The 120,486-nt window shown below is 41.7% G+C and overlaps 1 protein-coding gene and 2 long non-coding RNA genes across 5 annotated transcripts; 2 read left to right on the plus strand and 1 right to left on the minus strand.

Moving 5' to 3' along the window:
• Window positions 1–27,877: 27,877 nt before the first annotated feature.
• On the plus strand, window positions 27,878–100,645 carry LOC137333066 (long-chain-fatty-acid--CoA ligase 4-like). Of its 2 annotated transcripts, none has more exons than XM_067997169.1 (17): window positions 27,878–27,946; window positions 58,423–58,500; window positions 66,631–66,689; window positions 68,551–69,107; window positions 70,615–70,792; window positions 75,135–75,244; window positions 82,544–82,682; window positions 84,616–84,766; window positions 85,815–85,938; window positions 86,373–86,444; window positions 86,905–87,044; window positions 88,542–88,714; window positions 91,328–91,402; window positions 92,380–92,568; window positions 93,762–93,876; window positions 95,292–95,449; window positions 96,036–100,645. In XM_067997169.1, exons 4-17 carry the CDS (start codon window positions 68,757–68,759, stop codon window positions 96,191–96,193), a joined length of 2,133 nt encoding a protein of 710 aa, XP_067853270.1. In that variant the 5' UTR covers window positions 27,878–27,946; window positions 58,423–58,500; window positions 66,631–66,689; window positions 68,551–68,756; the 3' UTR covers window positions 96,194–100,645. The 2 variants fall into 2 exon arrangements, with proteins under 2 accessions (XP_067853270.1, XP_067853271.1); XM_067997170.1 differs by having other exon boundaries at window positions 68,868–69,107.
• On the minus strand, window positions 85,019–109,577 carry LOC137333067 (uncharacterized). Of its 2 annotated transcripts, XR_010965789.1 has the most exons (5): window positions 108,873–109,577; window positions 96,158–96,247; window positions 90,992–91,102; window positions 90,039–90,146; window positions 85,019–87,603 (listed from the first exon to the last, which is right to left on the minus strand). It is a non-coding gene; the product is annotated as an uncharacterized lncRNA (long non-coding RNA). The 2 variants fall into 2 exon arrangements; XR_010965790.1 differs by lacking the exon at window positions 90,992–91,102.
• Window positions 109,020–115,781, plus strand: LOC137333068 (uncharacterized). The gene is made up of 2 exons (XR_010965791.1): window positions 109,020–109,812; window positions 115,501–115,781. It is a non-coding gene; the product is annotated as an uncharacterized lncRNA (long non-coding RNA).
• The last annotated feature ends 4,705 nt before the right edge of the window (window positions 115,782–120,486 follow it).

Here is a 120,486-nt window from a genome sequence, read left to right on the forward strand (position 1 = left end):
GCAGTGCATCCTGTGGATGGTGCACACTGCAGCCACAGTGCGCCGGTGGTGAAGGGAGTGAATGTTTAGGGTGGTGGATGGGGTGCCAATCATGGGGTGCTTTATCTTGGATGGTGTCGAGCTTCTTGAGTGTTGTTGGAGCTGCACTCATCCAGGCAAGTGGAGAGTATTCCATCACACTCCTGACTTGTGCCTTGTAGATGGTGGAAAGGCTTTGGGGAGTCAGGAGGTGAGTCACTCGCCGCAGAATACCCAGCCTCTGACCTGCTCTCGTAGCCACAGTATTTATATGGCTGGTCCAGTTAAGTTTCTGGTCAATGGTGACCCCCAGGATGTTGATGGTGGGGGATTCGGCGATGGTAATGCCGTTGAATGTCAAGGGGAGGTGGTTAGACTCTCTCTTGTTGGAGATGGTCATTGCCTGGCACTTATCTGGCGCGAATGTTACTTGCCACTTATCAGCCCAAGCCTGGATGTTGTCCAGGTCTTGCTGCATGGTCATTGATGAAGCAGCTGAAGATGGTTGGGCCTACGACACTGCCTTGAGGAACTCCTGCAGCAATGCCCTGGGGCTGAGATGATTGGCCTCCAACAACCACTACCATCTTCCTTTGTGCTAGGTATGACTCCAGCCACTGGAGAGTTTTCCCACTGATTCCCATTGACTTCAATTTTACTAGGGCTCCTTGGTGCCACACTCGGTCAAATGCTGCCTTGATGTCAAGGGCAGTCACTCTCACCTCACCTCTGGAATTCAGCTCTTTTGTCCATGTTTGGACCAAGGCTGTAATGAGGTCTGGAGCCGAGTGGTCCTGGCGGAACCCAAACTGAGCATCGGTGAGCAGGTTATTGGTGAGTCAGTGCCGCTTGATAGCACTGTCGACGACACCTTCCATCACTTTGCTGATGATTGAGAGTAGACTGATGGGGCGGTAATTGGCCGGATTGGATTTGTCCTGCTTTTTGTGGACAGGACATACCTGGGCAATTTTCCACATTGTCGGGTGGATGCCAGTGTTGTAGCTGTACTGGAACAGCTTGGCTAGAGGCGCAGCTAGTTCTGGAGCACAAGTCTTCAGCACTACAGCTGGGATGTTGTCGGGGCCCATAGCCTTTGCTGTATCCAGTGCACTCAGCCGTTTCTTGATATCACGTGGAGTGAATCGAATTGGCCGAAGACTGGCTTCCGTGATGGTAGGGATATCGGGAGGAGGCTGAGATGGATCATCCACTCGGCACTTCTGGCTGAAGATGGTTGCAAACGCTTCAGCCTTGTCTTTTGCACTCACGTGCTGGACTCCGCCATCATTGAGAATGGGGATGTTTGCAGAGCCTCCTCCTCCCGTTAGTTGTTTAATTGTCCACCACCATTCACGACTGGATGTGGCAGGACTGCAGAGCTTTGATCTGATCCGTTGGTTGTGGAATCGCTTAGCTCTGTCTATAGCATGTTGCTTCTGCTGTTTAGCATGCATGTAGTCCTGAGTTGTAGCTTCACCAGGTTGGCACCTCATTTTTAGGTACGCCTGGTGCTGCTCCTGGCATGCTCTTCTACACTCCTCATTGAACCAGGGTTGATCCCCTGGCTTGTTGGTAATGGTCGAGTGAGGAATATGCCGGGCCATGAGGTTACAGATTGTGCTGGAATACAATTCTGCTGCTGCTGATGGCCCACAGCGCCTCATGGATGCCCAGTTTTGAGCTGCTAGATCTGTTCTGAATCTATCCCATTTAGCACGGTGGTAGTGCCACACAACACGTTGGATGGTGTCCTCAGTGCGAAGACGGGATTTCATCTCCACGAGGACTGTGCGGTGGTCACTCCTACCAATACTGTCATGGACAGATGCATTTGCGACAGGTAGATTGGTGAGGACGAGGTCAAGTAAGTTTTTCCCTCGTGTTGGTTCGCTCACCACCTGCCGCAGGCCCAGTCTAGCAGCTATGTCCTTCAGGACTCGGCCAGCTCGGTCAGTAGTGGTGCTACCGAGCCACTCTTGGTGATGGACATTGAAGTCCCCCACCCAGAGTACATTTTGTGCCCTTGCTACCCTCAGTGCTTCCTCCAAGTGGTGTTCAACATGGAGGAGGACTGATTCATCAGCTGAGGGAGGACGGTAGGTGGTAATCAGCAGGAGGTTTCCTTGCCCATGTTTGACCTGATGCCATGAGATTTCATGGGGTCCAGAGTCAATGTTGAGGACTCCCAGGGCCACTCCTTCCTGACTGTATATCACTGTACCGCCACCTCTGGTGGGTCTGTCCTGCCGGTGGGACAGGACATACCCAGGGATGGTGATGGAAGAGTCTGGGACGTTGGCTGAAAGATATGATTCTGTGAGTATGGCTATGTCAGGCTGTTGCTTGACTAGTCTGTGGGACAGCTCTCCCAATTTTGGCACAAGTCCCCAGATGTTAGTAAGGAGGACCTTGCAGGGTCGACTGGGCTTGGTGTTTTGCTGTTGTCGTGTCCGGTGCCTAGTGGTCCGATGCCGGGTGGTCCGTCCGGTTTTATTCTTATTATGACTTTTCGTAGCGAGATTTTACAACTGAGTGGCTTGCGAGGCCATTTCAGAGGGCAATTAAGAATCAACCACATTGGTGGCAATACAGAAGTAGTTGTGAGGTGGTGGAGGTGATGTGGAAGACGGAGTGTGGAAGAATGCGTAAGTATACTCACTTTGGCTGACCTGGTTAGGTCATTAAATCGCTTCCTGCACTGGAGCCAAGTTCTGGACTGCTGCTGCTGGTAACCTCCTCAGCCACCTCTAACCAGGCCTTCTTGGTGGTGGAGGGAGGACACCTCCTTCCATCCGATGGGAAAAAAATTTCCCTCCTCCTTCTCACCCCTTCGAGCAGCACCTGGAGTGAGGAGTCAGAGAACCTTGGAGCAGCCTTGCATCTGGCCTGCTCCATGATCCAAAATTGGTTCTTTGCTGCAGGAGGAGCATTGGAGGACTGTCCCTTTAAATAGGGCTCCTCCTGCTGACAGCCCGTGATGCGGGTGCGCAGTGCGCCCGCTGCGCAGGTCTAGAACGGGAAACCCGGAAGCCAAGGTAAGTGCCTTCAATTAGGCTGCGATCGCGTGCGGAGCACCCCGAATTCACTGGGCGCGTTACCCGTGCGCCCAGTCGACCCCCCGCTGCCAACCTGCCTCCCTCCCAACATCGAGCCCTAAGAGAGAGATACATTTTTTTTTCCTTTGGCCATGATCAACCCAATGGGAACAACCAGTTTCAATTGCTAAATGTACGACTTAGTGTGGAATTCAGCAATGCAGACCAGGAAGGTCCCAGGGTTAATTCCCAGTCTATGCTTAGTTAGCAATCTCTGCCTGGGTGGCAGGGGCCTCAGTGTAGAGAGGGCAAAAAAAATCATCCAGGATTCCTGCTCCTATTTATTATTCAGTAACTTCAACTGGAATCTCTGTGAGTAGACATCAAGTAAGAACAGCATCAGATATGGTTGTGATAACATGTTGACATTCAATGCCTTGGCCTTCATGTGAAAAACAGCCACTAGGACAAGATATTAGAGGACACCCAGTGCCTGTAGAACTGAACTCCAGTCTGGGTCACCACCTTAAAAAGGGGAAGCGAGAGAAAGAGAGCAAATTGAGCTGAAATGTCCCTGTAAAAGAACTTGGTAGCTCGCCTCCTTCCCTACATAAATTTGTGCTCGACATGACTAACAAAGTGTGTGAGTAGCTCTTTTGTTTATATTTAAATACATCAGTCTTTCCACCACTGGGATCAGCCAGAAGGACTGTAATGAATTTATCGCGTCCTGTACATTCCTATGTTTCTATATTTGCATTTAAATAGAATGTTAGCCAAAAAGCATTATAGGGGAGATTTTCCTGGGTCTGCATCTAGGAGGAGTGGATCATCTGGGCACAGCGAATATCAAAAATTCAGGTAGATTGGAGCGCACACCTGTAAAAGGTACCCACCCAACTTCTCTCTATTTAAATTAACTAACCATGTCACTTTCTCTTCCTCCTCCTTCATATACACTGATCTCTCTTTGAACACCATAATACTGGAAAGACTGAAGGATCTGGTCAGTAACTAATCTGATTACTGTATCCTTGAAATAATTGTGTAATTGGAACTTGTCTTTACATCATTTCCATACACTATTACATTAATCAAGGAGCCTTCTCTGAATAAAGCAGCACCTGCAAGGTATTTTGTTAGACAGATAGCAATAGCTCCAGTTAATATTAATATTTCTCCTCCTGGACAGTCTTCACTGCTCTGTAGATCCAATCCATAGATATTACTGGAATAAGAAATATCAATCTCTACATGCAAGGGAATTTTTTCATTGTAGTGATTAATATTTACTGTTTATCCCAATGTCACCCATCACACCCAAAGACAGAGCAACCTATTTCCAGATATCTGTATATTTGTGGTCAAAACATAACTAATAATCATGAGGTGGGTTCCTTAGGGACATGAGGCATGAGTGAGTTCAAATTATTTTGATTGGTTACCGTGCTGGTATAAAGCCTTATATGTTTGTTTGTACATTTAGAAGACAATCTGTTGGGGAACAATAATTATTTTATTTTGGAATCGATGTGAACAGCCAATGCCCATTCCAGGACACCAACGATACTAAATAGAATAAAAGTAAAGATGAGATAAATCAGGAAATAGTAACTGAGTGACACCAAGTTTGGGTTTTAAAAGCCTGATGATTGTATGAGGATAGAAAAACTAAGGAAGGTAATTGCTATGTGAATGACTTGTTATTCAGTAACTTCTAACTGCTTTTGAAAGGTTGATAGCAGAAGTTTTTTCACTATTTTATACCTACCTCAACTGATAAAAATTTGGTACATTTTAAATCTGTTTTTTTGCAGGATCATCCAGGAATGCAAAGATAACCCTGGCTTCTTTTTTCAACTTCAAACCATCTTCTGAAATATCTCTCTCTTGTGCCCTCCACCCCCACCTCCAACAACAAGTATGAGGAGCTCATGGACTTCTTTGTCACTGATTGAAACCATCCGTTTTGCTGCCTCTGCTGTATCCCCACCTTCCATTGCCCACCAAGCCACACTTCGACCAAAGTTTCCCCCTTCTCTAACCCTAAATTCATATCTTTCTCTAGCTTATATCCTGTCTATCCTCATGCGCTTTCTGAGTCATCTCATCCATGAGACTCACCTCCTGCTCTCTTGACCCCATTCCCACTAAACTGCTGCCCACCCAACTTCCTTTCCTGGCCTCCATGCTTGCTGACATTGTAAATGGTTCCATCTCCTCAGATAGTGTCCCCTTCCCTTTTAAAACCGCCATTATCACTCCCCTCCTCAAAATACCTGCCCTCAACCCCTATGTCCTTGCAATCTATCATCCACCTTTTCCTCTCCAAAGTCGTTGAATGTATTACTGCCTCCCAAATCCGTGCCCATCTTTACTGCAACTCCATGTTTGAAACGCTCCAATCTCACCAAATGCAGGTGGACTATCAAGAAATAGAAACACTTAGAGAGGTGTTATTGGTACATTAGGTTGTTTATATGCAGGCTACATTCTTGAAACAATCAGGAATTTTTGATTGTGAAAACTCCACCATTTTGCCAACCAGGATAAGTCCATCAACACAGAACAATTTTTTGTGTGCTTGTTTTTTAATCAAGGTTTTAAAAGTGTTAAAAGGTTTTAACATGTTAAAAGATGTTTTAACATGTTAAAGATGTTAAAAGGTTTTAACATCTTTGCTGTTAAACCTGTTAATGTGTATTCAGAAAGCACTTTTAAACTGTACCAAAAACAAGGATGAATTTCCAAATAAAATAAAACATTTTTTTTAGGTGAACTTTCTAATTTTCTAACCTCATTTGACTAAATAGTGGAGACTGATTTTTTTTAAATAACTAATTGAGGTACAGCACATAAAAAGGTAGGAACAGCCTATCCAGCTCTCCCTGTTAATTTAATTCAGGATTTATCAAATTCTTTTTTGAACACATTCAAACCTAGATTTTCCACTTGACATTATTTTAACACTGACATAGACCCATAATGGGCTAATGCAAATGTTAAAGTAACGATAATCAGAAAATCTAGGCCAAACTCTGTAAGTGACTGCCTATTCCATAAATTAACAATTCTGAGCATGTATAAGTTACTCCTCAAGTTACGTTTAGTCTTCCAATTACCTTGTTTAGTTTATAATCATGTTACCTTCTCATGATTCAACAGAAGTAACTTTTCCAAATCCACTTTTATGATTTATTTCAGAATTGAAAAACTTGGATAATTTCCCAACTTCAGTGGTCTTCTATAATGGAATGACTTTCTCAATATTTGGTCATGAAAACACAGATAATATTATGCTGTTACATTTTAATGATACACCCTTTATTATGTAATTATTTTTAATAAGTAGAATCAATAGGTATCTGCACATTTCTCAACTGAAATTAAAGGTATGTTTTTGCCATCACCATCCCATCCCATAATTATCACAATTTCTTTCGAAGTTTTGCATACTAAACCCGTATGACCTTTTGATGTAATTGGCCGTGCCATTTCCACCTCCTTCACTTCTGCCTCTCTCTCTCGCTCCTCCTTCACTTCTTTGTCTCTCCTTCTTAATGCTAAAGGATCAAGAGATACGGGGGAAAAGCGGGAACAGGGTACTGAGTTAGACGATCAGCCATGATTATTTTGAATGGCAGAGCAGGCCCGAAGGGCCGAATGGCCCACTCCTGCTCCTATTTTCTATGTTTCAATGTTTCCGTCACTTAAAATCAGAGAATGTTATAGCACAGAAACAGGCCATTCTGCCTATCAAATTTGCACCAGTGATTTTTTTTCCCTTACGAGCCAAATAATCTAATCCCACTCTCCTGCTTGTTCCCCATATCTTTTAAAATCCCTCTTTTTCAAGCAACTATCTAATTCCCTCTTGACAGTATTTACAGACTCTGCTTCAAAATATACATATATGTGCCTTAGGACTGGGAAATAGCCAAGATAACACCTTTATCCATGAAAGGAAAGCAAGATAAAGCAGGTAACTATAGATCAGTTAATCTAATATAAATTGTGGGCAAATTCTTAGGATCCGTAATTTGAGATAAAATAAGTGAGTATTTAGAAATGTTTGGGTTATTCAAGGGTAGTCACCACAAATTTGTTAAAGGCAGGCTGTGTTTGACTAATTTAATAGAATTTTTTGGAGAAGCGATCAGTTGGATATATAAAGGGAATGCAGTAGAGTTGGTGTATGTGGATTTTCAGAAAGTGTTCGATAAAGTGAATTACAAGAGGCTTATTAGAAAAATGAATGTGTATCGCATAAAAAGAAATGCAGCAGCATAGATAAAAAGTTGGTTGACAGACAGGAAACAAAGAGCTATGATAAATGAGTAGTGCTCGCAATAGAGATGGGTTGAAAGTGGCATATCCCAGTGGTTAATGCTCGGTTCACTTTTGCTCTCAGTGTATATATGAATAATTTAGACTAGGGTATAGGGAACACAATCTTGAAATTTGATGACGATATAAAAGTAGGGGGTTAAGCAGCAAGGAAGACTTCAAGAAGACATAGGTTAGCAGAACGGACAGACAGGCGGCAGATGCAATTTAGTGTGGACGAGTGAGTGTAAGGTAATACATTTTCGGAGGAAAAACAAGAAATTGGAGTACACACTCAAAGGAAAGATGCTGAAGGGTGTGGATGAACAGAGAAGTCTAGAGATTCAAACACACAATTCCCCAAAGGTATGATTCCAGGTTGGTAAATGCATAAAAAAGGCCAACAGCATTTTGGCATTCTAACCACACTCAGTGTGTAAAAAAATTCTAAATAAGGCCCCGATATTACTAGGGAGGCTGGTTGGCAGCGGGGGCAGGGGACTAGGCGCGTGGGTAACCTGCCCAGTAAAATCCGTCCATTCCCCACGCGATCGCGGGTAAATTGAAACCACTTACCGTGGCTTCCGGGATTCCCGTTGGAAACCTGCGCAGCGGGCGGACTGTGCACACGCATCACAGGCTGTCAGCTGGAGGAGCCCTATTTAAAGGGGCAGTCCTCCAATGACTGATCCTGCAGCAAACAATGACACAGGACCATGGAGTAGCCCAGGGGAGAGGCTGCCCCCTGGTTTAATGATGCCTCACTCCAGGTCTTATTGGATGGGGTGAGGAGGAGGTGGGAGATCTTCTACCCAGCAGACGGGAGGAAGTGGCCAGTCTCTGCCACCAAGACGGCGTGGCTCGAGGTGGCAGAGGAGGTCACCAGCAGCAGCAACATCTCCCGCACCTGGATACAGTGCAGGAAGCGCTTCAATGACCTAACTAGGTCAGCCAAAGTAAGTACACTTATTCATTCTCCTACACTCTGTCTTCCACATCACCACCCCCATCCCACAACTCCTTCTGCACTGCCAACGCTAATCTATCACATCACTCCTCACACCCACTCAAACCTCAGCCTCAACTTACTCACCTCCCCAGTACTCATCCCACCACTACCACTCAACCCAATCCTCATACAATGTCATGGCTCTGTCTCATACTCACCCTCTGATGCATCTTTTTCACGGTCAGCTTCACCCAAACCAATGCATTCAGCGGTTGGCCATGTCACCATCCCTCATTCACGCCTCTCTACTTTCTCCCCTTATAGAAGAAAGCCCAGAATGCACGGGAGAGGGCGAAAACAGGAGTGGGGGGCGCAACATCAGGTAGTCCTCATGGATGCGGAGCAGGAGGCTCTTGAATTGACCCTCGAGTGCCTGTCCATCGTGGACGCCGAGACTGCCACCCGACAAACAGCTGGTGACAGAACTTTAACATTCAGCACTCACAATAGCAAATGATGTTAACATGCCTTGCCATCTTCAGCACCTCAACAACTGTCATCATGCTTAATATTGCCTTCTGTTCTCTTACAGGGCCTTCAGCGACCGCTGTGACGGCAGAGAGCGATTCCTCAGAGGACCTGCCGGCCTCCGAGGGGACACCGTCACATCTGAGTGAGCCATTCACCAGCGCAGATACACACACCTCGGAGGGCCCCGTCCTCAGTTAGTTGGGGTTGTACATGGTGAGTCACCACACACGTGAGCATGAGCAGACACTGGTGGCAGGGGCAGCTGTGGAAAGTCTGCCTCAGTGGGAGTATTCTTCTCCAGGCTCTGCTCAGCTGGACACAGATGCTGAATCCTGGGGGCCATCCTTTAAAAGGAGAATGATCGAGGAGCAGCAGCACATTTGCGAGGGACTGGAACAGGTGCCATGTGCACTCTCCACAATCGCGCAGAGGATGGAGGAGTCCAACTCCTACATGAGTGGAATGGTGGCACAGAGACACGAGGACATCTCTGAGATAGTGTCGCAGGTAGGTGCGGCAATGTCTGCGATGGAGGGAAGGTTAACCTCCATTGAGCTTCAAGCACAGCTCAACAATGAGTCCATTGAGGCCCTGACAACGGCCCTTCGGACTCAAGGTGAGCAACATTCTGCCGCCTTAAACAGGCACTGGTCTTACAAGGCTTCACACATGTCCTCCAAACTGTCGTCCAGCAGGGTGGTAGGAGTGATGTGGGCCTGGCCCAGGAGAGGGATGATGGCGAAAGGGGACATGGAATTGGGGACGCCACTCAAAGCGCTTCCACGTCTCACCCGTTGCCCCCCTCTCAACCATTATCCGCAATGCTGCCTTCTCTCCAGGTGGTCGAGTCTGCCCCTGCATAGGTGCAGGTGTAGCAGTCGTTGGAGGGGCCCTCACAGGCACCGAAACCCAGAGGTCGTCGGCCCAAAGCATCTAATCGGTCAGGGCGTGAACAAGAGCAACCTGTCACTACCGCTGCTGCAGCCACAGAGGAAGCACCACGTAGGAGTAGTAGGAAGCGTAAGGCAAAGGTTTTGTGAGCATAAAGGGGATGCACAAGGGTGTTTGACGCTTTGTCATGTTTTTTATTTATATTTCATTTTTGTTCAACTCACATTAAATATTATTATTATCACCACTACTGCCACATCTTGGCCATTCTTGACTGGCTTGTGTAATAAGTCCCTTCATGAGGTTCACCATGAACACCCACACTTGATGCCACCCACTGGGTCACCCTACAGTGGGTGTATGTGTAGTTGCACGACTATTTTGTGCAGGTGCCTGTGGCGCAGCACTGTGTTGTGGAGCTCCATGTGGCAGAGGTGGATGGCATGCCTGGCGAGGCTGGTGATGCTGCTCATCCTCGGATGAAGTGATGAATGCAGCCATGGCCTCCCCCCTCCCCCCCCCCCCCCCCATCCTGACGGTGTGAGTTTGAGGGGATCCGAAAAGTAGGTAAATGTGTTTGCACAGCAGAGTTTAGGGTATAAAGTAATAATTTTGAGTGGAAAGACAAAGGTGTTGCAGCCAAAACTTTGTCTGAAGTGACATAGTGCCCTGCTGCAATAAATGAGGTATTCCCCCCAACTGTCAAAAAATCCTTTGCATCTCCCACTGGCTGCTGGTTGAAACACGTCTGCTCCAACAGGGAGTGTTTCCCACAGCACAGGAAACACGCTGAGGATCCTTCAAAATTGCACCCCTGCCAAAATCTCCACTCAATGAGGTCTGTCAAGTACCTCAACTAGCTACATAAGTATCTAAATTATCATCCCGCCAGCTTTATAAGCCGGGCTCCGAACCCGCTCCGGGATTCTGCCATTTTCGGAGCCCCCCCGCCCCCAACGCACCCACTCGGCCATCCGAAAATCGGCCCCTATATCACTATTTACCCAAACTTTACCCTTTATAATAAGCCATTAGCAGGTCACTTCCCAGCCTTCTCAGATCCAATCAAAAAAACTCTAACTTCTCAAGTCTCTTTTCATTACTCGACCCTGAATCTAGGCTGCACCTTTTCCATTGCTTCTATATTCTTCCCACAGTAGAGTAAACTGTACATGATATTCCAACTGTGGTGTAAATAAGGTTTTGTATAAGATCAACATTATCTCTTTGTTCTTGTATTGTATACAAAATCAAGAATTCTGTTTGCTTTTTTATGGCCTTAACAATTTATTGATTTGTATCTGCACACTGAGCTTGCTCTGCTCGTCCAATCCATTTAAAATCTTATCATTTAAGATTTATTTTCTTTCCCTATTCTTCCTTCCAAAATATATTACAACAATATTTACTGCACTGAATTAACCCGCCATCTACCTACCCATCTTGCTAGCCTCCCAATGTCCTCCTGCAATTTTTCACAATTGTCATTATTAATTATCACCTCTCCTAATTTGGTGTTATCGCTATTGTTCATTCTACTCCTAAATTCACATCAATTATGTCTATAGTAGATGACAACCTCACGCAGGCCCTTGTGGAACACCACTCACCACATCCCTCCAGTCTGAGAAACCACCCTTTACCCTTACCCTTTGCTCTCTGCCCTGCAACCATATCTCTCTTTATGTGGCCACATAACCCTTAATTCATGTGCTATTACCTGTCAAAGTCTCCTTATCGAATGCTTTTTGAAAATTCATATAGAATCATAGAAGTTTACAACATGGAAACAGGCCTTTTGGCCCAACATGTCCATGTTGCCCAGTTTATACCACTAAGCTAGTCCCAATTGCCTGCACTTGGCCCATATCCCTCTATACCCATCTTACCCATGTAACTGTCCAAATGCTTTTTAAAAGACAAAATTGTACCCGCCTCTACTACTGCCTCTGGCAGCTCGTTCCAGACACTCACCACCCTTTGAGTGAAAAAATTCCCCCTCTGGACCCTTTTGTATCTCTCCCCTCTCACCTTAAATCTATGCCCCCTCGTTATAGACTCCCCTACCTTTGGGAAAAGATTTTGACTATCTACCTTATCTATGCCCCTCATTATTTTATAGACTTCTATAAGATCACCCCTCAACCTCCTACTCTCCAGGGAAAAAAGTCCCAGTCTATCTAACCTCTCCCTATAAGTCAAACCATCAAGTCCCGGTAGCATCCTAGTAAATCTTTTCTGCACTCTTTCTAGTTTAATAATATCCTTTCTATAGTAGGGTGACCAGAACTGTACACAGTATTCCAAGTGTGGCCTTACTAATGTCTTGTACAACTTCAACAAGACATCCCAACTCCTGTATTCAATGTTCTGACCAATGAAACCAAGCATGCCGAATGCCTTCTTCACCACCCTATCCACCTGTGACTCCACTTTCAAGGAGCTATGAACCTGTACTCCTAGATCTCTTTGTTCTATAACTCTCCCCAACGCCCTACCATTAACGGAGTAGGTCCTGGTCTGATTCAATCTACCAAAATGCATCACCTTACATTTATCTAAATTAAACTCCATCTGCCATTCATAGGCCCACTGGCCCAATTTATCAAGATCCCGTTGCAATCCTAGATAACCTTCTTCACTGTCCACAATGCCACCAATCTTGGTGTCATCTGCAAACTTACTAACCATTCCTCCTAAATTCTCATCCAAATCATGAATATAAATAACAAATAACAGCAGACCCAGCACCGATCCCTGAGGCACACCGCTAGTCACAGGCCTCCAGTCTGAAAAACAACCCTCTACAACCACCCTCTTTCTTCTGTCGTCAAGCCAATTTTGTATCCAATTGGCTACCTCACCTTGGATCCCGTGAGATTTAACCTTACGTAACAACCTACCAAGCGGTACCTTGTCAAAGGCTTTGCTAAAGTCCATGTAGACCACGTCTACTGCACAGCCCTCATCTATCTTCTTGGTTACCCCTTCAAAAAACTCAATCAAATTCGTGAGACATGATTTTCCTCTCACAAAACCATGCTGACTGTTCCTAATCAGTCCCTGCCTCTCCAAATGCCTGTAGATCCTGTCTCTCAGAATACCCTCTAACAACTTACCCACTACAGATGTCAGGCTCACCAGTCTGTAGTTCCCAGGCTTTTCCCTGCCGCCCTTCTTAAACAAAGGCACAACATTTGCTACCCTCCAATCTTCAGGCACCTCACCTGTAGCTGTCGATGATCACCTGTAGCTGTCGATGATCTAAACCACATCCACTATAATTTTTTTTTTAAAATCCTCTGTGTTATTTAAGCTTGGTTAAGCATGAACTGCTCTTTAAAAAACATGCTAACTGGCCCTGATTAACTCATGTTTCTCCAATTCTCAGTACTTTCATCCCATATTGTTGTTTCTAGAAGTTTACCAGCACCAAAGTAAGAATGACTGGCCTATAATTTCTTGGCTTAAATTGGCCTCCTCTTTTGAAAAGGAGTGCCACGTTTTCCACCCTCCAGTCCTCCGGCACAATTTTCCTTTTGACAGAATTTTGGAGAGGAAAATTATGCCAAAGCCTCTCTACTGCCCACCCAAGAACCATGCCATGTTTCTCATCGAGATATCTTCACTGCTTTCCTCCCTCAGCCTTTGCATTGAGCAACTTCTCATCCTTGGTCATTTCAAACTCCATCTAAATTCATTATGCTCTCTCTCCTCGGAGTTCACTGCCCTCCTATCCTCCCTTAATCTCTCCCTCCATATAAATTCCCTGACCCATATTCATGGCCGCCCCCTCAACCTTGACATCTCACGTGGCCTCTCTATTCCATCGTGTCAATCACGGATAAGGCCATCTCTGATTACTTCCATGTATCCCTCTCCACACACATCCCCCTTCCACCTCCCAACCCCACTTCCTTCTATGTTCACCCCTGGAAAGAGCTTTTCCCCAAGACACTTACAATGGCAATTTCAAATTCCCAACTGTCTAGCCTTTGATCCTCCATTCACCATGACATTTCTGCAGCTACCGATCTGCTCAATCACACCCTCACCTCCACCTTTGATGCTCTTGTCCCCATTAAAGCCATTACTCTCACTCACCCTGGTCATTCCCCCTGGTATGGCCATCATCTCTGCTCCTTTAAGTCCAAGGGACGCAGACTTGAACGTTTATGGCAGACAACTGGTTTAGCCATTCATCGCCAGATCTGGCTGGATCACATAAAGCACTATCGGTCCTGCTCTCCTCTGCCAAAACTGCTCACTATTCCAGGATCATCCTGAAATGCAAAGATAATCCTCGGCTTCTCTTCTCCACTACAAACCATTTTCTTAAACCCCTTTCCCTGCCTCCTCCACCCACACCTCCAACGAAAAGTACGAGGAGCTCATGGACTTTTTTGTCACTAAGATTGAGACCGTCCGTTCAGCTGCCTCTGCCGTTTCTCTCCCTTTCCCTAGCCCACCAAACCAAACCTCCCATAAGGTTCCCCACTGCCCTAGCTATGAACTCGCATCTTTCTCTAGTTTCTCTCCTATCTCCCCTCATGCCCTCTCCGAGCTCATCTTGACCATGAAACATACATCCTGCTCCCTCGATCCTATTCCCACCAAACTGCTGACCACCCAACTTCCCTTCCTGGCCCCCATGTTAGCTGATATTGTTAATGGTTCCCTCTCCTCAGGTACTGTCCACCTCCCCTTCAAATCTGCCGTCATCACCCCCTCCTCAAAAAACCCACCCTTGACCCCTCTGTCCTTGCAAACCACCGCCCCACCTCCAACTTCCCTTTCCTCTCCAAAGTCCTTGAACATGTTGTCGCCTCCCAGATCCGTGCCCATCTTTCCCGTATCTCCATATTTGAATCCCTCCAATCAGGTTTCTGCCCCTGCCACAGTACTGAAACGGCCCTTATCAAAGTCACAAATGACATCCTGTGTGACTGTGACCAGGTAACTATCCCACCTCATCCTTCTTGACCTGTCTGCAGCCTTTGACACACCATCCTCTTCCAACACATCTCCTCCGCCGTCCAGCTGGGTGGGCCTGCCCTCGCCCGGTTCCATTTTTGTCTCTCCAGTCGTAGCCAGAGAATTACCTGCAATGGCTTCTCTTCCTGCTCCAGCACTGTCACCTCTGATCTATCCCCCAATGATCTATCCTTCGCCCCCTCCTACTTCTCATCTACATGCTGCCCCTCAGTGACATCATCCAAAAACATGGCATCAGATTCCATATGTACGCCGATGACAGCCAGCTCTACCTCACCACCACCTCTCTCGACCTCTCCACTGTCTCTCATTTGTCACGGTGCTTGTCCGACATCCAGTACTGGATAGGCAAAAATTTCCTCCCACTAAATATTGGGAAGGCCGAAGCTATTGCCTTTGGTCCCTGCTGCAAACTCCGTTCCCTAGCATCCAACTCCATCTCTCTCCCTGGCCACTGTCTAAGGCTGAACCAAACCGTTCGCAAACTTGCCGTCCTATTTGACCCTGAGATGAGCTTCCAACCACACATCCACGCCATCACCAAGACCGCCTACTTCCACCTCTGTAACGTCGCCCATTTCCGCCCCACCTCAGCTGATCTGCTGCTGAAACCCTTATCGATGCCTTTGTTACCTCTAGACTTGACTTCTGGCTGACTTCCCATCTTCCACCCTCCATAACCTTGAGCTCATCCAAATCTCTGCTGCCTATATCCTAACTCGCATCAAGTTCCGTTCACCCATAACCCCTGTGCTCGCTGACCTACATTGGCTCCCGGTCCAGGAACGCCTCGATTTTAAAATTCTCATTCTCGTTTTCAAATCCCTCCATGGCCTTGCCCCTCCCTATCTCTGTAATCTCCTTCAGCCCTACGATCCTCCGAAATCTCTGCTCTCCTCCAATTCTTACCTCTTGCACATCCCCGATTTTCATCGTTCCACCATTGATGGCCATGCTTTCAGCTGCCTAGGCCCTAAGCTCTGGAATTCCCTCTCTAAACCTCTCCACCGCTCTACTTCTTTCTCCTCCTTTAAGATGCTCCTTAAAACCTACCTCTTTGACCAAGCTTTGTCCTAATACCTCCTTATGTGGCTCGGTATCAAATTTTATTTGAAAATCACTCCTGTGAAGTGCCTTGGGAAGCTTTACTATATTAAAGGTACTATATAAATGCAAGTTGTTGTTGTTATTTCATTCCTTGCTTCCCTCAACATCCCTGAATGTAAGTCATCAGGTGATTTATCTACCTTAAGTTTGAATAACTTCTTTAGTGCTATTCATATTTGAATAAAAACCAACCACACCTACAAATGCGGATTCTACAATATGACCATATGAAAATAAAAAGGGGAAAGTCCATCATGCCTGTCAAGCCCTTTCTATCCAGATAAGGTCACATAATCTGTTTACCCAAGCATTAACCAAGCAATCTCCTGGGATAGGCAAAAATAACTGTGACCAATGTGAAAAAATGGAAATTCCTCTTCATTAAGCAATCAAAAAAAGCTCCAGGAGACAGTGACAGTGACAGTCCAGAGTTTATGATCATTCCCGCTAACTAATAACAACTTCGATAATTGGAAGTGTCTTTTTCACTCAGGAACTTGTGAAGTTCACTTTTAAAGGACTGCATAGCCATCATATGTTCCAGAGGGCAACAACTCTGTCTGAAAATAAATACTTCCTGAGATCTAACTTAACTCTGCTGTAGAATTTTATGTGTATATCTCCTGGTTTAACCATCTTCATCTACCTCAAATAATCTGAATCTAATCCCTTCATAATTTTAAAAAGCTCTATCATCAAAGCCTGTGTTTCTTTAAAGTACATAGCCCTAACTCTGGGAGCCTATCCTGATAACAGAGAGTCCTTAGGCTAGGTATCATTTATGTTTAGCCTCGACAACACCTTCTTCAGAGCCTCAATATCCTACATTTAGGACTAAAACTGGACACAATACTCCAAGTGTCAATTACCAAAGTCATGTATAGCTTTAGTGCTCTTTGTTTTATACTTGATCAATCTAGCAATTCACCTTAAAACCCTCTTTGTTTTCCCCATAGCTACCTCATGCTGTTTGTACATTTTTAATGATTTGTCAGCTATTAAAGCAAAATCTCTCACTTCATCCATAACCTTCAACATGCACCCCTATATGGTATAAACATTCCTGGAGTTTCCCACCTGAAAATACTTGACACCGCAGTTGTCCATGTTGAAGGATATCTGCCACACAAGAGCCTAGTCCCCCAATTTATCTAAATTAGCCTACAACCTATTACTTTGGTACAAATCACATTTTCATATCATCTTCAAATTTACAAATGTCTTCTTGCAAATCATTAATGAAAATAGTCCCAACACGGAGCTTTGTGGAACTCTACTTGCAACCAGGCCCCATTCAGATCCACTCCCAATAATGATAATCCTGTGCTGACATGATTTCAACCAGTTACTTATCCAGCATGATATCTGTCCTTAACCCAATATGATCTAATCTTTTTCAATAATCTTCTATGCAGCACTTTGTTGAAGGCATGCCATTGTCCTTTTCTGATCACTTCCTCTAAGTACTCAATCAGGTTAAAGAAGCAGAACCTCCATTTCCTGAAGCTGTGCTGGGAATCACTAATGACAACTAAACTATTTAAGTGATCTCAATTCACATCCCATTTAACGCCTTCCAGTAATTTCCCTACAACTGATGTCAAACTGGCAGACTTATAATTCTCAAGGTCCGAATCTTTCCCTTCTGAAATAATGGAATCACATAGCCTTTTTCCAATCCACTGGAACCAGCCCAGACTTCAACGGGCTATTGAACATACGAGCCAGTAGCTCACATACAACAATCCCCATTTCCTTAAGCACTCTGGGTAAATGGAATCAGATTCAACAAAAACATTCAGCCTTAATCCTTGCTGACACCATTTCTGCAGGTACTTCTACTGAGGCAACTCCAGCTACACACGTATTTAGGATCTCCGGCACTGTAGCATCATCAAGTGAAAACTGATGCAAAGTATTGATTTAGCTCATTATGTCTTTATCTTCTTACGTAACCTACTGTCATGTTTCAGGATTTTTGGACCATTTTTCCACGGAATGAATTTGGAAAAAAAGAGCTATTTTATGTGTTGGGTTTTAAAACAAAGTGGACTGGCACAGGTTTAAAAAGAAATGCCACAGGCTGCAGTCTTTGCAGAATATGCATTTAGACCAGACATTAATACTGTTAACCAGGATGATCGGGAACAATAGGAGAGTCATTATCGCATCCCAGGGCCTCCAAACAAATATTTACATCATGGAGAATGGAATGTACCTTCTTGTTGAACTTTGCATGAAGACGGTTTCATTGCCGGGGGGGGGGGGGGGGGGCGGGGGGAGCATTTTCAGGTTTGATTACTAACTGTTCTTGCCAACCCCAAGATAGGGGAAGAGGTCAGATACCAAGTCCCAACTTCCTATGGGAACAGAAAGGAGGTGAACAAAGACCCACATGTTAGTAGTCAGACTTTTAAAAAGAAAAGTGATGAGGGCCTTTGGGACTTTGCTGGGGCAAAAAGCTTGGAAATGCTAGAGGTTGTTAGAAGACAGCTTGTTTAAGTCAAGGAAGATAACCCACTAATGTGGGGAAGCATGGCATCCTCTTCATTTTGTATCATTACACAAAAGTAAATTGTACTGACTCGACTAAGTGAATCTGATCTTAATTATTGCTCTGCATGTTCACTCATTGTAAAATAAAGCAGCGTAACAATTTAAATCAAGTATTTGCTCAGTCCGCCTTTGGCAAGATTGAACAAATACACTTGCAAAAGACAAATATCCAGTTAAGGTCACAACAGGTATATTGTTACACCCCTGGGTTTCATAAAATATGGGTAAATATAGGGCAGTGTGAATCAATTCCCATAAAAGTTCATTCTCAGGCCACTTACAGGAGCAATTGATGCCACTGGACCCAAAGGTACCTACAGCAGTCCTGAGTTTATATCACCTGCCCTGATAAATCCCTCAAAGAACCAATGCAGTTCTTAATTGTTTCCTGACTTCTAACATAACTGAAAAAAACCACTGCTGCAGTTGTCAACTATCCTTTTCTCTAATGCCTCTTTAGCATTTCCAATACTAACTTAAGTTATCCCCAGCTGTTCTGTTCTTCATATTTCTCTTAACAATTGTCCTTTTAGACCAAGTCAAATATCTTCTTTTGGCTCCAAAGGGATTCTGCATGGATCACTTTTCTATTTAAATCTTACTCTCCGGTTCAATGATATTTGTCTTGATCTTCTGTCTATATCTCCTCAATTCCTGTCTCTCTGTTCCTTTACTTCTTTTTGCTTTCTCTTTTTCTCTTCCCCTTTCTTGCACTTCTGAATCATCCACTCTCTTCTGTTTCTGCAACCACAGGATGTAGAGTGACAGCAGCACCAGCACTCAGGCAAGCTGGAGAGTTCAAGGCAGCAGCAACAGGAATCAAGCAGGCAGACAGGTTACAGGCAGTATCAGTGGCAACTAAGTCCAGGGCTTAATTGGAATGAATGATGGAAACATTGCTGTAAGTGTGGAGGCAGGGACAGTCTTGGAGCCCCGTTTGCTGGCCTTCGGTGGGGGTGCACTTTATACAGTGAGCCAGGGTGCACTTTATATGGCAAACGGGGTGTACTTTATACAACGAGCAGGGGTGTTAGCATGCTCGGTCTCCACAGTCATGTGTGAGCTGTTTTAAGAACTGTTTTGGTTTGCTGCAAGGTCTGGCCAAGCCCTTACACAAAACCTCCCTCTCACTCTCTTCACAGAACCGTACATGGGTGAGCTGGATGCAGTTAATATTGTAGATTACTGCAGCAGGTCCCAATTAGAGGACAACAGCAGCACTACTGAAAATGGGAGGTACAGGCTGGAGTGGTCGACCCTGTAGTACAGCGTACATAACTGGAAAATATGTTGATTGATGAATAGTTGAGCTTTTTGCATTTTGTGCTTTTTGCAGCAACATAGGGGAGTAGGCCATTTAGCCCCTCAAGCCTGTTTTGCCATTCAATGAGATCATGGCTGATCTGTGACCTAACTCCATATACCCACCTTAGCCCCATAACCCTTAATACCTTTGGTTAACAAAAATCTATCAATCTCAGATTTAAAATTAACAATTGAGCTCGCATCAACTGCCGTTTGCGGAAGAGAGTTCCAAATTTCTACCATCCTCTGCGTGTAGAAGCCTTTCCTAACTTCACTCCTGAAAGTCCTGGCTCTAATTTTTAGGCTATGTCCTCTAGTCCTAAACTTCCCAATCAGCAGAATTTTTTTTTCTCCATCTACCTTATCAGTTCCCCTTAATATCTTGAAAACTTCGACCAAATCACCCTTTAATCTTCTAAATTCCAGGGAATACAACCCTAGTTTGTGTAATCTCTCTTTGTAATTTAACCCTTGGAGTCCTAACAAAGGATATACTTGCCATAGAGGGAGTGCAACGAAGGTTCACCAGACTAATTCCTGGGTTGGCGGGATTGTCATATGAGGAGAGATTGAGTAGACTAGGCCTGAATTCTCTAGAGTTTAGAAGATTGAGAAGTGATCTCATTGAAACATATAAAATTCTTACAGGGCTCAACAGGGTGGATGCAAGGAGGATGTTTCCCTGGCTGGGGAGTCTACAACCAGGGATCACAGTCTCAGATCACCTGACGAAGGGGGAAGCCTCCGAAAGCTTGTGAATTTAAAATAAAATTGCTGGACTATAACTTGGTGTTGTAAAATTGTTTACAATTTGTGTCATCGGCAAACTTGGATATGTGGCTCTCTATCCCATCATCAAAATCGTTAATAAATACAGTGAATAGTTGAGGCCCCATCAGAGATCACTGTCGGACACCACTAGTCACATCCTGCCAAGTTGAGTACCTGTCCATTATCCCTACACCTTGTCTCCTGCCGCTCAGCCAATTTCCTAACCAGGTCCATAATTTGCCCTCAATTCCATGAGCTTCAACTTTAGCTAACTGTCTCTTATGAGGGACTTTATCGAATGCCTTCTGGAAGTCCATATAAATAACATACACTGACATTCCCCTGTCCACTACTTTAGTCACTTCTTCAAAAAATTCAATCAGGTTTGTCAGCCATGACCTACCCTTTACAAATCCATGCTGGCTCTCTCTAACCAGCTAAAAATTTTCAAGGTGTTCAGTCAATCTATCCTTAATTATAGACTCTAGTAATTTCCCAACATCAGATGTTAGGCTAACTGGTCTGTAATTCCCTCTCTCACCTTTCTTAAATAGCGGAGTGACATGTGCAATTTTCCAATCTAAAGGAACGGTTCCTGAATCAAGACAACTTTGGAAGTTTATAGTTAGTGCATCTGCAATGTTCTCACCTACTTCCTTTAAAACCCTGGATTTTTATTTAATCTTAACAGATCAGGAAACCTAGAAATAATATATTATGCAAATAACCAGGTGGAAACCATCTTCGAGCAAAAAACGAATGCAAAGTAAGTTGGCAATGCAAGTATCTGAGTTAGGCAAACTGAGTTTAGAAGTAATGAAATGCAGCTTTTGTGGTGGCAATGCATGTTGAGCCTTGGATATGCAATATCAGCGTCACAGAGTAATGAGGCGAAAATTCAATCGCTTGCTCCAATTTACTGATCTCAGCTGTGTTGATAATGGGAGGTTCTGAACAGAGATCTACACTCATGCAAATATGGTTGGAGAATCAATCGGCAGGAATGTCATCCATTGGCTATACTGGCACATCTCCCAGTAGCTGGTTCAGAGCAACATTTGACTGCAGGTATTGTAAGGATTTTGGACATAGGGTCAAACCCCATTTTACTCTTTTGAACTACTGGATGATTCAACATAAAGAGTTAACCAGTCCCTTTAAGGATTTGGACATTCACTTGGATAGTACATTTACAGTACATTTGAAAGCAAGGGTTACCTTGCCCTGGATATTACAGTATAAATGCACAATTGTAAAACAGTAAAGTGCAGACCGTTTAAACTGGACAGTTGGACATCAGTTTAACACTGCAGGAGCAATACAGTACAGAAACTGTAGACAGGCTGCGACTTTCTATAACAAATGATAAGGAGAAGCTTCCAGAAGGTTTTCGATGTCAACAACAATTGCGAAGAACAAAGAACTGATAGAACACCTGGCTTCACGTAGAGGGGAGGATATAAGGGGTTCATACAGTCCATGAGAGGTCCAACCAGCCATCCATATTAATGCTATGGACAAATTGAGCCTTCTCGTAACTTGGTTCACACCTATTTGCAAAAGCATATAAAGATAAGACATCATAGCAGTCAAGTCAACAGTCAACAGTCAATATTGGAGAAGCTGGAAGAAGCTTCAAGAGTTAACGTCTGCAGCATGAACTCCTCCAGCGAGACTTTGTTTCTGAACTTTGACAAAAAGGCCTTGATTCTGAGCTTTGATGAGAAGAACCTTGACACATTACTCAACACATCTCTCAACGACGAACCTGTTACTGCAGCAATTGACACCCTACTTCTAGACCTAGACGATTGCTTTGATGCATAGGGTTGTATGTATTACTTGCTTGCCTTGCTTTATGCCTGCTTATGTGCTCTTTTAAATCATTAAATAAAGAATGTTGCGAACCCTCACTTGTATTATCGGGTAGAGTAATCCACGTATTCATTGAGTTGCTTCATGCTATGTGCTCTTTTTAAAATCACTAAATAAATAATCACTTTGATTAAGGCAATACTGTGTCAGGGTGGCTTTCTTTTCTGAACTATCGTCCAGGTCCATGAACCTCTGGGAAAGACCCTAAATTCCCTACACTATCTGCCCTGTTAATCTCAAATAGTGTGTGGCTAGAGAGGAAGATCTAAGAGAACAAAAATGGTGACAAAATTAGAGTTTTAAGTCACCTAAAGAAGAAAAATAAATAAGAAAAGGAAGACTTGCATTTATATAGTGCCTTTCACAACCTCAAAGTACTTTACAGCCAATGAAGTACTTTTGTGCACTCACTGTTGTAATGTAGGAAATGCATCAGCCAATTTGCACACAGAAAAGTCCCTCAAACAGCAATGTGACAATAACCAGATAATCTGTTTTTAGTGTTGTTAGTTGAGGGATAAATATTGGCCAGGACACCAGGGAGAGCTCCCCTGCTCTTCTTCGAAATAGTGGCATGGGATCTTTTACATCCACTGGAGAGGGCAGACGGAGCCTCAAGATAAATAAGTGCTTGTGGAACTAAGTAGGTTACATCAATGCAATTGGCAATATATAATTAATCTATATATAATTAAGTGGATTATCCAATAATGTGTTGTGCAGTTAAGCAATATACAAACTGGGCATTTTTCATTATACAGAGAAGGTTAAGAGATGATCTGATGGAGGTGTTCAAAATTATGAGAGGTTTTGATAAACCACTGGTCAGTGAATTGGTAACAAAAGAGGGCTAAGTTTAAAATCATTACCAACAGGAGAGAGAGATTAGGAGAATTTGCTTCACACAGAGCATTGTTAGGACATGGAATTCCTTACCAGAAACAGTGGTGGAAGCAGAATCCATAATAGCATTTTAAAGGGAATTTGATCAGTGTTTAAAAAAGGAACATTTAAAAAGGGTCTGGCAAAAAGGCTAGGTAATCTGACTAAGTAGATAGCTCAGGCACAGTGAGCTGAGTGGCCTCCTTCTGCGCTGTACAATTCTATGGGCCCGAAATTCCGAGTCCCTACTCTGCCAGCAGGAGTACAGCAGAATAGGATTCCTGGCTTCCTGGTAAGGAAGACAAGACCTTGTTCTAAAGCATAGGGACAAGATCATTTCCATAAACGGGATTGAAATGTTGCCTGACCTGCTGAGTGTTTCCAGCAATTCTGTTTTTGTTTCATATTCCTAGCATTTGATATATTTTGCTTTTTGTCCCAATGTTTTTTTTACAATTTTTCCCAAAGACAAACTTGGCCATGAATCTTAAGGTAATAGACCTCCTCTGGGATTGATTTTCTATGCCAACAAATGTTTTGGGCCCTTTGAAAGGCTGATTACAGAACACACATCTTCTCTCAGCAGGCATGGCTTCCACCGGGATTACAGATGGCTTAATAGGGGGAATTCTCAAGGTAGCCCAGAACGCTCCAGGCATATCTTCTGACGTAGGGCAGATGCAGATAACTCACCTACTAACCTCTCCTCTCCCATCCCTCACGCCTGAATTTCCCAGTTGTTAAATGGGGCAGAAACCCTAGTGCGGTTCCATGCCCCTGTCCCACAGGTGATGGGCCCGCTTTGATCCCACTGGAATTTTGGGCCCTATTATTCTAAGTGTTCCATACATAGAAGCAACCATGGCAGGAAGGGGGAGTGGAGGGAATAAGATCAATTTATCATAGTGGCTTTAACATAACAAAAGACGCCCCACGATAATAATGTGTTACTACCTCTAGAATGTATTTGGAATGGTTTATGTCCCATGCTCCCTCTTTTCCAAATCCCAGAATCCACATGAAATCTCATGACATCAGGTCAAACATGAGCAAGGAAGCCTCCTGCTGATTACCACCCTCCCTCAGCTGATGAATCAGTCCTCCTCCATGTTGAACACCACTTGGAGGAGGCACTGAGGGTAGCAAGGGCACAGAATGTACTCTGGGTGGCTCGGTAGCACCACTACTGACCGAGCTGGCCGAGTCCTGAAGGACATCGTTGCCAGACTGGGCCTGCGGCAGGTGGTGAGCGAACCAACATGAGGGAAAAACTTACTTGACCTTGTCCTCACCAATCTACCTGTCGCAAATGCATTTGTCCATGACAGTATTGGTAGGAGTGACCACCGCACAGTCCTCGTGGAGACGAAGTCCCGTCTTCACAATGAGGACACCATCCAAAGTGTTGTGTGGCATTACCAGCGTGCTAAATGGGATAGATTCAGAACAGATCTAGCAGATCAAAACTGGGCATCCATGAGGCGCTGTGGGCCATCGGCAGCCGCAGAACTGTATTCCAGCACAACCTGTAACCTCATGGCCCGGCATATTCCTCACTCTACCACCAAGAACAAGCCAGGGGGTCAACCCTGGTTCAATGAGGCGTGTAGAAGAGCATGCCAGGAGCAGCACCAGGCATAACTAAAAATGAGGTGCCAACCTGGTGAAGCTACAACTCAGGACTACATGCATGCTAAACAGCAGAAGCAACATGCTATAGACAGAGCTAAGTGATTCCACTCTGCAGTCCTGCCACATCCAGTCGTGAATGGTGGTGGTCAATTAAACAACTAACGGGAGGAGGAGGCTCTGCAAACATCCCCATCCTCAATGATGGGGGAGTCCAGCACGTGAGTGCAAAAGACATCTTCAGCCATCTTCAGCCAGAAGTGTCGAGTGGATGATCCATTTCGGCTTCCTCCCGATATCCCCACCATCACAGAAGCCAGTCTTCAGCCAATTCAATTCACTCCACGCGACATCAAGAAACGGCTGAGTGCACTGGATACAGCAAAGGCTATGGGCCCCGACAACATCCCGGCTGTAGTGCTGAAGACTTATGCTCCAAAACTAGCTGCGCCTCCAGCCAAGCTGTTCCAGTACAGCTACAACACTGGCATTTACCCGACAATGTGGAAAATTGTTCAGGTATTTGTCCACAAAAAGCAGGACAAATCCAATCCGGCCAATTACCGCCCCATCAGTCTACTCTCAATCATCAGCAAAGTGACGGAAGGTGTCGTCGACAGTGCTATCAAGCGGAACTTACTTACCAATAACCTGCTCACCGGCTCCATACCTCATTACAGCCTTGGTCCAAACATGGCACAAAAGAGCTGAATTCCAGAGGTGAGGTGAGAGTGACTGCCCTTGACATCAAGGCAGCATTTGACTGAGTGTGGCACCAAGGAGCCCTAGTAAAATTGAAGTCAATGGGAATCAGGGGGAAAACTCTCCAGTGGCTGGAGTCATACCTAGCACAAAGGAAGATGGTAGTGGTTGTTGGAGGCCAATCATCTCAGCCCCAGGGCTTTGCTGCAGGAGTTCCTCAGGTCAGTGTCCTAGGCCCAACCATCTTCAGCTGCTTCATCAATGACCTTCCCTCCATCATAAGGTCAGAAATGGGGATGTTCACTGATAATTGCACAGTGTTCAGTTCCATTCGTAACCCCTCAAATAATGAAGCAGTCTGAGCCCGCATGCAGCAAGACCTGGACCACGTCCAGGCTTGGGCTCATAAGTGGCAAGTAACATTCGCGCCAGACAAGTGCCAGGTAATGACCATCTCCAACAAGAGAGAGTCTAACCACCTCCCCTTGACATTCAACGGCATTACCATCGCCAAATCCCCCACCATCAACATCCTAGGGGTTACCATTGACCAGAAACTTAACTGGACCAGCCACATAAATACTGTGGCTACAAGAGCAGGTCAGAGGCTGGGTATTCTGTGGCGAGTGACTCACCTCCTGACTCCCCAAAGCCTTTCCATCATCTACAAGGCACAAGTCAGGAGTGTGATGGAATACTCTCCACTTGCCTGGATGAGTGCAGCTCCAACAATATTCATGCAGCTCCAACAATATTCAAGAAGCTCAACAACATCCAGGACAAAGCAGCCCGCTTGATTGTTACCCCATCCACCACCCTAAGCATTCACTCCCTTCACCACCGCCGCACTGTGTACCATCCTCAGGATGCACTGCAGCAACTCGCCAAGGCTTCTTCGACAGCACCTCCCAAACCCGCAACCTCTACCACCTAGAAGGACAAGAGTAGCAGGTACATGGGAACAACACCACCTGCACGTTCCCCTCCAAGTCACACACCATCCCGACTTGGAAATATATCGCCGTTCCTTCATTGTCGCTGGGTCAAAATCCTGGAACTCCCTTCCTAACAGCACTGTGTGAGAACCTTCACCACACGGACTGCAGCAGTTCAAGAAGGCGGCTCACCACCACCTTCTCAAAGGCAACTAGGGATGGGCAATAAATGCCGGCCTCGCCAGCGACGCCCACATCCAATGAACGAATATTAAAAAAATTTGCCCATGACGTCCTATAAGAGATTCAGAAGGAGACCGAACCAATACGGTGTATAGCGAGTATTTTTTATTAAGAGCCGATTTAAAAGTCAAAGAGTTAACAAGCTGACTCACGAGCAAAGCACAGTGTTTACGCTCAAGAACGGCCTCGTACTTCAACAAGTTACAGCAATTAAGACAACAGACACGATATTAACCGGTTTTGCTGGGAGCAGCATTGACATCAGGAGTCTTCCTTCTCTGCCTCAGCATTTGGAACTTCTTGTACTGTTTTATACTTGACCTTATCTTGTTGTTTGTATTCTTTTCAGTCTAACTATTGTGGGAGATTGATAGCTTGCTAGATCTAACCAAGGGCTTCTATAACTGCCAGGTCTAACCAAGGACTCCACCCTTGTCTTGTTATTCGCAGCAGTCAGTCTGTCTATTGTGGGACCTTGATAGCTGTTAAATCTAATTAAGAACTTCTTGGCCTGTTGGAAAAGCATGCTGGGATATGTAGCCTTTCCAGTAGTAAAATATCTAAATAAACATGTATAGGCATTCTAGACTATATCTTACAGTTCCTCCACCCCCCCAACTCTATACAAAGGGTTGTGCCTCTGATTACAGTACACAATAATTTATATGCAGTTAAATGACAGCTGCTATGAGTTATGAGATACGTTGACAGAACCAAAGCTCTATACAAATAAATGGCTCCTATAATGTAAGTGAGGAAAATATTTATTTAGCTGTAGATTAGAAGCAACCAATAAAAATAACAAAGTGTTTGAAATGAAGATTGCACATTGGGGAATTGATAGCATTGACAATATTACAAACCGCAACGCCCATTTAAATACAGGGGGCTATGCTTATTTTTAAACAGTAAGCTTCATCAAAATAACTTGCGTTTGGAAATCTATGAGTGTAACTTAGCGGATCTGCATTACTCACTTGAGTCAAGACTGCGGTGCAACGTTACCTTTCCCAGCATGGAAAGGAGCAGGAGGTGCTAACATGAGATGGTCCATCATTGGCTGCTGAGAATCGAATCAGATGACGTGTGCACCGTGTTTCCGGGGTTTCCCCCACTGCAGGTCAGAGGTTATTAGCGGTCATTGACATTCAGTTGCTGGTGGTTCAACAGTGTGCGGATCGGAGAAACTCGAGGTAAGGCGGTCATCAGTATTTTACATCTTAGACAGCGAAGTTTATAAGCTCTTCCTGTATTTTATCTTTTTTCAATGGTGTAAGTGTTGATCGGAATTTGTTTCTTTAAAAAAAAACCTTACTAACGTAGTACAGGTTGTGAGGAGATATCTGGGGCAACGAGTGTCTCATAAGGTTATCTCTTTTTAGAGCTAAAAATAAGCATCTAGTCGCCTGTTTTATAGTTTTTAAAAAACATAAATAAAAACTATATTAAAAAAAATAAAGCCGGTCAAGTTAAAAAGAAATATGATGGGAATCATTTGCGCATAAGTGCACGTCATCTCTTGCCAGATCTGCATTAGCTGAGCTTGATCCTGCATGACTTGTTCCCTGTGCTTCTGCAGAAAGCCGGTTATTACAACTCAATAATCTCTGGTTAAATGGTTCCGGGCGCGAAACAAACATCCGAATGCGGATGGAATGCCGCTGAAGTAGGAAATCAGCGCCACGTTCTAAAGTGGAACACTAATACATTCCGTCCATATTGTGCCCGAGCTGGATATGAGCAATCAGTACAGTTATAAACTATACATGTTACTGGAAGAAGCTAGTTAAGGCTCGTTTTACGATGACGAGCCTTGGCCATATTCTGTTCCCGTTAACGATTTCAACCTTGCATCGGCTGATTATTTGACATTTCTGAGAAATGTTCATTCCCCCCCCCCCCCCCCTGTAGTTTTCCTAGTTGGTTTTAAAAAACCTTCTTAAATTGCAAGGGTTAAATTACACTTCTTTCCCTTTTCCGCCTCTTGCTTTCGCCCCCCCCCCAAAAAAAAACCCCTCCACTTTAAGTTTACACGTTATTTCGGCCTATTCGTGTACTGTATTTTCTTCTATCTAGGATGGTTATTCAGAGCAGCAATGGGAATATTGGAGCTGTGTATGATTGTTGCTTCTAATCGGGTTTATAAGGCTGTAAAAAAGACCTGATAAACTCTAGAATTCATTGTGATCTAAAAGGCAGGAGGTAGTGATGAGTCTATACAAAATTTTAATAAGACTGATATTTGGCCTTTTAGAAAGGGTACAATGCAAATTCGCTACAATAACAAATTGCATTTATAGTGCCTTTAACATAGTAAAACGCCCCAAGGTGCTTCACAGGATGTAATCAGACACAAATTGACACTGAGCCAAAGAAGGTGACATTAGCACAGGTGAGCGTCTTACAGGAGTAGAGAGGGAGATGGATTGGTTTAGGGAGTGAATTCCAGAGTTTAGGATGTTGCCTGGTATGAAGAAACACTTGGAAAAACTGGGTCTCTTTCATCAGAAGAATGCAGATTATGGGGTGATATGATAGAAGTGTTTAAAATTATGAAAGGTTGGGACAGAGTAGATAGAAGATGACTGCTTCCAGTAGTTGAAGGGGAAAGAACAAGGGGCCAATGATACAAGAATAAATATGATATTTAGAACAGAAGGCAGGAGAATCTTCTTTGCATTGAGTTGTGAGGCTCTGGAATTCACTTCCAGGGTTAGTGGTTGAGGCAGAAACTGTCAACATTCAAGGTTAGATTGGATAGGTGGATGAAGGAAAATGGATTGAAAGGATGTGGGAATAGGTTGGGCCATTGTTAGAATTATAGAAATTTACGGCACAGAAGGAGGCCATTCGGCCCATCGTGTCTTTTGGCTAAAAAAGAGCTATCCAGCCTAATCCCAGCTCTTAGTCCGTAGCCTTGTAGGTTACGGCACTTCAAGTGCACATCAAAGTACTTTTTAAATGTGATGAGGGTTTCTGCCTCTACCACCCTTTCAGGCAGTGAGTTCCCAGATGCCCACCACCCTCTGGGTGAAAAAAATTCTCCTCAACTCTCCTCTAATCCTTCTACCAATTACTTTACTTCTATGGCCCCTGATTATTGACCTCTGCTAAGGGAAATAGGTCCTTCCTGTCCACTCTATCTAGGCTCCTCATAATTTTATACACCTCAGTTAAATCTCCCCTCAGCCTCCTTTGTTCCAAAGAAAACAACCCCAGCCTATCCAATCTTTTGTCATAGCTAAAATTCTCCAGCCCTGGCAACATCCTCGTAAATCTCCTCTGTACCCTCTAGTGCATTCACATCTTTCCTGTAATGTGATGACCAGAACTGTACGCAGTACTCTAGCTGTGGCCTAACTAGTGTTATACAGTTCTAGCATAACCTCCCTGCTCTTGTGTTCTATGCCTCGGCTAATAAAGGAAAGTATCCTGTATGACTTCTTAACCACCTTATCTACCTGTCCTGCTACCTTCAGGGATCTGTGGTTATGCACTTCAAGGTCCCTCTGTTCCTCTACACGTCTCAGTATCCTACCATTTATTGTGTATTCCCTTGCCTTGTTTGCCCTCCCCAAATGCATTACCTTACACTTCTCTGGATTGAATTCCAACTTTTCTGCCCACCTGACCAGTCCATTGATATCTTCCTGCAGCCTACAGCTTTCTTCCTCGTTATCAACCACATGGCTAATTTTTGTATCATCTTCAAACTTCTTAATCATGCCTCCTACATTTGAGTCTAAATCATTGATATATACCACAAACAGCAAGGAACCTACTACTGAGCCCTGCAGAACCCCACAGGAAACAGCCTTCCAGTCCACAAACACCCGTCGACCATTACCCTTTGCTTTCTGCTGCTGATCCAATTTTGGATTCAACTTGCCACTTTCCTTTAGATTCCTTGGGCTTTTACTTTTCTGACCAGTCTGCCAGTCTATGGGACCTTGTCAAAGAACTATTTGCTCATGTGGAGGGTTAATACTAATGTGGACCAGTTGGGCTGAATGGCCTGTTTCCATGTAGTAATTTCTGTATATTGTTTCTGTATTATGTGCCTCCAATGATGATGACAAACTGAGAAAGAAAGTTGAACGGCTGAGACGATGGCCTTAAAATCAACCTATAGAGTTGGTAGTTGATTTTTTTGGTATGGGTTTATTTTTTTATTGGACATCAATGGCCAAGATACTGAGTGCTGTCGATGCATTCTCCCTGAAAATTAAGTTGTAATCTGAACAATGAGGCAATTTAACAAAGGTTAAAGCTTGAGTTTGTGAGGCTTCATCTGGGCTTCAAGATTCAACTGCAAATTTCTACTCTCTGCAATTTTACTGATGGTGCTGCTTCAGTCTTGGGTCCTGGTTCTACAGAAGCTGGCCATTCTCTGCTACTTCATCCAAATCCTATTTTTGGGTTTAAGCCAACACTGCGGATTGCCAGGCAATTGAAGTCTGAGGAATATCGCAGCTGAGTGCAATGCTGTCCTCGCCCAACCCTCAGACGTATACTTTCCAACATGTATTAGAAGCGTTTTCCAAGTCCCAATGGTCTAGCATTTGGCTACAATACTTATGCAGCTGCCAATCTCCACAAACACTTCCCCACCTCCTCCTTTGACGTCGTGGTCCTCAGTAAAACCTGTACTCTTTCCTGCCTTCATCTTTCCTTCTAGTATGGCTGCCATCTTTGCTTCCTCAAGTCCCAAGAAGCACAAACTTGAGGATATCTAGTGCACAACTGGTTTAGCCATCCATCGCCAGGTCTGACTGAACCACATCCAGCACAATTGGGTCTCGTTGTTCCCTGCTAAAGCCACCCACTACTCCAGGGATCATCCTGGAGAGCAAAGAAAACCTCCAGCTTCTGTTCCCCATTACCAACCATCTGCTTAAAATGCTCTCTCCTGCCTCCCCCAACCTGTGTGAGGAGCTCATGGATTTCTTGTTGAGACCATCTGTTTTGCTGTCTCTGCTGCTTCTGCCCACCAAGTCAAATCTACTTGCCGCTCCAACCCCCACCCTGCCCCTGCTCTGGGCTTCTTCCTGCCCTAGCCCTGAACCCGTGTCTTTCTCTAGTTTTCTCTTCTCTCTCCCGTGATGCCCTCTCTGAGCTTATCTTGTCCACAAAATCTGCTTCCTAGACCTCATTCCCAGTAAAGTGCTGATCACCCAACTTCTGTTCCTGGCCTCCGTGCTCGCTGACATTGTAAATGGTCACGTCTCCTTGCAAATCCGCTGTTGTCCCCTGTCTTTCTCTCTTCTCCTCTCTTTCCTCCCCCTCCACCCCCCCCCCAAAAAAAAACATCCTTGACACCTGTCCTTACAGGTGATCCGTATGGCTAAGGTCAGGTGGTGTGTCTCCCTACTGAGCAGTCGGGAGGATTATGACGAGCACCTCTACCCTCAAATCACAAGATCCTTTTATCACAGAAATCATAATCTTGATATTGTCATATTCATCTTGCTTCCACACAGCACTGCTTCGAGTTGCCACTCATGGTTTCTCGTGCCATTTTGGTTTTCTGCAGTGCAGCTCTTGCTGCTCGAGTTTTTCGCCTCCAAAAAAAATGAAGTAATGTTCGCTGTGGGAAAGTTAAGGTTGTAATTAGTTTGTAATCTATTGGCACCTTATGATTGGTTTTCTACAGTTAGTGTTCATTATTTGTACATTACCACAAATTCAGTAGCTGCATAAACAGAACGAACAACTATTTCCTATTTCAGGACCAACTCCAACCTGATGTGCGGACTGTTTGGAATGTTGCATTTATGAGTGTTGTCTTATTAACACTTGGACTTGTTTCCTCTATTTTGTGATAATGGTTCTGTGGAAAACTCAATAATCATTTTACGGTATCTTTGTTCGTTTGCTGTTTGATCAGTCGTTTACTTCACGTAAATGGTCTTTTTGACCCTTGGTTAGCGTTCTGACTATCAGGCACCAGTTTAATGCTAGCGTGATGACAAGTAATTGCAGTTCTTGCAACTTATTTTCTAACCAGCACTCATAAATGCAACATTCCAACCTGATTTGTTAAAACCATCTAACATTACCAGAGAATAGCAATGGTTGAGTAAACCTGCTGAGCAACATGACTTGAGGTGACTCACTCACCATTACTAATAATTGTGGTGTGTTGGGCAAATGTATTAAAGATTAATGCCTCTTAAGTAAATGAGGCTCCCATATTGTGAGTATACAAATGACTCACAAATATTGGTATTTTGATACTTTGACATTACATGATACAGCATGAGTTTGTTTATAAATGATCAATATATTTAAGGCCCACATGTGGTTCTATGTAAGTGGGAGTGTTTATTCTTTCAGATTCTCTTCCCATGCATATTGTGCACCATTTTGGGCATTTTTATACTGGTACAAAATTGACTAGTTCTGTTACTATTAACGTTGTTCTTGAGGCAGTCCGTAGGAGATTTTCAAAGGCATTTTATCTTTTATTGCCCCAGCCCCCATCCTCCTCCATCTGACCTGGGACTCCTCCCCTAGCAGACCACAGACAATCTAATCTGAAGGGCAGGGGTTGTGAAACTACCACTTCCTAATGATGATGCAGCAGACTTCTCGTGAACCTGCCATGCTGCCTTTTAATAGAGCATTTTTTTTAATGTAACATTTACATTGTGGTCTGTGCAAATTCTTGGGAACCAAGCAGAAATCTAGGCTCACCAAATTAGCATTATCTGCTTTTAAAGCTTTATACATATCCTGCAAAGCTTTGATACACTGATGCATAGCCGGAGAGAGCAGGAGTTGGGTCTGTGGTACCTCAATGAACAGCTGAACCCTTACAGTAAATCTAAATGTTAATGTGAATCACAAAATTCAGTGAAATATAATATAGACCAATGCAAACCAATAAATTTAGGATGGTAAAATGATTCAGTCATTGTTGGTGCTTTCTAAATTTTTGACACATACTACAGCATCAAGGACACTGATACTGAAACTTAAGTCCGGCTGTTCAAGGCTAGTTGAAACTCTAATCTGCCGGTCCATCACCATGAAGATTAGAGTTAGCATTCAAGGCAAAATCTATTTTGTAAATTTTTTCTTCAGTGCTGCAGAATGCAAGACACATTCATTGGAGTGTGTGTGTGTGTGTGTGTTCAGAAGAAATGTAATCAATTTGTACCTAGTGACTACTTTGAGAATTTACATGCAGTAATCATTTACATATTAAACAAACTTGTTGAATGGATGATAACTCCATGCTTTGAACTGCAATGTTAATGACTTATTGAATGAGCCCAAGTTTGTCTGGGTTTAGTTTGTAAGCCAGCAATTTAATTTGAATGCAAAAATGAGAAAACAGTATTTAGTCTACTTCAGCTTTTATTTGGGTAACTGTTTATTTTAGGTCTTCAAGCAATGAGTTCAGCCTTTTTTTTTAGTTCTTTGGCAAAGCAAGATCTTGGATCAAATTGCTTCCAACATTTTGCTGGATATTGCTTTGTTGGTTGTAGGCAAAAGTTAATGCTGAAGATTCTGCATTGGCTGCAGTGCAAGCTATTTTATGAGATTTTTAAAAACTAGCACAGGTCATAATTGGTACTATGATTACATATTACATTACTGATCATGTCATTGAATCTTCTTTTGAATGTTAACTTGATGAAGTGTCTCCCAAGTCACTTTACTGTTACAATTCCCCTTTTTTAATATTTGCTATTTGAAAATCCACCCCTCCCTAAAACCACAATCTCTAAGAAAGCTGCAAAAGATTGTGTCCAGTTCGAGCACCACACTTAGTTGTGGAAATGCAGAAACAACAATTTCTGCAGGCAGACAGTCTCTTCTGAACTGAAACCTGCAACTTTATTCTCTGGCACATGTGAGTTAATGTACCCAGGTCTATCTATTAACCCTGAACATGGTAAATTGTTTACTGGAAAATGTTGGCTGTCCACCATATCTGTTGTCTTGTGGATGAAGAAAAACAGTTGGGCCACTTTAACAAACTAGTCAGTAAAATATATCATAGAAGCAAAAGACAGACAAAATACTTGTGTGCAAGAACTGGATTCAGCCCACGAGGGGTTCGATATTCCTTTTCCCAGAAAGCTATGTGTTTACACTTCCTTGGAACATATAGTTCCTTTTGGAAGAATTAACTTTCTCTTTGGTATGCAGGTAAGCAGTCTGCAACCTTTTGGGATGTGGTGTTACAAGTGCAATATATTCCTGTAGTCTGGTGTATTTCTACCAGAACTAAAGACTAGTGGCCGGTACAGAGATAGTTATCCCATGGAGCTACTTTGAGTGGTCAAACAAAATGTCAAAGGATCACACTTTGATTAACAATGGGATAATAACTCCTGACTGCCAGTTTCTTCATGTTTGTTTTGACTCTTGGAAATTACAATTTGTCAGATGAAAATATATCAGTCAGCATTTTAAGTATGTTCGCCCTGCCTTCAAAGGGAATTTCTATCACGTTTATGGGCAGCAGTTCTGCTTGGTTCCCATAGATGTAGTTTCCCATAGTCTGCCCCCACTATTTTGTACTTGGTGAGAAGAGCAGCCTCTACTTCTTCAGATCGTAGCTACTTGAAAATCCTGGTTTTTTTTTTCTCTCCATGGTAAATTATTGCAAAATACTTTCACCAGTTCTGAGCTAAACAGTTCTCTGTATCCTTATGTGACGATCTGTTATAGCATGGTAAAGTGAAAACTACATTGATGGCTAGTATGGGCATGCTGGGATGTTGGCTTATCTCCTACTTGCCACCTATCTGCATTTTTGGGAGCCGGGCTGTCTTGGATCAAACAGTTACATTTGATTTTTTTTCTCTCTGGTTAATAATGAAAACAACACAACATTTAGAGAAGGTATTGAGATAATTATCTAGGACTCAGTTAAGACCATATTTTTGAACTGTGAGCAACTGACAATGGGATAAATTGATTTGGTGGAACAGTGAAGACGTTCTGGTTGCTCGTGTACTCCCTGCATGATACTTCTAATTTGTTTTGCTTTTGAGTGTTTTCTGCTCTGTTCGGTGACTCGCTTTATTAATTAGCTGAGGTTGCTAGTGTATTTAAATGAATGCTCCCACGAAAAATGTGACGCTGGAACTTCAAAGTACTGTGCCAAGGAGTGGTAGTACGTGGATTTGTGACATTACGATTGTGTGCTGTCATGGACTGAATGCTCCCCCTCCTACCTAGTGAGGGGAAATTTCAGTGAGGTTGCTAGTGTGGGCTGTTCCTCTACATCTTGGACATTCCAGTTTCCGAGCAGCATTGGTAAATCCACTGCCCCCATGCTTAGGGGTGGAGATCCATGGACATGAAGGCAAGAGTGAAAAAAGAATGGTAAGAGTGGGGGGCAGAATTTGCTTCTTTTCCTTCCCAAAAAAAACCCTTCAGGGTGAGTCTGTCTAATGGGTTCATGCAGCAGTTATTGCTCTCAAAAAAAAAAAAAAATTTAAACAATCCTTCTTGTTTAAAACTTGGCTGCTGGATGTTTAGAGCTGACGTTCTGTCTAGACATGCTCCATACTACCCAGGCAACTAATCTGGAGTTCCAAGAATTGTACCTATTGTGGAAGCCTTTCCCAAAAAGAGATAGTGATCATGCTCATTTAATACAGTTCGGTTAACCAACAATTAAGCAAATAAAGAATTAGTTCCCCAGTTGCCTAATGGGTAGTGGCACTACCTGGTATACTACTAAGCCAGAAGGTCCCAGATTCCATTCCCAGTCTGTGCTGAAGTAGTTGATCTCACTTGGAGCAGGAGTTTGGCTGGGGGGAGCTACAATTGATCCTTCCTCCCTTGGGTAAGGGAGAGGAAGAAAAAAATAATCAGAGTTCCCCCACTCCTGATGGGTATCCAGTGACCTTACCCCACCCCACCTTGCTGTGTCATTGGACTCACCTTTCCAGCCCTCCATAGTAAATATCCTGCTAAAACTTGCCTTCTAGGCTCACACATGAAGGCAAGTTACCAATGAGCTGCTAACTCCTTTGGAATCATACCCAGCATGAGTTGGCATTGTTGAGTGAAGAAAGTTAAGGAGGAAAAAAAACTTGAGCAAATGGGAATTCCTTTTGATAAAATGGATGCATATTACTTAGAATTGCAGAAGTTCAAGGAAGGCCCACAATAACTGTTTCCTTGAAATCTGCTCTCCATTGGCCACATCCTCCATCTTGCATGAGGAGTTGTTATGAAGCAGACTTCTTAGAAATCTCTTGTGTGGAAAAGTTACTGTTTGTAATAATTAGTAAGTGGTTTTAAGCCGCTTGATCTAGTTAGAAAAGTGTCTCTGGGGCAGGACTGACCCAATTAATTCCTGAAAAATGTCTGCTTTTCAGTAACCTTTGACTTTTATAATGGAAGGAAGGTTTAGTGAAAGGGTGTCCCCAGCGGGATTTGAATGCAATGAGTGCTTTACATGATGCAGTTACTGTGACAACAGGTCCGTCCAAGCTGACCATACATAGCATTCGATTTAGAACAGATGTCCTTTACTGGTTTTTGCACTGCCTCATGCGTTTCTCTAGGTTGTAGACTCCACCATTGTCTTTGACTAATCCCTTCATTTTCAGCTGGTCTTGTGCGTTCTTTTTTTAATGTCCTTTTCACCAGGTAGCAGTGAAGGTGCTATATAAATGTAAGTTGTTAACCTGCTGAATAGACCAAAACCCTATAGGATTAGCATCACTCAATGCTTCGAAATCATGATCCTTGGTGCTTTTTCATTTGTGGCCCAAGATAAGTGTGAAAACAATATTTGCTTTATTGTGCTAAATTTGTGGATATCAAGTGTCCAATTATTTGATTAGCCTGTGATGTAATTTGACACATATAACTTGCAGGCCATTTTAGACTTTGGAATTTGGAAGAAAAAAAATCCTTGTTTTTTGTGGAGTGAAGAAGGAAGAACTACAATTTTCATTTCTGTTTTGAACTTTTTTCTTCCCCTACGTGGAACATTTTAAAACATGGAAACCCATACAGATGTGAAGATGAATCCCCTTAATTTGAACATTTTTTTAAATATAAAAACTGATACATTGCACTTGTTTTACAGACTTAATTTTCCTCCTGATAAAGGTCTAAGTCTGCTTTTAAAAAAAAAGTTATTGCTTTAATCATATTAACTGCTGTCAAATGAAAATAGTTGGCTAAACTATCAATCTACTGTGTTGTACTAGGAGCCAGGCATTTATCATTCACCTCAACAGTAGGTTATGTAACATTTTGAAATTCATTATTGCCGGTTGATGAAGCTGTGGAAGTTATGGAGTTAAAACTTAACAAAATTTTAGTAGTCTTTCTAATTTAACAGATTAACAGAATATCAAGTCTTGATCAGTGTTCCTGTTCAGCCTTGCAACTTAATAAATAGCAAAAAAAAAACACATCCCATGCTAACTTCAGTTCAGTATTTTATCTCCTTCACCTCCCCCATCAGTGCCATTTTCTTATCGTACTTTTGGCAGCGGCTTCAGCTGATTTGAATTGATAGGTTTCTGTGCCAGCATTATATTTTCAACTCCTTCAGCTCACTTTCAGGTGAAGTAACTGGCTGCTGTTTATCAAAACTACAATTAGTTAAAATTAATGTATAGGCATTGAATACTCTTCACTGAACCTGGTACATTATTACGTGTTGTGCTGCTTAATCTAGTAACCTTGTTTACTTGCAGTTATCAAATGATGTTACCTTTTGTGTAACTATTGTATGTAAAATGAGCACTTAGTTGTTGGGCAAATGTACTACTGTAGGGCGTGATGCAATTCTTATCAATGGTCTGTGCTGACTTAGCCAGGTAGGTAGTGGAGGTGTAACAGTTGGATTCATTGAACCGAGACTAGAGGAGGAAGTAAGAAATTGTGATTTCAACAACTTGTATTTATATAGCACCTTTAACATAGTAAAATGTCCTAAGGCACTTCACAGGGTGTTATCAAACAAAATTTGACACCAAGCCACATAAGGTGATACGATGACACGTGACCAAAAACTTGATCAAAGGATTGTCGTGAAGGGTAGAGAGGCGGAGGGGTTTAGAGAGGGAATTCCAAGAGCTTAGAGCCTATTCCACTGAAGGCATGGCTGCCAATGATCGAGCGATGAAAATCAGGGGTTCGCAAGAGGCCAGAATTGGATGCAGGTGAGGACAGGATCGCAATTGGCTGTGATGATTTCCACAATCAAATAGCCTGATGGTATTCAGCATTCAGGCTTTCACCTGAAGCATGGTCACTTGTATGACATATGACATAAAGGAGGATTACTGCCTTCTCTGCAACGGTACCTGAGTTGCTACCCACAGCAGAGGAGAGGGGTAAAGGAAGAATATTGAGGGGCAATGGGAAGAACTGACTTTTTTAAATCATTCATGGGATGTGGGCATCACTGGCAAGGCCTGCATTTATTATGCATCCCTAATTGTCCTTGAGAAGGTGGTGGTGAGCCTCCTTCTTCAACCGCTGCAGTCCATGCGGTGAAGGTTCTGCCGCAGTGTTACGAAGGGAGTTCCAGGATTTTGACCCAGCAACGATGAAGGAACGGCGATATATTTCCAAGTCAGGGTGGTGTGTGACTTGGGGGGGAACGTGCAGGTGGTGGTGTTCCCGTGCATCTGCTGCCCTTGTCCTTCTAGGTGGTAGAGGTCGCGGGTTTGGGAGGTGCTCTTGAAGTCTTGGCGAGTTGCTGCAGTGCATCCTGTAGATGATATGTACTGCAGCCACTGTGTGCTGGTGGTAGTGGGAGTGAATGTTTAAGGTGGTGCATGAGGTGCCAATTAAGTGGGCTGCTTTGTCCTGGATGGTGTGAGTTTCTTGAGTGTTGTTGGAGCTGCACTCATCCAGGCAAGTGGAGAGTATTCCATCACACTCCTGACTTGTGCCTTGTAGATGGTGGAAAGGCTTTGGGGAGTCAGGAGGTGAGTCACTCGCCACAGAATACCCAGCCTCTGACCTGCTCTTGTAGCCACAGTATTTATATGGCTGGTCCAGTTAAGTTTCTGGTCAATGGTGACCTCCAGGATGTTGATGGTGGGGGATTCGGCAATAGTAATGCCGTTGAATGTCAAGGGGAGGTGGTTAGGCTCTTTCTTGTTGGAGATGGTCATTGTCTGGCGCGAATGTTACTTGCCGTTTATGAGCCCAAGCCTGGATGTTGTCCAGGTCTTGCTGCATGCGAGCACGGACTGCTTCATTATCTGAAGGATATTTTATGATGTGAAGTATTTCTAGTATGGTAGTTGGATATTCATGTTGCTAAAGTTAATTACTAAATGGTATGTACCAGTTGAACTGCACATCACAATCAGAAATTTCAGTATAGGAGGTAGCCATTTGGCCCATTGTTCCAATATGGAGCATGCACTGGAACAGGAAGCCCCTTCAATTACATTTCTTTGCTCTTTCCCTCTACCCTTGAGTTTTTTTTGAAGTGTTTAATGTGAAGCTTAAAATAGATTTAGACTAAGAGTTAATTATTTTTTGTCAATACATATAATGAATAACTTACTTCCTATTAATGTTGCAATATAACCAATTGTTCCTACATCCCTATATACTTTTCACATACATTACACTCTGCTAAAAGTGGAACCAAAAACTTCCTTAAAAATTTTAATGTCTGAAACATTAAGTGGCTAACATTGATGTTGCTTAGGGAAAGAAGTGAATGCTGATATTTCTGCAGTTGACTTGGGGTTTGCTGTCTTCGTAATTAAGCTGTCGAACCAGCCGATAGAATTGCTACCTTGTAGCTCACTGTCTGACTTCTTGTCACACGTATAATAACATTAATTAAGTCAATTGTTGGATTTTTAAAATGTCAAATATGATTCCCATGTATTGCAGATCAGTAATATAAAGAATGATGCCCAAGTGTGTGTGCTGCTTTCTTAATCCTTGCCTATCAGTTTGTTGCCTGAAGGAGGCATCTGCCTGACATTTTTAAATGTAAGGAATCTTGCAACACCAGGTTATAGTCCAACAGTTTTATTTGAAAATCACAATTTTCAAATAAAACTGTTGGACTATAACCTGGTGGTGTAAGATTCCTCACATTTGTCCACCCCAGTCCATCACCGGCATCTCCACATCATGACATTTTTAAGGCCAACCCCCCCTCGAAGTAGCAGGGGGTTACCATCGGTCATTGACTATGCTGGTGATTTGTACCGGGAGAACTGCCAGTTTTTGTCTCGTGTCTGCGATGAGACACATGTCGCAAAGTAAGTAACTGGTGCACAGTATTTCTGAAACAAAATATTGAGCCATTTATACAGTATTTCCCTGAGATTGAGTGGCGTGTACTGAATCCGAGTGGAATTTGAGGTGGTTGAATGATTTAAGTATTCCTTTTTAAATTCTGATGCTATTGTTGTAATCAGAATTGAAGTGGGAGAGCTTCTGACAGGTGTGTGACTAATGTTGTGATGAGGCTGCATTTCTAATTTTAATTACTGTAAAATATGCTACTTTGATCATACCATTGTAAGTGATATAAAGGCTGCATCTATAAGCTAGTGAAACTATGCCATAATTCATACCTTCAGGTTTCCAGATCATAAAAGGTGTGACACAGGATTTTTGCAGTTGGTATATTTAGAAGAGGAGTTGGCAACTAAAGTTTTTTTAAAAAAAATTAAGATGTCTCTTTGCCTGGTTACTTTATCCCCTCTCCCTTTTTGAAAAATGATGCAAATAGTATAGGATAATGGCTTTGTACAGTTATCATTTGTGTTTTGTAGACTTTTTGACAAACTCAAAGTACTGTATTGAGGTGATAATGCAATAAAAACATTAAGTTAGATGGGAGTGTGTGTTAATGAAGATGGGGAGAAGTCCTGAGGTAGTTTGCAAATGTCATTTTTACCCTGAAAAGAAATATTGTTCTCAACACTTAGTAGTTTTAATGTGTATATAGAATATTGGCATAGGTTGAGAGTGTGACAGTGATCAGAGAAGAGCCGCCTCTCAAAACTGAGATTGATAGATTTTTGTTAGGCTTAGGTATTGGGGGTTATGGAACCAAGGCGGGTAGATGGAGTTAAGGTACAGATCAGTCATGATCTAATTGAATGGCGGAACAGGCTCGAGGGGCTGAATGTCCAACTCCTGTTCCAATGTTCTTAGCACAGACTGTATGTTGATAAAGCAGATTTTGTTAAACAGTCAACCCCTACAGGCGAATACTGCTGCAACATTGTAATTCCCCTAGTACAGTTTGAGAGCAAACTTGTAGGAATATTGTGAGCTATCTGTATTTGAGCTATCTGGTTGTATACATTTTTAATTTTCCTCAATAGATTTTTGCATGTCTGCTTTTTAACTTGGGTTTTCTATCTAACACATGCAATTTCAAGGCTGAAAAAGCCTGTCTGCTTTCAAAAAGGGTTATCTGAAGTCAGCTACTCCTTGGAATAGAACTTGCGTGTTGCAAAACCCTGAACTTTTTTTTAAAAAAGAGACTTTCAAAGGAAGTAAATCACCATCAGCCACCGTTCCAAGCCATACATTTCTTGAACCATGTTCAGCCACAGGGAGAGTTTGAAAATAAAACTTAAAACAGAGCTTCATATTTCATACACGCTGGGAGTTTTGAATATTTTTCTAAATAAATCTAGTGACTTTGTTAGATTTGTAGCACGAGAATTATTTTTGGAGAAGAGGACACGAGGTTTGGTTGGAGGGGGGGGTGGGTGTAGAGAGAGCAGGGTTTAAATGTACTACATTGGGGATCTCTTTCAACAGCATATTTGATTACTTCTTAAAATATTCAAGGATAATTGAGTTGCTTGTTGCTACTGTAGTGAATTGAATTCTATTTGTTTGTTCATTGACTGCTTGATACTGTTAGCAAGTAGGAAGAGTGGCGTTCGCAATCAGCACCTGCTGCAGGCATTGGGTAGGATGATGTGTGTCGTGTAGAGTGGGGTGAGTGGTAACCTGCATCCCGATTGGCTGGGCAGGCAGAACTCGGTTGCTGGAGGAAGGAGCAGTCTTAACTCCAAGGGAAATAAAATATTGAGCAGGAGCACTGAAACCAGGAACCGTCTGTCGACCAGCATTAAGTAGTTAACAAAAAAAAACTCAATTCACCACCGTTAGCTGAGCAATGAACAACTCCATTTTAGCCCCAATATTTTATTAGTGATCAAAGATGTTCTTCGGAGAATCTAGCCCAAGATAATTACAGATGAGGAAAACCATTCAGCTTATCTTAATTGTTTCTGGATGAACAAATGTAATATATTTAAATCTTCTCTTTTCCCTCTCCCCAAAATTCCTTGCCAGAATATTGTGCTGCATGCCATTCATATCTAACAGTGACACTGCGTGTAATGTAAATGCAAATATTCAAAAAAGCTGTAAAATCTTTGCTTGTAAAGTATTACTGTAACAGCAGAACTGTCACCCCAATTATCTTGAATTATAACGGGAAGGGTGATTCACCAGGGCTGTAGCATAGCATTTGTTAATTGTTGAAGCATATTTAAAGACCTAGAATGAAATAACTAATCCCCTTGAGCAAAAACACTGATCACAATTTAGCTGTGTAAGCTCTAGTACCTGGAATATTAGAGTGCCTGTATAGTGCTTTCATTCTTAACTTGAGCCTTAGAAACATCATTTTCTTGGAAGCTTTTCTGAATCATCTTCATGACTGCTACAAGATTTAATTTTTGTCCCTGCTTTATTAGTTTCCTCTTCCCTTCCACATCTTGCCCCCCAAAAGAAACTTACTGCCACGTATCCTTCAATTGGATGCTGTGACTGCTACAGGCAGCTGTCTGACTGCTAGCAATGTGTTTTTGCTCAGTCTTGCAACTTAGTTAATAGCAAAAAAAATCCCATGTTAACATCAGTTTAGTATTTGCATCACTGATTCTGTCTCTTTCACCTCCCCATCAGCGCCATCTTCTTATACTTTTCACAGCTGCTTCAGCTGATTGAATTGACAGAGGTTTCTCTGCCAGCATTATATTTTCAACTCCTTCAGCTCACTTTCAGGTGAAGTAACTTTGGCTGCTGTTTAATTTTAATTAATTGTGGTTTTTAAAATGAATAGGCATTGAATACTGTTCACTGCATGCATCCTCATTATGAACCTGGTACTTTATTACATGTTGTGCTGCTTAATCTGGTAACCTTGTTTACTTGCTGTTATCAAATTACATTACCTTTTGTATAACTCTTCTATGTAAAATGAGCACTAGGTTGTTAGGAAAATGTTCTACTGTAGGGTGTGATGCAATTCTTACCATTGGTCTGTGCTGACTTGGCCAGGTAGGTAGTGGAGGTGTAACAGTTGGATTCAATGAACCGAGACTAGAGGAGGAAGGAAGAAATTGTGGGCTCAACAACAACTTGTATTTATATTGCGCCTTTAACATAGTAAAACGTCCCAAGGTGTTTCACAGGGTGTTATGACACCGAGCCACATGAGATATTACAACAAGCAAGGAGGTATGTTTTGAGGAGCGTCGTGAAGGGTATAGAGAGGCGGAAAGGTTTAGGGAGGGAATTCCAAGAGCTTAGGTGCTAGGCAGCTGAAGACACAGTTGCTAGTTGTGGAACGATTTAAAATCGGGGATGCGCAAGAGGCTAGAATTGGAGGAGGGTTGTAGGGTCGGAGGAGGTTACAGAGATGGGGAGGAACGAGGCCATGAAGGGATATGAAAACAAGGATGAGCATTTTAAAATTGAGTGTTGCCAGACTGGGAGCCAACGTAGGTTAGCGAGCACGGGTGATGGGTGAACGGGATTTGGTGCGAGTTAGGATATGGGTAACAGCGTTTTGGATAAGCTCAAGTTTATGGAGGGTGGAAGATGGGTGGCTGGCCAGGAGAGCATTGGAATAGTCAAGCCTCGAGGTAACAAAGGCATGGATGAGGGTTTCAACTGTAGATGAGCTGAGACACATGCAGAAATGGGTGATATTATGGGGGTGTAAGTAGGCGGTCTTAGTGATGGAGCAGATATTTGGTCGAAAACTCATGTCAGTGTCATATAGGATGCTAAGGTTGCGAATGGTCTGGTTCAGCCTCACAGTGGCCAGGGAGAAGGATGGAATGGGTGGCTAGGAAACGGAGTTTGTTGCGGGGACCGAAGACGATGGCTTAGTTCTTCCCAATATTTAGATGGAGGAAATTTCTGCTCATCCAGTAGTGGATGTTGGACAAGTAGCGTGACAAATCAGAGGAGGAGGTGGTGGTGGTGGTGGTGAGGTAGAACTGAGTGTTGTCAGCTTACATGTGGAACCTGACGTTGTGTTTTCGGATGATGTCACTGAGGGGCAGCCTGTCCCCTCGAGATTGAATTGAAGGTTTTTTTTTGTGTACATTGACTACCAAAGCAAGAAGCCTGCTAATGATGTTAAAAAGCTGCTGATGTGACTTTGCTTGAAGTGTGTGAAATTTTAAATGTCATTATTGCAGGATAATTAACCCAATTCATAAGCAGATTTTAGGAAGGTTTTCAGTTCAAAAGCAGAATAATAGGAGTCTACTACTCTTCTGTTGGACTGCACTGTAATTATCTCTTCAGTATATACCGTTCAAAATGATCACAATTGAGGAAAGAAAAATAATCAAAGTTACCCATAGAATTGTTCATTTACCATCACAAAATGTCACCTTTGCATTGGGTGCTGGTGATTTCTTGCCTGCCATGGATTAAACCTCCCTGCCTGTGAGGTGCATTGAGAGTTTGTTTTTCACTCTGCTCCTGTTGAACTACAATGCCCAGAGTGCACCATAGCCACGTCAGACAACAACCTGCTAGAGAAGGACCAGGGCGTTCTGGCAAAGTCTGAGAGATGTACGATGATAGTTGTAGTTTTCGTCTTGCTTCTGTGAAGCAACAATGCTGTGTACTGTGATTGCCAGGAAGAAAATTTACAGTGAGTACCTGGGGGAAGAGAGTTGGAGTGAAGTTTAAGTTTATATAAGTATTCAGAGCTACTGGTGTTTGGGATGATGTTTTTTGTTGTCGAGGACTGATGTATGTGCTGGGGCCAGAAGGGGATGCTAACGAGACTGTTCTGTGTTGACCATTGACATTGTAGCCTTGGTTGGCCGGCCAGCCAGGAATGGCTGGACCTTGGAAAATAATCACCAGTTCCAATGCGGGTTATAGGAGTCTCAATGATGAGGGAGGAGGAGGAGGAGGAGAGAGGTGTTTTGAGGATAAAAGGGGGAAGAATAAAGAACAAATACTGCAAATGCACTGAGGTAGAGTTTAAAAAATAATAAATGGGGGAAAGAACAAACTTGTATCTAAGTTTTGCAAAGCAGGAAATAATGCAAATATATCTTTCAGTATCAATAATCTGTATTATTTTTACTGAGTCATGTGATGCTTTGCTTCAGTACATTTGCTATACTTGTGTAATGATGTGTTCAGGCTGCAGTCAACAGCAAGCTGCGTTTCATGCCCTGGACTATCTGGGCAGTGTCCTGGAAGATTTGCTAGTAATTTACAAAGCTTGGAAATATTCAGGATATACTAGAAAAGCTTCGAACATGAGTCTACGAGATCAACACCTTAACCATCCTCCAGATGTACGCTGTGTTAAGCAGCATTGATCTGGAGCTTAGTGAAGCCTTGGCAAGCCAGAATTCAACATCCTTTAATTCCTAGTGATTACCAGCAGAGTGGTACAGTGTAAGTTAATAAAATGGAGCAAGCACGTTAAACAAAAAAAAATTTGGATCCCTGGACAATTAATGTAATGTAACGATTCTAGGGAGTTTTAGCCTGTTCTCTACTGGAGTTGTCATAAACTAATATAACATACTTTGTCTAAACTGCTGTCTGATCTGATTTAGGGACAAGATTGTATTTTTGCCAATTAAAGCCTGATTTACCAATTACACAAACTTTTCATCTTCTGTCCTGTGGTTTGTGCTTTCTTCTAGAGGCTGTACTAGTATACCAAGGAGCTGTATTTTCCTTTATTCTCTAATTTTAGTGAAAAAATAGACTGTGTAAATCAGGGGTGCATAACTCCATGATTAAGTCTATCATTTTGCTAAAATTGAGGACACTATACTCTCAACGAGCAACTACACTGCTGGTCTGAGGCACCGGAGGCAAAAATGTTGGAATTGTCACTGTGAACAATTGGAATTTATGATGTCCAGGAAGTGCAGTGGTTGTTCATTGTGTTAGTCTTGGAAAAATAAATGGAAATGTGTCTTCCTAGAACATGTCACTGTGCAGACTTTGTGAGGGGGGGGAATGCATAACAATACTCATTGATCATATTTTGTTTTACTATTCTATGACGACCATGAAAAAATCGGCCTCCCTTTTCCACTCTCCCAAGCACTTAATCTCTTTTGAGGTTCAAATTGTATTGTCAATTGAAGTCCATTCAACTGCCTTGAAGACTGAATTGACAGGAGTATTGTGGGCATGGTGACTAACATCTTAGCGTGCCAGATTAGATGGCGTTTTGACCTAATTTACGGTCAGTGGTTTTGAGCTACGATTGAATTTCCATTTTAACAAAGACTTGGTATTAATAAAAAAGCTAATGTTTAGAAACATTGAGTCCATGGGCATAGCTAACCACAATTCTCTGGTATAGAACTGCAATCAGTTGGTTTCTACTAGGAATCCTGGTGTGGAAGTACAGGTGAAATGTCTTTGTCTAAATGCATTATCAGTATATTCGATCTTTTTAAAAGTGTTGTGCAGGTCACCATAACACCATAAAATGGAGATTCTGGTTAAATCACGTGGGTGTTGCACAGAACAGTCTCCATATACATACAATTTACGCTTGATTCAGGAAGTTTCTATAAAATGAAGGTCTTCTTTCAGAGCTCACTTTGCTGCTAAAAACTAGCTTATTTATGTTTTGAGTACTGACCAGAATAATCGAGACAAGTCTTTTCTAGTTGGGAGATTTGACCTATGACCTAAAACTGCTTTTTGCTTCAACTGGTGAATGCTCTCAGTTTTAAACAACTCCTATTTTTAAAAAAAACCTGGACTTGGTAGTAAGAAAGGGAGAAAGAAATAACGTTTATATCCTGACCTTCCCTCCTGCATGTTGTTGAGCAGGTAGATTCTTGGAATTTGGCTGGTGCAACATGTTAATTCTGTATGAGAGTGCATTTAACATTTTTTTTTAAACTGGTGTCATATGACAATTGACACTGAAAGATAATTATATTCTGGGAATAATTATATCTTGGGAGTGCACAAGTTTTAAAGTCCTTCTGAACACTGAGTCCTATGTGAACTGCAAAAGTATATCCCATTATAGTCATGGATATCTTTTTCATTGGACTGGCTTACTAAATTTGCAATGTATAGGCTACAGCTAGGGTTCTAATGAAGTTTGGAGTGTATACAGTATTCAAGTATATAGCTCTACTCAAAGGACTGTTCTAACCACTACAGCATACAAGGGTGGTACTGGAGACACTAGTCCAGTGCTCACTTTACAAAATGGGGTTGATGGCTTAATTAAGGGAAGTTAATAAAATATTGTGACAGCTTGTCTTTCATAATAGCTCTTGATCTATCCAAGTTTAACCTCCCAGAACAGACCAGAATACATATTGTACTCTGACTTTTAAAGTTGTGTAGCATCCTCCTTTTAAGACCCTCCTTCATGCCCATCTTATCCCTCCTAATAATTCTTCCTTTGGGTTGGTGCTCATATTTGTCTGTGCCTCTGAAACAAATTGGGACGTTTTGTAAGGATGTTACATAAGTGCAAGTCATAAATACAACCAGGAAATTCAGAAGTGACCCTTAGTAAGTACTTCTAAAGAATTGGTCTTTTTTCCATTTTGAAACTGTCGTGTTTACTTACTGTGAATTTTTGTACCCTATCCATAAACTCCCTGCTTGTGGAAGAGTTTAATAATGGTCATAACTGTAGCATTGCAGCAAGTTCCTGCTTTTATTAACTTCATTTTCAAGAAGGGTTTACAGCCAAATGTCATATTTTTATCCATTAATAAAGTGGCATTGCAATAAAACAGAATACAAGTTTGGAACTCAACAGCATTTACAAATTGTACAGCAGTTTTATATTAAAAACCCTTCTCTCCCCTCCAACTTTTTTTTCCTAATTCTACTTTTAAATTTACAATAGTACTGCAAGCATACTATGTATGATTAAAACTTTGTAGATCATGGGTGTCTCAACAGATTAGAGATTTTTTTTAAAATTTAAGTGTTTCCCCTAAGTAGCTCATCCTAACTCCCAACACCGACTCCAAGTACAACGATATGCTCCAACCCATTGTCTCTAGTCAGGCTTTGATCCAATGTTGTATAATGGGGGTTGATGGTTTTTTTTTCCACTTCTAATCTACTTTTGTATTTGAAAAGAAAATATAAGCCTATTATGTTTCATCAACTTAATTTTTAAAAAATTGTTGAAATAACATTTTGTATCTGAATGTCCAACCTTTTTTGTTATAATATATTTTCCATACGACAGTTTCAAAGGTGTTCTAAATTTAGTCTCCCAACATTGTCAGAGATACGGAAGTTTTGAAAATGAGAAGTTTGACCATATTTGCAGTGAGAGATTGGGCTGAGTGATTTTCAAGACATTGCATGTTTGGTGGGTCACATCTAATGACATTTCTGAAGTTGATAAGCTCTAAAGATTGAGCATTTCAAGAGCCTCCAAGATGTTCTGTTTTCTAGATGTATTATTGGTTGACTCAGCCTGTGATATAAAGTCAGTGAGGAACTGGAAAGTTTTGTACTGATCAGATTTCTAACTTAGACTATTTTTAATTAAATTTGTGGAGGAAATCTCACAATACAGTGTAGTTCATTAATTTGGTTCACACTATGTTCTTCCAAGTGACGACGTTTGAAATTAGATTACGTTTTTAGGAGAGTAAACACTGAACTACCCAGTTTTGAATTTGCATCAATAGTGTATTTACACTCTGAGGTGGTGGTGGACAGTGGGGAAGATGAATTAATGATTCACAGCAGATGCTTAATGGATCTGAATCTACTCTGGAGAGTTTGGCTAGTATTTTTTCCCTTCCCTTCTTCAGTGTGTCTGTGTATCAGTACAATATTGTACCGTAAACATTCCACCTGGAGAAGATAGTTTTAAACTGCATAATTTTAAACTTGTGTATGTGTACATGGGTGCTTGCTTAGTCATTCATAGTAAATCCCTTTTGAAGTGGATTACAAAATTAGTTGAATGGCCCAGGTCCAAACGTGCAATATTACTAATTTACGTTATGAATTTCGTCTGCTCAGCCCTGCCGATGGAGCAGAGCCCTTCACATTTATCAGTTCTGAACTAGCCTGGCCAAAGTTCAGAAATCTTGTGTTATTCAGGTTGAGAAATTTATAGAGGAATTAAATAATTTTAATCAGCCATAGAATCGAATGTACAAGTGTCATTTTTTACTTCTGGCTTTGGAAGGAAGAAATGTACAGAAAATGCACAAAGGGCTTTGCTAAGAGAAAATCCAAGTAGGATAAGGTTATATCTTGTGTTAGTTGCTACCCAGTACTTGGAACGGACAAAAATAAACCTTGGTGTTATCAGTTTAAGTGCAACTGTACCATCCCAGAGATTGTGTTACTTTTGTTTAAGGCCACGATCTTAAGCAGTGTCTTGCTCGAGGGGCACTCTATATTGCAGCAACATACTGGATATGGTGATGATGGGACATGGGTCTATTTGTAAAAAAAAATCCTTCTTTGGTCTTTTGCTCCTCCCCTCTTTCCGCTCTTCCAGCCAAACATAAGGATGCTGAGAGCAGTGTAGTGCCACTACTCTGCCATACTGGTTGAGACTTCTTAATAGATTTATTAGTGACCTTTTACTTGATCAGTGCTTCTGAATAGTATTGCCTTGCTGGAGAGCAAGAAAAAGAGTGGAGATCTGAGAATCAGCACATTTCAAAGTTGAGTGGACTGTAAATGTAGGCCCAGGGGCGCATTGCACGGCAGGGTCTGCCGAGGCCCAGGGGCGCATTGCACGGCAGGGTCTGCCGAGGCCCAGGGGCGCATTGCACAGCAGGGTCTGCCGAGGCCCAGGGGCGCATTGCACGGCAGGGTCTGCCGAGGGCCACGTGTAATAGGGAGGTGGGCTCCATGTGATTACTGAATTGTGAATACCTTGGTTTTCATTCAAACCCATAATATGTTCTCGTACAATTCTTGATTGCAAGTTATGAGAATTTAGTCTCTAATTATCGTTTCAAGAAAAAGGATGGATAAATTATTTCATGTGTAAACTGGGGAAATTTGCAAATCAGAATGAGTTCTTGTTTTAAATTGAGTCCATGGTTATGAGAAAATGCAGTGTTTTATCCATGGCTTACTTTTTTGTTTGGTACCTTCAGGGTTCAAGCCGTCCTTCACTGCCTCTGTGTTGTCAGACTGCTTGGATGAGCCGCAATTTCATCCAGTTAAACACTCGAAGACTGAAGCCATTGTCTTCGGTGACCGCCTCAAACTGCGTTCCCTCGCCACTGTTTCCATCTCCCCCCCCCCCCCCCCCCCCCCCCACCCACCCACCCCCGGCCACTGTCTCTGGCTGAACCAGACTGTTTGCAACTTCAGTATTCTATTTGACCCAGAGCTGAGGTTCCAACCCCATGTCCTCTCTATCACAAAGGCCACCTATTTCCTCCTCTAACATCGCCCGTCTCCACCTCCACCTCTACCTCTACCTCAGCCCATCTGCTGCTGAAATCCTCCAGACTTGACCATTCCAATGCTATCCTGGCTGGCCTTGCATCCACCACCCTCCATAAACTTCAGCTCATCCAAAACTGTACTGTCCTTATCCTATGCTGCACCAAGCCCCATTCACCCATTACCCCTGTCCTTATCGACCCCTTCATGGCTTTGCTCCTCCCTATCTCCAGCCCTAGTTTGTTTTAATTAGTGTTCCAATTCTACCTTTTCTATAAAATGTACTACTATTTATGTATGTCAAAGATCAGGTATTCAAGTCTGAAAAGTCCAAATTTACCTCATCTTTCCTCATAGCTGAGCTCACTCCTAGCAATCAGTCTCCAGGGCTTCAGTATCCCCCACTTGTGCCTGTAACCATTACTGAACACACTACTCAGAAGGGTTCTAACCAGAGCACCACAGGGTTTGAACATTATTTCCTCTTCTACTTTTTTTATTGATTGTCATTCTGCATTCTACTGTTGTAATGTAGGGCATGCACCGATGGACTAGATTAGGACATGGGCTGTCATTCTCCAGTATTGAGGAAAAGCAACAGTTAGAACTGGTCTGTTTTAAAGTTGTTCCTTATGGATCTGTCTGTATTAGACCATCAGGCAAATCTGGGCACAGTGTTGAAGTTGAGGTCATGTATATTTGTGTGAGCACATGTACAGGGTCAGTAGGAAGATAGAATTGTACAGTGGCTTTTTAGTTGTACATAGCATTATCTGCAGTTTGATTGCCACATCCACCTCAGTTTCTCATCCTCCAGCGTATTCCATCAATACACCTCAATCCAACATGCTCATGTCCTATAAGCTATCTTGTTCGCGTGTGCTGCTTCATTACAATGATGGTAGGTGGGAAAAAAAGTGGAAATTATTCAGTTTTGATCAAATTAACATAGTATGACTTGAGCGCACAGTGGGGAAGGAGTGAGGAAATAAACACTTCAAAACTAAGTAATTGCAGGGACTTGTCTATCACTGTGATTGCTACTGCGGGTAATAATAAATTAGATTGTTCTATTGCCGTTATCCATTGCCCCCTTACCAGTTTGCTGAATGTGCCTCCTTTTGAGACACTGGTATTTTTCTTGGCTATTTTACTCCTTCCTAGTTAGATTTTTCCCTCCACTCCCCTCCTAATGAGTGTCACAAACTGACAGGTTGAGCTGATAAAAGACTTGGGGGTGGATTTTAAGTCTGAGCGGGATTCTGGCGGGGAACCGTGTTGGTGAGTTAACTTCCCGCCCACCCGTGGCAGAATGAGGCCACGTCAATTTTAACTGTCAGACCTCATTAATATGCTGTCTGCCGACCTCTCACCTGGCTCCAAAAAGGAAAGTTTAAAAACTTTAACTTGAATGGCCTTTTCTGCTTCTGATCCTCCTTCTGACAGGCCTTTCACCTGGCAGGGAAGCCACAGTAAGCTACCCTTATCAGGCTGGAGTTAAAATTGCAGTCGAGGCCTGATGACATCATCAGTCTCTGATCTGCATTTTAAAGAAAGACCCGGCTGGCTTTGGGCAGGCAGCTGTAGCTGCCTGTCCAGAAGTTGCTGGTACAAATTGAAAAGGGCAGGACGTTGGTAAGTCATCAGGTGGTTTTTAACTGCTTACCCACCTGGTTTCTGCCGGCTAGGGTTAAAATCCACCCTTTGATGTTAATTCTACTTTTGAGCTAGTTACTGTACACATGAAAGTTACTGCAAGGAACTGGCCCACACAAAATGCTGCCTACAGCCCAGCCAAGATCAGGAACTCACTGGAAATTATGGCTAAATCCACATCCTGCAGTCCTCCATGACTCTTTGAAAGACAAACCAACCTACTGTGTTGAGCCAAGTGACCCGAATGACCTTTTATTTGAATTAATTTAAATGACCAGTTGTCACCAGAAAAAAATGATTTGCATTTTGATTCAGTGGTCTGGCCCCGCTCTGTGTTTGTAACTTTTCTTGGCATCCTTAAGGCAGTTTTATTTTGTCAAATTAAAAAGAACTTTTTATGATCTTAGGATGTCCTAAAGTGCTTTACAGCCAATTAAGTACTTTTGAAGTGTAGTCATTGTTGAAATGTAGGGAAACACAGCAGCCAACTTGCACCCAGCAAGCTCCCACAAACAGCAATGAGATAATGACCAACCATTTTTTTTAGGTGTTGGTTGAGAGATAGATATTGGCCAGGACACCGGGGAGAACTCCTCTGCTCTTTGAATAGTGCCATGGAATCTTTTATGTCCACCTGAGGGCAGACAGGGCCTCTGTTTAATGTCTCATCCAAAAGACCTCCGACAGTGCAGCACTCCCTCAGTATTGCACTGAAGTGTGAGCCTAGATTTATCTGCTGAAATCTCGAGTGGGACTTGAACCCACAACCTTCTGGCTCAGAGGTGAGTGCTACCACTGACAACCTAAAAGGGCAGTTTAAATCCTTTGCCAGCTTGAAAAGTCACAGATTCTTATTTGCTGTGATTGTGTGTAAGACGTGTATACGTATGATTCATCTGACCTAAATCCTGGCTTGTTGCCATTCATGACGTCTGATGTAATATGTCTGTTAGGGTTAAACTTTTTTCAGGAAAAATCTAGTGACGGTGTTCTGATCAAAATTCTGAATCACTTCCTGCCCAAACTTTCTCCCCTTTCACCTAGTGCTAAATGAGGGTAGTGAATTTTCAGCTGTTTGTTCACTCTGGGTATGTGTTAAGTGCATTGCTTATAAAAAGGTCTGCTCTGTCTGCACACTGCATTCCAGACCCTCCCAACTGGCTGAAAGCATTAGCTGGTAAGCTAAGGAGTTAGTACTGGTATATAATACTTGTCTCCTGCTGGTAAGGTTAATCATTTTACTTTTCTGTGTGACTTTAGAAAAAGAATGTTAAATACATTGAGCATGAGGTACTTCAAGGAGAAGTGTAGTGCTGTGCCAAATAAACCTTTTTGAGGCTATTTTTTTAAAAAAGTGAGATTTATTTTTCTGATTTAAGCAGCTTTGTGTATGGTAGATTTTTTTTTTTACTTCTTTGCATAACCTGGACTTTAGAACCATAGTAAGTATGTAAATATGCTATTGGCTATCAGCAATCTAAGGATCGCTCCACCTGACATCCTTTGACAGGGCACTTTGTAAGAATATGCAGCAATCTTTGTCCATACAACGACGCTACTGAACATGTAAGCTGTGTGTGTGGTCAGAGTGCCGTCCGAACAGGAGAGGAGACGGGTCAGCGCCCGGCAGCGCTAAATGCAGTGGTTCCCGATTGAAAATGGGACAACTCCGTCTTCCAGTGGAGTCGTTGGCTAGTGGTCATGGAACATATTGAGAGCAATGGATACATTGGAGTGATTGCAAGCCAGATGATGTGCTAAACTGCGAGAGTAAAGTGGAAATGGTTTATTACACACACTTGATCCCAGGGATCTGGTTACAGCGATGAGGTCACTCACTAATCTTGTGAATGATTTTTCATGTGGGGATATGTTCTGTCTTTTGTATGCTGCATGTTTTATTCATGACTATCATGCTGCTGGATTAACTCTCTGATACCTTTTTAACAATAGTCAATCTGAAGTTCACCATCAAGAAATTCATTGTCTAGTTTATACTACAAGTAATGCAATGACATTTAGGAACAGGAAGAGGCCATTCAGCCCCTCGCCTCTTCTGCCATTCATTTAGATTTTGGCTGATCTGTACCTCAACTCCATTTACCTGTCTTTTTGGTTCCGTATCTCATGATACCCTTACCCAACTTTGATCTTAGTCTTGAAAATTTCAATTGGCCCAGCATCCACAGCTTTTTGGGGAAAAGTGTTCTGGATTCTGCTACCCTTTGTTTGAAAAACTGCTTTCAGAATTCACTCTTGAATGGCCTAGCTCTAATTTTAAGATTATATGAACTGGAGTAGGCCATTCAGCCCCTCGACCCTGTTCCACCATTCAGTGAGATCATAGCTGATCTGTATCCTGACTCCATTTACCCGCCTTGGCTCCATATCCCTTAATACCCTGACCAGCAAAAATCTATCGACCTCAGATTTAAAATTATTAATTCAAATAGCATCTACTGCTTTTTGTGGGAGAGTTCCACACTTCTACCACCCTTTTGCATGAAGAAGTGTTTCCTAATTTCTCTTCTGAATGGCCTGGCTCTGATTTTAAGGTTATGTCCCTTTGTCCTACACTCCCCCACTAGCGGAAAAAGTTTCTCTATCTACCCTATCGATTCCTTTCAAAATCCTAAAAACCTCAATCAATTTATGCCCACTTATTCTGAATTCCTCATCAGAGGAAATAGTTTCTCTGTATCTGCCCTATGAAATCCCTTAATTGTTTTAAATAACTTGATTTAGATCACCCCTCACCCTTCTAAACTCACGGGAACATAAGCCAAGTTTATGAAACCTGTCGTCATAATATGACCCTTTAAACCCCGCTATCATACTGATGAATCTATACTGTACTCCTTCCAAGGACAGTACATCTTTCCTGATGTTTGGTGCCCAAAATTGAACACAGTACTCCAGATAGGGTGTGATGTGTACAACTGAAGCGTCACTTTTGAATTCCAACATCCTTGAATTAAAGGCCATCATTCCATTAGCTGTTTTGATTGCATTTTGTACCTGTGCACTAGCTTATAGTGATTGTGCACCTAAATCCCTTTGCTCCTCCACAGCTCAGTCTTTCACCATTTAAGAAAACATTCCGATTTGCCTTGGATCCAAAGTGGATGACCTCACACTGAACTCCCATCGGTCACAGACAGACTGAGTGAGTGGGCAAAACTATGTCCCTTTGTAACTTCCTGCTCCCATCCACACAGCATTCACTCCTGAGCTATATCCACCCCCAAAATCTGTTTCCCTGGACCTCATTCGTTTATTTCCATTTGTTCCTGTCCTAATTGCATGATTTTTTTTTTAAAATGTCATCATCAATGTTCTCAGCAGTCATAACTGTGTCTGTTGCAATAGGTTTCAATTGCTTTTTTGTTTGATGCATAGGTTTTGAGGGGGATGATCTGTAATTAATTCCTACGTGGTTCTGATTTCCTAAACCCCTCGAAGTGCATTCTTGTGATTTGATGTCATTCAGGCCTCTTGATTGCAATTGCAGCTGCCTCCAGAGTACCTGGATTCTTCAGAGTAAAGTTAATAAGGAAAGACTAGGAAAATTCTACAAGCTGAAGATTGAGTAAATTTGTTGGCAAGTGGATCCTGAAACATGAACTTCCTGATGCTGTCAAAATTCAAATCTAAGTGTAGAAAATATGACCTGAGAATTTTATTAACAAATGGAGAATAAATGGTGTATCCTGGTCTTTTAGCTAAAGCTAATTGGAAAGTGGAGTTTTATCTGTCTGAGCAATGTTAATGCACGATTTGTGACTTGCAGTGCATGGAATTTAACTCTGTTCAGGAGGGACAGTACTGTCTTTATAAATGTAGAAGATTTTATTTTTGAGCTCAATGCCTGGTGAGGGGGGAGGGAACCTGGAGACTAAGTTAAGTTTTTGTCTTTTGGGGTTTGCAAAAACAAATTTCAGGATATCTTTTTTAACACACAAGCCCATAGGTGTATCCTACCATGAATGGATCCAGCTTGGGCTGATAAGTGGCAAGTAACATTCATGCTACGCAAGTGCTAGGCAATGACCATCTCCAACAAGAGAGTCAAACCATCTCTCCCTGACATTCAATGGCATTACCATCACCAAAATCCCTCTCTGTCAACATCCTGGGGGTCACCATTCACCAGAAACTCAACTGGACCAGACACATGTGCTGTGGCTATTGGAGCTAGGTATTCTGTGGTATGGCTCACCTCTTGTCTCCCCAAAGCCTTTCCGCCACCTACAAGGCACAAGTCAGGAGTGCGATGGAATACGCACCACTTGCTTGGATGGGTACAGCTGCAACAATACTCAAGGAACTCAACACCATCCAGGACAAAGCAGTCCACTTAATCCGCAGCCAATCCACCATGTTAAACGTCCACTCCTTCCACCACTGGCGTACCGTGGCTGCAGTGTGTACCATCTACAGGATGCACTGCAGCAACACAAAGCTTCTTCGACAGTACCTCCCAAACCCAGGGCCCCCACCACCTAGAAGGACAAGGGCAGCAGGTTTGGGAACACCATCACCTCCAAGTCGTGCACCATCCCGACTTGGATATATATCGCCGTTCCTTCATTGTCACTGGGTCAAAATCCTGGAACTCCCTACCCAACAGCACTGTGGGAGTCGCTTCACCACATGAACGGTTCAAGAAGGCGGCTCACCACCTCCTTCAAGGGCAGCCATGGATGGGCAATAAATGTTGTCCTTGCTAGCGACGCCCATAATCCCAAGAATTAAATTTTTTTTAAAAAAGTTTGGAATAAATGGTTGTGGTATTGACTGGTTTTCTCCTGTGCTGAAAACTCATTGCAGGATGGCCAGAACAAATGCACCTTCACAGTTGGTGTCTTCAGATATTTAGTCTGAAGAATTTCGCTTCCAAACCTAGAAACAAAAGACTTTCTCTAATAAGGGTGCTCCTGCATGATGAGCCAGATTTTCTGCATCAATGTTGAAACAGAATTAATACTGTTTACTTCCATGTTTGTGGTTGGCCTACTTTTTATTTCCTCCTCCCTCACCCCCCCCCCCCCCCCCACCAAAAAAACCTCCTATCTTCACTGTTGACGATGGCCTGTCCGACTTTAGTTGATTGAAGCCATGTTTTTTGAAAACGGAAAAACAGAAATCCGTAAATGGCACAATAAATCATCAGTATGTATTTTGTGCTGATCTAAGTTCGTTCAAATCAATTAAATATATATTGCATGTAATTCCCTCATCTTAAAAAGCACACACTTTAAAACATCTTCATCACCATGTGATGGTTACAGATCTGAGCAATGTTAAACTAAATAAATTTGGGAGCTTATTAGTAAACCTTTATTTGTCTTTGCAGCACAGGCTCTTTCTATAATCGGAGTTGAATTTAGATCTACGGACAAGATTTTACATTGGCCAAAGAGAAGGAAATTAGGTGAGTGAGTAAGCGATCGTGTCAAACTGCCCATACTTTAATCCTTCCACACCTTCTGTGTTACTGCTATTTTTCGAAGACTTTGTGCACTGTTAAATTTCTGTCTTGCAAGTAGAAAATTTTTCTACACTCGCATACGGCTGTCTCAGTCAATGAAAATGCAGCAATTTTACTAATATCAAAGATTCTTGGGATTATGGCTGGCAATCCAAGTCAACCATTCCTTTTTGAAGAGAAAAGAAGGGGGTGTGGTGGAGGAGAAGAATCCATTCTTTGGATCAGAAAAGTAAACTTATTTTCATTGGTCTTTTTTAAATCCGGAAGATTGTTATGTTTTTAAAGGAAAAATGAACAACTAAAATTCATTGCTATTTTGAGAAGTTGTTTAGTGACTCTCTCTTCCTTTTAAAACTGTTTTTAAGGGACCAATGCTTTAGGATCAGGTTGGAAAACGCAGTTATTTTTCTGTACATAATTAAACCCTTAGAAATTTGACAGAAACTATTGTGCCTGTTCTTTGGAAAATGCTTGGTAAATGCTTTGATTTTTCTCATTGGCAAATGATTTTCAAACTGTCGTTACATAAATTGTATAAAAATTGTTCCAATTTTTTTTAAATATCTCATATCTCAATCTCATATCTCTCTCTCTCTCTCTTTCTCTCAAGCCTAGAGTCTGAGTCGCAACAGTACTGCTAAGAGGTTTAAAAGTGGTAATGAAATAAGAGACATTCTGGATGGGTGGCTACATTGAAAAGATTATTAACAACTTGTGCTGCCCAGTATCTCTCAGCTCCACACCTAACATTCATTGGGGTCTGTTCTGTATGTATCATTAGTCACACCTGAACAGTCATTACTTTGCTAAGAACCTGCTTGATATTTTTTTAAAATGCTTTCAAGGGAACAATGCTTCAAAACAATGTATGGAAAGCTCAAAGGTATTTGTAGATATTTAACTGTTGCTTAAGGATTGAACTGAAGCTTCATAGTCAGTAATTTTGTAAATAGCTGATGTAAAAACCTGAATGGAACCTGCATATGCAGATAAATTGGATCCTCAGCTGCTTGATTATTGCTCCTCCTGCTAATGCTTTTGAATCCTCTGAGCTCAGCAAATTCTTCAGATTCAAAACTGCTGTCTCGACAAGTTTGCGGCTTATATCAATTAAATGTAAACAATGCTTCGAAGGTTTGAACGGAAGGTACTATGACTTCTGTTTCGGGACTGAAGAATCTGAATGCAAAATGAAGACACGGTAGTGATGGTTCATCCAACACTTTATTTAATTAGAAACTCTTTTTGATTATGGTCAATGGAACGCTTTAGTGATCCAAATGAATCCTCTTGCATCTTGCTTTTCTGTGTCCTTTCCTACATGTGGGGTTATTCAATAGTGGAGCAAAGGAAGGGGGTACACAAGAGGCCAGAGCCAGTGGAATGGGGAGTTTGGGCTTGGGAGCATTCTAGGACTGATGAAGATTACTGAGATTGGGAGGGATGAAGCCATGGAGGAATTTAAACACCAGGATGAGAATTTTTAAATCCTGAGGTTACGGGCGTATGGAGAGCCAATGCAGATCAACAAAGGCAGGTGATGGGGGAGCAGGTCTTGGTGCAGGCTAGGGTACAAACAACAGTTTTGGATGAACTGAAGATGAGAAGATTAGTGATGGGAGGCCAGCTTCAGTCATCACCTGAAGGAGTGCTTTGTTATTGATGCCATCTTTTGGACGAGATGTTAAGCAGAGGCCCAGGCTGTCAGTTCAAGTGGATATAAAAGATCCCATGACAATATTTGGAAAAAGCAGGGAGGAGTTCTTGTGTTCTGACCAACCTTCCCCTCTCATTCTGCACTACCAACAACAGATTAAGAATTCGCACTTTGTTGCTGTTTGAGGGATATTGTTTCTAATTGGTATCAATGACCTGGATTCAGAAACTCGATTCAAATTGACCAAATTTGAAGATGATGCCAAACTTGCTACCAAGAAGGAACAGTGGAATTGAAATTACAGAATAAGTTAAACAAAATATGAGTGGGCAAAACAAGAGGAAGGAAAATGGATGATATGCATACTTGAATGGTGTTGAAATCACTAAGGATGAGACTTGGGAGTCTTAGTAGACTCAGCATGTCCAACCAGTGCAGGGCAGAAATCAATGCAATTAATAGAATGTTGAACTCCGCGATCAAACTGCACCATGCTGTAGTCAGACGGCAGCTTGAGTACGTGTCCAATTCTGGTTGCCAGGTTACAAGGCAGACATTCAAGAACCGGAGACACAGAACAGTCACTAGACTGTTCCCTACATTAATGTTTTCTACATTACAATATTAACTACATTTCAGAAGTACCTTCATTAGCTGTAAAGTGCTTTAGCCTGGGGTCTTGACAGGCGCTGTAGAAATGCAAGTCTGTCTTTCTTTTAGGCTGATCTATGGTGTCAGGGGTTTGGGTTATGAGGAAAGACTGGAGAAACTTGGATATTTTTTTTGCCTGCAAAAGAGGCATCTGAGAAGTCACTTTATAGAAGCATATAAGAGATTAAATGGTAGGAAAAAAGTTGATCTGAAAAGCAGTAAATTAAATCGTGGGAGAAGGAGCAATGGATTCAAACTAATAAACGGTCATTCTAGGACAGATATAAGGAGGTGGTTCTTCATGCAGTGGTGAGGGTGAGTAGTGTGGGGTTTTGGATGAATGAATTCAAATGGGCCATATGACCTTCATCAGGAAGTATCTTGTGATCTTCAGTTGCACCTATCCCTATGATCTCTAATCCAGTTCCCAACCAATTATTTATCAAGCTCTTTTTTTTTTAAAAGGGCTTAATGAACCGAAATCAAGTTTGTCCTCATTTGAGTAGCTTTAAAGCAATTGATTTGTGCAGTCCTGCTCCTGAATCTTGTAAATAACACATATTTAAGACTAGTTAAATTGACATGGTTGATATTTAGTCTTGTATCTTGGCCCTGTTTATAGATGCTAGAGTAACAATTCTGCTTCTGCACTCCTGGTGCACACAAGCGGTACATATCATAACATTGTGCACTCCCAGCCTGTGACTTGCTATCTATTAATGTTTCTATTTATAATTTAGAAAAGTAGCAACCTTTTTTTAAAAAAAAATGTTTAACTATAGGTCAACGTATCAACAAGGTTGCTAGTTAAGTTGAAGCATGTGGTTACTGGCTCATGACACAATCTACACAATTCCTCACTGTACACCAAAGCACCTGTTGATGGTCAGTGCAGCAATTATGTTCTCGCCATGCCTAACATTCTACTAACACCCAACATTGCATATCAAAGAAAACAGAAAATTGTTATAGTTGCTTTGATTATATATACGGGAAGCATATGCACTATGCAAATGAAGATATCAATGTTCCAGCCAGCTCTTCAGCATTAATAGATTGCATCATGTACCAAATCTTTGAAACTTTCCAATTACATCAAGGTAAATGAGGTCATTTACAACGCACCAAAAAAAATTGAATTTACTGTTTTTTTTAAAATGCTACTTATACGAAAACATTACATCCTGTTGGGTTATCAACAAGATTGAAATTAAATGTGAGGGCAACACATCACTTAATATTCTCCAGCTCTTTGGTGTATGTAAAGACTCTGTTGGACCTTGATGAAACCGTACTCCGTTGTGGACTTATTCTATCTTTGTTTTCTAAATATTTGTGCCATCCGTAACTTGTTACATCTCCCTGCTTGTCTGTATTGGTAAATAAATCTAATAGTTTTAACCTGGATGTAATGGTCCAACTACGTGGCACTTGCCACCTTTAGGAGTAAATGGGAGATTGTGTCAGATATCCCATGTGATTTCTGGTGCAATTCTCACTGTAATTAAGAGGTCATTGGCCCTGTAACATGCTATCCCATTCGCAGCATGCACAAAGGTGTACAGATTTCCATTCATGGGCGACTCCATCTGCTTGTCAAAACTGTCTTTTTTGCTGTAAACGTGTTGGTGTTGGGACAAGGCCTGAGCCATGTTGGGGTGGGGTGCTGGGGGTTGTGACAGCAGACTTGCTTCCTGATGCTCTGACATACTCCATGATCCCACGCCATGCATTGGTGCTTTCCATTCAGAATTGCAATGTTGGGCTTAGGAGTACCTGATGTATGGCTTTCTTCGTTATCCTCTTGCTCAGTTTAATCGCTGTCATCATATGCTTGCCAACTGAAAACTTATCTGGACACGCAATGAAAATGTTGAATCACAAACTCTTCCTGCTTCAGCCTCATACACCAGAATGAAGCCCAGCTCTTTTTTTAAAGATTATACAAGTCAGCTTTTTCAGCTCTGCTATCTGATGCTTTAGGTTAGCAGATAGTAATCGGAAGTACAAGCCAGCACTTGTTAGGCTGTTTTATTAACTCAGCTACCTCAGGTGACTCTTCATTTTCTTCCCTCTCACCCAAGCTCCCCCCTCTCATTTGCTCTTTACCTATACTTGTTTTCAAACACATTCCAGTAACTGGGTATTTGAATTTGTGATGCATTATAATACATTATGCTCTTGGAGCATACATAATTAAACATTGCAAAACCAGAACGCTGGCTCTTTGTTTCTACAAATCCATTTGTGTCCTAAACAAGTGTTGCTGCCCACCCCAAAATAGAAATGTTAGAGTTGACAGCTGGATTTTAAACAATAATGGTGAAAACATGTTTGCTGTGACCTTCACATTAAATGTATTCACGTATTAATAAAATCTTTGGGTGGACACATACCACAACCAGGGAGTATTTGGGTTACATATTTGTGCCATTAATTTCCTGCATGGCGCACTCGTGATGCTCTGGGCTATATAGAAGAGTAAGAAAATAAGGTGCTTTGCACAGGGGAAAAATTGGGAGTGTTGAAACACTTTGTTGCAGTATATGACCATCCTTCAGTGTGGACATTAACTGTATAAAGTGTCTGCCATAATATCTGCTACCAGCAAAATAGCATAAAATTGATCTCGCCAACTCGTAAGTGTGTGTAAACTCTGACATATAAAATTTGGTGCTATGCATGGTAAGCCAGAACTTGTGCAGTTTTATAAGGACAGGAACATATTAATAAAACCTGATGTATTATTCAGCTACAGTGTGTTTCCCTAAGGCTATAAAGTCCAATTGAGTAGTGTAGACTGGGTGGTGTTCATTCAAAGGCTAATTACTAGTCAGGCAGGAGATCAGAACCGTGGAATTGTCAGTTAGAAGCTTGTAGCTATTGTGGCTTTGGTATGTTCAAAGCAATGTAATTGTTTTTGGAAAGTTGTGTGTAGCAGGAACTGCACTTGTGAAGTCTTTTAATTTTTTTGGAGTATTTTATATTGAGACATTCTGGCCAAATCTTGTTTGTTGCAAAAGCAGGTCATAACATGCTATCATTGGTTAGATTGATCTTGTCCCAATTTACTCTGGTAATGAAAGCCCACTTCCTCCCCACTGTGATTATGATCAAATGTAATATTTAATACCATGTGAAAGAAAATGGGCAATTTGAATTAAAAGCATAGCGTCACTATTCTCATTAACTTCAGTCTGATAGCTCACCTCATGAAATGGGATTGAAATCCAGTCTAGACTCGAGTGAGGGAAGTTTTTGTTTTGCTGGCTGTGTGGTTCTGTGTGAGCTTAGGACGGACTCTGGATCCATAGCCACTAGGAAATGGATACAGTGTGAAATGGCTAAAATTGTGTTCATTATTGGCCTCAATTCACTAAGGATGACGGTTGGGGACCTGCAGCTGTGCACCAGGAATGCTTCTGAGGTGGTGGCAGAGGAAGCTTAACTGTGTCCCTGGGAATGTTTTGTGATGGCACTGGGTGCTGAAAGTGGAAAAGTGTCCCATTGGCCAGGATAGAAATTCACCAACAAATGTAAGGTTCATTCCTCTGCTTAAAACTCCTTTTTTTTTTCTTTCTCTGGAATAGCACGTTTGTGTGCAATTTATGGGTGAGGAAAAAGAAACTGAGAAAGAGAATGTTTGTGTCCTGGTTGTGCAATGTATTGGTGCTAGCCACTTCTTATCCAGTATTCTTCTCCAATCTTCTCCACATACAAAGGTACCTATGTGAGCCGAAATTCAACATTTTTGAAGAAACATATGAGGTGTCGTCAGCAGGATTTCTGTCAAGTGTAATAGTGGGTGTGTGAATTTTTCTCACACTTCCCTTAAGAAGAATACTCAGCAGTGCAATTATAGATTCTGTCCTTCCAAACATTAGCGGTCTGGAGAGTGCACTTTGAACTATATAACACGAGGATAAAGTATTGATTTATAGTGGCGGCAACAATTTCAGAACTGTAGTTTACAGCACAGGAGAAAGGAATTCAGCCCATCATATCCGTGCCAGCTCCTTAAATGCATATATTTCACATTCAGTGCAATTTGTTTCCTAAAGCCAATGGTTACTAATGTTCTAAAACTAAATGTGAAAATGCTGGAAATATATGTCAATCAGGAGTTGTGTAAGAGAAAAGACAAGTTAATGTTTTGGGTATGACCCTTCATCAGAGTTGAAAGCTAACAAATAAGCAAGCATTGCTGAAGCAATGAAAAGATTTTAAAAGAGCAAAGCAGCATGCAAATGTCAATAGGCTAAATAAGCCAAGTGACAACACAACTGTGCAACTACCAGTTTTTTTTATCCCCCCTCTTTCTTGAGACATATCACAATGTAGACACTCTTATCTTAGTGATTGAATGGCATGGTGTGGTTTTTTTTTACATCTGCTAACAGTATCATGGAGGTATGGATCGAAAAAACAGTACATTGGTCTTCTGAGGGAGGTGTTACATAGAAACGTAGAAAATAGAAGCAGGTGTAGGCCATTCGGCCCTTCGAGCCTGCTCAGCCATTCAGTATGATCATGATTGATCCTCTATGTCAACACTATATTCCCGCTCTGTCCCCATCCCCCTTGATGCCTTCTGTGTCTAGAAATCTATCTATCTCCTTATTAAATGTACTCAGTGACTTGGCCTCCACAGCCTTCTGTGGTTGAGAATTTCACAGGTTCCACCACTCTGAGTGGGCCTGGTAGGCAGGTTTAAATGTTTAAGAGCCATGGGGCTCATAACTGTGGCCTAATGAACAGGCAGGAAGAGCTCTGCTCTAATGTACACATTTCAAGTGGCATTGGCTTTGCAAGCAGCAGCTTTACAAGATGGATGTTCTATTGAAAGGATTTATAAAATGTATTAATGCCTTCAGACCCAGTTGCTGTCACTGGTTTCTGCTGAGCAGTTTGTTTTTAAGTGTTTGCAAGCCTATAGTCACTTGTACATGACAACATTTGCAGCGGTTTCTAGCTACTCTTCCCTCTCTTTCTCCACTCTCCCCCCCCCCCCCCCCCCCAAAATTAAAAACTGCCTTGCCAGAACTGTTGGCAGAGAAACCTAAATATCCTCCCACTTTTCTGGGTTGGGCTTTCTGTCTTTTCTCTCCTTTCTCCCCCAGCCCCTGCTTTAAGAGACATGATCTGGACAGGCACGAATGTATGCTGACAGGCACCTATGTTTGTTTATCTGGGCGGCAATTCACATAGTGCCGAAAGAAAGAAGTTGCTTTTAGGTAGTGCCTTTCAAGTCCTCATGACGTCCCAAGTGATTGACAGCTAATGAAGTACTTTTGAAGTGTAGTCACAGTTGTAATGTTGGGAAATGTGGCAACCAATTTGCACACAGCAAGGTCCCACAAACAAGACAAAGGATTACATGATCTGTTTTTGGTGGTGTTGGTTGAGAGATAAATATTGGCCAGGACACTAGGAGAGCTCCTCTGCTCCTCTCCGAATCGTGCTATGGGATCTTCAATATCCACGTGAGAGGGGAAAATGGTTCCTCAATTTAATGTCTTGTCTGAAAGATAGCACCTCCAACCATTGAAGTACTTGAGGGAGTGTTGCACTGTCAGCTTAGATTATGTGCTCAAGTCTCCTGGAGTGGGGCTTCAGCCACAATCTCCTAACTCAGAGGTGAGAGTGTTACCACTGAGCCAAAGCAGACACCTTTTATTCAGAGGAAATGTGTGTTTAACGAAGTGTACATGGTGAATACAGTTTGTGTCCTTAACATGAACTACTGGTTTTGCTTCTATTTTTAGCAGTCCAAAAGAGCAAGAACTCCAAAAGGACCTGAAGTCTTACTGAAGCTGGACCTGTTGTAAGTACAGTCGTTAGCTGTCATTTAAATGGCAAATAGAAATTGTGTCCAATGTTCTACACCAGTGTATCTCATTTAAAGGGAGATTGTTACCATTTTGTGAGGTGAACATGGATGATCTCATACAATGAATGATTTCTGATGTGAACTTACAAGTTTAAATATTGCAAAAGAAACACTGCCTCAATTGACTGTTAAATAGTAGAAACTAATGGGGGAGGTGATTTATTGTCGCACATACTCTCTCAAAACCACTACCTTAACAGCCTTTTGAGACTTGTAAAAGTTGCCGTGCTCAAGCAGCAAATCGCTCTACACACACCAAGTATAGAATCTCTTTTTTTTCATATGCTTATTCTGTGAAGCTGCTGTGTAAATGGGAAGTTGTGGTGGTCTGGGTATTGGCCTGATTATTGCTTTCAAGGTACATTGAGTAAAAGTTTTATCTCCATAATGAATTTCAAATTTATGCCATCAATTTTAAGGAGATTATGCTTTGCGGTACATTTCTATTCTGTATCCAAATGTGGTTGGATAAGGCATGAGGAGAAGTAGCATCACACTGAGATAACGAGATGTTTATTCCTGTCTTCTGTTCTCCTCCTTCTCACCCCACCCCCCCCTTTCCCTTTCCCTTTTTTGGCCAAACTCAAGGATACCAGGATTGCAATTGTTTTGTTGTACATTTACTGACTGCTAGTTGTGATATTGTCTTGGGGCTAAGGTCAGAGTATTAAGCTTGCTTTTAAAGAGAGAAAACTCCAAACAATAAAATAAGTTGTTTTGGATGGTGAGCAATTACTTTATTTTCCCTAAGTTATATTCTATGCCTTGGCTATAAAAGTAGGGAGGTTATGCTGGAACTGTATAAAACACTAGTTAGGCCACAGCTTGAGTATTGTGTACAGTTCTGGTCACCACATTACAGGAAGGATGTAATTGCACTAGAGAGGGTACAGAGGAGATTTACAAGGATGTTGCCAGGTCTGGAGAATTTTAGCTATGATGACAGATTGGATAGACTGAGGTTGTTTTCCTTGGAACAGAGGAGGCTGAGGGGTGATTTGATTGAAGTATACAAAATTATGAGGAGCCTGGATAGAGTGGACTGGAAGGACCAATTTCCCTTAGAGGGATCAATAACCAAGGGGCATAGATTTTAAAGTGATTGGTAGAAGGATTAGAGTGGAAATTAGGAAAAAAATTTTCACCCAGAGGGTGGTGGGGGTCTGGAACTCGCTGCCTGAAAGGGTGGTAGAGGCAGAAACCCTCAACTCATTTTTACAAAAAAAAAATACCTGGATATGCACCTGAAGAGCCGTGACCTGCAGGGCTACGGACCAAATGCGGGAAAGTGGGATTAGGCTGGGTGGCTCGTTTCTCAGCTGGCGCGGACACGATGGGCCGAATGGCCTCCTTCTGTGCCGTAAATTTTCTGTGATTTCCATATGCAGTACATGTGACGTGAAGCTGCAAAATCCGTTTCGTGCAAACAAATTGCGCTAAAAGGAAAGCCACTGCCAGCAAAGTAGTCGATCCTAATCTGATATTTAAATGACTTCTGAAATACTGCTATAAGCTGCCATGCATTAAATGACTTGTCTTGTTTCAGCTGCATTCTGCTTGACCAGAATTGTGATGGAATTTTCTCAAGTACCATCAGCACTAGTTTCTTAACATGTAGATTCACTGCATTGCATTACTTTTTAATCTTTTCACTGCTTAATGTGTTGCTTTAAAGGGTAGTTAATGTGCTAACCACAGTACTAACTTGTCCTATTTCTTTTTTTTCTTTCTCTCCCACACTCCATTTGCTGTGGCCTGATGGTGTCTACTGTTGGCTTTTAAAACAACGGTGTAGGCTTTCGCTGTAGCTTCTTTTCTCTTTGTCAATCTCGTCGCACTCTTCCAGCATTTCTTTAGTCATACTGCAGCTTCTATCGCCAACTTCTGGGAACTGAACCACAGTCACCAGGACCCAAAAGCATAGTCAGTTGAGAGTGAGAGAGACATCAAGCTGATCCTAGAAAGCATCTTGCCTCTGGGATTCCTGATACCTAAATCACAATGAATCTTAATCAAGAAGTGCATTGCATTTTCTTGCTTCCTATCTACCTTTTGATGTGGCTTTACACAACCCTCACCTTTATCCCATGGTATTTCCTCTCTGATGCAAAGAAAAAAAAGGCCATGGCGAAACGAATAAAGGCAAAGCCCACGTCAGAGAAACCAGGCAGCCCATTCCGTTCCGTGGACCACTTTGACTCCCTCGCCAAAATGGACTTCCCTGGGCTGGACACACTGGACAAACTCTTTGAAGCAGCCGTGAAGAATTTTCAAAAGAAGGATTGCTTGGGCACAAGGGAGATGTTAAGTGAAGAAAATGAAGTCCAAGCAAATGGAAAAGTATTTAAAAAGGTAAACAACTTAATTGCACTGCTGATTATTTCAGTTAAAAATGATGTAAGCAATATCCACGGCAGATGGGGAAGGAGAAGAATTTTTAAGGTTCTGCTGTAGCAACATTTTGTGTGTGTGCATAGCCAGCATGAGATGAGACTTGTGTGGCAAACCTGAAGTTCAGATCAAAATGTATATGCAACTTGTGGTGGTCTATTTTATTCTTCCTCTCCATCCTCCGAATATTGCTCGAGTGAATCACAATATCAGATCAGATGGTGGTGGGAGAGAGAGAGATGGTAAAGAGATCACAAAAGACAGCCTCTGTCTAAACATTTTGGGGGGTGATTTTAAACCCCAAGAACAGGTGGGTTGGGGGCAGGTGGGAGTTGAAAATAGTTGTTTTTTGGGTCGCAACTGCAACCCGGCTTTATTTCCGGGTTTAACGTCGGCGCGTAAAAGTACAGGCTTCCCACTGGGAATGTGAAGTCTGAAAATTTTGTGGTTGCGACCCAAAAAGAACAACTGTTTTCAACTTTCACCCGTTCTTGGGTTTAAAAGCACCCCCTTGATGTTGATTTCATCCCTATGGTTCCCCCTCCCTATATGGTTAAAAGGTACACTGAGCTGCTATCCCTTGCCTGTCACCCCTAAAGGAAGTGGACAGTGCTAGCTCCCGCCATGCACTTCCGTCAGTCACTATTGGTCATGTCAAACATTGAACCTCTGGCTGGCCAGAACTTCCTCTTGAGGTTGAAGTCAAGTGTTGGCTCTTTTTCTTCTGAGCATTGTTTCCCTCCCCTTCTACGTGCTGAGGTTTCTGCAGAGTATAGCTCTTCCCAGCCTCTTTCACTCTGACTCCTCAGATCGAGGAAATAGAGGTTCCCTTTCAACGCCATTCATGAACTGTTGCAAAATATTTCATATCCCGTTACATCCCTTTTCCTGTTTCTTTTCTCTTTTTTTCTCTCCTCAAACATCACCTCCCTCCCCTCCCCCCCCCCCCCCCTCCCCAAACTAAGGAAATTGAGGAGCCTCTGCCTGGTCCTCATGACTTCACCTTGGGAAATTTGCACAAATCTAATTCAAAGGAGAGGGAAAAGGAAGAGATTGTAATGCAATAACATACAGAAGATTGTCTGTCAGCAATTGATCTTGCAGGTGCTTACTCAGGATTGACCATTTGGTCATGAACAGCAAGTTCCTGTGATTGAGATGTCAGGGAGAGGTGTCAGTATAAGGATCGTCCTTGCTTTCTTAAGGTGTTCACAAAATGCCTTTCCATCATTGCAGCCCCTTTCATTGCATGATTATAGCAGTTGCTTACACCTTTTATGATAGCTTGACCTTTTACTTGAAAATTAGGTACAATGCCAAGTTTAGCATGTGTTGCTCATCTGAATTACATAAATTATAAAAGGGAGACAACATTTTATATCTAATGCTTTGATAAGATTTGGAGGATGGGTGTTTGTTGGCATGCTCTTACTTGATTGACAGCAAATGTATTTTGACTTACCTGCAGCTAATCCTGGGGGAATATAAATGGATAAACTATGAGGAGGTCAGTCAGCGTGTAAACATTTTTGGCAGTGGCCTGTCTGCCTTGGGACTGAAGGCAAAGCATATGATTGGCATTTTCTGTGAAACCAGGGCTGAGTGGATGATTGCAGCACAAGCCTGCTTCAAGTACAATTTCCCACGTAAGTATTTTAAGGATTATCCTACAAAATGAGAGAGTAGATGATTAATGGAATCGAACTGTGTGTGATAACTGTACCAACCAGGATGAGCCAGGTGGCTGTGAAGAGGATTTTACTTCTGGCCAACCAGTCCGTCCATCTTAAAAGAAACCATCTGGTTTAATGTCACATTTTCAGAAATTGAAGCAAAAGGCAGGTATTGGGTTTAAAGGGTTACAAAAAGTGCACAAAATGTTCAGTGTCGAACTTGAAAGGAAAGACGACACAGCACATGGGAGCCCCAGTTCGAGTGTTGGGATGAATGTTCGAGCTTACAAACTTCCACACACAGTTGTGCTGCTGTGGAAGGAGACAGAACAGAAACAGGAACTTCTTTACAAGGAGGAATAACTGGAGGGCGTGTCACAAAAGAACATAAGAACTAGGAGCAGGAGCAGGCCGTACAGTCCCTCGAGCCTGCTCCCCAGGCTGTATTTTCACATCTGACCTGTATTGGGGTTGGCATTGAAGGGGATCTCTGAGCCAGTTGGACAGGAGCAAGGGGGAAAACTATTTGGATGAGTCTTCACCTGCCAAGAAGGGAAATCTTGAATACACATAAATAAAGGGAGGAAAAATAGTTAACAGTGGATGAAGATTTGAAAGAAATCTTAAATGTGGATTCACAACCTCCGGACATCCCAAAGCATTTTTCAGCCAATGAATCACTTTTGAAGTGTAGTCACTGTTTTAATGTAGGAAACGCGGCAGCCACTTGCAAGGTCCCACAGACAACAATGTGATAATGATCAGATTTTTTTAGTGATATAGATTGAGAAATAAATACTGGTTATGCTATGGTTGTTTGAGGAGAATAATCTGTAACTGCAGAGTAAGTTGCTAAAATCATTGGCTCCAATTTGTATCTTGCCGTTCCACGAGACGAACATGCAGTGTTCTGCACCCATCAACTGTTTGTTCAGTGTTCTCGCACTTGGTCTCAGTAACATATCCCAGTCATTTTTTTTGTTCAAACAACAAATGTTAACCAGGATTAACCAAACATACACAAAGGTGTTATAGTACTTTTTTTTAAAAAAAAACAAACTTAACTCTGGGAGACTTTTTCCATAAACGCACTCTTTCCAGTGGATGGTTTTGGCAACTTCTAACTTGGTTAGAAGCCAAAGAATAGCTTTGACAGCACTGACGATTAGCAAAGAAGTCCTTCAGTTTGTACTTCCTGCCAAGATGATGTTCAATTGTGGGAATAAACACATGGTTTGTGTGTGTCTTAGGGAGCTGAGTAATCGATTGAGTAAATCAAACTTGTGGTGGAAATTGCACACTCATTTGCCAAGTGGGTTAGATGTCAATGTGATGTGCAGCAATGATTCCTGCACCCTTTGCCTCCATTACAAAAACCACAACTTTTAACCTTTCCACAATGGCATCAATTAATGTTTTGGGGTGGCAGTAGGGGTGCTGGAGTTGGTTTTAGTACCCTCCGATCCCCCTAACTCCTGATTGCTTCCCAGTAACTTACTTTCCCCTCCCTTTCTCCCCCACCCCCCGCCTCAAATCCACTGCATGTTTATGAAAGATCGATGAGAAGAAGCTTGGGCTCACTGTGCTGCCTCACTGCAGTCAAATAGCCTGCTGGCACTTCCTATCGAACCTCATGAATAAATAATGACCACTTGGACAAGGTATTAGAGGGCAAGTGCGGTTTACAGAACTGTACCCTTACAAGGAGTTAAAGCCTTCGGGACGGAAAAAAATGGCAATGTGGAAAAGAAAGAGATTAACATTTTTGATATTTTTCAGCTTACAATAAGGTGTCAGACTTTCCCACCCTGCAAATTATGACATCCAGACTGTTTGTTTTCCTTCCTCTGCTCGCTTGTACTTGCCTGTGTCAGTCAATGTTACTGTAACTCCTAAGTGCATGGATTTGAAGTTCTGAATGTTGAACAGTCTGCATTGTCATTCACATTGTGATTTTTGTTTTTTAAATAACTTTTTGGTTCAAACATGACATCAAAAAAAAAAACTTGGGTTAAATGACATGAGCACTGTGGTTCAACCTGATTTTTGCTTTAGAGTCAGATGCATTTAAGTATTTAGATTCTGGTGATGGTGAAGAGAGACAAATAATTTAGTTTAACAACACAACTAGACAAATGTGTTGCCAATAAATAAATTATTAACCTTTTCTGGGGTTGAGTTAAAACTTGGGTTTATAGACCCTTTTTTCCTCTTTTTTTGGGCGTTGGTGGGGGCGGGGGGGAACGACTCCTATTGATATGCAAAATGCAGTGTTATATTGCTCTCTTTTGGCAGAAAAAGTGCAGGTATGAACAAAAATGCCTGGGCTGTGACCTTATGAAGATGTAGTCCAGGTAGACTCATTGGGGAAAATGTAATTTTCACTTCACTGACATATTCACTGAAGACCAGAAAAGCCCATGTTTGATTTGCGCTCTATACTGAGATGGCTAACCTTGGCTGGAATGACAGTTGGGCTGCTATAATTGGCCTCCATGCACTCGGACATAGAATCATAGAATCTTACAGCACAAAAGGAGGCCATTCGGCCTGTCATGCCTGTGCCGGCTCTTAGAAAGAGCTATCCAATTTAGTCCCCCACCACATCAATGAGGAGAGGATCTAGCTTGGCTGTCTTCATATTTTATTCTCTAGCCCATTTTGCCATTTTAGCACTTCTCTGCCTCTTTGTCCAACTCGGCTACATCCTTCCAGAATTGCATACATTACTCCAAATGTGGCCTAATTGATGCTCTATATTGGGACAGAATTACTTCACTTGAACAATTTGTTCACTTTTTATACAACATAATATCCATTGACAGCAGCCAGACAGTGGCATAATGTCTTGAGGTGGCCTATCTACTAGGATTCTGAGATTCCTTTCCTGATCTGTCCTTGTCACTGTTTTCCCATTAATCCTATAATCCCTGTGCCTGTTCTGCATTCCTAAGTGCATGGTTTCATACACTTAATGTTAAAATGTATCTGCCAATTGTTCACCCTATCTCCCCCTGAAGCTTATACATGTTATTTTGGTGGTGATGCATGACTGAGCATCTTGGATATGTTGGAAATTTGCACTGTCCTATTTTTATTTGATTATATACAAGTTCTTTTTCCTTCATCGGAGATTTTGCGGAAAAATAGTAGACTTCCTCCTGGGTCATAATGTCCCTCTATACAATAGCATTGAGAGATGTGCGATAATCTGGCACAGATGCTCATCTTTGGGCAATGGCGAAAGCAATCGTTCGAAAATTTAAATTTCAGATGCCCTCCAGCCACTTTGCTCAGTTTAGAAATATGTAGACTATTTTCCACATTGTTACACAGTTCTGTGCATTCATCGGCATCAATTAGCAGCAATAAGATCCAACAATTTGGTTCCTTCACTCTTTTTTGACAGGTTGTCACAATTAGCACCCTTCAAAATTGAACTATTGAAATGAATGGGAATTCCTTTTTTAAAATCCTTTTTCATTTATGTTTAGACTCATTGTTTATTTCTGCTGATTTAATTAAAATAAATTCTGACCATTACCTCAGGGAACAGGTTGGAGCCCATCACTGCAAGTGTTCAGTTGAACTCGGTCAGTAGTTATTGTCAATCCCCTCATGGTTTGAGCGTGTATTTTGAATTGAGTTCATTCATCCTTCCTTAAGAAATAACCCTTCTGAGCAAGTTATTTTCTTTTCCAATTTCTCCACCACCACCCCTGCTCTCCTGACTCTCATCAGCGCTCCTAAGTTAGGAGTATTGACAGAAATAACTTGCATTTATATAGCACCTTTCACATCCCATAAACACTTCACAGCCAATGAATTACTTTTGAAGTGTACATAGCACGAATAGGTCCCACAAACAGTACACTAGATAAATGACCAATTAATCTGTTTTTTGTTATATTGATTGAGGGATAAGTGTTGGCCACAACACCAAGCAAACTTCCCTGCTGCTCTTCAAATAGTGCGATTAGATCTTTTTATGTCTCGTGAACAGGCAGATAGGCTTAATGTCTCCTGAAAGATGGCACCTCCGACAATACAACGCGCTCTCGGTACTACACTGAAGTATCAATCTAAATCATGTGCTCATATGACCCTCTGAAATAATCCACCAAAATGGACTAAAGAACTCAACCAAAAACACGCTGATTATTGTTTTTAACTTTTTTGTTTAAAGGCTACCATTGGGAAACTACCTATTTTGCCTTTTTTATATATATGAAACTTTGGAATGTTGAATTTGATCCCCTATATGTCACATATTTCAATGTAAGTGTAGTTTGATCAGTATTGTTTTTTTCCCTAGTTGTAACACTTTACGCTACCCTTGGAGAAGATGCTGTAGCTTACGGGCTGAATGAATCTGAAGTAACTCATCTCATCACAAGTGTGGAACTCCTTGACACAAAGTTGAAGGTGAGCTTTGAGGATTCAATGTAGCCCATTGCCCTTAATGAGAACTTTTGCATGTATGGGGTCATGAAAGACTTTGAATTAGGTATTCATCATGCAGTCACTTTTTTTTGTGTGGGCATCCTTGCACAACCTTTCCCTCATTACTTTATTTTATTCATTCATGGGATGTGGGCGTCACTGGCAAGGCCAGCATTTATTGCTCATCCCTAATTGCCCTTGAGAAGGTGGTGGTGAGCCGCCGCCTTGAACCGCTGCAGTCCATGTGGTGAAGGTTCTCCCACAGTGCTGTTAGGAAGGGAGTTCCAGGATTTTGACCCAGCAACGATGAAGGAACGGCGATATATTTTCAAGTCGGGATGGTGTGACACTTGGAGGGGAACATTTAGGTGGTGGTGTTCCCACGTGCCTGCTGCCCTTGTCCTTCAAGGTGGTACAGGTCGCGGGTTTGGGAGGAGCTGTCGAAGAAGCCTTGGTGAGTTGCTGCAGTGCATCCTGTAGATAGTACACACCACAGCCACGGTGCGCTGGTGGTGAAGGGAGTGAATGTTTAGGGTGGTGGATGGGGTGCCAATCAAGCGGGCTGCTTTGTCCTGGATGGTGTTGAGCTTCTTGAGTGGTGTTGGAGCTGCACTCATCCAGGCAAGTGGAGAGTATTCCATCACACTCTTGACTTGTGCCTTGCAGATGGTGGAAAGGCTTTGGGGAGTCAGGAGGTGAGTCACTCGCCGCAGTATACCCAGCCTCTGACCTGCCCTTGTAGCCACAGTATTTGTGGTTGGTCCAGTTAATTTTCTGGTCAATGGTGACCCCCAGGATGTTGATGGTGGAGGATTCGGCGATGGTAATGCCGTTGAATGTCAAGGGGAGTTGGTTAGATTCTCTCTTGTCGGAGATGGTCATTGCCTGGCACTTGTCTGGCATGAATGTTACTTGCCACTTACCAGCCCTGGATGTTGTCCAGGTCTTGTTGCGTGCGGGCACGGACTGCTTCATTATCTGAGGGGTTGCGAATGGAACTGAACACTGTGCAATCATCAGCGAACATCCCCATTTCTGACCTTATGATGGAGGGAAGGTCATTGATGAAGCAGCTTAAGATGGTTGGGCCTAGGACACTGCCCTGAGGAACTCCTGCAGCAATGTCCTGGGGCTGAGATGACTGGCCTCCAACAACCACTAACATCTTCCTTTGTGCTCGGTGTGGTTCCAGCTGCTGGAGAGTTTTCCCCCTGCTTCCCATTGACTTCAATTTTACTAGGGCTCCTTGATGCCACACTCAGTCAAATGCTGCCTCGATGTCAAGGGCAGTCACTCTCTCCTCACCTCTGGAGTTCAGCTCTTTTGTCCATGTTTGGACCAAGGCTGTAATGAGGTCTGGAGTCCTAAGAAAACTAGCCTTTTAACTTGGGAGTTTTGCCTGGACGTGAGAGTGAGGAACATGTTGAAATCTGCCTGCAAAAATGAAGAATGTTATTGTAGTAGAGCATCAATTAGAAAACTTTTTTTTTAATGTGAATAGAAACCTGTATATTTTTGATTCTCCGTTCTATATTTAATTCTCAGGTTTTTTTTTAAAAGGATATCAGTGATGCGTCCTAACTTTGAGTTCAGAATTTGGCTAATAAAATTAAGAACAAGTTTATATAGATTGCATCAATGTTGATTCGATTGAAAACCAATCATATGAACATCCTGGCAGCAGCTTACTCATTGTTATTAGTTACATCTTCATCAAAAAACATTTGACGGTCTGGTCGGTAATTTGTAATTCTAATTGCAAACTTTTTCTACCAAGCCATTTTGTGCTGGAATGAATTTTATATGTAAGGTTTGTTGCATAGGTTTTTTAAAAAAAAAAATTACAAAAAAAACGAGTGACAGCATTTTTGTGTTTTTCAATTCTTTGCCTGATTTTTATCATATGCAATCAATATTAAAGAAAGTCATGAATATATAAAGTATAGTAGGGAGGTGAAAAAAGATTAGAAGGGCTAAATGGGAATATGAAGAAAGACTATCAAAATAGAAAAGGAAACAGACTTTCATAAGCATATAAAAAGTAAAAGAATAGTTAGATTGGGTAGGACCACATGCAAATGAAGGAGGGAGTCTAATTGTGGAGGCTGAAGGTATGGTGGAGACATTAAAGAAATAATTTGCATCAGCTTTTACAAATACAGTAATGCTGGGTGTGAGAACGTGGGTGTTGTAGAGGAGGAGATGGAACAATTGATAAAGCTCACTATAAAAATGGAATTGGTTCTGAAAAAGTAGCAGAACTAAAGATGGCTGTCCTTGGCCCTGATGTGCGCACTCTAGTTTGTTGAAAGAAATCCGGAGATAGAGGCTTGAATACAATTTTTCAATACTCCTGAAATATACAACTTGTGCCATGGGACTTTTTCAAGAAAGGAGAAAAGGATAAACTGGGTAACTACAGACTAGTCCAGTATCACTTGTGGAGAAACTCTTTGAATCTATAATTTGGGATAAGTAAGCATTTACAAACTCATGGTTTAACCACCACAGATTTGCTAAAAGCAAATTTGTGCTTGAAAAATTTAGTGTTTTTTGAAGGAGTGGAAGATTGGCTAGCTAGAGAATTCAGTTCATGTGTATATGGATTTTCAGAAGACAGCCGTTGAGATGTCTCGGGGCTTGTGGTCTTAGAGGAAGTGCAGCAGCATAAATAGAAAATTGGTTGAAGGACAATAAACCGAATTAGGGTAATTAAGTGTTGCTCAGACTGGAGGAAGGTTGGAAGTGGTATTCCCGAAGGGTCAGCGCTGGGCCTACTTATTCAGTGCCTGTATTTATAGGTGATTTGAACTTGGGTATAGGGAACAGAATCTTGAAATTTACTGAATATAGAGAAGTAAGAGATATGACAAACTGTGAGGCAGGCTGTAGAAGATTTGAAGGCATACAGGTTAGTGGAATAAGCAAATGGGTGGCAGATGCAATTTTATGAGGATATATGTGAGGTAATACATTTTGGGGAGGTAAAAAAACAAGGAATGGGAGTATATGTGTAATGGAAAGACACAAAGGTGTGGATGAACAGAGATCTAGGTGTTCAAATACATAATTCTCAAAGTGCAAGTGTAGGTAGGTAAAGCTATGAAGAATTTGGGATTTTATAAACATGGGCATAGAGTACAAGAGTAAAGAAGTAGCATTGGTTAGACCACAGTTGGAATACTGCTAATAAAAACAGAAAATGCTGGAAGCTCTCAGCAGGACAGGCAGCATATGTGGAGTGAGAAACTGAGTTAACAGCCTCTATTAACTCCTAACCCACCACATATGCGCCGTTTTTACGGCGGTGGGTTTAATGTTGTGTGAGTGTCCTGCTGTGGAGAGACGGGACACTTCGTTAACGTATTTAAATCAGACTCCCACAGTGCAATTGAGAACTTAATTTAAATTTAACAGTTGCCGCATGGGTTTCCCAGGGCTTGGGGAAACCCAGCAGTGAAGGGGAGGTGGGAGCTGTCAGCTCAAGAAGGCAAGTGCCCTTTACAGCACTCCTTGTGGGCCAGGAGAAGCAGGAGTCCTCCTCCCCCCTGGCCCCTCAAGGAAGCTTTCGGCTTCTGGTTACTGTCTTTTCCCCCCCCACCCCACCCCCAAACCGAGATCGTGAACAATACTACCACCACCACCACCACCACCCCCCCCTCAAAGACCTGATGGCAGTCTCTGCATGCCACAATCGCAGCTGTTCTTGCCCTCCCGCCCCGATCTCTTACTCCCACCCCCCTCCCGAGTGCCAGGGATCGTCCCCAAGGGTCCGTGGCTGTGGCCTCCTGCCGCTGGTTTTCCTGCCAGCCAGCCTCTCAATTTGACTGGCGGCTGGGCGGGAAACAAGAAAAAAGTTAAAATGAGGTCCTGCCGTTAAATTTGGCAGGACCTCAATGTCCCCGACTGTGCCAGGTTATCCTCACTCCCCATACCCTTCCTGTCTTCCCATAATCAGGATGTGGAGATGCCGGTGATGGACTGGGGTGGACAAATGTAAGGAACCTTACAACACCAGGTTATAGTCCAACAAATTTATTTTAAAATCACAAGCTTTCGGAGGCTTTCTCCTTCGTCAGGTGAATGAGTGAAAAGGTTCTCAAATCGCATATCTTATACTAGGCTGGGACAGCATCACACCAATCAAAAGGTGTCGTTATTCAAACAGGCCAGTCACGGAGAACAGCACGTCCCAGTACACTGGATATACATTGTGTCAATTACACAGACAGACAGAAAGAAACCCAAATGGCAGAGAGAGAGAGAGAATATTAAAAACATAATTTTTTTTCCCCCTTTTTGCTGGTGGGGTTATGTGTAGCGTGACATGAACCCAAGATCCCGGTTGAGGCCGTCCTCATGGGTGCGGAACTTAGCTATCAACTTCTGCTCGACAACACCTTTTGATTGGTGTGATGCTGTCCCAGCCTAGTATAAGATATGCGATTTGAGAACCTTTTCACTCATTCACCTGACGAAGGGGATAATCTCCGAAAGCTTGTGATTTTAAAATAAATTTGTTGGACTAGAACCTGGTGTTGTAAGATTCCTTACATAAATAATCAGGGCCAACGTTTCAGGCTGATGACCTTTTCATAAGAACTAGAGTACTGCTAACAGTGGTTAGGCCGTAGTTAGAGCAGTTTTGAGTGCCCCATTATAGAAAAGACGTCAAAACCGTAGAGCATATACAGCATCGATCCACTGGGATAAAGCCAGTGATGGGAAACTATAGTTATGAATGGAGACTAGAGATACTGGGCTCTATTTTAACACCCACTATCTGGTGCGTTCCTGGCGGGGGGGGAGGACTCCGAAAATCGGGGAATCCCGGAGTGGGTCGGGAGCCCGGCTCCAACCCGCCCACTTCCAGGTTCCCCACAGACGCGCCGATGTGCGCGCGCAGCCCCCGCGTGTGGGAATCCCGCAGGCAATTAAAGCCAGCGGGGTGCCACTTTACAGTATTTATTGTGCTATTTCAGGTCATTAACAGACCTGATTAAGGGAATATGTCAGGAGGAGTGGGATTTTAGAAACCACTGGGACTGTTTCCCATTCTGGGGGAAACACTCCCAGTTGAAATGGACATGTTGCAGCTATCAGCTTGTGGCAGCTGCAAAGGTCCATTTGACAGGTGGGCGTGGGGGGGGGGGGTGGAGACCCTCACTCATTGCAGGAGGCCACTCTGTCACTTGGGACAAAGTTTGGCCTCCACCACCCTCCTCCTGACAATCAAATTCACCAACTTGCATACCTACCCCAGGGTCCAGAGACATGTACCTACCTTGCGGACCCCCTCAGATGTACATCTTCCGGATGGGGGGGCCGCCGTAGCTGCAGTCATGACCTCCTCGGAGGGCGAACAGCATCGCCGGCCAAGCCGTCCACCTCTGACACATGGAGCTCCACAACGCAGTGCTGTGACACATCCACCTGCACAGCAGGAGGGAGGGCAACCGCAGAGAGAGATGCGTCGCAGGGGGCACTACCCTCGCCACAGGGTCCACAGACCGAGGCTCAGCTTCCTGGACCTCTCTGAGCAGCAGTGCACACGGAGGCTCAGAGTCACTCGACATGTAGTCGTGGACATCTGCAGCCTCCTTCATGCCGAGCTACTCCCGGCTGGTCCGAGCACCGTCGTCTTACCTGTCGCTGTCAAAGTCACCACTGCCCTCAACAACTTCTCCTCCGCATCCTTCCAGGGTGCCACCGGGGACATCGCCGACGTCTCTCAGTTGTCTGCACAAAAGAGCCCTGCAAATACACCTACACCCACTCTGCAGTGACACAATGGATGGCATCAGGTGTGGGTCTTCATAGTGATCCTCAGGAAAGGGCATTATTGCACAAACCAGACAAGATTCGCAAAGATGTGGCAGTAGTGGTGCCAATATAATATGTGATGTGAGTTGATCAGAAATTAAATATAAGTAAAAAGCATGACAAACCCTCAAACACCCTTGTACATCCCCTTCATGCTCACAACACGTTTGCCTTACGCTTCCTACTGCACATATGTGATGCATGCCTTATGGCTGCAGCACAGGTAGTGGCAGGTTGGGTGAGCCTGACCGTGAAAGAGATGCACGAGAGGGTGAGTATGAGATAGAGCCATGAGATTGTATGAGGATTGGGTTGAGTGGTAGTGGTGGAATGAGTACTGGCGAGGTGAGTAAGTGCAGGTAAGATGAGGATGAGCTTTGAGTGGGTGTGAGGAGTGATGTGACAGAGTAGTGTTGGCAGTGCAGAAGGAGATGTGGGGTGGGGGCGGTGATGTGGCAGACGGAGTGTAGGGGAATGAGTAAGTGTACTCACTTTGGCTGACCTACTTAGGTCATTGCAGCGCCTCCTGCACTGTATGCAGGTGGGCGATAAGTTGGTGGTGCAGGTGACCTCCTCTGCCACCTCAAGCCAGGCCTTCCTGGTGGCAGAGGCAGGCCGCTTCCTCCTGCCCGCCGGGGGGAAGATCTCTGTCCTCCCCCCTCCTCCTCACCCCATCTAATGATACCTGGAGTGAGGCATCATTAAACCTGGGAGCAGCCTTCCCCCTGGGCTGCTCCATGCTGTAATTTTTCCTATTTGTTGCAGCATCTGTCAGTGGAGGGCTGCCCCTTTTTAAATAGAGCTCCTCCAGCTGACAGACCTTACTGTGCACGCGCAGTCTGTCCGACGCGCAGATCAGCAGTGGGGAACCCGGAAGACCAGGTAAGTGGATCCAATTAGGCTGCGATCACGCGGGGCAGACTGATTTTTGCCGGGCGCAATAGCCCCCCCCCCCCCCCCCCCCCCTGCCGTGAACCCGCAGCCCTGGCAATATCGAGCCCACTGGGACTGAGAAGGTCCAGAGGTTTTTTTAAATTATCGAGTTTTGATTGAATAGGGAAAGATCATTTCCTCTGATTGGGGAAGTTAATGATGAGGGGTCATCAATTTAAAACCCTTATTGAGGAGAGAGGTTAGAAGAAATTTATTTACAAGAGAGGTTTATTGGAGCATGGAATACTTTGCTACAGGGAGTGGTTGGGGCATCTTTTGTGGGAAAATTTGAAGCCGAGGAAGATACAAGGCTATGTGGAGCGAATGGGGCAGTGGGATTAGTTTTTGGATTGCTCTAACAAAGATCTGGCAGAGGCACAATGGGCCAAATGGCTGCCTCCTGTGCTGTAAATTTCTATTCTGTGGTTTAATATTGACCTACAAAACTGCAACCTAAAAATCCTGTAATGTTTTCTGTATCAATAATCTCCCTTTTATTCACATTTTTTAAACTGTTTTTGACAGAATGTACTGCCAAAAATTCATAAGCTGAAACATATCATCTATGTGGACAAGAAGGCCATCAATACTTCAGAATACCCAGAAGATCTTCAGATTCACAGCATGGTTTCTGTGGAAGAGCTTGGAGCCAAACCTGAGAATGGTACGTATAAAGGGAATTTATCTTATCCATCGCTGCATGTTGGAATTTTTACAAGTAACTATTGCTGCTCCTCTTCTACTATTGGGAGTGGAAAAATATATTTGTTTCTCCTCCATTCCAGCCGCTTCAGAAAGTGTGTTCTAAAAATGTTTGCATTTAAGCAAATTGATGTTGTAATTGCAATTTAACCTTCAGTTTGCTGAATAAACTGATCCTCAGTGCAACAAGTTGAGCAACTGTTTAGGATTTTTATATTAAGAACATAAGAAATAGGAGTAGGCCAATCGGCCCTTCGAGCCTGCTCCGCCATTCAATAAGATCATGGCTGATCTGATCCTAACCTCAAATCTAAATTCATGTCCAATTTCCTGCCCGCTCCCCGTAACCCCTAATTCCCTTTACTTCTAGGAAACTGTCTATTTCTGCTTTGAATTTATTTAATGATGTAGCTTCCACAGCTTCCTGGGGCAGCAAATTCCACAGACCTACTACCCTCTGAGTGAAGGAGTTTCTCCTCATCTCAGTTTTGAAAGAGCAGCCCCTTATTCTAAGATTATGCCCCCTAGTTCTAGTTTCACCCATCCTTGGGAACATCCTTACCACATCCACCTGATCAAGCCCCTTCACAATCTTATATGTTTCAATAAGATCGCCTCTCATTCTTCTGAACTCCAATGAGTCGAGACCCAATCTACTCAACCTCTCCTCATATGTCCGCCCCCTCATCCCCGGGATATCTGCATTACATTAAAGTCTTGCATAAAACATACTTACTTCTTGTAACCTATTGCTATACACCTGCTTGTCGTGCTTAAACTTGCATATGTATTATACTTGAGTCTTCCCAGCTCCAACTTCAAGGTCGGCCTATTAAAAATCAGACCTGTTGCTTGATAGTTTGTCACACCTCTCCTCCCTGTTGCCTTTCCCACTGCCCTAAGTCATTTCTACCTTTCTCCATTCTCAAGCTGGCCCTTTACACCATCCTCCCTGCTGTGCACTGCTTGTGGGGACCAACCCACCCAGCTGAAACTTTCTCCTGCCCTGATGTTTTGCCCCTGCAGGCCAAAGGTCATATTCCTGGCCATGACCAAGAACAGGTTTTAAGTAACATGCACTTCTGACAAACACCAGTTTGTTATATTACAGTACGAGTGCTGTTCGAGCTTCCCAGCTCAGTGCTGGGGGGAGACTTTTTTTGTTTTACTTTTTAACCTGGGGATGGATGAAAATGAATGAAGTTCGCAGGTCATGGCCCTAAACATAGCTCCTCTTGGCGGTTCCCTGTAACGCCTTTCCCAGTGCTCTCTACCTACTCACCCTGATGCTTCCAACCTTACCACTGCTATCCTGGTGCTCTCACACCAAAAGATCACCCTTCCACTACTTCACACTCTCAACACCCCATTCCCAGGCCTTGAAAACCCCTTACCACTACTTAAATGCCCAAAAATACATTCTCTCATACTTCCTCTGCATCTCCCATCATTCCCCTCCCATTGCTTTCATACTCCAAACCACCAACCCAGCATAACTAAAACCATATTTCCCCCACCACCACCTCAGTATTTCTACATACCTGCAGCATCTTATGGATCCTGGACTTCAAAAAAGGCACATAATTCAGAACATGCCTAAACAAACCTATAATAATCAACACTACTGGTTTACAATTTCCTTGGAAATGTGGTCAAGATCACAATTTATCCCAAATATTTCTAGTGCTCCCATAATATATTGAATAATTGAAATTGTGTTTTTATTACAATCAGTGACCCTGATCATAATTGTATGTTACATAATATTAAATATCATATCCTCTGACTCATTGTGTGCATTTATAACCGAGAAATGTTACCATGTGGAGGATTTTTTTAATATTGATATATAATAATTCTATTGCATAACACTGTTAATGGTGTCTCCTGCACAGTGAACATAGCTCCATCCCGGCCTGTTCCATCTGACTTGGCAGTGGTGATGTATACAAGTGGTTCTACAGGTCGTCCAAAGGGAGTGATGATAATACACAGTAATATAATAGCGGGTATGACTGGCCAATGTCAGAGGATACCTGAGCTGGGGTAAGTGGAAATCTGACTGCTATACTGCTTTACTAAATTTTCAGTAGCATGCTGCTTATCGTTGAGCCAAGAAACACCAGTCTGACTGAGTAAACAATGTCACTGTCAAAGTAAGCCATTTTTAATTTTCCCTTTTTTTTTGAAAATAAACTTTCATATGCTCAGAGCCGCTCAGCGGTGGCAGGTGATTAGAAGGGCCAGGCAGTTTTGAAACATAAATATGGAATTTCCTGTTTGGGAGGAAGTGTTGCGCCTAAATGGCAGGATGGCTGGGAGGGCAGGGGTGGAGGAGAAAACAATAGCATTTGGCTTCGACTCTGCCTTTCCTCTGGTCTGGCTGAAATCATGAGTGAACCCATGTCCTGCTCCTGCATGGTACATTGTGTTGAACACTGACTCACTACACCACTGGTGATTAAAGTCTCTGTGGGTGTTTCTGATTTGGATAATATAAAATTATTTTTGTGGTTGATGTGTGCAGGTTTGTTTCTTTTCAAAAAGAAATCTTTAAAGTATGGAGTTGACCTTATATTCACTTTAATGCATCACCTAAACACCTGTTGGTTTCTTCAAATCCATAACATTCAGATATGAAAACATGTGTATGTGTAGATTTCTGGAGCAGGATGTGTTCAACATTCAGATGTTAGAGGAATCACCTTTTCCTTTTTTCTCCATCCTATTTTGTTTGGTTATGGAATCCTTCTGTTTTAAACCTGGACCTTGTGTGCTTCAGGGATAATGGGTTTGTACACTGCATTCATAGTTCCAGTCAGAGTCTGTGCTAAGTTTAAAAAAAACTTTTAATCTTAAGTTCTTTAGATGCATTCTTTTTTTTTTAAAAGAATGCAAGAAAGGCTGAAAAATTTTCAAACCTAAAAATCCCAAGCTTTAACAAATTTCATGAATTATTACTTGCATTGTATAAGTCCAAAATTGCTTGGGGCTAAAACTAATTTCTTATGCTGAGCAAATTGAATGTTTCAGCAACAATCCTTTTGTAGAGTTTACTAATATGCAAAATAATATCCTGTGTATTTTTTAATAGACCCAAAGATACATATATTGGATATCTGCCATTAGCTCATGTGCTGGAACTTACTGCAGAAATCTCCTGTGTTGCTTATGGCTGTCGAGTTGGTTATTCGTCCCCCCAAACCCTGTCTGACCAGGTGAGCAATGTTTCGGACTATCTAAAGGGCTTCTCTTTAACCACTCTGCAGAAAAGGTTTTCTGTAAGTCTGTACAATGAAGTTCCTGGCAGAATACAGTTTTATAAAGCTACATACCATTTCATGCATTTCTAATTGTACAGTATGAGGGGAATGAACATCTTTCTTTGCACATAATAAATGGAATTGTATAATAGTCAAATAGTTAACCGAAGTGTAAATGACTTATTTAAAGTGGGGATGGTATATTTCACTGAATTATCAATACCCAGTAAAGGGAGCTACCTGTACACTTGCTCTGCACTCTGAACTGGCATTTTATTGCATTTTTGTTAATTTACTGACTGCTCTAGTTTGTGTATTGGTTGAATGTAGTGTTGAACAAGTACATGTCTCATCAGTGCACCATTGTTTAATTTTGTTTTCTGTTTCAGTCAACTAAAATCAAAAAGGGCAGTAAAGGTGATTGTTCCATCCTGAAGCCAACATTGATGGCAGCAGTCCCAGTGAGTAAATAATATGAATTTTTACATGTACCTTTCCAACCTGGAGTGTAATTGTTAGTAACCCATTCAAATTGTATTTATGCAGAAACAATAATCTGGGCTTGAGGGGACAGGGATCTGTGAATACTCTGTGGTAGAAGTCAACAATTTCAAAACCTTTTTAGTTTACCTTAGGCTCTGATTTACCCTTTACCAGTTTGGTAGACAGTCGTAATCCAAGAGATGGTCATCATGAAAACATCAATGATTTCTAATTACTGATCATATTCACATTTGGTTTAATATCGTTAATTCATTCATAACGTGGCAGGGAAAGAAAAGTAATTGAAGGTTTGCTGACAGAACACAGAAATACTTGATCCAATATTGTTACAGACCATGGGAGTGGGAAGAAGAGGAGAAAATCATTTTGCTATTGGATGTTTCACCTTCTCAATAACTATCTGCTTTTGTCTTTTAGGAAATCATGGATCGAATCTATAAGAATGTCATGAGCAAGGTGCAGGAGATGAACTATGTACAGAGAACTCTGTTCAAACTAGGTTATGATTACAAATTGGAACAGATCAAGAGAGGTTACGATGCACCCCTCTGCAACATGTAAGGAAACTGGGCAATTAACACTGGGATTTCACTAAAACTTGATCTCCATCAATTGCTTTGAGTAGGCTAAATATAAACCAAAACAAGAGCATCTATTTTTGCCCTTTTTTTAAAGAAAAAGTTTTAAACCATTGTGGTGATGAGGTGCAAATCTATTTCATCCTCTTGGTCCTCATTGGACCCCCACCTGTTCACTGGTGCTAAGTTTCTGATGTGAAGGTGTTGGAGACCAGGTTCCTCCTAATAGACAAACTTTCTGGCCACTGGCTCACAGCAGCGTCAGCAGAGACCGGGAGAAGTTCACTCTCTTGTTGCATGGGGAGACTGAGTGACTGGGAAGAAAACAGAGGGATTCCATGCCTTCAAAAGTCAACCATTTGTAATGGCCCTGTGCCAGATGTGAGGGATTTATAGTTACGTTCATGAGAGGATAGTTCAGCCACACCGTACACAATCTGCTGTTCCATCTCTACCAGCTTGCAAATGATGGATTCTGTTTGTGCTTGACTTTTGTTGGCAACAAGTGATGTTTTTTCCATTAAATGGAAACATGATCCTAGGCAGAGTAAAAGAAATGCAGTCAATTAGGGCAGCTGACCAGGGCTTAACTTGTACAATGCTAGTGCCTAGCTTTAAACAGGACCAACTCATTTCAAACCTAATTTTTGTTTCATGTCTGAATGCAGTTTATTATGGTGATAGCTACAAACTTCAGTTGTCTTCTCTGGATTTTTAGCCAAATCCCTCTGCAAACTGAAAAGCACAGTGTACCTATTTCTAAAGGTATCCACGTCTGTCGTTATCCTCATGAATGTGGCTTTTTTAAATCTTAGTTTGAAGATATAAATATTTAAATTATGTACCCCAGTTCCTCTGGTCTCCCATGCCCATTTACAACCAGACATGCTGCTCCCAGACCGCTTCCAATGCCACTCCAAGACTGACACTTTCATACCCAGACCTTTATAGGTGAGAGTGCCGACCCATTTTTGGGGCTTTCCACTGCGTATACATTTGAGGAATCAAACAAAATTATACTTTTTCAGTAATAAATTTAAATAAAATATCATTTCATCCCTGGTTTTGTTTACGATTGTATCCATCAACTTTCTTTTTAGGAACCCAATTCTGCAAATATTGCTCACTTTTCTAGGTATCTTCATCTTGTGTATTTCAATAATAGAAATATACTAACAAAAGTAAATGATCGATTATAAATGGGCGACTAGAAATAGGTTTATAGTTTAATGGAATCTCAGTACTCTGTCAGTTTTCAATTTGTGCAACCTTGTCAGCTACCTATTCCAAATAGTCTAAAATATGAGCTTGTTTTTCCAGAAGTACCTGATAAAACTTTATAGGTGGGCTAAAAGAAGTATGCATGCTTGCAGATGTTTGTGTTGTGTACTATACAGCTTTGGGCATTTAGAATCTCAATACTAAATATCATTTGTGAGACCAATTTTAAAGGGTTTTTTTTTATGTTGATAATAGGATATTATTTAAAAAGGTGAAAGCCCTGTTGGGAGGAAACGTTCGAATGATGCTGTCTGGAGGAGCACCTCTTTCCCCACAAACGCAAAGATTTATGAATGTATGTTTCTGCTGTCCAGTAGGTCAAGGTTACGGCCTGACTGAAACGTGTGGGGCTGGATCTATCACTGAAGGTGAGTGCTTACGCTCTAAAAGAAAACTATGTTCCTTGGAGAGTGGCAGCTGCTTCTAGGAGGGCAAGAGAAATGATCTGAGGAAGCTAATTGGGAAGATTTAATATACTTCAGGAATAATGTTGACTTGTAGGGAAATAGCTGAAGCTGTTGGTCTGATTAATAGGAGCTATTGTTCTTTCTAGCTTTTTCTTTTAAATAATTATCAAATTCTTCTAGTGGTTGCTTTACACTTCAGCCTATTTTTTTTTTATGTATCCTCTATACTAAATTGCTTGCAGTTACTAAAGCCTTGTAGGAGAGCCATTGATGAAAAGAGTCATTGTTTTGCTTTTTTCATATGGCTTAATAAGGTGGCAAATGTGCTGAGCAAAATTCCATAATGATTTGGAAAACAAGTTTCTAACTCATGACTTTCAATGTTAGTCAACATCTGAAAGAAAGATAGGCCAACATTTTGATAAATTCACTTAGAGCTGGCCAGTGCTGACGACTCGGTCCCACCCAAAGTGTTAATCTGTCTTTCTCTTTCCGGATTTTGTTTTATTTCCAACTCCCAGCATTTGTGATATTTTTATCTCTCTTGTTTTTAGACATTAATAGAATGAAAGTAATGTTTGCAGTCATGTGAATCTTCAAATCTGAGCCCTCGGAGAATACATAAAAATACTCTTTTGGCTGGTACAAATTTCTGCCCTGGTAATTCAAAGTGTCTGATTAAGTGCAATGTAAATTAACTTCATTCTGTAAAAGTTTTGATTTTCTTGGTAAATGTTAATCACTTGTAGTTGCAATGTAACTGAAATTGATTTTGATCATTTACTTGCTGATTTTCTATGATCCCCTCCTCTCTTGAAGGGGTTGACTACTTGTTGTGCGGTTCGATGGGTGGTGCCCACCTGTACTCACTATTCATTTGTGAGCTTTGACTGTTGAGTGTGGACAAGCTTGTTCAATCATGGGGGGAGAGTTTCCCAGTTCAGCATGATCTTGTCCTACCCCAACCTGCACATTTCGAGCAGAGGTCACTAGTCGATTTTCTTCTCCCTATCCCAGGGCTGCTGAGGTCAATTTTAGTGCCTCTACTATTGCCTGGCTGAGATCAGCGAATTCAGCGCAGAGAAGGGGGGTCAAACCTGTGACTTTCCTGGTCTGTGTGGCTCAGCTACTTACTGGGTGAAGTGCTGAATGATCAAAAGAACCAAAAAATAAGTTTTAACATTGATCGTCTAGATAGTTCAGCAATATTTCCTCTCCCTCAAAAACAAATTGAGTTTTGTTTTAGTAATTTTTCTAAAACTTAGAGCAGTTGAACTGTACTTACTGGTTAGAGTACAGAACCAAAAAGTCCCAAGCACGATCTGCCATCTGTGCTGAGCCATCTGATCCTGGCTAGACCACGTTTTAGGCACTGTGATTGGCTTCCATTCCCCTGGACAAGAGATGGAGAAAGTCAGCCAGGATTCCCATGCCTCATCCCGGTCCTGTCATCCCTGATGGAATGCGCATGGGCGAGAACAGAGTTGAACATTGCGGTGATGCCCTTTTTTAATCACCTGCCAACGCTCATAACTTGCAAATCAAGAATTGCCACAAGGCTGCAGCACCTGTGGAATTGTGACACGGCATCAGTCAGGTGAGCTGGGAGGAAACTGAGGGGTGAAAGAACAATCTTGTTGAATGTTTCACAGCAACCAGCTGGTGAACTGGTATCGGTGAAGTGCGGTCTCTGTGCACAAATACATAATGGCTGTGTTTGTCAAGTTACGCCCTGGTACATAACTCCTTATTACTGAATTCCTTAAGGAGTGGCCATGAATTTTTTTTGTGTAAATGTAGTATTTTATGTGGGGTTTGAATGCTTGTATGGGTGTTTTTAGTTTCCATGGTAAATAACACTTGGAACCAATAATTATTATGCAATTAGCACTGATTTCCTCCAAGTACTTTGGATTTTCCACTGACTTTTCCAAGAACTATCAGTGTATTTGGCTTCTTTCCCTTTTTCCAAACCCTCTCCTGTATTTTGCACCTGATATTAATCCCCACATGCCTTCCCTCCTCAGAGGGTGGAACGCTTGGGACAAGGAAAACTTCTGAAAATGAAGCTATTAAACCTGAGCTTCAGGATCTTTTCAGTAACTTTAAAAAAAAAAGTTTATTCTTTTAAAACAAAAGTATTGTTTAAACTCAAAATTGGCATAATTGACTGGGTTACAGTAAACCATCATCCTGCTACTTTGTTGGATAGTAGTACTGCTGTTGATAACTACTTACAAGCATCACCCATTCCAGTGAATTGACAGTGCTTGTTTAATGCTGCACTGAGTATGTTGGTGGAGATGTTATCGTTCAGAAATTCTCTTGAAGTGGATGTCACATACCAATCTGTTCAAGTGGATAGATGAAACTGAATGATAGACATAATGCAAGACATAGCATGGAAACATGGTAGTGTAGGGGCATGCATAAATATTACACATTTTATCTGCACCACTGGCTTGTATGATTGGGTATAAATGTACATGGCTTAAGGCACAATTTATTCAATTTTTTTGCTCATACTTCTGAAAGGATTCCAAAATGGTAACCATGGTATTTTTGTATTTTTAGTATTGGACTACAGCACAGGCAGAGTTGGAGCCCCACTTATCTGTTGTGAAATCAAGCTGAGAGACTGGGAAGAAGGTGCTTATACAAAATCTACATATTAGTTTGTCTTGGGCCTACTGTGTAATTTATCTGGAATAGGCATAAATGTCTTGGTACTGTATCATTAGCAGCAAGAATTGAAGCTCCTTGACCAACCCGTGTACTTTTTCACATTTAAATACAGAACTTGTGAAGGGATGATATAAAGGTATTGTGACCGTGGCAGGTATTACAGGAGCTCTGTCACAAGTGTGGGTGACAACTTCCAAGTCAATCATATTCTTTAATCCAATGTTGGTCCCTTCTCTTCTCAAGACACAGAGTATAGTTCCATGAGCAGTGGCAGCTTCTGGTACCTTGCGCAAGTGACTGTATCAGCAGGGCTATGGGGAAAGAGCAGGAGAGTGGGACTAATTGGTTAGCTCTTTCAAAAGCTGGCACAGGCACATTGGACCAAATGATGGCCTCCTGTGCTATATTATTTTGATTATTCAACCATGTAGAAATGGGGCAGGAAAAGAGAAAGAAAAGATATCGCCGTGGAATCTGATCCTGTCTTCACAAAATCCTGTGTTTCTGGTGGGGTCACTGGTTAATTAAGTGCAGGAACTTTGGCTGCCTTTCCCTTCCCATAGCCAGGGGCTCTAAAGCTTCTTGTACCACCAAGCTGAGATCAGCAAACATGGCACAGATCAGGGATGAACTTGGCATCATTCTGGGTCTGTACAGTCAGCCATACAGTTTGCTGTGCATTTTCTAAGTGGGTCATCAGAAAGAATTGACTTTTTATATATGTCTAGTAAACAACGAAATGGATTGTGATGCTAATTTTCAAATTTAGTTTTTTAACTGCAGTTTGTAGAAACTCTGAGCAAGACAATTACGAGGAACTGTGCGTGTGTATTAGTAGACACATGGGCGTTTTTTGAATAAACCACAATGAACATTTTAAAGGTTCTGAAAGAGTTGATTTGTAGTATTGGTATTTGCTAATCCTTATTTTTAAACTGAAGGTGGCTATACCACTCGTGACCAGCCCAATCCAAGAGGAGAAATTCTAATTGGTGGACCAAATGTGGCTATGGGATACTTCAAAACAAATAAATCCAATGATGACTTTTTTGAGGACATCAGTGGTCAGCGTTGGTTTTGCACAGGAGATGTCGGTGAATTCCATCCAGATGGATGCTTACAGATAATTGGTAAGTGATAACTGGAAAGTATAACCTGAAGGAAAGAACTGTTTATTTTTGTTCAGAGTTTCGGAAGGGTAAGCACAAGACTGATTATAGACACCCTTTTTTAGTTTGAATTTCAGGAAAATGAGTTGCTTTCTTGGTTCCCTTGATAGCACCCGATACCAGTGTGTGATATGGAGCCATACAGACGAAGAAGGCCCAATCTGTGGTCTCTGCTGAGTTAGCTGATTTCACTAGGTGACAATGAACAGCTACAATTGACCTCTATGGTAGGGACATCAGCCCTGGGTGTCTAACGTTCATCACTACCCCATGCTGTATCTCTGGGCTTTGGGTGAATACACAATCTGGGTTTGCTCCGATGCCCTCCCTGTTACATAGCCTGTCAACAGTTGTTATCTAAGCTAGCTGAAGAAGAATGGTCTCTTTGAATCTCTGGTTGATTGGTGCTCATCTTCAGTCAGCACTTTCAGGAGACCAAAGTGGAAGAAAATCATGATTTCAGTGGGAATATTTGCTGGTTTTTGACCTATTTTATGCTGAAAGGGCATTATGTAAATTCCTGTACTCTTAACTATCCCGTTTCAGGATTATACTCTTGAGCAAAGTTGTGCAGTTTAAATGTCTATTGAAGTAGAGGATCAGCTCTGTGCCATAATAGCGCAGAGGTTTTGTGTAAACCAAAACTCCTTACCTTCCTCATTCTTTTCCTTCTCCTGCAATTTCCAGACTTTTTTAAAACCCAAGCTTTCTGACACCAAATCACTACTTCCTGGTTTGCTGTATCATCTCTTCCAATCTTTTCAATCTTGATGTTCTCCACTGCAGGTCTGACCCATCACCCTTTCTCAGTATTTGGTGGTAGTTCATACCAGGCACTTACTCTTAATCAATCAGAAGTTTTTCTTTTGAAAGGCAGAATTTGGCTGCCAGTGAGGTCCTTGAAGAAAAGTTTTTTTCAGGGCTGTAACCTTGCCCTGGGGTTCAGGTAGTTATACAGTGCCTGGGTTTTGCTCTTGTGGTTTGATATCATCTGAACACCTGGATGGGATTACTGCCTTGTAATCTCCTTTTGGTTATTTTTTCATTTAGTTTAGTGGTTGGAGCTACGGTATTAATCACTTATCCATCATTCTCTGTGTAGTTTTTCATGAATTTGAACTCATTTTGTGGCAATATAACTGTTTATTCTATAGATCGGAAGAAAGATTTAGTAAAGCTTCAAGCTGGAGAATACGTGTCTTTGGGCAAAGTTGAGTCTGCCTTAAAGAGCTGTTCCCTCATTGATAATATCTGTGCATATGCAAACAGGTAGGATCAAATATCTACCATCATCCAGTGATAGTATAATTAATTGCAGATTTTAAAATTATACAGTTAAATTTTAGATTTTTTTTTAGGAAACTGGGCCAATCAAAGGCAAATTTAATCAATGGATGTAAATATAAAACAATTTTAATGAGTAAGGAACTTATGTTGAATGGAACAGACATACACCATGCTGACCGCACTGTGTACAGTGCTGGTCGTCATAACATATGAAGGATAGTGTTGCCCTTGATGGGGTGCAGATTTGGGCAGGAAAGATGATACCAGGTCTCAAAAATCTTTAATTGAGGAAAGGCTAAGGAAATTGGGATTGTTCTGATTGGAGGTAAGGGGAGAGAGAAACAAAACTGAGGTGACCAAGAGAAGTTATCAAAATTATAAAGGGGGTTAATTGGCAAAGATTCAAAAACTAACGGACTTTTTTTTTTAAAAAGAGTAAATAGGAAATATGACTAGAACTGTTCACACAAGATAATAGACATTTTGATTAAATTACCAGGGAAGGCCATTGAAGCAAGTAGTATGAGAAGAGAGGGAGAGAGGCTGGGGATAGAGGAATGTGGTTAGCAGGTGGGATTCAAAGCAAGCAAAAAAGGCAGGCTTGTTGAGCTAAATAGCACTCATTATAGTGCAAGCTGGCCTGTACAATTCGCTTGCAGCCGGGTACACAACTAGTCTGCCTTTTGATATGTTTTCGTAAACAGAAATGTTTAATAGGGGCATTAACGCTTTGAGTAATGAGTCAGCTGGGCATGAATGATCTTCTAAGTGCCAGTATGTTACTGGATTTATGTAGGTTTTTGGCATGTCTCTTAAAGGGTGTGGTTACAAAACCCAAATATCACTACAGTTTTTTGGGACACTTTGTACAACTCTAGCTATATAAAGACATTGAGTTGCATAAAAGGCTCTCGCGTGGTCATTTTAAAAAAATAATTACTCCTGTAATGGCGCAGGGAGTTGGCGTACCAGTATAAGGTGCCATTCACTCATTGCAAGATAGATAGATAGATAGACAGAGAGCGTGAGAGCGAGAGCGCGAGAGAATGAATGAATATGCCTAGTTTTAGAGTGGCATTGGAGGATGCCTGGTTGTTGGTTGTTAATCATCTCGACTGAGGGATGATTCAAGGCATAGTAAGCTCCAATTACCTGTTAGGGAAGGGGGGAAAACTTAACTTAAAAAAAACATTTTGTAAAAGTACAAATTTGAATGATCACAGGATACAAGACAATTATATTCATGTCAATTGGTAGAAATTTTGCATGCTTGCCAATCTCTAACGAAATTACAGAAAGCGTAAAGAAAGAAGTGTTAATGTGTGTAATAGGAAACTAAATTAGAAATCAAATCCTTAGGGGTTGAAACTAAACCCTCATTCATGTTTCCTTCACAGTGAGCAATCTTATGTGATTAGTTTTGTGGTACCCAATCAGAAGAAACTGACTGCCCTTGCTGAGCAGAAACGGGTTCAGGGAACGTGGGAGGAAATTTGTAACGATCCCACAATGGAGGTTGAGGTGCTGCGGGAGATCAAAGAAGCATCAGCATCCAGTAAGTATAGATGGCAGGCTGGCTTCCAGTGGGCATGGATGGCAGGCCAGCATGCTTTGAAACTGAACAGATTTGAGGCTCAAATGTATGTATGTATTTTAATTTGCTTTTAATTGGAACATATGATCAGTGCTGGAAAATAGATGACAATTCAAAACTAGGAGAAATATTTGTTCAACATCTTTGGTTATCAGTTTCTGATCTTTAAAGTGCACATGGCATAGTCAAAATGACAGTTTTTAACTTTAATTGAACACCATTTTCTTCAAACTACAAGGGTTTGTAATGTCTCAAAATAAAAATGCATAACAAAATAATTGGCTTCTTAGCATAGCAGGTTGGTGGGTTAGAACGCCCTGCCATGAAGTTGGTAAAGCAGGAAAGGGACATGATTCTCATGAGTCATTTCAAAAGGGGTAAGAGAAGGAGGGACAAGGATATGACAGCCCCTTTCCTGAGTAGAAAATACCTGAGTAAGTTTAAGGTATGATGCTTGTTGAGGGAGAAAGATGATTAAAAACCTGTACAGTATATGTAGTACATACGTCGATGTTGCTGATTTTACACACACTCTTTTTGGTAACAGGTAAATTAGAGAAGTTTGAAGTCCCTGTGAAGGTGCGTTTGAGCCCAGAACCATGGACTCCAGAGACTGGTTTGGTAACGGACGCCTTCAAGCTCAAGCGGAAAGAACTAAAGAACCACTACCTCAATGATATTGAGAGGATGTATGGAGGAAAGTAGACCCTTCAGAGCCCTGGATGTTATTTTTCTGGTGCCTGAAGGGAAGTAGTGCACCTGTAAATTTAAAAGGACAGTGAATGAGTGACTCATTTCATACATAAAAGGTCGATGTTCTACCTAATGGTTGTTCTCCATTCTATTCACTCTTACTTGAACTGAAAACACGCAATTGGAAATTTTCTTGATGGTATGTAAGGTTGCACCATGTACCCACCTTCTACTGATGACCATTGTCCTTTTGCATGTTGGTTTTTGGACTGTTTTTTCATGATTGTGTTTTTGTGTTTTTCTTTGTGAGGACCACCTGCTGGTTATACAAGAAGTGCTGGGGAGCAAGAACTGAATTTACTGTTGCTGTAAATAAGCTATATAAAAAAAATTTAAACTTTTTTCTATCCTAAATTTTAGAATTTAACAAAGGAAAAACAAGGTTTTGCAATGCACCTTTATCCATTCAGATCCACTCAAATCCCCAGTCAGATGGTGGCACCAGTTTTTGATGTGATCTTTGCACTAAAATTTCTATGTCATGTTGGTATAGAAAATTGCTGAAAATATTACAGTTCTTAAAAATGCATGGAATATTGTCCCTATTATACCACACGGTCAGCATTGTTTAAGTGTCATGATTATAGATGGATATTGTTTTTTTAAAATATGAACCTGCTGAAAATTATATAAGTGGACAACTTTAATTGTCCTCATGATAAATAGTGGCTATGTAGTTTGCCAATACTGCAGTAATAAAGTGCTCACTGGCCTTTCCCCTGCAGGGATGTATTTGACATTGTCCCCTAGCTGCTGTGGTACCCTCTTAACTTCTTATAACACAACAATCCTTCTAGTCTTCAGAAAACCATGTGGTGGCTGTTTATGATGCTGAAAGCACCACTAGTGTCCATAATGACTTCAATACATAAGTAACCTAGTGAGTTAAAGCCTGTAATGCAATCTCCAGGTTCAATGCATTCACAAAAGCCCAAACTTTGTTCAAATGAGCCCCTCGATTATTCCTTTTGTAAATATGCTTTGCACCCACTTCTCACCAAATGTTTTTTTTTAAAAATCTGCAGATAATTTATCCTATTGAAAAATGAGGGTTAGCTGATCTGTGCTGAGATGGTGACTAGGGAGCAACAGACCTGGGTTTGGAAGGGCAATAATTATTTGGGGTTTCTGCTTTTGATCACATTGCAGCGAATCCTGTAGACAGTACATGTGTGTGGGTGTTCAGCGAGGGCAGAATTTGACTTGGCTGTAATGACTGACATGCACACATATGCATAGATGATAGCACCCAGACTAGGTTCTCACTTAAAAAGGTCACTTGAGGGACATACTGGAGAGAAATTGATGCCTGTGTAGCTTTATCCAAGTATGAGTCAGCACCTTAAGAAGAAGAGGGGAGAAATACCTCTTTGTATGATAAACCTATTTAATTGTCCATTTCAGGTAGCCTTGCTTTACCAAACCACATGTAATAATATCCATGTGGCAAACACTTTTTTGATTGTCAAACTAGATCGTCACTCTTGCATTTGGCTGGGTTCCTTGGGTCTAAAATGTTTTGGCAGGACTGTACTTCCCTACCCTACTGTGAATTTTGCTTATTCTATTCCTACCCAAGTGGAAGCCTATAATGGAGAGTCTCGCTCCTCCGTCCCTCCGAACAACTGTACTCTATTAGCATATCATTAACCAGGAGCATTGTGGTGGTTCGGGTGGCTATCTGGTAATTTTAAGAAATGAAAAATCTGACAAGAAAAAAAAACCTGGTTTTCCAGTGTTTGGTTTGTAAAAAAGGATATGCATATGGACGTGCGGGAAAGAGGAGAAAACTTGCATGCAAAATGGTCTGTTAGCCATACTCCATGAGTCTTTGTCATTTGCACATGTAAAAGCTGTCTGTTGTGCACGTATGACTTGCCCTCTTTCTCTTTCCCGCCCCCTCCCTTTTTTTTTTCTCCACCCCCCCCCCCCCCCCAACATATACACACAAAATAAAGCATCATTATGCACCTTTCTGAAACGATATCTGGCATTGTCCAGACTGGGTTAGTTCGTGGTAGTCATTCCTATATATAGTTTGCTATTTCAGTATAGATTGAAGCTAATTTACCATCTGCAGATTTTCACTGAGGTTATGCCAGAGGCTGTTTGTGCTGAAAAATAGCACTGCATTAGGCATCCCATTAATGTTTGTTTTTTGAGCCATGTATGTGAAGAGCACTTATTAGATATTAACCACTGTAATCCTAATTGAGTCTTTTTTCATTTTTCATTTTTTTTAAAACTCCACCCAGGCTTTGTGTCCATTAAAGGCCTTTTCCTTAACTAATTTTCATGTTACAGTTTGGTGCATCAGTGAACCTACCCCCATAAGAAAATGATAACAGATAACTGTTGTAAAATGTTGTGAAATTTAAATATTGTACATTTTTAATTAGATTTGGAATGAAGCGGGTCAAGGCCTAGTACAAACAATTGTATGTTTTTAAATTACTGTGTTTTTATATATCTAGATAGAAAATATTTAGGGGTGTGACTTTCTGAAAGCTGGTTCTTTAAAGCAACGTTCTAAACAGTCATACAGTTTATATCAAAAATGCTTATGTGGAGAATCACTTATGAGACTGTAAACTCCTGTACTTACTGTGAATAGTCTTATATATATTTAATGTGTGTAAATGGGAGGAGTAAACCTACAATTCAATGTGATGTAGTGAATGTTTTGAGGTTTCCAGTTTTAAACTGCTCAGTCCTAGAAATGCAGCAGCTGGATATAGTAATTTGTCTTGCATTTCCAAACTGACCGTTATGTTACACAAGTACCTTGATGCAGGGTTTCACAAGTTTCTTAGAAGTTAAGACACATCAGGCTATCCTGATGGTTTAATGGATAAAAGTACTGCCTGGTGTGGTTCTGAGCTGTCCACATCAGGAGCCTCCCAGGTTTGTTTCCTAGTCTGCTGATGTTGTCTCGAGTGATGGTCAAACACCACATTTGGGTTTAGGAGTTCCAACTCTTGACTGCTATCCAGTGATCCCTGCTGGAAAGTGTGTGTGGATGCTGGGCTTAAGCAGGATCAAACTTAGGCTTAGCTGTGATACCTCCCCACAGTTGAACCAACTGCTGACACTCACCATCAAGAATCACATGAAGAACGGCTGCTTGGGTGAGCTTAGTGTTGCCAGCACCCATGACGCCATACCCCAGCTTGAATTGGTGCCTTCATAAGAGGAAATGTGGTGGGGTGGGAGGGCAGGGTAAGAAAGTTGACAAATATCCTAGCAATGTGCAGAAATAATATTCTTCAGGCTGGGAGATATGATATCCATGAAACCATCTGATGGTATATAGCATGCCATCTACTGGGAAATCACTAATTTCCTTGGATTCCAAAAAAAAATGTTTTCTCCGGTTGATTTTTAACCGTGTTTTACTGTAGACAATTTTTAAGTACCTGATGGGGATGAAGAGCCATTGTTTCATCTGTTGTGTTAAAGAACATTTCATTTATGTTTTATAGAGTGTGCGTGCCATTTGTAGCAACAGTGATTTCATTAATGGGCACTGCCACCTCAAATTATAAACTACTTCAAATACCTTTGCTCTGTGTCTAATCCATAAGTTAAATTATAATTCATTGTGGGGGGGGGGGGGGAGGGAGAGGAAGGAAGGTTCAGATGGAATTTCAATCCTTCACTTTCCTTTGACAACAAAGGTTTTTACAGTGACCATTTATTTAAATAGCATCTCTCCTCTCTACACTGAACTCCCTGATATCTCATTCCTACGTTTTACCTGGGTGGTTGTGGGGTAGGGAGGGGCTTAGAGGAATTCTGGCATGAAACAACTGATTGGAGAGGAATAAGCAAATAAGGCTTGAATATTTTTAGTCATGGTTCGTACTCCAGTATCTACTTGGAAAAACAAATGTTACAGAAAAATATTGTTGCAAACAGGGATCTATTTCTTTTTGCTTGTGGGCATCTGGTGCCTGCAATGAGATGCAATCAATAGAAGGGGGAGGGGAAGAATATTCCAGCTTTGTTGCCAAAGGTTTGATGGTTCAGAATTAGTCTTCGTTCCATCTGTAATTCAAACAAGGACAATACTACGCCAGAATCTTTCTATCCATTGATACTGATTCCCATTACAATTTAGACAATTCTGTTAGCAAAGCGCAGTTGGCTTTTGACATGTTTTAAAACACATTGCTCAATATTGATGTCTTATTTTAATATGTCTGGCTATTGAATCTTTGTGTAAAAACACCTTTTACAGACATATAAAACTAGGTTAATTATCATTCAAGCATTTCAATTGCTGAAGGCCATTTTCCTTATTTTAAACCTGCATTATGGCAGCCAAATATGTAAAATGTTCCTGTGGAATTAAAGGGTGAACCTTATCCACCTCATGGATATGTGTAAATAAAACCAGTTTCTCAGCACAATCACTGGTAGTTGCTGTTTCATTTTATTAAGAGATTCTTGTTCAAAGTACTCATTGTGTATTCAGTCCCTGTACTCCTTGTGGAATGCCCCTTACATTGAAAATATTGATGGAGGTTCTCCCCCATTGGCTATGTTGGGAAAGTTGGTGTGTAATTGACTATACACACCAGAAGATACTAGGTTCAGTGCCTGATCTGTATAAAATTAGCTGATCTCAACTGGGACCAATTGGCTTAAGCACCACCAGAGGGGGACAATTACTGCTTCCAATTTCTTTCCTATACCAAGATGAAACCGACCTGGCTGTCCAAAACTCTTGGAAAGCCATTCTGCTCTTGAGACTACCTTGCATGCTTTAACTGCAGACCATTGCTACAATGATGTTGAATTTGCTCTCAGCTTCAGTCATTTTCAGTTGTAGAAATGCTGGCTCTCTGGCATTTTGTTTGTGATGCTTACAGCATCTAGAAATTGCCACATGTTCTGCTTCTGGCTGCCACCTGCTGGAAGATTTATGTGCATGAACATCAGGTTAGAATAGGATTGGGCTTGGTTTTTTTGTTCAGGCTGTGAGCAATCCTGGTAAGGCTGCATTTATTGCCCATTCTTAGTTGTGCTTGAAGGTGTCTATTTTTAACAACTGAATCGCTTGCTTGACAACTTCAGAGGACATTGAGTCAACCATATAATGTAGGACTGGAGTCACATGTAAGCCAGACTGGGTAGGAATGGCAAGTTCCTTCCCTGAAGGACATTAGTAAACCAGTTGAGTTTTTACCAAAAAAATAGAATAGATACAAAGAAACCATTTCCTATGGTGGGGGAATCCAAAACAAGGGGGCATAAATCTTTAAAATTAGTTATTCCATTTAGAAGTGAGATTTTTTTCACAAAGGGTAGTGGAAATCTAGAACTCTATCTGCCAAAAAAGATTGGATGCTGAGTGAATTGAAATTTAAGACTGAGATCACTAGATCTTAACGGTATCCAGGGATTATGGAGCAGCGGCAGGTAAATGGAATTGTGGTACTGATCAGCCATGATCTAATTGAATGACTGAACAGGCTTGAGGAACTGAATGGCCTACTCCTGTTCCCATGTTCCCAATCTGGCAGGTTTCATGGTCAGTTTTTCTGGTGCTAGTCCACAAATTGTAGATTTACTTATTTCATTTTCACAACTTGTCGTCATGGTGGTATTTCAATTCATGACCTCTGGTTTGCTAGCCCAGTACTATACTGTGGAGATGGCCATGCTTGAATAAGCTGCCAACACTCATTGTCTAGGCTCCTACATGAAGATTAGCAAGATACTGAAGGATGCCGAGTACCCATGGAACTGTGACCCGCAGACGTCCGCAGCATCTTCAGGAGATGAGAAAAGAAAATTAAAGGAAGCAAAAAAAAAAGTACTAATTGCTATGTAATTCAACATTCTACTGGGTTTGCACATTACTGCTCTACATTGAACTTCTTGATGTTGAGCCTACTAAGACTCAAGTGTCTTTGAACTTCATTTGTAGCTATTTCAATATAATTAGTCCATTTTTTTCTAATGCACTGTACTTGCCTGTGTTAAATTTAATTTGCCACTTCTGCCCCATTATATATTTTGTACAGCCCATTTCTGTAATTTCTGAGCTGCCTCCTCTAATTCCTCTGCCCCTCCTAGTTTAGTATCATCTATAAATTTGACCAATTTGCATTGTGTTTCCAAGTCACTGATATGAATTGGAAACATTAGCGATTCCAACATCGATCTATAGGAAACCCAACTTAGTACTTTTCCCCCTACCTCAGCATAACTCCTCTAAGAGATTGGTGTTCTGACCTTCAGGCAGTTAGTCAGGCAGGATCTTCTGAATCCATATTGACTGTGACGTTATTGTAGAGTTTGTGCTTTTACAAATATCTCCCTATATAAACAAACTAGCTTCAAGCAGTGCTCTTCACAACTGCCAAGTGATTCACTGATATATTGCATATTAGAATAAAATAATACAACTCACTTGTGCATCTACAGTAGTAGATGATTAGGGTGTACAGTGAAAGTCTAAAATTTGGTTGATCTATTTAGACCTTTCCTATAACTAAGATAATTAAAATCCCATTAGTTTTTTCCTGTCATCCTATAAAATCATATTAAAATGTTACTCAATTTTAGAGTTGTTTTGCCACCTTTGTTTTAAATCCAAATATTTGTTGGGTTATACAACACCTTTTGCTTTGTGCTACAAATGATTGACCAAATGGTTGATTCATTCCTTAAATTTACTTAGTATTTGCATCTCTCAAGTAGTCCCAATACTCCACAATCAACACTATTGTTAGCTGATTCATAGGCCAGCCAACCCTATTGACTTTATCTTTCCAGTCTTGATGTGTATCTGTCCTCTGAACCATTCAGCCATCTGCTGAATCCCAGCTCTGCTAACCCCGACTCTCCAGTGTTGGTCTCAATCCACATTAAATTGTAAAATCCCAAAAGGCAAGAGCGCATGAGAGAAACACATTCAGGTTTTTTTTTGTTGAAATAGCTGCTATAGGCTGAGGTGCCAACTGACACATCTCTATCCCTGTTGCTCTAACCGTGTATTTAATCTACAGCATAATTATATTGTACAAACAAAAGATTTAGCTGCATAACCTCTTGCATCTAGGATAAATCTCAAGATATGCGTACAAGGGTTCTTCTAGCAATTGTAGATGTAGTAAAAGCCAGTCAAGAAAGATCTTGTAACCAATTGTGCCTTATGATTCTATTTTATGAAAAAGAATTAAATACCTTGAATAAAGTTTGTACTTCAAAACCCAGGACAGAGCCAAAAGGAATACTCGAGTTAATTTATGATTCTTTCTTTCTTTCATGCAGGTTTCTTCTCTGCTATTCTGAAGATACTGACACATTCTGCAGTACATTTCGACAGGTCTGGCTGCCTTCTATCTCCTCTAAGTTCACCCCTCATGTGCCAGGCAGTGAGGCTTATTCAACTGCATGGAGGGGGACACTCTGTTTGTTGATTTGTTTATCCCTCCCTGGCCCTTGGGTGCTGAGGTTGATGGTAGAATCTGCACCACCACATTAGCTGAGAATCTGTTTGCATCTGAAAATTTTGTATTTGGGAGGGAGAATTGTATTCGGTTAGTGGTGCGAGAAGGTGGGAACTAACACTGGTTGGACTCTTCTCTTGCTTCCCTGTTGCTACATTTAATCAATTTTACTTTCTATTCTATGGAAGGAACATTTCCAGTGCTGTTAATCTTCAGAGACCAATTTGATATTGGTATCTCCTTAAAGCAACACACAGCTGGCGGTATTGATTTACACTGCTGGTTCCATATCAGTCTCAGACCAGGCAAATGGACAGCTGTGTGTGCTTTTTTTAATTTTTAAAATGCTAGCAAAGTTTTAAAATTGCCAGGGAATTTTTTCATTATTTTGCTCCAGTTATATTATACTACAGCATAGCTGTAGCCGAAGCACTGACATATCTTCAAGTTGATCTTGCGTTGATTGTGCCATTAGTTCACGAATTTCCCTCCCCAGTTGTACTGCAGCTTTTGTGTTGATGCGTTGCAAAAACTATGTTGCATCAACTACATATACTAAGCCACTGATGCATGTTCCACATGCATATTATGTTTGTCCGTTACAAGGAAGCAGGACCCTGCCAGATCGCTATAGGGTGTCTATTCATTACTTTCCTCTCAATGTGCTGCCATGTTTATTGGTTTATACAACAAATGTTTTGTATATCCTGATGCCTTACACTTCTAAGCTACCTGAATAACTCATAAATCACACAACCACTAAATATATCACTGTCAATAATACAATGCTAAACTTGCTTGCAACATAGGTAACTAATGTGTGCAAGTTATATAGACAAAAAAAAACTCAGACTGCCTACTCCTACTATGATTAACGTACTATTAATGTGATAAATGTATTCAACATATAGTTTACTATTATATGCCAAGGCACTGAATCCACTAGACACTTTAAAGAATGGGAGTCTGTATTTCATTAAATACAGAAAAATATGAACTTCCATGGGAAAATGCCATAACAATTGAACAACCGTTTATAAATACTGATGGAGAGGCATATACTGCTGAGAACTGGTGGCATTGTAAGCAGTGTAGATGAAAACATAAAGTTACAGAGTGATATTGATAGATTAGGTGAATGGGCAAAACTGTGGCAAATGGAATTCAATGTAGACAAATGTGAGGTCATCCACTTTGGATCAAAAAAGGATAGAACAGGGTACTTTCTTAATGGTAAAAAGTTAAAAACTGGATGTCCAAAGGGCCTTAGGGGTTCAGGTACATAGATCATTGAAGTGTCATGAACGGGTGCAGAAAATAATCAATAAGGCTAATGGAATACTGGCCTTTATATAGAATCATAGAAGTTTACAACATGGAAACAGGCCCTTTGGCCCAACATGTCCATGTCGCCCAGTTTATACCACTAAGCTAGTCCCAATTGCCTGCACTTGGCCCATATCCCTCTGTACCCATCTTACCCATGTAACTGTCCAAATGCTTTTTAAAAGACAAAATTGTACCCGCCTCCACTACTGCCTCTGGCAGCTCGTTCCAGACACTCACCACCCTTTGAGTGAAAAAATTGCCCCTCTGGACCCTTTTGTATCTCTCCCCTCTCACCTTAAATCTATGCCCCCCCCCCGCCCCGCTCGTTATAGACTCCCCTACCTTTGGGAAGAGATTTTGACTATCGACCTTATCTATGCCTCTCATTATTTTATAGACTTCTATAAGATCACCCCTTAACCTCCTACTCTCCAGGGAAAAAAGTCCCAGTCTATCTAACCTCTCCCTCTAAGTCAAACCATCAAGTCCCGGTAGCATCCTAGTAAATCTTTTCTGCACTCTTTCTAGTTTAATAATATCCTTTCTATAGTAGGGTGACCAGAACTGTACACAGTAGAGGACTAGAGTACAAGGGGGCAGAAGTTATGCTGCAGCTATACAAAACCCTGGTTAGACCGCACCTGGAGTACTGTGAGCAGTTCTGGGCACCGCACCTTCGGAAGGACATATTGGCCTTGGAGGGAGTGCAGCGTCGGTTACTAGAATGATAACCGGGCTTCAAGGGTTAAGTTACGAGGCGAGATTACACAAATTGGGGTTGTATTCTCTGGAGTTTAGAAGGTTAAGGGGTGATCTGATCGAAGTTTATAAGATATTAAGGGGAACAGATAGGGTAGATAGAGAGAAACTATTTCCGCTGGTTGGGGATTTTAGGAGTAGGGGGCACAGTCTAAAAATTAGAGCCAGACCTTTCAGGAGCGAGATTAGAAAACATTTCTACACATAAAGGGTGGTAGAAGTTTGGAACTCTCTTCCGCAAATGGCAATTGATACTAGCTCAATTGCTAAATTTAAATCTGAGATAGGTAGCTTTTTGGCAACCAAAGTTATTAAGGGATATGGGCCAAAGGCAGGTATTTGGAGTTAGATCACAGATCAGCCATGATCTTATCACATTGCGGAGCAGGCATGAGGGGCTGAATGGCCTACTTATGCTACACGTGAACCTACACAATAGGTATGATACTCAGCAACCTCCAAGCAAAAAATGAAACTAGGAACAGATGGGAATGTAGGCTATTTTCTTAAACAAAGATGATACTTTAATCAACTGCCTTGAACTAACAGTGTATACAATATCTCCAGGTCAAATAACAAAGAGAAACAATGCACGTACCACTGAGCAAACACAATGTAAATCTGACAACATTTTCCATTAAATGAAGAATTGAGATGATTGAATTTGAACCGAGCACAGTATGTTCTATTTTACAAAGCAGTGATTGTCCCCTTGGATTCTCCAACTACCAATATACACTGAGCATGGACCTTCCCTTTGCAAAAGGCAGAGATTTAGTTAAATCAAAACAAACAAAACCATGCCTAATTTGCTTTGTAATGCTGTTGCCACCACTGACATGCCAGAACCCATCTGGTGATGTGTTTTTTTTCCCTATTGCTCCCAGAGGCAGCTTTGCTGACATGAAAAATATAAATGCCACTGTCCGTCAAGGACACGATGATTTGTTCTGCTATGAGCAGAATAAGTACTATAGAACAGTGCTGTGCTTTTCTGTATACACCTTCCATAGGAAGTGACCAAAAATGAAATTCTAATTGCAATTTTCAAAAAACTGCACACATACAAGATTTCACATGCACAGCTGTTTACCATTTGCTACTGGTGGAATTCAGCCCACATTGTAAAGAGAACAATTGCTATGAAAAGCTACAAAGGGATATGAAGAAAGTAATGAGGTGCAAAAAAGCAATATGAAAAAAAACTGGCAAGGGATATTAAAGCTACCAGTAAAAGAGTTTATACAGGTATTAAGAGAAATAGGTTGGTATGGGGGATGTGGGTCCATTAAGGACATGTGCAGGTGAGACTACAACAGACAATAACAAAATGACAGACTTGTTAAATAAATACTTTGTATCTGTTTCACAGTAGAAGAGGACAAAATACCAGCAGTACAAGGGAACCTAAAAATAAGTCAAGGGGGGAACTTAGTGGATTTAATATGTTAAAAAAATTGGTAATGGAGAAAATAATGGGACTTAAGGTAAACAAATCTTCAGGGCCTGATGGTTTCCACCCCAGGGTATTAAAAGAGATAGGTGAGGAAATTGCAGATGCATTAGTCATAATTTTGCAACACTCTCCAGATTTGGGAATTGTACCTTTGGATTGGAAAATTGCAAATGTCACTCCATTATTTAAGAAGGGAGGGAAGGAGAAGCCAGGAAACTACAGACCTATCAGTTGTGGGGAAGTTACTGGAATCTATCATCAGGGACAGAGTGACTGAGCACTTGGACAAGTAAGAGCTGATCAAAGAGAGTCAGCATGGATTTGTGAAGGGTACATTATGTCTGACTAATCTGGTTGAATTTTTTGACGAGGTCACTAACATTGTGGATAGGGGAATGTCTATGGATGTTGCCTATATGGACTCTCGGAAGGCATCTGATAAGGCTCTGCACAAGAGATTATTAGAAAAAATGAAAGTGCAAGGAATTGGAAATAACCTTTTGTTATAGATTGGTAACTGATTGGGATGTAGGAGACAGAGAGTAGGAATAAAGAGAATGTACTCTGATTGGCTGGATCTGACAAGTGGTGTTCCCCGGGTATCTGTACTGTGGCCTTACCTTTTCATCATATATATCAGTGACTTGAATGAATGAATAGCGAGTTGTACATCTAAGTTTGCAGATGACAGTAAGTTAGAAGGCACAGTAAGTTGCGTAGATGGGAACAGAAAGTTACAAAGGGACATAGATTAATTGAGTGGGCAAAACTGTGAGAGATGCAGTTCAATGCGGGGCAGTGTAAGGCATCCACTTTGGGTCCAAATATGACACATCAGAATATTTTCTTAATGGCATAAGACTAGGAATTGTGGAGGATTTGGCTATCCAGGTAAACAAATCACTAAAAGCTGGTGCACAAGATACAAAAAGGCTAATAGAATGTTGGCCATTATTTAAAGGTGGCTGAACTTTAAAGGGTAGAAAGTTATGCTTTAGTTGTACAGAGCCTTGGTCATCTGGAGTGTTCAGTTTTGGGCACTGCACCTAAGGAAGGATATGTTGCCTTAGTGGGGATATCATGCAGATTCACCATAAGAATACTTGAGGGTTAAATCATGACTATAGGCTGCATAAACTTGGCTTATATTCCCTTGATTTTAGAAGGTTGAAGGGACATCTAATTGAGGTGTTTAAAATGGTAATGATATTCGGTAGGGTTAATACAGAGAAACTATTTCCTCTGGTGGGGGAACCCAGAAGGGAGCACTTTTTCCACACAAAGGCAAGTGGAAATCTGGAAAACTCTCACCCAAAAGGCTGTGGCTGATGGGTCGGTTGAAATTTTCAAGATTAAGATCGATAAATATTTGTTAGGCAAGGGATATGGATGTTATGGGTGGTTTGATATATTATGAAATTGCCCTTGCAATTTGTACGGTGGGGATTAAAATGTGCGTACAGAGTAGTGCCCTGTAATTGCTCTGGTGGTCTGAGCTGTGATGGCATTAAACTTGGTCCCAATAACCTTCAAATTTCACTGCAGAGCTCCCGAGAGAGGGGTTGCTTGGCTCTGGACCAACTAGTTCCAAAAGATAGCAGATAGATACAGCATTTGAACTTACCCAGAGAGAGATCGACAGTGTTTTGCTGAGCGTTTAGAGCAGATGCGGCGCTGAGGGGGGGTTGAATCCTCTTCCGTTTGGTTATTGGATCTGATGCGATACTCCTCACACTCATGGCTATAAAGTACCGGTAGCGGCGCTATTACTCCGATTTGCCAGTCACGTAGAGATCAGACAACCATTGATCAGAGCCAGAAAAGGAAAGTTTATCAGAAGCAGTCGCCATCTAAATTCTTTTTTTAAAACCGCATACAACGCTTTTTGACGTCCCAAGGAACCTCTCCTGTAAATTTAAGAGAGTCCGTGCAGGTTACCTCTTCAAACCAGGGCAAGGTTACCGTTAACGCCATGGCGTCAAAAACAACAAAGAGCTGGCAAGAATAAAGCCTTTCTCCTCTTATCTGGACCTCCTCCACCCCAATATTCAATTGTGTAAAAGTGCTATAACCATGAACTGCTCGCATTATAACCGGCTGATGTCTCTCTTGCAAGGACTTCTAATCCAGTTGAACAGGACGTCAACAGATCTTGGAAACCTTATCTGCACAAAGAGACTTCCAAACGAGGACGCCAACAAGGACGCCTACCTCTACATCCTTCTCATCATGATCTTTTACGCCTTTCTAGCGGGAGGCTTGATTCTAGCTTATAACCGCTCTCAGAAGGCGAAGTCCGAGGAAGACCCTAACACCAGCTACATCGAGAAGGACTGGTCTGCACACACAGCCAATCCGGGCAAGAAGGGCAACGAAGAAAGCGAGAGGATCAACTTAGAGAACGAACATTTAATATGAACGGTTCAATCAGAGACCGTGTCCTCGTTTGTGGCATGAGAGAGAAAGCAGGGATCTGTGTCAGCTCAAACCAGGCAAAGGAAAAACAAATGTTGGATACTAGATGAGAGTCACCAAAATACTGTAGTAAAAATGTTTGAAGGAAGGTAAAATAGTTTTGAAAATGATTATTTTAATATTGTGTTTCCTGCTTTACTGTGCGTCTCATTTAAAACCGCATTTCTAAAGGAAATGGTTGGAGCTGTTCAAAAGCCGGTGTCTATTTTTGTTCCTTCTGAATTACAGTCAAAGTTAGCATGTGGAAGCGATTGAGTAAAGTTAAATGGCCCTTTCAAAAGACAAGTATGACAACATGCAAAAAAAAAAATCAGATTTCAGGGATCTTTGAAGCTGGTGTGTTTACATGCAGTAGTCTGATATCACAACTAGTCGCCTGACGTCCAGGATTGAAACCTAAAAAGGCCAAGCCAAAGATTTTGGATATCTCAGGGCAGCAGGAGAATGCTGGGAGTGAGATTTGTGATGAAGAAGAATCAGACAGATCACAATCTCATTTAAACATATAAGTATTTCCTTTATGCACCAGTTGAAGCAAAATCATAAACCTATTCTTTATAAACACATTTACAGTTTAGCTACACCCTGTGCACAAAGGGAATCTTCCTCACTGAACTGTGCTAATTTTTGAGGGTGGAATACATCAAATGGGTCGTATTTAAAATGATCTCAGTCCAAACGTGACATGGCGGATCTGTAAAGGCAGGTTATACAACAGCATTTATCAAAGAAATCCTATTTAAAACAGAGAGCTTCTTTTTTAACATCAAGATCTTCTGTACAGAAAACTCCCCCCCCCCCCAGAAAAAAGAAATAGAGAAACAAAACTAAACTATAAAAGGTAAAAAGAATGCTAGAAAACTGAAGAATTGTGTAAACATAAAATGCTGATCACATCCATCAGCATCTGAATTCATGGTTCTGAGGAAGGGTTCCAACCAAACCATTAGGCTTTTTTTCTCTTTCAGGCAGCTTTGCATTGAAGCAATGATGAACAGTAGATGCTAGGTACTCCTGACACTGACAGCACACTAATGTAAATAACCTGCTTTTAGAGACCTGATGGTTTTAGAGACCTATGTTGCATCTCCGCTTTAAACTAAATCAGCAGAGCCAAATACCCTCCCTCTTAGCTCTGAGATTCCTAAGTCTCTGACCTCCCGCATGTCTTGATTAGAAGCTGTAGGACCAGCTAATGTAAACAGAGAAAAGCGGTGCATGGAGGTCACAGGTCTACTGAAGTCCATTTGCCCAGAAACTATTCATAGAATTCATAGAATCTTACAGCACAGAGGGAGGCCATTTGGCCCATCAAGTCTGTGCCAGCTCTTTGAAAGAACTATCCAGTTAGTTCCACTCCCCAGCTCTTTCCCTATAGCCCTGCAAATTTTTCCTTTTCAAATATATATCCAATTCCCTACTATTGAATCTGCTTCCACCACTCTTTCAGGCAGTGCATTCCAGATCATAGCAACTCATTGTGTAAAAGAATTTCTCCTCATCTCCCTTCTGGTTCTTTTGACAATTATCTTAAATCTGTAAAACCTCTTGTATGAAGACATGAAAATTCCTTAAGCTGTTAAATGTACTTTTACTATGCTTTTGATGTGACTTTTCCTTCTGCTAATAATACTCACGGTGAGATTCTATGTCCTTTTCAGCCCAATTATGGGGTGAATGTTGGCACCTGTTGTGAAACTTCACTCAGTATTTGGAAAGTCTCTGTACAAAAATAGCTAGGAAGAGATAGCTGAATTACTGCCAACTCGCAAAGTTATGTCATGCTCCTCTAATAATCGTGCACTCCATTGCGTAATGTAAAGATGGATATTAAAGGCTGCATTTATATTGTCACATTTGCATCAGTGCAAAGTGGTTTTGGATGTACATCAACACAAGCATCGCAGTATAACTCAGAAGATGCCTGAATGCATTAAAACCGGAATGTGTGAGACCCCCCCTCCAAGAAGTTTATCTCACAGCAGTTTCAGTACAATGGTGTAGTGGCTATGTTACTGAATATAGTAATTCAGAGGCCTGGATTAATATTCCAGAGAACATGAGTTCAATTCCTACCAAGAGAGTTTGAATTTAGTTTTAAAAATCTGGAAATAAAAGTGACCATCAGCTGTGGATTGTTGTAAAAACCCAACTAGTTCATAATATTATTTAGGGAAGAAAACCTGCTGTCTTTACCCGGTCTGGCCTATATGTAACTCCACACCAATGTGGTTGAATCTTAACTGCCCTCCGATGTGGCCCAGTAAGCCACTTGGTTGTATCAAACCGCTCCATGCAGTGGTTCAGGAAAATGGACAATAAATAGAATCATAGAATCATAGAAGTTTACAACACAGAAACAGGCCCTTTGGCCCAACATGTCCATGTCACCCAGTTTATACCACTAAGCTAGTCCCAATTGCCTGCACTTGGCCCATATCCCTCTATACCCATCTTACCCATGTAACTGTCCCTAGTTACTCTTTTGCCCTTTATGTCTCACGAATTTGATTGAGTTTTTTGAAGGGGTAACCAAGAAGATAGATGAGGGCTGTGCAGTAGACGTGGTCTACATGGACTTTAGCAAAGCCTTTGACAAGGTACCGCATGATAGGTTGTTACATAAGGTTAAATCTCACAGGATCCAAGGTGAGGTAGCCAATTGGATACAAAATTGGATTGACGACAGAAGACAGAGGGTGGTTGTAGAGGGTTGTTTTTCAAACTGGAGGCCTGTGACCAGCGGTGTGCCTCAGGGATCGGTGCTGGGTCCGCTGTTATTTGTTATTTATATTAATGATTTGGATGAGAATTTAGGAGGCATGGTTAGTAAGTTTGCAGATGACACCAAGATTGGTGGCATTGTGGACAGTGAAGAAGGTTATCTAGGATTGCAATGGGATCTTGATAAATTGGGCCAGTGGGCCGATGGAGTTAATTTAGATAAATGTGAGGTGATGCATTTTGGTAGATCGAATCGGGCCAGGACCTACTCCGTTAATGGTAGGGCGTTGGGGAGAGTTATAGAACAAAGAGATCTAGGAGTACAGGTTCATAGCTCCTTGAAAGTGGAGTCACAGGTGGATAGGGTGGTGAAGAAGGCATTCAGCATGCTTGGTTTCATTGGTCAGAACATTGAATACAGGAGTTGGGATGTCTTGTTGAAGTTGTACAAGACATTAGTAAGGCCACACTTGGAATACTGTGTACAGTTCTGGTCACCCTATTATAGAAAGGATATTATTAAACTAGAAAGAGTGCAGAAAAGATTTACTAGGATGCTACCAGGACTTGATGGTTTGACTTATAGGGAGAGGTTGGATAGACTGAGACTTTTTTCCCTGGAGAGTAGGAGGTTTAGGGGTGATCTTATAGAAGTCTATAAAATAATGAGGGGCATAGATAAGGTAGATAGTCAAAATCTTTTCCCAAAGGTAGGGGAGTCTATAACGAGGGGGCATAGATTTAAGGTGAGAGGGGAGAGATACAAAAGGGTCCAGAGGGGCAATTTTTTCACTCAAAGGGTGGTGAGTGTCTGGAACGAGCTGCCAGAGGCAGTAGTGGAGGCGGGTACAATTTTGTCTTTTAAAAAGCATTTGGACAGTTACATGGGTAAGATGGGTATAGAGGGATATGGGCCAAGTGCAGGCAATTGGGACTAGCTTAGTGGTATAAACTGGGCAACATGGACATGTTGGGCCGAAGGGCCTGTTTCCGTGTTGTAAACTTCTATGATTCTATGATTCTATAATGCTGGCCTTTCCAGCGATGCTCACATTCTGAGAATTTTTTTTTTGAAGTTCCCAAAGCATGGAGTATAAATCCAACCTGAGATGTCTGTGATTGGAAATCAAAGGTTCACTTTTCTCCCTTAAGGAATCAAATGGATTAAGGATGTAAAATAGAATAGTTGTAATATTCATTGGTAACAACAAGGAGACCGTATGCCTGAAAGAGGAGCAAGTATAGGTCTTGTATAAATTACCAGTATTTATTACCATGACATAAAATAATATTGGTTTAGAGCTTTCAGCTTTCACAATCACCACAGTGATACAAATTAATTTCCTTTGTTGGGAAAAGACTATAATCCCTTCTTTATGTTGATAAACAGCAACTGAATCAGCAAAAACAGTTGGATAATTTTTTGCCTCTATAATTATAAAGAATTTAGAAAAGTCAGGCTAGAAATATATTTTGTGGTGGGGTTTGTTTATTTCTAGTATTGTAAAATTAGAATTTCTGCCACTGGCAAGCTCCACAGAAGAATCTGAGGCAATGACTAACAAGTTTAATGCCAGCCCACCACCCTCCGTTTTTCCCCTTATGCTTCTGCCTTAGCTGCCCTAACAACTTGCATTTATATAATACCTTCAAAGTAGAAAAACATCCCAAGGGGCTTTACGGAGTAATCAGAAATAAGCAGAATGCCGGACCAAAGAAACAGATGTTAGGAGGAGTGACCAAAAGCTCGTCAGAGGTGAGTTTTAAGAAGACTTAAAGGAAAAGAGGGAGGGGGTGCAGAGGAGCTTAGGCGAGGAATTCCAAAGCAGCAGATTGCTTACTGGACAGCATGTAGAACGCCCACTTTGTCTCCTGTCAATCCAGAAGGTGGAAAATACTACCGGACCACTTGGGCTGATCAGATTTATTTTCAAATGAAATGTTTCACAGAAGCGAAGATATACGTAAAATATTAGATAGAACAAGTAGAAAATTGCAATACATACAACTGGAATGACTTAAAAAATTATAGTTCTCCCAGTTGTTTCCTGAAAATATGCAGTCTTTTGTGATAATACATAAGCAGCTCGTTTACAGAATTCAGCATGTCCCCCCACCCCTCCCCAAATGGGTAACAGCAAGAAGAACAGCACTGCTGAGTAATAGAAGATTTTTGTGTTTTAAGGATACTTTCTCCTTTGAAGTTACAAGCAATTTCTTTGATACTAGTAAAGGAGATGGGGGGTGGGGGAGAGGTGAGGATTGCACTGCCTGAAAGGGAGGGTGGTGGAAGCCGATTCAATAATCACTTTCAAAAGGGAAGTGGACATATACTGAAAAAGGAAAAATTTACAGGGCTGTGGGGAAAGTGCTGCGGAGTGTGCATAATTGGATAGGTCTTTCAAAGAGCCGGCACAGGCACAATGGGCCGAATGGCCTCCATCTGCGCTGTAGGATTCTACGATTCTATGATCATCTTTAAAGCTGTAACATATTGGTAAACAATGGGTTGACGGCATGGGATTGTCACTTACACCTTCCCGCATTTCAACCAGATTGTTCTGACAATCATGCAGACTCCAAAGTTTCACTAAGATTAAATTACAGTATCACGTGAACTAATCTGGAGATAGACGAATGACCCTTGTAACAATATATTGGCACAACTTAGTAGAGCTGTCAAAAATTTAACGAGCTGCTGAAAGTTTTCAGATTCAAATGCCATTCAAAGATACAGGCCAGGGTTCTTCTGCGCTTGCCAGCCTGTGATGTTCTTGCCCATTGAAATGAATGAGGAGAAAACTGTGGGCTGGTGAGTGCACAAGCAGAAAATTCCAGCCATCAAAAGTCATCTTTATCTTAACTAATTCTCGATCAAAGATTTCTGTGCCTGATAGACACGTCATCTCCAAGCAATCATTTCAGTTTCCAATAAAGCATGTGGGATCTTACAAACGAGTTACCGCAACTTTTAAAAGACAAATATACATGATATACAAGCTCAAAGGGATGAAAATTCTATGTCACACCAAAATCTCCTTCCCCCACTGCAGTCCAACACAGGGGTGACCGACATCCTCAATCCTCCCGACCCGCTTCATCCCAGCCACACTTCGCCGACCCTGGGGCTCCATCATATCGTGACCCAAAGATCAACCTCACCCATACGTGAAAATCAAAGAAAAATGCTGTCTGGTGCTCGACTGGTTTGTGGTTTACAAACCATCTGCAAGTACTGTAGTAATATATTTGTAAATACAGGTAAAGCGTTATAGCTTATAAAAGATCTAGACTGTTTAACATAGCAGCAAAATAAAATCCGACACATTTTCAATGCTTTTTTTTGCTGTGTTTTGTTATTGCTTAATGTCGATTTTAATTTCCGCTTTGCATGAAGGAGGATGTTGTATTAGCAGATTATATATTGCGACATTACTTATTTACGTATTTTCCGCTGGCTTTTTAACTTCATTTTAGATTGCAGGATAGGAATTAGTGTTCACTCCAACCGTCCACTGTAATATTAATTGCTATAACTGTGTGTTATTATAAAGTAATGGACAATGAGATGAATTACAGATGAGACCCGATTATGTTCATTCATCTAAACCCAAAGGCAATCTATAAATTGGGTTTGATAGTGTAGTGGTTATGATACTGGATTAGACCTGAACTAATAATCCAGAGAATGTGAGTTTAAATCCCACGGTAGCAGTTTGAGAATTAAAGTCAGTTTTTAAAAACCTGGAAATGAAAAAAGCTGGTGTCAGTAAAAGTGACTATGAAGCTGTTGAATTGTCATAAAAACCCAACTGGATCACTAATCTCCTTTATGGAAGGAAACCTGCCAACCTTACCCGATCTGGCCTATATGCAATTCCAATCCCACATCAACATGTTTAACTCTTAAGTACCCTATGAATTGATCTCTCAAGCCTCTCAGTTTCTATGGATGGCAATAAATGTCAGCCTTGCCAGTGACACCCACATCCCAAGAATAAATTTTTAAAATCCCTAGTCACACCTTATATTTAATTGTATATGGTGTGTAGCTTTGTTTTTCCTTGCTTTCCCTCATAAAATGGCACCCTTTACATCATTGTGAATTGACTAAATGTGAAGAGATAGTTTGTGATCAGGAAGCATAGACATATAACATTACGTTTCTTTAATTAATGTTGGGAAGACTGGCACAGTGGGTTATAACACTGCCCTTTCACCTCTGGAACCTGGTTTCTAATTACCCCAGAATTACAAGATGAGAGGCTCCTCTCTTTGATAGTTATAAAGATCCTAAATAAATTGGGTTTAGAGGCAAACTTCAATCCATGTTACTAGTGGTCATGGACCCAAAGAACAAAATTGGCCATAACTTGACACTAAATCTCTGATCTTGGTCAGAGGAGCCTCAAAGAAGGTTGCTGTTCAAAACAGAAGTTTCACACTAGTGCAGTTCTGAAGTTGGCATCAAGGCACTTTGTTGGGGCAGAGTAGAGAGAGATTTCATCTGTATCTAACCAACAATTCCTTCACATCAGTACAATAAGCAAAAAAAAAACTTCCTCAGATTCCACAACATGATAAGCAGAAAATTTGTCTCCTTACCCATGATAGAGTTGCAAAATTTCAGGAAAACGAATGGGCATAATTGGAAGATAAGAATCTGAAGGTGATAAAGGGGTGATGTATAAAATTATATTACATTTTTCACATATATGATGGTTGTGAGAAGTATTTATCTTTCCCACAGCCTTAGAACTATATAACCCTACAGGATTGTGATATTGTACACTTCAGTGTAAATATCCTAACTGATTATTTCACCTTTTCTAAAATTTCAGTAAAATACTTTGCAACTAAGCTTTTAAGATAACGATCTGTTATGGCTATGATACTACAAAAAATATGATTGTAATGTTTTTCTACCCCTATACTTTAAATTGGATGGATAATTTGCTGTGAATCATTCGCAAACTTTACACACACCAGACAACATTGGATGTTCAGTGAATTTGTCAACAGCCTTACAGATCCCAAAAAATCCCAAATGAAATACTTTCCCAGGAGTAACTAGAATTAAGTATCAACAGATGAGAGTTTAAGAGAGAGAGCTGCAAGGAAATTATAGGATTAGGTGGGAGAACCTTCAAATCAACATCTGGAAAATGAACCCCATTGTAAGATTCATTATGGCATAAGTTCAAGGAACACGCAAAAAAGATCTCGTGGGAGTTTGTGGGCAGACCAACTGTAACGCCACCCTGCTGAAATCCATGAATGGCGAGGGGCTGATGGGGTGATATTTTTGTGTTGTAATACATATATATTTCATCTATTATTTATGTTGTAATTACATTAGCCTACCTTGTGCTTTTAGTTTTTTCAGTTATACAATAAATCACAAGCTATGAAAAGCTTGTGCTGGCTTCTATGCTTTGTGTTATTACATATTTTATTCTGCTGCCTTCAGTTTTTGATTTTTTAAATCTGCTTATCAAGTTGAAGGATGTGTACAAAAATTAGGAGAATTCTGAACATATTTTTTTGCAAAACTGGGGTATTTTGTGAAATACTAAAGGGTTAATTCTTGAATGCCAGAAAATCCTCTGGCAAACAAAGGAGTCATCAATTCTGGCACAACAGGTGTTTCAAACGAATTAAAAGCTGGTTTGGTTGGTAAATAATGGTTATCTCCACTTAGGTGGGATCTCTGTGGAGATAAACTAAGGTACTTAAGGTAATGCTTTGCCCGCCTAAATCAGAAGTTTTAGGGAAAGTTAAGAAGGTGTTCTTATAGAGGTTAAATGGTTAAAGGAAGTTGTGGAGATCTTCAATAGCCAAGAAAGTATTAAGAATGGAAGTTAGAAGGTTAAGTGTTTAAACGAACAGAAGTGAAACTACAAGGCGCAGCTTTTAGTTTAAGTCTCTGAGCAGAGAGAGTAAAGTATAACAAATCAAAGAAATAACAGTTCTGAGGAAAGGTCATTGACTGGAAACATTAACTCTGTTTCTCTCTCCACAGATGCTGCCTGACCTGCTGAGTATTTCCAGCATTTTCTGTTTTTATTTCAGATTTCCAGCATCCACAGTATTTTGCTTTTGTTTTAGAGAAATAACATATATGCAAAGTTAGATAAGCCAGGTTGAGATGACCAAAGAGAAAAGACAATGATCATGGACAGCAACTTGCCACAGGCGTGCCCAGAGATAAGAACCTGAGTATCCCAGAGGAAGGCAGACCTGCCCAACACCACAGAAACCAACCTCCCACAAAATATGCTCAGGTCACAAAGGGACAGCTTTCATATTGAAAACGTACTAACAATATGTTAAATTCAAATGGTAAGTTTAGCCTTGCTAAGTCCTACTGTAATCTTGGACATTGAATGTACCTCTGGTATATATTAAACAAAACCCAGCTAATGCTAAGATATTATGATATGCTTAAATTATTTTTGTGCCTATGATGATTTAGACTGCCAATTAGTATCCAGCTATCCTATGTAATCCTCTGCTTAACTTTGCAATGGTATTAATTGTGTTTTCATAGTTATTAAATATAGTTTTGTAACTTTGTGTCTGCCTTCACCTTTGATTCTGGCACATAAATGATGTTTACAGTGTTGTATCGCAACTCTGTTAGCCCTGTCTGACCTCTCAGGTGGACGTAAAAGATCCCATGACACTATTTCAAAGAAGAGTAGGGGAGTTCTCCCTGGTGTCCTGGCCAATATTTATCCATCAACCAACATCACAAAACACAGATTATCTGGTCATTATCACATTGCTGTTTGTGGGACCTTGCTGTGTGCAATTTGGCTGCCGCATTTCCTACATTACAACAGTGACAACACTTCAAACATACTTCATTGGCTGTGAAGTGCTTTGGTACGTGCTGAGGTCATGAAAGGCGCTATATAAATGCAAGTCTTTATTTCTTTTTATTGTGACTGAATTGACTTTAGTAACTATCAATGTAATTTGGACTGCATTATGTGGGGAAAGTCCAAAGGTGAGCTAATTTAGGCCTCTTATAAAGCTTGGACATGAATGGTACATCCCATCCAATTTTCCAACATGACCCCCATGCCCCCCAGTGCACCCGTGTCTACCCATGCCCCTGGACCCCCCCCCCCCCAACGATTGCAGACCCCCCCTCCATGAGCTCAATCCCACCCCCCATGACTGACTCCCCCAGTGACTGATCCCTCCCTCCCCAATGACTGACTCCCCCCATGCCCCCCGGTGCACCCGTGACTCCTGGTGACCCTACCCCCATCCATACAATCTAAGATTTACCTGAAGACTTACCTTTTCACGTCCTCTTCCTTGCTCTGCTCCCGTATGACTAAAACCAGGCTGACAATCAGACCAGCCTGTTGGAACGCAAACGGAAAAAAAAACGTCCTTACGCCAAAATCATAAGGATGTCCGGAAAACCCGTACTTCCAGGCTTCTCATCCACGATTCGACCCACCCGCCCCCTTCCCGACTCAGAGTCAAAATCCTGACCCTAGTGTCGGCATCTAGCACTCTCAGATCAGGAACAGTGTAGAACAGCCACATATAGAGTAAAATTCCTTTCGTTCTACCGTAACAATGTGCTTCAGCCCAACCTCTATTGCACTAGTATGGTATCATCTCCATTTTCCACACTGACTATCCCAGGCCCCACATATCTGCCTTATCCATCCACCTGTGTAACCCTATGTTTGCTAAGTTACACACCTATACCCCCACACAGCAGCAGGAGAGGAAAGCTTTAGGCCTTTTGCCACCATCATGTTCTCGCTCCCTTGGCCACCCAAACCAGATTGCCCTCCCTTGTCTGCATTGTGAAACTGGCAATTTTTTTAAAGAAGTGCTTATAGCATAAATAAATAATTAAAGCTTTAAAAGCAAATTTTCTGCTGGCCAGCGAAGACAGGAGCAATGTGGGGCGGGCTAAAAGAGCGAGAAAACAGAAGCAGGAGTAATGGCTTACAGGCAATAACAGGGCCCTGTAGGAGCTCCTGCAAATTACTGGCCAGGGGTGTGAA

The sequence above is a fragment of the Heptranchias perlo genome, chromosome 15 (assembly GCF_035084215.1).
Source record: "Heptranchias perlo isolate sHepPer1 chromosome 15, sHepPer1.hap1, whole genome shotgun sequence".
Taxonomy (NCBI): Eukaryota; Metazoa; Chordata; class Chondrichthyes; order Hexanchiformes; family Hexanchidae; genus Heptranchias; species Heptranchias perlo.

Excerpts from the sequence above, each read along its gene's own strand:
- LOC137333066 (XM_067997169.1), top strand. The coding sequence starts at position 68,757 with ATGAATCTTAATCAAGAAGTGCATTGCATTTTCTTGCTTCCTATCTAC. Across the intron at positions 70,793-75,134 it reads CTTCAAGTACAATTTCCCAC|TTGTAACACTTTACGCTACC; the intron begins GTAAGTATTTTA and ends TTTTTTCCCTAG. Across the intron at positions 87,045-88,541 it reads GATGCACCCCTCTGCAACAT|GATATTATTTAAAAAGGTGA; the intron begins GTAAGGAAACTG and ends TGTTGATAATAG.